Source organism: Carassius gibelio, chromosome B9 (genome assembly GCF_023724105.1).
Source record: "Carassius gibelio isolate Cgi1373 ecotype wild population from Czech Republic chromosome B9, carGib1.2-hapl.c, whole genome shotgun sequence".
Classification (NCBI taxonomy): domain Eukaryota; kingdom Metazoa; phylum Chordata; class Actinopteri; order Cypriniformes; family Cyprinidae; genus Carassius; species Carassius gibelio.
In genome coordinates this window covers 8,910,659-9,030,650 of record NC_068404.1, presented here as the reverse complement: position 1 = coordinate 9,030,650, position 119,992 = coordinate 8,910,659, and the positions used below count along the sequence as shown (strand labels likewise).

Below are 119,992 nucleotides of genomic sequence, written 5' to 3'. Positions count from 1 at the left end.
GCATGCAAACAAACGGCCGCTTTTATTATGTTTGTTTTGTGATCGCGCATGTTCCAGTGACTTATTTCTTAGTTTTCTGATAACTTCTCTTTGTTGGTGAAATAATGAGGTTGCATATCATATGACGTTTTTCTGAGAGGCGTGTAAAGGGCGTGTTTTAGTGACGTGCAGCGGTGCTTCAAGCTCCTCTGTGGAAACCCTGCGCTATTCTGGCCTCGTGCTACTGGCCCGGGGCTATGAGCCCCGCCCGGCCCGCTTTAAGCCCTGGCTCGCACTGGCCCGACAGTGGAAATGCGGCTAATGAGCTCATATTGCTCTCTCGTGACGTCAAGATGCCTTTATATTACAAGCCTGTTGCGCGTCCAGCAAAGCTCGCGCACTCAGCTGGAATACTGAACGACGGGTTCACAGCTGGGACTGAGAAGCATTTTGCCTCTATAATGCAGCAGCACACAAATGAAGTAGCACATGAACGGACGCCAAACGGTCAACATTAATCTCGTTTAAATCTAAAAACAGTTGAGAAACTCTGATGGATACTGCGGACTTTAATGAGCAGAACTGCCTGCCTGCTACTTACTCAGTTTGCGTGCCTCTTTTGAGCGTCAACGAAGCCCATCTGTCAAAAGTCCAAAGTGCTCTCAAAGATGAAGCGCGCTGTCAGTGAAAATCGTAATCATCTGTACCGAGTTATGATGCTGATGTGCCGCGCTGCGCTGAGGTGTTCACTAAAACGAGAAGAACGGCTAAATTAGAGGCTCTTTCCTCACGAAATTCTGCTCTGACTCAAAACAACTTTTCTAGCTATGTTTTTCGAGCGGGCTGATTTAAACTACAGCTTTAACATGAGTGAGGAAGACCGGCTAACTCTTCTGGACGGGGACTGGAGCGACTCGCCGGTGGAGACGCTCTCACGCGCGGGCTTCATCGCGCTGTCCGTGTTTCTAGGATTCATCATGACTTTCGGCTTTTTCAATAACTTCGTCGTGTTAGTACTCTTCTGTAAGTTTAAGACGCTCAGGACACCGGTTAACATGCTGCTTCTTAACATTAGCGTCAGTGACATGCTGGTGTGTATGTTCGGGACGACCCTGAGTTTCGCGTCCAGTGTGCGGGGACGGTGGCTGCTCGGGAGGCACGGCTGCATGTGGTACGGCTTCATCAACTCCTGCTTCGGTACGTTCTCAAAACATATTATGAAGCCCCTCCGTTTCGGAATTGTGCAGGGTTTTTATGTTGTAAGTGGTCATAATTGTTCACACTTGTCACACAGCTAGTCATTCATTAAAAACTTTGATTTAATCACTGGAACACATCACAATGTCACCAGTCAGATAATGCTAATGCAAACACTTCAAGATGTTTCAATTCACATTTACATGCATGTATTTGGCAGAGGATTTTATACAATTCAGAGTTTACCTTTCTCACTTTATGCATTCTCTGGAAATCAAACTAATGACCTGCTGTTGCTCAACTACACTCTTGAGATTTCAAAATGGGGTTTTGCAATGGTGATCATTAGAAGACCCATTTTTGGTTTCCAAAAGAACCTTTCAATGAATAGATCTTAAAAGAACCCCTGAGCTTGATTTCATCAAGTATAACATGTTCCTGGATCAACATCCAATCAGAACCGAGAGCTACATTTTCAGGAAATGTCAGTTTTAGGCTTACAATCAGGAGGAGGTGCATCTACACTCTTGTTAATCAGCTATTTCCTCTGATTTTGGAAATAAATTATGAATAAGGTTAGGTTAAGGGGTAGGTACCGGGTTAAGTTTGTATTTTCTGACAATTATGTTGATCCAGGATCAATAAAAGATGTTGATCCAGAAACATGTCTTACTTGGCAAAATTACGGCAACCAAAAATAACCTGTTTTTCATAGCGTAAACATTTAAATAATCTGAAGAACCCTTTACCTCTATAAAGATAGTGGTAAAGTGCAATTGAATGTTTCTTTGAATGTTAAATGTTTGTCATGGCATGGTACCACAGATACCAATCAAGAAACTTCATTTTTAAGTCTGTACATGACAAAATCACTTTTGTCACAGTTTAAATAAACATATATATATGCAAACTGACACAAAATCGAATGTCTGTACATCTACCTAGTGTTGTCAACCACAGGTCTGACACCGCAAAATGTAGAGATATTGTGATAAACCCACTTGGATGCATATGAAAGAATCTAAAACCTACAAACATTACACCATCTCCAAAAATATCTAGAAACAGGGATGCACCATTAGAGTTTTGGTTTAATCCAAAAATATGTTGAGCTTATTTTACTTCAAAATGAAGAAAACAGTATCAGCTTTTTTTCTGATTTGCTCTCTCATTGGGAGTATAATGGTATAGCTGATGAGTGTGGATGCAAAGTACTTGCGATTTTGTCCTTCAGATTAATTTTTTTTCTGTATTCCTATAGCATCACCTATGTCATGAGTCGAATTATAATGGCATGCATGAACTGAATGCAACATAATGGCTAAAAGTCTCTCCCCAATGAAAAGTAATCTATTTGCATTTTCATCACAGTCTTTATTGGAAATGTACTGGGGATTATCAGTCAGGAAGGATGTTAGCTAAATCATGTAAGGGAAGCCTCAAGGGGAAATCTGGAATGGAAGCTAAAACATTTTTTTTAAGCATAAATATGTAAAATTAAATTTCCCAGTAACCTTTTAACTTGCTTTATTACATGCATTTTTGCAGTAGCAAGGTTTATAATGCTGTTAGAGCAAAAGACAAGCTGCGTGAATGCCACAAGCTGAAGATCATAATGTCTACAGAATATACAGGAACATTTTAGATTTTTTAACAACAAGATAGTCTAAAGTTGTGTGTTAGACAGGCAGTTGAAAATCATGTTTCATCAATTCTACCACAAACACGCTGTTTGCATGTGCTGTAATCTTAGGGTGTTTTCGCTTTTAGTTCAGTTCTCATGGATCTTTTATATTGGACCAAAAAAAAAAAGAAATTCACAATGTCAGTTTTTACACAGAACTGAGTTTTAACCCTAAAAAAGATACAAAACAGAAGGCATAAGGACACATGCCTTTTGCTTTACAATTTGCAAACTTTCCAAACATTCAAAACAATGCTGTATGCTGGGTTAAATGCGCTCGTCGTATGTGTACACATGGTGGTGACTCATAAAGCTGATAACTCATAAAGAGCTTACAAAATTTGTAAAGGAGTTTAAACTGCTCAGATTCATTCGATGCACAATTGGAGGTTTACTGCAAGGAGACAGTGTATTCTTAAGCTTTTTGTCCTTTTTGGGGTCACTTGTTGTGACATCACATCCTGTTTTTTTGTCAGCGTACATGTCTTTGGTCCACATTGGACTGATATATCCATCAAACCACTATAGTATGAGTTCATATATCGGTCAAATTGCACCAAAGTTTATTTTGAAGTGGACTAAGACCACCTGAAAGTGTCCACTTTTTTTGGTGTGCACCAAGGTTCAGATGATAGCATTGATGCTTATTCAAATGAACCACACAAATAAAGCGATCACACCAGAGTTCATTTTAATGCATTATGTATGATCTTAATATTACAGTGGGTGATCTGTTTTACAGAACTAATAACCCCAAGAAAAGAAACTGGTGCATCCTTTACTGCACAGCACATGTGTGTGTTTGTAACACAAAGAGGAGAACTCTTGCAGCTGACTGTATAAGGATGTTTGCTCTATAGTGGGAGAGAAAACATATTGCTGACATTCGACACATTTACCTTAACAATTAGTTTCCCCAAGGTTTTAATTGTGTTCTTGAGGGAAACAGTTTACCAGTATTTAATATAGATAAGCATGAATATTTAGTATCTATTATGTTGTGCTTTTGCTTTTTCTAGCTCTAGGTGCTTGTTTTTTCAAGCTGTGATGCACAGAGACTATGGCAATAGTTCAAATGGAAAGATGCTGTGCTTTGTCACACTGGGGTTCATGCCTGGATTCAGACTGTATCTGCAGCTCTGGCTGTGTCAGAGATTGCATTTTTTTAAAGAATAGATTCCCATCTGTAATGTAGACTACATAAGCAACATGTTGCATGAATATTAATATAGCAAAAACTGGAACATTTTAAGAATATCACTTTATAAAAGGCATGCTCGAAGGTTTCAGTTCAGACTTCAAACTCACAGATTAAAACACATTTTCAGAACTCATACATTTGTAGCATGAGTGGCCTGCTGTAAAAAGGCTGTGTTATCTCACTGGAGCTGTATAGAAGCAGATGGATTATATGAAGCAGACAGGTCTACATGTCTGCAGATTTTTTTTTTTTTTTCCTGAATCCATGAGGAAAAAACGAGCAAAGTAAATGATTCAGTGATTCATTAGTAAAGACAGTTCCTGCATCCAAATATGCTTACTTATATATCTTAGTAGAGGAAAAAAAAGTGAATTGAGTAGTATGTCTGAATTCATGGCCACGGGATAGGATTTGCAAATGGCAATGAAATGATAATGCACGCTCTATGCCACATGACAAGATGAATATGGCAGGGCTGGCTGATATGTAAAAAATATCATTTCGATAATCACCTTAAAAATATAGCAATATCCGATAATATAGTCTAGCCAAGCTCCACCTCCACCAGGCCACACACCCGCCGAGTCAACATTGCAGACATGCAAATCCTATAAAATCACATTAAATGCGCATTCAGAAATCAAGTACACACTCTAATCAGTTAATTAACTCAAAACATCTGCAAAGCCTTTAAATGGTCTCTCAGTCTAGTTCTGTAGGCTAAACAATCATGGGGAAGACTGCTGAATTGACAGTTGTCCAAAAGACAACCATTGACACCTTGCACAAGGAGGGCAAGACACAAAAGGTCATTGCAAAAGAGGCTGACTGTTCACAGAGCTCTGTGTCCAAGCACATTAATAGAGAGGTTAAGGGAAGGAAAAGATGTGATAGGAAAAAAGTGTACAAGCAATAGGGATAACCGCATCCTGGAGAGAATTGTGAAACAAAAACCTTTCAAAAATGTGGGGGAAATTTACAAAGAGTGGACTGCAACTGGAGTCAGTGCTTCGAGAACATATGCAAGACATGGGTTTCAGCTGTCACATTCCTTGTGTCAAGCCACTCTTGAACAACAGACAGCATCAGAAGCATCTCGCTTCAAACAGGACTGGACTGCTGCTGAGTGGTCCAAAGTTATGTTCTCTGATGAAAGTACATTTCGCATTTCCTTTGCATATCAGGGTCCCAGAGTCTGGAGGAAGAGAGGAGAGGCACACAATCCACGTTTCTTGAGGTCTAGTGGAAAGTTTCCACAGTCAGTGATGGTTTGTGGGTGCCACGTCATCTGCTGGTGTTGGTCCACTGTGTTTTCTGAGGTCCAAGATCAACACAGCAGTATACCATGAAGTTTTAGAGCACTTCATGCTTCCTGCTGCTGACCAACTTTATGGAGATGCCGATTTCATTTTACAACAGGACTTGGCACCTGCACATAGTGCCAAAGCTTCCAGTACCTGGTTTAAGGACCATGGTATCCCTGTTCTTAATTGGCCAGCAAACTCGCCTGACCTTAACCCCATAGAAAATATATGGGGTATTCTGAAGAGGAAGATGCGATATGCCAGACCCAACAATGCAGAAGAGCTGAAGGCAGAGCAACCTGGGCTCTCATAACACCTGAGCAGTGCCACAGTCTGATCGACTTCATGCCACGCCGCATTGCTGCAGTAAATCAGGCAAATGGAGCCTCAACTAATTATTGAGTGCTGTAAATGCTAATACTTTTCATTTTATATAATTTTTAGTTGGCCAAGATTTCTAAAAATCCTTTCTTTGTATTGATCTTAAGTTATATTCAAATTTTCTGAGATACTGAATTTGGGATTTTCCTTAGTTGTCAGTTATAATCATCCAAATTAAAAGAAATAAACATTTGAAATATATCAGTCTGTGTGTAATGAATGAATATAAGATACAAGTTTCACTTTTTGAATGGAATAAATGAAATACACTTTTTGATGATATTCTAATCTGACCAGTCCGTGAATCATCCAGAAGTGAGACAACAGCAACAGATCCCAGGTGAATACAGGTTCTAGAACTAGGATTACTGACAGCGAGCAAGACAGGACATAAACAACAATGATATGACAACAATCCACAAAAAAAACACTAGCCATATGTAGGCAGTGCTGGCAAACTACACCTGTAACCGCTCTCAGTAGCATGGTAACTAGGCAACGCTGACAATCTCAAGGAGTGGACACACACACACACACACACACACACACACTCAACACAGGCACAGAAATGAGCACATGGACCCATAAACTGTGACACATTCATACTACTCATATTCATGCCATATATATGGAACACACTTTTTATTAGCTGCAAAACACATATTCTGTGAATGAATCCACATTGTGAACAAGTCAGTTTAGAATGATTCAGAACTTTGAGTCTGAATGCACAAACACAGGCAAGCAGAGTGATAGAGTCAGTCAAAAAGCTGTTGGACTGTTATACCAGCACTCTTGGAACGCTGTTCGACCAATCAGATTCGAGAATGGACTAACTGCTGTATAATGTATCTTAAACATGTCAATTGCAACTCTGAAACTAGAATGCAAGAAGTCAAGCTGATGCCTAGATTAAAATATTTACTTTGAAGAAACACAACTGTATTTTTGTGTGCACGCTTGCTCTGTGGGGAATCAGATTTACACATTTGCATGTGTTAAATAATTTAATCTCCATTTCTCCTATAGCTTTAAAGGTGTATTTCACTTCACACTTCACAATGTTTAAAATCATATACACTAAAATGAAAGACTCACATGAAAATACTATACTTTAGTAAATCTTTTTGTAATTTTGTTTATTTTTACATGTACTGTAACTCATGTAACTAATGATATCTTCCTGTTATTTAATTTCTTCCTCTCTGAAAGAAACCACACTTTAATGCAGGTCAGAACCAGGAGTCTGCTATAGGAGAGACTAGAAGTGCTGGAGAATGAGCCCTGAATGCCAGAAGAGTCATCCGACTCATTAATGTTGGTCTCTAATTCCACACATGATCGCCCATGGAGACAAATCTGAAAACAGACTCAAAATACTCTGTACAGCACTTCTTCATACCCTTCATCATCAGTGTAGCTTTTTTTGTGGCATATCATAAGAAAGGGTTGATTCTAACAAGAAACCATCATAATTATTTGCCTGATTAAGGCAAAATAATCTATCCCTGTGATTTAGTTATGGCGATACAGGAATACAAGCAATATTTCACAATTGTTTCATGATTTCACAATACAATTTTTAATCTTATTTAATTTGAAATATGCACAAATCAAGCACCACTTACAATTACAAGCAAAAACATCAAAACATTTCTAAATGTACAGTATTGTTCAAAATAATAGCAGTACAATGTGACTAACCAGAATAATCAAGGTTTTTAGTATATTTTTATTGCTACGTGGCAAACAAGTTACCAGTAGGTTCAGTAGATTGTCAGAAAACAAACAAGACCCAGCATTCATGATATGCACGCTCTTAAGGCTGTGCAATTGGGCAATTAGTTGAAAGGGGTGTGTTCAAAAAAATAGCAGTGTCTACCTTTGACTGTACAAACTCAAAACTATTTTGTACAAACATTTTTTTTTTCTGGGATTTAGCAATCCTGTGAATCACTAAACTAATATTTAGTTGTATGACCACAGTTTTTTAAAACTGCTTGACATCTGTGTGGCATGGAGTCAACCAACTTGTGGCACCTCTCAGCTGTTATTCCACTCCATGATTCTTTAACAACATTCCACAATTCATTCACATTTCTTGGTTTTGCTTCAGAAACAGCATTTTTGATATCACCCCACAAGTTCTCAATTGGATTAAGGTCTGGAGATTGGGCTGGCCACTCCATAACATTAATTTTGTTGGTTTGGAACCAAGACTTTGCCCGTTTACTAGTGTGTTTTGGGTCATTGTCTTGTTGAAACAACCATTTCAAGGGCATGTCCTCTTCAGCATAGGGCAACATGACCTCTTCAAGTATTTTAACATATGCAAACTGATCCATGATCCCTGGTATGTGATAAATAGGCCCAACACCATAGTAGGAGAAACATGCCCATATCATGATGCTTGCACCTCCATGCTTCACTGTCTTCACTGTGTACTGTGGCTTGAATTCAGAGTTTGGGGGTCGTCTCACAAACTGCCTGTGGCCCTTGGACCCAAAAAGAACAATTTTACTCTCATCAGTCCACAAAATGTTCCTCCATTTCTCTTTAGGCCAGTTGATGTGTTCTTTGGCAAATTGTAACCTCTTCTGCACATGCCTTTTTTTTAACAGAGGGACTTTGCGGGGGATTCTTGAAAATAGATTAGCTTCACACAGACGTCTTCTAACTGTCACAGTACTTACAGGTAACTCCAGACTGTCTTTGATCATCCTGGAGGTGATCATTGGCTGAGCCTTTGCCATTCTGGTTATTCTTCTATCCATTTTGATGGTTGTCTTCCGTTTTCTTCCACGTCTCTCTGGTTTTGCTCTCCATTTTAAGGCATTGGAGATCATTTTAGCTGAACAGCCTATCATTTTTTGCACCTCTTTATAGGTTTTCCCCTCTCTAATCAACTTTTTAATCAAAGTACGCTGTTCTTCTGAACAATGTCTTGAACGACCCATTTTCCTCAGCTTTCAAATGCATGTTCAACAAGTGTTGGCTTCATCCTTAAATAGGGGCCACCTGATTCACACCTGTTTCTTCACAAAATTGATGACCTCAGTGATTGAATGCAACACTGCTATTTTTTTGAACACACCCCTTTCAACTAATTCAACTAATTGCCCAATTGCACAGCCTTAAGAGCGTGCATATCATGAATGCTGGGTCTCATTTGTTTTCTGAGAATCTACTGAACCTACTGATAACTTGTTTGCCACGTAGCAATAAAAAAATATACGAAAAACATTGATTATTCTGGTTAGTCACATTGTACTGCTATTATTTTGAACAATACTGTATATATGGCATATCTTGGCAAGAAGTTACAGTTTAGAGCCAAAATGGCTTATTGACTTAATTTCATATGACACAGCTTTTGACTTCACAAGACTGTAAGTGATGGACTGGAGTGGTGGAATTTACTTGTGGATTATTGTGATGTTTTTATAAGCTGTACTGACACTCATTCTGATGGAATGCTTAATTTCTCCAAATATGTTCCCATGAAGAAACAAACAAATTTTAAATAAGCTGTAGGGATGTTTAAATTTCCATATATTTTGAAATAAAAGTTATCTGTAATGGAATAGCATGATAAGATCCAAATGCGAGCTTTATTGTACAGATCGTGGTCAAGACAGACAGGGTAGAACACCAGCAAACACCTATATCCAGGGCAAGGCAAAGGAGTAATCCAAAACAGGCAATGGTCAGGGAGACAGCAAACAATCTCACAAAAAGGCAAAAAGTCCAAGTTCCAAAACACAAGCAAGGTTTTTACTTACCCTCGAAGCATTCTAGGTAGGGATGCTCATTTCGATTAATTTTCCCGACCGACAACCGCCGCTCCTTAATCGATTATTAACCGTTAACTGATAAGATTATAATATTGAATTTGCATTAAATACAAATAAAATTGACGCGTATCTGTGACCCTTTAAAAAAAATACAAACAATTTTTTTTTATCAAAGGGTTTATTTTAACATGCAAAGTGCAAACAGCAGAATACAGAACAGATCTTCAACAGAACCTGGATTCAGTTTAAATTTCTACGCACCTGCAGCATTTCTGACAGTGAGGGAAAAATAGAATAAAATAATAGGCTACAAATAAAAAACAAAATAGGTCTACACTAAATATATTTTTAAAACTTAAATAGCCTAATTAACAAATTAGGATGACAAAAAGAAAACACTGAATCCGTTTGAACGGATCTTTCAAAAACCGGCAATTTTTTTCGAGACTAAGATTTTTCGTTAAATAAAAATAGCAGCCCTACCTCAACACCTTGTCTAATTTTTGTTTAAAAAAAGCAACATATCAACGTGATGTGGGGTCAGTCTGGAGCGCAGCCTGTTGACAGTTAGACCCGCGGCAGAAAACACCCTCTCCGATGGGACAGATGTACCGGGAATACACAGGTAACGTCTCGCTAGAGTGGCCAGCTTCGGGAAGCGCCTTTCATTTGCTTTCCACCAGTCAAGAGGATTAATATCCAGAGGAGGAGGATCGTCTCTCATGTAGATGTCAACCTCTGCTTCTGGATAATCAGTGGCTTGACGAGGGGTGCTGTAGTCACCTCCCAGGAGCATAATCATGGCGTTGCTTTGGCTGCGGTCTTCATCTCCAGCTTGGGTGGCAGACACTGCTTTCTCATCTCCTTCCGCATTGGCCATTACCAAAGCAGCACACATTTCAATAAGTTTTGCTTTTGCGTCTTCTTTCTCCGTTTGTGCAAAAAAAGGGAGATGTTTATGGCGTGGGTCCAGGACAGAGGCGATCAGCGCAGGTTTGGCCACCAGATCATCCTTGTCAACCTGTGACGAACATATAACCTCCTTATTAATTCAAAACAACGACAATAAATAATAATATTAATAATAAATAATATTTAATAATAATAATAATAACTACCTCCATGCGGCCACTTAAGGACTGCCGAACCTTTGCCTTGAACTCCGTCACTCTGTGGCCGTCATCCTCGGCTCTAATCAGGTGTGTATTCAGCAGGCTAAAGGTGATGGGGGTAAATGTTGGAAATTGAAACGTTCTTTTCTGATGACATTATGGTGGTTGCACATTTTAAAGTTTCCAACACGGGCGCAATCTCCTCCATTATTTGCCAGTGTTCGTCTCGTATCTCCAGGGTTCTGGCATCTTGCAGCCTTGTAACTGTTCGGTCAGACAGAACAGCTGTAACAGCCCACCTTTGTTCGAGAAGTCTTCCGAACATGTCACACACCGAGTTCCATCTTGTTTTACAAGACTGAATGAGCTGGTGTTTCGGAAGTTTCATTTGTGATTGTTTATCTTCCAGTGCCTTGGATGCAGGGGTGCTGTGGTTAAAATGCCTAACCAGGCGCCCAGCTGCAATGATGACCCGATGCACGAACACATTAAATCCATCATTTACAGCGAGCTGTAATGTATGAGCAAAACAGGGAACCGAGTCCCAGTTCACCCGTCCGGAGAGTTTGCAGCCACGATGTTGCGTGCATTGTCATGAACACATGCAGACACTTTCCCATCAAGTCCCCATGTCTCCACCGCATCAATTAGTTTAGCTGCGAGGTTCTCAGCTGTGTGTCTGCTTGGCATACTCTGTGTTAGAAGGACAACTGTATTAACTTGCCAGTCCTCGTCGATGTAGTGACACGTTATTGTTATATAGCTCTCTGTTGTGAGTGCCGTCCAGCAGTCAGTCGTAAGGGCCACAAACTTTGTGCTTTCGAGTTGTGATTTAAGCGATTTTTTTCGCTCCTCAAAACGGGCCTCAATTCTACGGGTAATAGTGCATCTTGATGGGATTTCGTAATTGGGCTCAATATAGCCCAGTAGCTCTTGAAAACCTTCACGACAGACGACACTTATGGGCAAAGTGTGTTTAACTACCATTGAACAGATTCTCTGCGTTATCTCCTCAGATCGCCGTGCATCACATCTTCTCCCTGATAACATGGAGGGCAAAGTTGGTTGCCCTTCATCACTCGAAGCTTGTGGATGTTTGCTTCGTAAATGGTACTGCATCGTACTTGTGCTACTGCTGTATTTTAATACGGCGCCGCATAATTTACAGGTAACTTCGTCGCCCTTTCTGTTAAAATGATCCCACACAGTGCTTCTTTTCGCTCGCTTCATTTTGCTTCCCTTGCTCGAAAAAAAAATCTTTAGGCATGTGTCACGTGTGTGGTTGCGCGTGCCGACGCGCTCCGTGAGTTAATAAATATAAGCTATAGGCTATAGTAGGCTATTTTATTTTTAAACCATGCAGCAAACAAAAAAAAAAAAGAACCTTAAAAAAAACGTTTTAAACCGTTTAACTGATAGTATTAATCGGTCAAAATTTTTACTTTCGGTTAACGGTTAAACGGTCAATATGAGCATCCCTAATTCTAGGGGTGTATGACTTTCTTCTTTCAGACGAATTCAGTCAGAGTTATATAAAAGATTTGGGGAAGGATGGATGGGTTAAATGCAGAGCATGAATTCTAAGTATGGGTCACCATACTTGGCTGTATGTCACGTCACTTTTTCACTTAAAAAATTGTCTTGGCTATTTCAAGCTCTATCATTGCAGTCAGTGGGTGTTGCAGTTAACAAGTCCACAAGTCGACAAATAAAGTGTGCACATTCATCATAAAATGTGCCTCACACTGCCTCAGGGGGTAAATAAAGGCCTCCTGTAGTGAATGCATGCGTTTTTGTATGAAAAATATCCATATTTCAAATGTAATAAACAGTTATTTTCTAATTTCCTCTATCTGCCATGTATGGAAACCATTCCGGCAGATGACGTATGTGCATCGCACACGCCATCGAGATATGCTAGTCTTGTTAATTTGTTTATAGGAGCACAGGAAGCAAAGTTTCCTTACTTTAGCGAAGGGAAACCAATCTCCTCTTGGTTTATATTGAAATCCTCTGACATTTTTATTTGTAAATTCTCTATTTGTACTTCTAATTCATGACAAGTGTTTTGTTTTGTTCTCTCTCCGCATTGGTTACTAATCATCATCTGCCAGAACGGCTTCCGTGAGAGAACAGTATTTATTAAGTTTGAAATCTGGATATTTTTCTTATAAACACACATGGATTCGCTACAGGATGCCTTTATTCACCCCCAGTAGCTGTGTGCGCCACATTTTATTATGGATGTGCATGCTGTATACAACTTGTGAACTGTTTAACTGCAACCCCCTGCTGACTGCAATGATAGAGCTTGGAATAGCCAGGACAATTTTTTATATAACTCCAACTGGATTCGTCTGAAAGAAGAAAGTTATATACACCTTAGTCTTGCATAGCTAGTGGAATCCATGGCAGCTTTCATTGGCCATGGCCCGCCCATGAGGCCATTTTACCGACATGTCAAACAATCAAACACAGTTCGTTTCATACATCGTCATGTTTCAGGGCGCATAAATGTCGCCACAATAACAGAGTGTGTAAAACTCTCTGATGTATTTTAAAGATTCTGTGCCGTGAACTCCAGTGTTTAGTGGATGCTGATAAGCACTCGTTGTCACAGGTGTTAACACCATAGCTTTATTCTTTCATGAGGGGTTTGGCTTCACGGCATCTTTGTTTCCAGGCAGAATGTTAAGGAACGCGACATGTATCCCAGAAAACCTGCGTAATTCAACCAATCCAATGATGACTTCGAAACTCCTGTTTACATACTTAATGATGGTAATGATCACTTGAAAATAACCTGCAGACATTGTACGTAAATCGACCAATCGTGGTGCGTGAAAAGATGGTATCTACAGAGAAGGGTCAAAGCGATGCAAATACGTGTACATTTTATTGTTGGACTGGAAAGCAGCACTGAGCTGACTGATCGGTGTATGGCATCAAAGTAACGTGAAAGCGATTCAAAAGCACAAGAAGCCATTGGTCTGTGCAGTGCAAACAAAGCCAAAACGTGGATATTTTTGGCAATATAAAATTCCTGGCAAGGACGTGTCCTGCGAAAATGGCACGAATGGCAACCCTAGCTAATTTTTGGGTGAACAAATCCTTTAAATAGTTTTCCAGACAGGAAACAAGTGTGTATGCGATCATTTTCTAGGCATGGGGTGTTATGGGAAATGGAGTCTGGGAAACAGTGGCAATGGTCTGGGATGGAGTGCCCTCTAGATGAGCTCATAGGCACTCCAGTTGGAGATCATGACAGTATGATATTTCTGGATTCTTTCTTTTGATATTACAAGAAAAAAAAAACATGAACATAAACAAAATTAATGTCTGATATTCAGCTGAAAAATATTATGAAAACATATTTTTAATAATTTGATTTAGCACAACTAACTCTGCTAAATTGCTATTATATTTTCTTTGAATGGGTTTTCAGTGAAATGCCCACGAGAATCACATCATAAGACATTCTCGTTGTAATTGAATACACTTCCTTCATAAAATTTTGTGGTTTAAATCTTCCAAAAGCAGCACATCCATTATTAATCTTCTATTATATTTTAATGCCATTTCAATTATTTCCATAAAATATAAAGATAAAAAGCCTGAATGACTTACATCTCACATGAGAACTTAATACTCAAGGGTTGCATTTTACTTTGAATGTGTATGTTTTGAATGAGTTATACACCCTTTTTGAAGCCCACGCTGCCTGGAGAAGTTCTCCCAGTTGTCCTCCATTAACAATGCCAGATGACTTTTTCTTGTAGTGCTGGAAGACCATGTATAGTTTTTCCATGTTTAATGTACTAAGGAACCCCTAAGAGAAAACATCATTTAAAGGAATAGTTTACCCCAAAATGAAAATTTTGTCATTATTTACACACCCAGTATTGACTTTCATTTTTTTCTGTGGAAAAAAAAGAAGAAGATATTTCAAAGAACCGAACCATTATGATAACCATTGACTTTTACTGTATGGAAGAAAAGTCTTCTGTCATGTTCCACAGAAGAACGAAAGATTGTACTATTCATTTTGAATAGAGTGCAGGGGTTTGTCCTTACATTTTTTTTTATAGTACTTCAGTGGTCAAGTACCATTAGTAACTAGGAAATTGCAGAGAATAACCTTGTGTGTTTTTTTGGCCTGATATCCATGTGTGCATAAGATGGACATTTTATTGCCTGGGTTCCTAGTGAATTGTGACAAGCATCAAATATTCTGCTGCATCTCCATGCCTTTGATATTCTATGGGTCACTGCTTGCCAGATTCACTTTCCTGCCTCATGTCAGTCCATATAAAAACAAGTTCCTTCTGTGCTTTTTTCTTATCTTTCCAATCAATCCCTTCCTGGTTTGCTGCAATGCTACACTTGCTCTGGGGAAGATTTTGCATACCATTCAGATGTTTGGGGTCAGTAAGATTTGTGAATGTCTCATGCTTATTAAGGATGCAATTAGTTGATTAAAAATACAGCGAAACAGCAGTATAGTGACATTTTCAGTATTGTATACAGTATTTAATGTATTATCAGTGTTGAAAACAGTTGCAAATGTTTTTGGGAAGACATACATGATACATTTTTAAAGACTCTGATGAACAGCTAGTTTTTCTCAGTAAGATTCTAAGTAAAAAACATACTGACTTTTGATCTCTGATATACTGACGTACTGCACAGTATGAACCGTTTTGCACTCTATTTGACAAACCTTGAAACCATGAATGCCTAATGTTAGTCTACAAAGCCTTGATTCATTTCAGGTGAGCAATTATGTGACAACAGTTTAACAAATAAATTGATGTAAAATTAATGTAACATAAATTCATACATTAAAGTACATCTAATACATGATATAAACTGATGGAGATACCACGAAGATGATGTTTGCATTGGCCAATATTGCCTTTATACTGTTGCCTGTTAGTGTTCTGTGGTCCCCAAACTCACTGGGCAAAGTGAGAGGAATGTCTTATTAGTGTATTTGTGTGTTGGCTACAATGTAAGATCATTTCATGTTTATTTAATGTTGCTCTGGTGCATTTGGTGAATGATTTATTCATTGGTGATGTGGTCACAGGGTCTGTGATGGTCTGATATTTATGTGTATTTTGGGACTCTTCTTCTCCATGTGGGTTTGTAATGGATATATGCATATTTAAACTGAATACTGCTTTTAAAATGCATGAGCTCTAGAGTGAATAAAGATTGATGAATACTTGATGGAAAGATGAAGCAGAAGTAGTTATTAGTTTACATGTATAGCGTGTGTTTTTATTAACATTCAGATTGCTTATCTGTTTAACTGAAGCCAGTTCTCAAATCTAAAGATTCTTTTCAGTTGGCCTTTGCTCACTACACAAATTCTTTTATCTTTTTCCAAAAGCTTTCGACTTTTATTCAGCACTTGGTATTACTACAGTAACCTCTAGGCTGCAGTAACTTTTACAATATTGTATCTGTATATTAAAAACATACAACAAAAGCTGAAAATGCATACTTCTCCTTTAAAAATAGAAAAAATGATGCATCCATCATTTGATTGGCAGCTTTGTTCGTGATGGTCTGGTAGTGTCAGATGAAAACAGAAATATGAAGAGAACTGGCAGGTTCCATCAGCCTTTTTCCCACTAAAGGGCAGATTAGTGCTTTTTCTCAAAAAAAATATTCACAGTACCTCAAATCAAATCAGTCACTGCCAGATTGCTTTGGATCCATCAGAGCAAACTTGATGTAACCAAGAAATTTTCATTCAGAAACAAAAAATCAGGGAAAAGGAATTGGCTGTGTTCCCACTCCCTTACTGAGTTTACAGTGTGATCACTGCTACACGTGGTTTACTGACTATACATGCATCTTGAGAGACTAAAAGAATGAATAATACGGTGGCAGCGTCTGAAAGCTAACAGGCAAATATGTTGCAGGCTGTGTTTGCTTCCAAATGCACCTGATGAAACTGATTTCAGATGGGCTTCTGAGACAGCATAAAGGTTTAATGATTTACAACAAAATACAGAGAGCTCTGGTGATGACTAATTCAATCAAAAGTGAAAAAAACTTGGTCTAAAAACATACATTTACACACAAACTGACCATCAACTACAACGATACCATGTTATTTTATATTGTGGTGTATCATAGGCAATGAAGGATACATCTGCGTTGCCTTCAAGAAAAGCGTCAGATAAGGGTATCTCAGTAGACACAATCAAGGGAGATATCTGGTTGCCTTCCTGCCTCCTTGGGCAGCACGGAGGCAAAAATGTTCAGCTATTAGACGCAGCCTTTGTAGATTCTGATATTCCACCTCTCTAAGAATTTATAATGTCTCAGAAATTGAGTGTGCATTGTGGTTGTTTGGATTTCATCAAGACTCCCCTGTGTTATGCGGCTTACAAATGAACAGAAAGAAAGTGAAAGAAAAGAATAAGAAGGGCAATTTCCAATATTATTGTTAAAAAATAGAGAGAGATTGGCTTTGTGGTGTCTTATTTTTAATTTCATACATGATTATCAGACCCACACTGCTGTTCTCCCTTGGGGATTAATTGAGACAGCGGCTGAACTGAAAGTAAATGGATTTTGATAACAATTACAAAAAACAAAACAAAAAAAAAATCGACGAGAAGAGCATGTAGACAATTCTCACAGCAGGCAAGAAACAGTGATTACAGATTATCGTTGATGGATGTTTTTCGCAGTTCCAGTGTTCAGTTTTTAATGAGCAAAGATTCATAACGGACCATTTTAGCTGCTTGTTAACACTACAATTGCAGAGAAAGATACAGATGTAATGAAAAATGTTGCTTCCATCATGCATTTGTTTTCACTTAGGACTACACAAATAAATTAGCTTGTTGCAAGTATGCCAGTGAAATCTGCTGCAAGTATTTTTAGATATATGCATGAACTGGCATATATCACTGAAACAAGCGTTCTGAGAAATCACATCTGATTCTGTCACAGCACTAGTCTCTAAACTGTAAAAAGTCTGGAGAGCAGCCTGTGATTTCTTAAGAGAACGCAGGGGCCTCGTTTATCAACAGTGCGTAGAAAAGGTTTTATATTTTGTCCTTATATTCCTACATTTCAGTACTAGTCGGTAAATTACACACTTTGCGTGAAACTGTGCTTACACCTTTATGTGCACACTGTTAATAAATGAGGGTCAAGGTTTGTTACATGTCTTCAATGTCAGCCTGTGATATTTCTACTCTATGATCTATTGATCTTCACTCTCACAGCGAAACCATACTTGTGAACATTCTGATATTACATGCAGCTTCATTGCTTCCAAAATATTAGTCTTAATTAATTTATTATTAGTCTACTCGGTTACACTTTATTTTAAAGTGTCCTTGTTGCAGCTTAATCATACATTTAAGTGTAATTGTACTTACTGGCTAGGGTTAGGATTAGGGTTTGGTTTAGAGTAATTTAATTACACCTTAAAATAAAGCTTCACCATTTACTCTTCTGTTCTTCATTTCTCATTTCCTAACTGCTACATCTGAACCAGTACACAGTCAGTTCACAATCTATTTGCATTTAAAACTCTTATGCGACCTAATGAAATTTGGCCCAAGAATTAAATTTGAAGCTCTGAGCTACAATCAGTGCGATCCATGTTATGTGTACTTGTTTTCTGTCTTTTGTTGTGCATAGAAGAGAGAAAGACAAAATGATTTTCATGAAAATCAATCAGGCACCTGGAGCTTGATTCCATTACAGTTGAAGGAATTGTTATTGTGTCAAATGCTTATAGTCTCATCACAAGCAAACAGACAGCGCTACAATAACCTTGATCCGCTTTTAAAGTACGGCCCTTTTTATTCAGAACGTTTGAGAAAAGGTAAAATAACAGACAAATATTTTAAGTTTGTGTTCTTGTGGAGAAGTCACAGTCTGTCTCCTGGAGGCTCACTATCCTGCAGAGCTTAGCTCCAATCCTAATTAAACCCACCTGAAGCATTTAATTCAGTCCTTCAGGATCACTAGAAACTCTGAAGAAAGGTGTTGAGACAGGTTTACATTAAACGCTGCGGGACACTGACCTTCCAGGAGCTGGTTCGAACACCTCAGTAGCTTTGTTTAAAGCTGAGCTATTCAACTCTACAATCCACAGAGTTTGAACCCAAATCAAACACATTTTCCTGCAATATTCAAGTAATCCCAAAGAACTTTATTAGTTGATAACGATGTGTTTAAAGTTAGAACTGAACTCTCCCTCCAGATTTGTAATTTAATAGCCCTGGTTTAAAGTAAAGTCTCATCACCCTGGTTGTGGTGATGATTAATAACATCCTGCCCCCAACTGCATGGCATTGTGGGATAGGTCTCCTTACATAGTTTATGTAGTCCCATAAAGATAATCCACAGCTGTATTATAACCTGCAGGACAAGACGTATTGTATATGCTATAACAATGTATCCTAACCTACGGAAGACTCTCCAGATAGTTTTACTTGTGGAACTTGGCATGTAAAATCTGATTCAGGACATCCTTGTCTCTGCTCGTCCATGCTTGATGTTTAGTATACATGAGGAGAGGTGCTTCGCTACAGTGAGTTTTCATTTTGTTCTGTGTTTCCCACACTGAACATTTCAGTCAAATAGTTTTACAACTTTTTAGTTGACTTTATTTAGCTCTGAAGCCTTTTCATACAATTTTTTTTTTTTTTTCAGTTTGATGTTTGGATAGCCTTTCATGGCTGAAATAGCTCAATATAAATGCATTTGCAGTCCACATGCTCCAGAGGCAGTTACCTCCTGCTGTGATGCTTCTTGCTGTGTGTTTAAAAGCAGCAGTTTCAGTACAGGAAACATTGACAGCAAGGTTTTAGGGTCGGTTATTCACATGAACATTCAGTCATCACACTAACATATTGATAGTGATGTTGATATACAGATATTTAAATTGTTTTAATTGATGTTCTTTCAGTAACCTCTCTGACTGACTATACCAGAAGCATGAGTGAAAGCAGTTCATTAAAAGAACTCTCTCAGATGAGTCATTTATTTGTGAACCTGACTGCGTTGAATGTTTTTGTGTGCAGTTGCGAAGACAGGATAACTGGAGCAGAGACTCAGCTCTGTGGAAACACTGGCATAATTTTTTTTTTTTTTTTAGAATATTATTTCACTCACTTATTCATCTCACTGTTTGAGACAAGTATAGTTGCTCGTATTCTCAGCTGAATTCTTGATGCATATAGTACTCTAATGTTGAAACACTTGTGAAAGCCAAGAGTCCAGATCTACTTGGCTGGCTTCTACAGGTTTTCTGGGGATTGTTGTGTGCGGTGATCTTTAGCAATCCTCCATGAAGCAAAAGCAGTTTACAAGTTCTGCAGAAAGGAGTGCTTCAGAGGACTAAATGCTGGATTTGAGAAAGTTTGTGAAGTTAATGGCACATTCATGCAGTTTGTTTGAAGCACTTAATTGAATTTATGAGTACACATGATTTCATTTGGTTTGTTGTTGTCCTTTCACATTTATAACAGCATATCAGGTGAAGTACCTCACTGAGAAGAGAAAATACCTGTGGCATATGCAAGGAAACATGAAAGTACGGAAGTTCAAGGATGCTAACCACTCATTCCACTAAATAGTCCAGAAATTATGTCTTCAGGCAAAGGTCTGGCTACACGAGACTGTGCTGCGTCTGGTTAGGCTGTGATGTAAACTCATCCTCTCTGTTCACCATCTGTCTGCTGCTCTAACCTGAAGATGACCTGGCATCGCAGTGCCAGATTGAAATAATGTCTCCAGTGTCTCTCGTATGAGTACATCTGATATATTTTCTTTTTAGTAACACACAACATAATTAAACTAGACAAATATTGCTCCTGCCTCTGTTTACATTTTCAGTTAGCATTTTTGTTTTAATTATTACAAATTACACTGATCAACATATTATTATAGATTTCAAGGTTAGTGTTTTATGGTTATTACACACACAGCCAGGGTCTATTCATTTGTGTCTGTCTTTATCTCTGCCTCTGTTAGTAACTCTTATCGCAGTGAATAAATGAAAGTATGCACAGTGTAAAAAGTGAAAGTACGCACATCCAATGCTTCTTATTCAGGTGCAAGATCAAAGAACACAACAAATCTTGCAAAAAGGATCTGCACACTGTTGTTCTCCTTTTACTTAGAAAAGTTCAAAGTGGTGGCAACGATGGACTTTGACCGAAATGTTTCATCTACTTCTAACTTTTTTTTTAAAACATCAAAAAGACATCACAGAAATACTCTTAAAATTAAAAATTATGGGGTGACAACAATAATCATTAATAATGTACAACGTCTATATCATACTGTTTAAGTTTAATCTCAACACTTAACCGAAAATAATATCTTCATGTCTCGATTCAAAAATGGTGGACTTATGTCAAAGCCAAGGGCACGATATTCTTCCTCTATTGTTTTGTGACTTTTAACATTATATATTCTCCTCTGTTCCCCTCTCCTTATTGATTTCTACCTCACGTCAGGGAACCTGTCACCGTTTTTGCCTCAGTCGTCTTTTCCCACCCTTCATTATTATATAAACTGAACAGATCACTCAACTTATCTTCATATTCTGATAACAATTTATTGCTGATATGTGCAAATTCTTTAAATACAGTCATGCTATGTTAAAAATTGGTTCACCCAAAAAATTTTATTCTGTTGTCATTTACTCCCAAACCTGCATGGCTCTCTTTCTTCGGTTGAATGCAGATATTTTGAAAAATGTTTTGTTTCCCATGGACTACCATTGCAATTTTTTGACCATAAAAAGGAAGTCAGCGCAAACTGAAACTGTTTAGTTAGCAACATTTTTTTAATCTGAGTCTGCTTCTCTAACATTTTATGCTTATACCACTTCATTATGATGATAAGAGGGCATTTGTACAAACCTGTGCATACAATTTTTTAATTTTCATTATCCTCGAGTGTGTCGAGAATGTGGACTGAAGAGTGTCATACGTTGCTGTCTTGCTAATTAGTTTTTCATTAAAGATAAGATTACATGAATTCTGTTATTAAGGAGAGATAGGACAAATACTTCTTCTGTTACAGGGAGTGAAAGGACATAACAATGAACAAATGCTCCATTTTCAGAGATTTTGACTGTAACCTTGCATTGATAACTTACTGCTATGGCTTTTTGAGTTCTTTATTATTGGTGGGTCCTGAAGGACAGAAAATTTAGAGCAAAGACACAAGACTCAATGTGTGACTAAACCGGAGAACAATAAAAAAGATGCCAAAGAAAGTTTCTGTGTGTGTACTGCAAAGGTTTGAGGTTGAAACAGCTAAATGGGGTTTTTGTGGTGGCAAAAGCCTTGAAGTGAAAAATATGAAATGACAGTTTGTGTCCCTGTATGCCTTTTTATTAAATACCTCTAACAAAGCTTATTTTTCAGAGATATCCACTTGTACAACCTTCTGGACTTGGCCTTATTTGTGCACTGGAGACAGTATCTACAGTGACAAGAGTCTACAGTGGCCCGAAAAAGTCACTGGACACTAAAGTCTGAATGTCACTGCAAAATATCAAAGTACAAAACAAATTTAGCTATATCTTTTCTAAATAACTTCACTTTTTGAGCCATTTTACTAAGAAAATGTATTCATCTGGTCTCAATGGTAGGGTTGCACCAGCCATATGTAATCTTAATCTTATCTTAAATTGGAACATTAAGTCCACACTTAGTTACTAACTAGCTAGTTTTCAGCTAACTCAGTTTTTTATTTGGTTGCACTATTGTTTTATTTGACAGCTAGTAGCTCATAAGCTTTCCGTAAAATAATGTGTAGTCACATAATATGGCATTTACCCCCAATGATCCAATTGCAGCTTTCAAATACATGAGCAGAAGTTACCTGTTGAAAAGGTATGAATCTGAGTTAATGCTTGATCATATTTTAGCCCATGTAACTAACAGTAAAAATTGTTTTCATTGAAATACAACACTACTTAATCATAAATAACACAATAGGTATTTTATATGTAAATAACGTTCAGAGACTTTATTTAAATTGAGTAAAGATCAATAAATAATAAATACTACTTAAAAAAATACATATTTATTATAATGATTTTATTTGACACACAACATCAACCGCAGAGGTTTGCTGTAAAGGTCAGGTTGGAGCTGTTTACAATGTAATTTATTTACATAATGTTCTGTCACTTAAAAATGCAAATGAGTGTTAATGTCAACATCATCATATATGTCTAAAGGGTTGAAGTCTGTCAAGCAAAACAAGACCTTATTGATGCAATTAAGTCAGTCTAGTCTACTATATTATTTCAACCATTACTCCTCGTCAGAGGCTCTGTAATTATTAATTTATATGTTGAGTTATATTTCAAGTAAGTTTAATGATGCAACGCAAACATATATAGCAGTGCACAAGTGAGTGCCCCTTTACATCAAATCTTGAATGGTGCAACCAAGGTGATTTTTTTCATGGATGTATGAAGTCCGTTCTCCTCACGTACACACAGGCGTCCTATCATAGTAACCAAAAGTGTGATTCATCACATTAACCATGAACATGATCCACTAACATCTCTCAGCCTCAAACTACGTGGAATGCATAATTGTTTAAATGCAAATGTGTTTGCTTTAAATATCTAATGCAACCATATTAAAACATTTCTAAGTTTGACCCAAGTGCTTTTGGAGGCTACAGCTGCCCTTCACACAAAAACTGCCCTCAGTTTTCAGCTGAATGCCACACTTACACTGTATGTTCTTCTCGCTCTCTTCTCTCAGGCATCGTGTCTCTGATATCCTTGGTGGTTCTTTCTTACGACCGCTACAGAACATTGACGGTGTACCATAACCGCGGTCCAGACTATCGCAAACCTCTTCTGGCAGTACTGGGTTCGTGGCTCTACTCTTTAATCTGGACAGTGCCCCCTCTTCTGGGCTGGAGTAGTTATGGGCTGGAGGGAGCAGGAACCAGCTGCTCTGTATCTTGGACCGAGCGCTCGACCCAGTCTAATGCCTACATTATCTGCCTGTTCATCTTCTGCTTGGGACTTCCAGTGCTCGTCATGGTTTACTGCTATGGGAGACTGCTGTACGCCGTCAAACAGGTAAACTGTGGTTTTGTGTTGTGCATCAAAAAATGCCTTGGGATAAAGGAGATGCGTTTAACCGCTGATAAGTATCGGTCACACGACCACTAAACAGCACTGGGAGATCATAATTCAAAAACACTAAGTGTTTGTCATGTTCTGACCATAAATTTTTTTTTAAAAACCACAATTAAGTCTGGTTTCTATAACATTCACTTGGGAGCAAGAATCTGCGTTTAAAATCTTGCTTTAAAAACTAACAGTTTACTTGACATAGTTTTGTAAATCTAGTGATTAGTTCCAACTGAGAAGTCAAATTCATACCTTGTCAGACTCTAGCTCTTAAAATGTGCTGTGTCTGGATATATTCTCGCTCTTGAAAGCAATAAAAGAGAAATGAAAAGGGCTTTGAAGGGTTAGCATGTAATATGACTGAAGGAACAAAGAAGCTATATGTTGTCACGGTGACCGGACAAAAAAAAAAAGTGCTATTCGGTCCTAAAGACAGTTTTCCTTATTTTAAATGTACACAAAGTGTAGGTAAATCTGGAATTGGTTTGGAAGTGAATAATGCATTGGAAAAACTTTAAAGACATTGTTTTTAATGTGGACTTTAAACTATGAGACCATATTAAGCAAAAGGAGGCCATACAAAATAAAATACGTTATTTTGGTTGTTATATGTAAATAAAGACTATTTAGTAGTTTCAGTTTGTTATTTGCCTAATAAATGACATTACAGTTTTTAGATTTTGACAGATTCCTAAAATATATGTTTTCTCTCTTTATTTTGACAGGTGGGCTAATAAATTAATGTATAATGTAATCATTGTATTATAATTTATTTATATTTTTCTAAATATGTTTAACAATATATTTTAATATCTAAAAATATGCCAAGATAACCTCCTTGTCATGGTGCTATCTTAACACACAAGAATTCATACATAAGAATGCATGCATTTTCATTTGGATCAGGCTCAATATTTGCCAACATTTTATTGTCTAGCTGAGCTATGAGTTGAATTCTTTCAATTTCAATCCAACTCTCAAATTACTAAGCTCTATGTAAACGCAACTAATGAAATTGGCAAATCACTCTAATTAGAATGACTATAACTGTCATTTACAGAATGTTTTCCTCTCTGATCTTCTAGGCCCTTTTATCAGTTACAAGCACTCTGATGTGACTGATGGTGACTAGATGGGATCAGGAATGTCTGAATTTTTCATAACACCCAATTTATTACATGCACCCTTCACATGAAACATCATATATAAGCTTTATATTTTCCCCCAGCAAGTCACAGATGTGAGAAAATGTCTTGATTAATATTACATCAGAAATTCAACATGATAATCTGGATATATGGCGATCTGTCACACTGCCTTGGACGGATAAAATTGTCAAGCCAGAGTGCAAATTTGTATGTTATCCTCCTCACAGCAGCCAACTGAACTCGTCTCTACTGAGCAGTACGGTACAGTACAGTATGATTCAGTACAGGTAACTCTTATCAGATTTGCGTTTCCACTGCCAATAGTACCCTTACTTGGTTGGCGTGGTGTATCCTGGATAGTAGCGATCAATGATGAAAGGTGACATCAAGCACAACTCTGCCTCTTTTTGTTTAGTTTTAATGAACAATAATAGCCATTATAAAAGTATAAGTACAAAGTATGAGAGGCTTACATAAGAGGAAATAAAGAAAAAAGCAAACAATTCATTCAAACGTATGCTACAACACTGAATATTAAGTTACATTTCATTAAACATATAAAGTTAAACATAACTTTGTGCTCAGCCAAAACGATATGACCAGAAACAAATAACAGATTCATGATACCACGAATACCGGTTAAATATAGCCAACACAAAACAAATTGCATTTTATGTTTAATCTCTACAGAGACATCAGAGCCAGCTGTAAATGTCAGAAGGACATTCTGTATCTCTCAGCGGATACATAAGCACTGAGTGACTGGTGATCGCCTGGAGCTCCGAAATTGGCATAGCAAATTTCCTTTATAAATAAACCGCAAATTGTAGATTTAAACAATTACATAATCACCTGAAAAACTCTTAAAACTACATTTTTTGTGTGTGTGTTTGTGGTAAATTAAAGGTAAATTAACCCAACACTCATGGAAAGCAAAGGGCAACGAGTGAAGGAGAAGATTTATCCCCTTGTTTCATGCATAAGTGGCGATTCTAGTCAACCAATCAACATTCTGATGTGAGTTTTGCTCCACCCTTTTGGTACCCTTTACTGTTCTAGGTACCCTAATGGAAGGGTACCAAAAAAGTGGTATGGTATGATTTGCTTTTTTAACATTCACATCTTCTGACAGTTTAAACAGAAATAATTGCATAACATGCTGTAATGTACCAAACTGTACTTCTCAGTGGAAATGAGCCATTACACTCCAGTGACTGGGACTCCCAAATAATACAGCATCCAAATCCAAACACACTGCCATACAAACAAATGCAATCCAAAATTAATTTTAACAGGTTGCTCGAGGAACCAGCCAATTGTACACAACATGCTGTAAATGGAAAAAATATAACCTATCATTTGTGGAAGATAAGGATGGCAGCATTTCATGAATCAAAGACTGATCCAGTCACCATTAGAGGTCTGCAAGCCTATCGGGTCCCACTGAGTCCATTCGGGCCAGGCTTGGGTCATTTTTTTTTTTTTTTTTACAAATCGGGCTCGGTGTAAGGGAAACAGGTCAATTTAGCTCAAAGGGAATCATTTAATAATTTAAAGGGAATTTGAACAGAATCACTGTTTCACGGCTGATCACTGAGACGCCCTGCGATTCACTGAACAAGCCGTTTAACTTCAAATCTGCGCTGGATATCAATATCCAAACTATAGTGAAAACACTATCAATTAGCACAGTAACAAGATCGGCAGTTTAAGACATTAACTTGTAAGCACAAAACACAAGATACTTCTCTTTTCAATATGAATAAGGCTTTATTAGATAAATCTAAGACATATAAACTAATCGAACACATAAACGCACACACTCACGCATTCACACAAGTTGCAGGAAGATCGAAAGTTAGGGAAAGATGAGTTTAAGAGAATGGAAATATGGAATTCCAAGTTTACAGCAATACGTTAAATTGCATAGACATGAACAGCCATCAATCACTTAAGGAACCCTTGCATTGAGTTCCTCAATGAGGTTAAAATTATATTAGATACACCAGCACAAATGTCTGAAGGTACATTGCCTGAAGGTGTCCCTTTGTTGTCGCTGATTGGCTGGAAGTTCAGTAGTCATTGAAATGACGTCTTGGGAAACCTATGTTTGGCCGTTGGCTGAAGATGGAGTTGTGTGGCTGGTTAAAGTTGAACGCGCAGACGAGGTCAGGCGTCGGAGACTTGACGTTACAAAACTTAACTCAGAACATGAAACTCTCAAACGGAAAAGAAAATAAATAAAGTTTGACGAGACTAAGTTGTGTTCCTTCTCATCGTGGCTAAGTAGCAGCAGGCGTGCAGGCTGAAGCACGCTACAACCGCGCTCAAAGAACAGTGATGACTAACAGCATGGCTAAAAGCTAAAGCTAACAAGCAAAGCTAAAAGCTAAAACTAAAAGCAGGCATGACTAGTAACAGAAGCAAAGCTATAGACTAGAAAAGCAGACATGACTAATAGCAGAAGCATTAGCTAAAGACTAAAAGCAAGATTTTATGGTGTCCTAAGTATTTAAACTGGCCTGTTGGCCACACCTTAAATGTTGTATTGACCAATCAGATATTGTCTTGGCTCAGGGGCATCATAAATCATATGTTTATCTTACCAAGCATGCATGTGGCCCGAATTTTTCCGCTCTTGCAGGGTCTAATTTTGGACATGATTCTTATAACCAGAATATAATACATGAGACAAATAAATGATTGTTAGGACTATTTCAAGCAAGCAGATTCAATTACATGGATACTAGACACGACTATGTATCCTTAAGCTATCCCATAGTTACTAAAAGACATACACAATAAGTGATTATAACATGATAGTCAAATGTGTGGGTTACACATAAATTAATATGGAGTGAAGCGATGGACTGATTCATTTATAAGTCTTTTTGAGTTCATTCTGGTCCATATACTGTATATGTACAAAAGACAGTTTCTTTGCCATTCTCTTGACAAAGACTTCTGTGGAGACCAGAGGTTCAAAGCCCCCTCCCCCACCTTAGGAATTTCAGTCTGGTTCTGCTAGGTGGGGGGAAGTCAATGAAAGTGTTTAACTCTCATGGGTTTACATGTGATGTCCAGCGTTGCATTTCCATTACGAACAACAAATTTGACACCAAATTTCTCTTCTTGTTCTAGTGGTGTTAATGTTGAAAGTTGTTCTGTGAAAGCGTTGGTTGGTTGGTTATCTTGCTCGGGACTTGTGGCACAGAATGTTTTATGACTTTCTGAGGAATTCAGCTCGTGTTTCAAACACAGCCCTGATCAACTCTTTAATTTGTCTGGTTCGAGTCATTTCTGTTACATCGGGCTCATTTAGCTTCTCTCCTTTTATTGTGCCCATATACGCGCAGAGCACACATTGGCTACTGTATAAAATACTGTTGTAAAGATTATAAGCTATTATAACAGTTGACAGTTGACCATGCAGAGCATGAGGAAGAAGTTGGAGCATGGGGAGTTATTACAAGTTCCCAATGCTTCGGGAAAAGCTGCATTTTGAAATTTGAAAAACGACAAACAACGAGCCAAATGATCATGTGCAGTGCTCATCACCTCATTAGACGTGCCTTTAAAAAATGAATCTATACGGATTATGATTATAATAAAACAGTTTTTGTTTTCGATATGTTTTATTTCATTAAGTACTAATTTAAAGCATTCTATAGATAGATTTATCATGTCTGTGAGGCATGTAATCGCTGAGTTTCAGTTCATTTTTATGAAGCGCTCCTATTCAAGACCAGATGGCAAAAAGTACATTATGTTTGTTTTTAATGTTTTGTTGATATTGTGATTGTACAAAAATAAGTTTACCCTTTACCATTACGAATGATAAATTACTCTTACCTTACGAGCAAAAATGACGGCGTATCCAAGGAAAACATGCAAGTGATCACGCTGGCGCCTCCATATCCTGCAAAGTGAAACTATTGGATATAGCACACATTTATCTAGGTTTAACGTTTAAACATTGTTATATGCCTGAATTGTTTTAGTATATCTATTGATTTTATTTTAATCAAGTTGTGATGATTTGAGAAAGCTAAATTGATCAAACATATATATGATCAGCTTACTGTCTGCCACTGGCCGCTTGGTCATTACTTTAAAAAACAAAAACTTATATTTAATGAACAAAAAATGCTCCAAATGTTTTTCAAAATTAACTTTATAAAAAACGAAACAAAATATAATCACTTTGTCTTTACAAACAAAAGTTTTAAATAGCTGAAACAGTAATATAAGCTTTTTTAGGGGAAGGGGCGGGCTCATGCCAGCTTTTGGACAAGGGCTGGGCTCAGGCCTGAGCAATTCGGGCGAAGGCCAGGCTTGGGCCTAAATTTGAGTCCCCCGCAGGGCTCTAGTCACCATAGCCCCTTTCACACTGCACGTCGGACCCGGCAAATTGCCGGAAAATTGCCGGGTCGCCTTTTGTGTGAAAGTACCGGTACCAATACCAGTGAAAATCCACGGTTCTCTGTACTAGTTTCGGTACCAAAGCAAAACACAAAAATATGCTAAAAAAAAAAAAAAAAAAAAAAACTTTTTATTAAAATTTAATCAATATCATTCTTTATAATTATTTACAATTGTGTCTAAAGTTTTTCTACAAGTGATATAATTATGAAAAACAGTAAACAAGTTTCACCCAAATTTAATTTGTCTTTTAATTAATGAAATTTAAACACATTAAATTTTTTTTTGGTAAATAAAGGGGATTTGCTATTAAAATTAAAACATGGAAGAAATATTGTGTGATTTATTTCTTTAAAAAGTTGTATTTATTTTTTCAACAGTAGTAGCAGTATCACATACATTCTACTAATAAAAAATAGTAATTTTTTTTAGCACAATGCCTTTATGTAAACATTTTACTAATTTTGACGGGTTGCCGTGAATACCTTTAAATTGAGACTAATGAAATGGTAAAATGCTTGTGAAGTGTATTTATGTCCTCATTACTGCAAGCGTCACACGCTTCAGTCTATGTAGTAAACAAACCATTCATTCATTCACACAGAGATGTGCAGAACACGCAGGATTCAGATTTCAACCAACTTTTGCAGCTTAACATTTACAGATACGGGTCCATATGGAGATTTGATTGATTTATGCTAACTTTGACATGACTGTCAATATTAAAATGTAAGTTTCATTTTCATGACTGGATTTTGAGATTCCTGCTTCGCGGAAATCATAGCGCTGTATGCATCAAGAACTGGGTTGACCGGGTACTCGGTACCACCGGTACTTAAAGAAACCTGGTACTGTGACATTTTCATTCTTTAAGTACCGACTTGGTACCGACGTACCGGGTCTTTGGACAACACTACTAGTAACATGAAAGGGGCTCAATTGGTCTTTCACTGATCGCAGTTCTTCATTCTTGAGACCTTAGTGTGAACAATCACTCACTACCTCAGATTGACCAAACCGGTTTTACCTTGTGAAGAGGCGTGGTTAACAATATCATGCTGTAACCCCCAACTAGGAACTGCTTTGCTCTCCCTTACTCTTATCAAAGTGTGAATGATCATACATTTCCCTCACTGTTTGCCATGTGACCAAAGCCACAAAGGAAAAACTAATTTTTACATGCATTCACACAAAATAGACACAAAATTTACTTAACCTTCCTCACATCAATTTACAGAGCTGTATAAACTTAATGAGTATATATATATGAATGTATTGGTTAATGTTCAGCATTACCCATTGGTGTTTGGTCTTCATATTTACAGCACAATGTGTATGTTAATCTGAAATTGGTTTGGAAAGTGCATAATGCATAGGAAAATCTTTGAAGACATTGTTTTTAATGTGGACTTTAAGCTATGCAAATAGATCTCATGCCAGAGAGAGGCCATACTTCTAAGGTGCACTGAACGCATCAGCTAATCAGAATGCTGGATCTGAAAGGTGTCAACTTGCAAACCCCGACTTCTCAGGTAAAGAAATGTTCTATTCAAGACAAAGAAGTGTGCTACGTGGAATGGTCGACCTGTTGCTAAGACCGTGTGCTAAGATGTTTTTGCTAAGTTAGCTTCTAAGTAGTGTGGTCTAATGCTAAGCCAAGAGCTAAGCTGCCGGAGAAATAAGAAAGTTCAGCAAGAAGTGAATTTGGGGAGTTTGGAAATTACCACAGTAACAACAACCATAAGCTTAGTCCCCCCGAATCTTCTGCAATGTGTTCAGAATCTTCTCTTCAGCGATCGTCTGCTTGTGAGTCCCAAGCTGCCAGGACCTTTTCCAATTACTTCTGAATTGTCTCTTCAGCGATCTTTCGTTTGCAACTACTTCAGAAAGTCAACATCAGTTGGCGCTTTTCCACTACACAGTACCAGCTCGCCTCGACTCAACTCACCTTTGTTTTATTTTCCACTGTGTTAAAGCTGCTTTCAGATACTTTTTGTCGCATCACCTCCGGCGAGGTTCTGAGCGAGCTGAGGCGATACTAAAATGTGACGTGAAAACATGGCAGACTGCTGATTGGTCAGAGAGAATCATCACTATTCACTGTGTCATCATTGCACGCGCCAGACGGAGTATCCTGAATAACCCTGCCATTTTTAAATAGTTTGGCCAGAGATTGTGTGATATAACCATTACTATTATGGTATCCCAAGGATCAAAAACAGCATACACTCGATTTCCACCATTGTCCTGTGTGTGTGTAGTGGGTGTGTGTCGCGTAGAAGATTACTTAATGGCAGTTTCCTGCGGCGTCGCTATGATGACCAGGTACTATTGTAAAGGTACTAGTTTATCGTCCACCAGTGCTTTGTGTTCAAGATGGATCCTACTCCTTTCCTTCCACTGCAAGATTAAGACGTCGCCGCTCAAATTCAGCACATGACCAGGCAGCATGTAAAAATTCCAGAGACCTTTGGCATTAGTGTATTGTCAGTGTATGATTATCTAATTTGCATTAGATTCTATAAAACTGATTTCAGTTAATAACAAATAATCTTTCAATGTATTTGTTGAAACTAGAATAAGGTTTACCTTATTACTCCTAGGATACTTCAGTTTATCTTTACACAACATACTGTAACGTCCATGGTAGCATCCAACTCAGTCACTTGCATTTATCAATCTTTTGAACCTTATCCATTCATTGTATCAATCAAGTATTTGTATAGTTACTCTTGTCTATCATTTTGTTAATAAAAAACTTTTTTTACACCTGTGTCTTCCTTGTGTTGATAATAGTAAAAAGCCATTACACTGGTGGTGCTACTTAAATCTAAAATCACTGTATTTAGTGGTGCCCCCTGTTAGGCTGTCTAACATCTGATATCACTACAGCAGAATTCAATTCAATTCAATTCAAGTTTATTTGTATAGCGCTTTTTACAAAACAAATCGTTACAAAGCAACTTTACAGAAAATTATGTTTCTACAATATTTAGTAGTAGCTAGTAGTTTGTGCACATTTGACAGGATTTTAGAAAAAAAAAAAATAATAATAATACAAGACGTAGTCAGCTAGACGATGAACTATCAATATTATTAATTAAGTTATTATATGATTCAGTCACACATTTAGCAATAATTGTTAGTTCTGTTTGTTGATTCAGGGTTAGCATCATCTGGGGTCCTCTGAGGGGTCAGCATCATCTCTTCTCAGGTTTTCTGGATCCAGACTGGAGCTTGTGTAAATCCTAGTTACGGCGAAACATAGAAACAAAATACAGACATCATTAGCATAGCTGCTGATCCAACAAAGTAAAATTAGTTTAACCCAAGCTAATGAATAAAAATGCACCTTTGATCAGATGCAACTACACTCACAATTAAAAAGATACATTATTCGAATGCTTGGCGAAAGAGATGTGTTTTTAATCTAGATTTAAACAGAGAGAGTGTGTCTGGACCCCGAACATTATCAGGAAGGCTATTCCAGAGTTTGGGAGCCAAATGTGAGAAAGCTCTACCTCCTTTAGTGGACTTTGCTATCCTAGGAACGACCAAAAGTCCAGCGTTTTTTGACCTTAGGGTGCGTGATGGGTTGTAACGTGATAGAAGGCTAGTTAGGTACACAGGAGCTAAACCATTTAGGGCCTTATAGGTAAGTAATGATAATTTGTAACTGATACGGAACTTAATAGGTAGCCAGTGCAGAGACTGTAAAATTGGGGTAATATGATCATATTTTCTTGACCTGGTAAGGACTCTAGCTGCTGCATTTTGGACGACCTGTAGCTTGTTTATTGAAGAAGCAGGACAGCCACCTAGAAGTGCATTACAATCGCCCAGTCTAGAGGTCATGAATGCATGAACTAGCTTTTCTGCATCAGAAACAGATAACATGTTTCGTAGCTTGGCAATGTTTCTAAGATGGAAGTATGCAGTTTTTGTAACATTGGAAATATGATTTTCAAAATATGATTTTCAAAAGAATGAACTAAATGAGACTAAATGAGAATGGATCTGTCTGTTACACAGAGAGTCAATACTGTTGGCAAGTAAAGAGACAGCACTGGAATGAGCTAATTATTTGAGCTTCATACACTACAGTTAAAAAGTTTAGATTCATTAAGATATTTTTTCTTTTCAAAGAAATCAATGATTTTATTCAGCAAAATAGATAAAAAAATCAATTTCATCAAAGAGTCCTGAACAGCAAACATATCACAGTTTCATAGAATATCAAAGGGATTAATGAAAATTTTGACATTATCCACTCACCCTTAATACTAATTTCTAAAATTGCCGAATTAGAATCATTTCTGAAGGATCATGTGACAATGAAGATAGACGTAATAATGTTGAAAATTCAGTTTTGGCATCAGAGGAATATATATATATATATATATATATATTTTTTGTTTGTTTGTTTTTTGTTTTTTGTTTTACTTTGTTTTTGTTCAACTAAATAAATCATAGGAGATGGGAGCATAAGATAATTATTTCAAATACATTCAAAATCAGTGCTTAACAAATTTATTAGACCACCTCCACTACCCAGTGTAAGGTTTATGCCAAACCTGTCCTTAACTAACAGTATTGATGATTACCAAAATCTTTTTTTTTCATGTTTATGTAATGGTTTAGTCACATTAGTCTAATGCTAAAATATAATGATTTTTGGGATTTAACGGATTCATAGATAAATCGCACAAAAGATTAATCAAAAAGAAGCCTTTGGGAACAACTAGAAACTACCAGAAGTCAATAACAACATGCAGAGACTGAGATTTAGTCAGATTCCTACATTTTTTGTTTTCTCTCTTTATTTTGACAGGTGTGCTAATAAATTAATGCATTGTATTATCATTTATTTATATTTTTCTAAATATGTTTAACAGTATATTTTAATATCTAAAAATATGCCAAGATAACCTCCTTGTCATGGTGCTAGCTTAACACACAAGAATTCATACATAAGAAATCAAGCTTAACATTTGCTAACATTATATAGTCCAGCTGAGCTATGAGTTGAATTCTTAACAAATTACTAAGCTCTATGTAATGCAACTAATGAAATTGGCAAAGCACTCTGATTACAGTGACTGAAAGTAATTTACAGAAAGTCTCTGATCTTCTAGGCCCTTTTATCAGTTACAAGCACTCTGATGTGACTGATGGTGACTAGATGGGATCAGCAATGTCTGAATTTTTCATAACAGCCAATTTATTACATGCACCCTTCACATTATACATGAAACATCATATATAAGCTTTATATGTTCACCCAGCAAGTCACAGATGTGAGAAAATGTCTTGATTAATATTACATCAGAAATTCAACATGATAAACTGCATATATGGCGATCTGTCACACTGGCTTGGATGGATAAAATTGTCAAGCCAGAGTGCAAATTTGTATGTTATCCTCCTCACAGCAGCTTTGGATAAAAGTGTCTGCTAAAATGCATGATGCATAAATTGAATTACACTCCAGTGACTGGGATGCACAAATAATACAGCATCTACATCCAATCACACTGCCATACACACAAATGAGATCCTGATGAACTCTTAACAGGTTGCTCAAGGAACCAGCCAATTGTACACAATATGCTCTAAATGGATAAGGATATTTTTCTACATTTAAGATATAGAAAACTGTCTTGAGGACCAAATAGCCTACAATTTGTCGAAGCACATCTTTGGGTTTTAATAACCACAAAGAGTCAGGACCTCGGTTTAACGTCTCATTCTAAAGACGGTGCTTTTAGTCAGTATAGTGTCCCTATTACTACACTGGGGCGTTAAGACCCACACAGACCACAGGGTGAACATCCGCTGCTGGCCTTCCGACCTGGTTTTTCTTGGAGGTTTCCTATCCAGGCTCAACCCTGCTTAGCTTCAGAGAAGGCCCTACAAGATTGGGGTGTAACCCCGGCATCTTGGCCAAATTCGCCCATTTGCCTTTGTCTATCATCACGGCCTCCTAATCATCCCCATCGTCTGATTGGCTTTATCACTCTGTCTCCTCTCCACCAATTAGCTGGTATGTGGTGAGCATTTGTGCGCAATATGGCTGACGTCACATCATCCAGGTGGGATGCTGCACATTGGTGGTGGATGAGGAGATTGCCCTTTTTCTGTGTAAAGTGCTTTGAGTAACCAGAAAAGCACTATATGATATATTATTAATTATGACTACAGTTGAGGAAGTTTTATAGAATGAAGTGTAAGCCTGGAGCTAAACTGGTTTTGAAAAAAAAAGGAAAAATTCATTAAAGGCTTAAATGTTGCAGAGTATTCTAAATCATTAATTGTTAAGTAATATTTCAGTATTTTGTAGATAATTTCCCAGAATGCTATAATTTACATGAAACGGCCTAAATCATGAAAACCTTTAACGGTGAATTTAGTTTTTGTTCTTAGGCATTGTTTTGCTGTGTGGGGGTGTTTGAATGTAAGGACCTTGCATGAACTGGAAAAAAACAAAAAACAAAACAAAGAAGAGATATTATGCAACATTATTAGAAATAATTCAACCATAGTTGCATAATGTCTTTGATAATGATATGTTTACAGACTGTTGTTTGTCCTTTCTGAAAGGCATTAATCAACACCTTATTATAAAATGTAAATTAAAACTCATATAAATGAAGGTTGTGGCTTGCAGAGCAATTATTATGTTTTATATTATTATTATTATTTTGATTTCAGAGTGCTCTATGAGCATTGATAAGGACTAGACCTCATTTCATGAAGGGTTCTCATGGAGGGACTGAGTCAAAGGCAAATAAACACTTACTTCCACCTCCACCCACAGTTCAAAAAGGACAATCAGTACTCCTTTATAAATGTGAGGTCATTGTTTTTTGGTTAACATAAGTTGGCCATGCATCATACCACATTGGAAAAGGATGGCCTGGTCAACCAAATAAAACAATGTTATTTACCTCTTTCCCATGCTTTGCAGATACAAAAACAAGTAAATTCAATGGTAAAACATATGTATTTTAAATTCACCATGAAATGTCATTCAAAACCCATTTTTTAGAAATTTAAGCAAAATCTCCAGGACGATGGACAGAAGAGCTAAAATTCTAACTTATTTCTAGGTTTTGGCCTATAAAAATTTTCTAATGTTTCTTTAGAATGTTTATCAATCAATCAAAATCTAGAATCCAACAGCCTTGTGGAATGAATTGACAAAGATGGCAAGTAAATGTTAACACTGCGAAACACTATTTTTACAATAGACAAGTGTCTCTGTGTCTGTCTCTCTTTCTCAGGTAGGGAAGATACGCAAGACAGCAGCGCGGAAACGGGAATACCACGTTTTGTTCATGGTTATCACCACGGTGGTGTGTTACCTTCTGTGTTGGATGCCGTACGGTGTCGTGGCCATGATGGCTACATTTGGCCGGCCAGGAATCATCTCACCTGTGGCCAGTGTGGTCCCCTCTCTCCTCGCCAAGAGCAGCACTGTTATCAACCCACTTATATACATCCTGATGAACAAACAGGTAACAGCACTATAAATCGCATATGGTAACAAAGGTTCATATGCATGTATAAAAGCTGCAATTATGACACAGATGCTTGTTTTCAAACTTCCTTTTTAATTCAGAGAAACTGTGAGCATTGTGATATATTTAATTAATTAACCATGATAAACTTTCCAAAGTTTCAAGAACTGTATGTTCTTGTTATGGATGGGGGGAAATATAGAATTTCAGCTCACATCTAATTGTTTTTATTGCATTTTAATTTAAATAAATTATGTACATTTAATATAACAATGAAAGTAAATAATGCATATAAATTTGCATATAAATAATTTTGGCATATTTCCAATAAGTTAATTTATATTACTTGTGTAATTACAATGCAATAACATTACCTTAAAATAAAGTGTAACAAACTTCAATAGATGAATAATAGCATTCATTTAAATATCCTGCAGCCCAGTTGAAAGTTTGCTAAGGCCTCCTGAATGTATATATACAGTCATGTGAAAAAGAAAGGACACCCTTAAAATACAGAAAATAAAATCTCAGATAAACAACAACACATGACATATCACACTGTGTCATTATTTTTTTTAACAAAAACTAGGGCAAACTGGAAAACTCATGGGTCCCTAAACATCGGTAAACCCCTTACTGTTAACATAAGAATTAAGAGTGTAAGTAATGGTAATAACTGATCATCAGCAAATGTGAGCACCTCTATAACATTTTGGCAGTTTGCTGGTCTGGAGGCTTCTGGTATGTGTTAACACAATGCTAAAGAGGAACGACATCAGCAATGATCTTAGAGAAGTGAACGTTGCTGCCATCAATCTGGGAAGACTAATATGGCCATTTCCAAAAAGATTTGTAGTACATCATTCACAGTGAGGAAGATTATTCACAAGTGGAAGACACCAATCTTCCCAGGAGTGGACGTCCCAGGAAAATCATCATACCATCCAATACATTTGAGAAATCACAGACAACCCATGAACTTCACTGCACACTTTACAGGCCTCAGTTGACATGTTAAATGATTAAGTTTGAGATAGTAAGTAAAAGTATGGCATGTTTTGGAAGGCTTGCCAGAGGAAAGCTTCTTTTCTCAAAAAAAAAAAAAAAATGACATGGCGGGATAGCTTATGTTTGCAAAGTTGCATTTGAACAAACCATTAGACATCTAGAACATTGTCTCATTCCCTCCTCAGGGAACCATGGTTACATTCGTAACCTGAGATATTTCCTTTCAAGGGAACTTCGAACTGCGTCCTCTAGGGGCCACTATGGGAACATATACCCACGTCACCATGCTGAGGGGAGTGCAGGCCAGAATTATGGTGAGAAATAAGTACCAACTCTACCATTTCCATGGGAGTTAATTGTTAGGGCCTCGGCCCAGGGTAGAGCTGAAGGCTTGGAATCAGGAAAGATTCCTTTAAAGGGATATACCAAGAACCTACCATTTTTTACCAAGTCTTGCCTGTCACACAGGGGCTACCGCTAGCTTACGCATAAGCTTGCTGAAAGAGCTGTCTCAACAGTTCCTTTAACACCCTATTTAGATAGGTATCTGAGGATACATAAGTGGAGTGGTGCCCAAGTTGAACGGGGCTTTTACCAATTAAAGAAAGGGCATAAGCAACCGCGCTAAGCCCTCACCATTTAGGATTTTAGAAAGAACACACAATACTAGCGTGCAAACTTACCACATTGTGGATTTCAGAAAGTGTGCAAAGACTTCACGTGCACACTTACCATAGCATGGATTTTCAAATACTGTTTTAAGGAGGGGCTTTCGTGGCACTCTGATAGAGCAGCTCATTGATGGAATGTTGCATCTCAAAACAGTATGATTGAGAGTCATCAACTCGATCTATGGAAACAATACTGGAGTGCTCTGGGGAAAAAACAGGGAACTCAGTCTCATATTAGAGGAGAACTCCGAGCTCAGAGTAGAGCGCTCATAGGCGACCCTTTTTGGAAAAAGAGGAGCGTTGCTAAACTACCATGAGAATCATCAGGTAAAGGGAAGCGATGCTTGAAGTGTATAAATAAATACACACTGACTGAATGAAGCCCAAGGATCCAAGGTCTAATCAATTCAAGAAAGAGATTGAGGTGGAGCGCATAACCCTTACCGTACAGGAATTCAGAAAGTGCGCAGAGTCTTGCGTGTACACTTACCACTTACGTGGATTTTAGAAAGTGTGCAAAGTGTTCACGTGCACACTGACCACCATGTGGTTTTGAGAAAGTACACAAAGGTAAGCGCTTGTACCAAAAGGTTCCTAAGCAGCGCAGAGGTGCTGAATCTCACAGGAGAGGCAAGCTCAATTTTACAAACCTCGGGCGAGGGGAGCATCACCTGAAGCAGCATATATAAGAAGACTTCTGTAACTGCAACATCCACTTCCCGCTAGATGCGACAGCACCACTAAGCAGCAAACATCCATGAAAATCCCTGCAGTGCTGTGCCAGGCCTGATGATAAAGGAGGCTCCCACAGAAGCCTGTCATCTCAGCCACCTAATACCGGAACATGAAGCTGGATGGCGTGGAACGAAGGATCTGAAAGCAGCAGAGCACGCCTTTTCTTTCTTCCTGATGTCTGCCAGGTTCATTCACAGAAGTCTCTCCACTGCCACCATGGCCGCCCTAGTCCCGCCCATGGCGGCGGCGTCCTGCTTGGTAGCATGGAGAGAAGTCCTTGGTGTGGCGCGGCTACCTGATCAGGAGAAAGGCTTTTGCCTCCATCCAGGCTTAGATGGCAAGGAGGGAGCTTAAGAGAGGATGTCTCCCCCCGCATAAAGAAATTATAATTTTTTTTAGCTCTTTCTACAGGGGGCTTCCCCTCATAGGCGCTTCCGCGTATCACCTCGATGTCGGCAGATTTACCGAAGGGAAACCGAGGGATGAGAGAGAAAAACGGCCTCTTTCATTTCTTTCTGATATCTGTATGGAGATCATGCAGAAATTGAAGGCTCACCTGAGCTGGAGGTCTATGGTCAGAAAGAAAACGAACATCGAGGGTTTTTCTTTATTATTATTTATTTTTTAATGGCCTTACATCGTCATCTTTTTAACGCATTTTAATGGCAAGTCCAACTTTGCCGTGACACGATCCATAACCTCTAACAGCTCTACACGAGCTCCCCATAGCAGACCCTAGAGGATGCAGTTTGAAGTTCCCTTGAAAGAGAACCTAAAGAGAATAACAGTACAAACAGCTCATACCAAAGTCAAGCATGCTGGTGGAGAGCTGATGATTTTTGGCTTGGGTTGTAACCACAGGGCCTGGGAACCTTACAATCATCGAGTCGCCCATGAATTCCTCCATATACCAAAGTATTCTAGAGTCAAATTTGAGGCCACCGGTCTAAAACTTGGCCAAAATTGGGTCATGCAACAGAACAGTGATCCCAAGCACACCAGCAAACCTGCAACAGAATGGCTGAAAAAGAACAGGATCAAGGTGTTGCAACGGTCCAGTCAAAGTCTAGACCTCATCCTGACTGAAATACTGTGGCGAGAGCTGTGCAGAAACAGATGCCCCCACAAACCTCAAACTGGATAGGTGTTGTAGAGTGAACCAAAATTCCCCCAGAACGATGCAAGACTGATAAAGTCATACAGAAAATTATTCTTCAAGTTATAATTGTTAAAAGTGGATCTACAAGCAATTGGATCATAGGGTGTCCTTAGTTTGTCACGCATGGCTTTTCAACAGTGGCTTTATTCTGTTATAAATAAATAATGACTGTGTGATACGTTGTGTGTTGTTGTTCATCTGAGGTTTTATTTTCCAAATTTTACAATCTTCCAAGGACCAGATTTTTTTAAAATTTATGTCCTGATAAGGAAAAAAGTATGAAATTCAATAAGGTGTTGTTTCTTTTTCACATGACTATGTATGTATGTGTATCAAATCAATAATTTGAATCCATAAAAATATTATTTTTACAAAAACAACCAAAAGGGACAAGAAACTGACAGGGAGCACACAATATGTTACTGGGTCAAGTAAAGGTCAAGGTTTTATTAATGGAGACAAATGGTCAAAATTATACACAAACATTTAGCGGTTTAAAAATGAATTCAATAACAAGTGTGTATTGACATATGGAGAAATAAACATTATAAAACAGCCAATGGCTTTTGAAAGTGAACTGGCCTGTAAAAGACAATTGCAGATATTTACAGTCTAAAGATCAAGAATTTTTCACAGATAACTTTAACAGACAGAAAAAAGAGAGGCTGTGGTGCAGAATTATAGAAAAAAATGGAAATTTAAAGGAAATGTATGAAATGAAAAAGGAATAGAAGGAGAAACGAAAAATAATAGATGGAAAAGGAAAGTCTATTTTTTTAAATGCAGAAAGGAAAGTTGGCACAGATACACAGCACCACAAATGTAGTACAATTCAAACATTCTCTTTCTCTCTCTCTCACACACACACAAACACACACACACACTTAGGAAAACAGCACATTTGGCACAGTCCTCTGAATTGTAACTGTGCACATCTACGACACAGCATTGAAGTTTGCCAGTGAAATCAACTGCATTTACTCTTTTCTTTTACAAAGACTATATGCTCAAAACCTAAACCTAGAGACCCAGCTCACATTTCCAATCACAGGCTAAATCCTACGGTTTCTAGAACTGTAAATGTATTTACCATGAAGACTAACAAGCCCTGCTTTCTGTCACATGCTCTGTGCACCGTAATGTACATCCACCCCCCCACCCTCCGAAAGTAGTCATATCATCCCATGACATAAAAAAAAAAAAAAACTATTTACAGTTAACACTTCAAATAATACTATTAAAATGGCTGTAAACGCCAGTCACCTAGTCTCTTGACGGGGATTGAGCCACCGAAAAACACCTCTTGTTAAAGGCTTATGAAAACACATTCACAGAGGAATGACACACATATCTGCCTCTCACCGTCAAGCTTTTAAAAAAAACTAAAGAGAAAGTAGAAGGCAGAGTTTTAATCCTTCTGTAAGTCACATGACCGATTGGCCACGCTGATAAACTATTGTCAGACAAAGCCATGGCCTGATGGTTGTGTACATTGCTGTTTAAATTTTGTTTTCCCCGCAATGACACATTAAAATGATCAAGTGACAGTAAAAAAAAAGCTAAAATGTCACAATGTAATGCCATTTTCATTTTCACATAAATGGTGTTTTCAATATTGATAAGAAATGTTTATTTGAGCACCAAATCAGCATATTAGAATGATTTCTAAAGAGTCATGTGACACTGAAGACTGGAGTAATGATGCTGAAAAATCTGCTTTGTACAACAGGAATACATCAAATTAAAAAATCTATTCAAATAGAAAACGGGTATTTTAAGTTGTAATAATATTTCACAATATTAAGGTTTTTAGTGTTTTAGAACAAATAAAAGCAAATATAAATGACCACAAATGTACTGTAGCTAGTGTATATGTTCTCCCCCAAGTCGTTTCCTTTCCATTTTCCTGTCAATAAAAAGGTGTTGAAAAAAACAACAACAGAAAAACCCTATTTAATTATCTGACTGTCACAGATTGGAGGCAAGTGCGATGGACTGTGATTGGTCACACAAGCGCGACAACCACGGCCAGCCCAACATCGACGACACACTGCAGGTTCAGCTGCTCTAAACCAGTGAGAAAATATTTACATCCAAAACCTAATTTCGCATTCCACATAAAAAGAGTTCAAAAAAGTCACTCTTCGTTTCTCAACATCTACAATCCCCCAACATGGGGAAACAGGACAAAGTAAAGGTCAAATATTAGCTTTACACATCTCAGCCTATCATAGGACTAGAAGGAAAATGAAATATTTCACCCTGGTGAGAGAGTATCGTGAGCTCCTGAGTGAAATCATCAATTACTAGTTTTACGTCTACAATATACAACAGAGATTAAAACGGACACTAGCTCCCCTCACCAGATCTCCAGAAAAATCAGCTTGTGAAAGTGTTCGATCTTAATTAAAATGGCACACATTGAAACAATGCACATGAGTAAATAAACCTTCAAGTTTTCTCTCCTGTAGAAAAGTCAAACCACAAAGTGAAATCGCATTAACTGTACATTTAAGAGAAGACGACAATTCATTCGCTTTTAAAGACGACTCCAGCTGGAGACTTCTTGATTTTAGGGGCTACAAGATATTAAAAACCTTAAAGTTTATAATTAACAAATAATATCCCCACTGCACTTGTTATATTGCCAGCAGCCTTAAAGTCCCAAATAAGATTTACAGTGCTGCATTGAGTCCATAGTACAAGCAATAATAACCATTTTCTGTAAACCACCTGTCTAGACTGGTTTTTCAAAGTATAAAACGAGAGTTAAATTAACCATGGTCACATTCAAAATCTCCTTTAAGCTGATTTTAAAATCAGGTACATTAAAGTACTCCCGTTTTAAAAGAACATTTAGACAGTAGGAAAACACTATTGATTCATTTGCCACAGTTCAGCGAGACGTTCTGGAAGAGCAAAATATTCTCAAAGAGGCTTGTGAATGTGGCACTAGGTATATTACAGCAGAAAACGACACCTAATTTACAAAAACAATCATAGCATTATGGCGAGAAGCTTTCAAATCTGTCAGTATGTGGAAAACAAATCTGTGAACAGATTAATAAAGCTCATCTTCAGTCAGAGAATAAATCTAGCCTTTGTGCTAAAATGTATTTGTGTGAATGCTTTTTCCACCCCAACAGTGTAGCTTTCAGTGTTTATGACTGCTAATACTTTCAACCCTGTGAAAAACAGAGTTCCGTTAAAAATAATTTAATTAAATTAAAAACCAAACACTGTTTTCTGATGGCTTTTAACACCATGAACATCCACAGACCTAAAAAGCTTTTCTCATGACATATCTATTGCTGTTCTGATCATCTTTTCTAAGCTTAGGCTCAGGAAAAGCATTTTTTTTTTGTATGAACTACAGCAGAAGGTTTGTTTCTTATCTAACAAGGTCCTTTCTCAACAGTCTCGGTGCAGTCCTGTGTCGTCTGCAGATCTCTTCTGCCGTTATTGCATCTTTCTGTTCAGGGCTCACAGTGGACGTTCTTGAATCCGGGGAGTGTGACCTTGCCTTTCCGTTTGAGGTCGTCCTCGGACCCGACGTTCATGCGCTGGATGAGCATCTTCTCGTAGAGCAGGGGATGGTACGCACCCAGAGTGCATGCGGCGTCGTAGTAACGCTCGTGGTAGTGGCACAGGTCCGTCTGTCGCAGTGAAGGAATGTACTCGTACACATGAACCTCTTCACATAAGGACATCATCATCAGGATGCCTGAAAAACACACAACTCGACATTAACAAAGAAGCACACACACAGTGAAGGAAATGTTCATTAGATTAGGGTTGAGGGTAGAAGAAAAAAAGTGCTTCTTATTCAGGGATTCATTTAATTAATTTCACATAATAGGTGCCCTTTAAATGTGGTGAGATAGACTGGCCATACAAAATAATATAATAAAAGAAAAATATGGCACTGCCCGTATGGGGCTACGTGCAATAACAGAGAGAGCAGTGTGGCCTAATTCCACAGTGATGAATTGGTCAGTAACTAATTCACATTAATTCAAACTGTGACAGTCAGTGAATGAGAAAATAGAGAACAAGCAGACGAAAGAACCATTTAGGAAGCAGAATCTGACATGAAAAAAAAGAGAAAATAAGAATTGTGCAATTTCCATCCAATTAATTTTGCTTAGCCAAGACCTACAAGAACATTCAGATTTAACTGAACAACCTTTATGCTGAATCTATGGATGTCAGCCTGTATTTTTTAGAGAAGTTATTATATTTTGATGAAATATTTTCCCCCTTTATAAAAACATGCATTGATGAAATGTGCGCTCTAATAATATATATATATAAATATCTTTTATAAAAAAATGTATATATATATATAAAGTTTTTATGTATCTTTTTTTTGGTTCTTGTTCTTCAATAGGAAATCGGAATCCAGACAAAGAGAAAGTTGGTCTCTCAAATTCACCGTGTTGGCCAACAGACAAATGTTTGTTTTGACATCTACAGTTGCAATCAAAATTACTCAATCCCTCAGAGACTGCAGTAATTTACAAATACAAGCTTTTCTGAAGATCCAGGATAAAATAAAAATTGCATCTATAACAGTTCACTGGTATATTAAAAGTGATAGTCAATATATAATGTAATATTTTTGTTATAAGATTTTTTTATAATAATACTGCTATGTCATACTTATTCAACCCCTATTCGTCATTGCGGTTTTTAAATCACTTATTTGCATGGTGGGGAATAAAACAGTCTCAAAACACAATTAAGCCTTTAGAAGCTTTTAGACACTAAACAGAATTCGCTTGAGCTGTTACACATACAGTCAGCCCATGCATGTCCTGAAGTTGAGTAGCAAAAATGTCAAGCGAGATCTCATAAAAGCTAAAGAGAGTAAATATTGTATTACTTTAGAAATGCTAAGGCTACATGAAGATTTCAAAGACATTTGTTGAAAATATCTGGTTGAATTTTAAGAAAGCAGTGGTGAATGTGAAAACCAAAGATTACCAGTGATCTGGAAGCTTTTTCAGTCGAGGAGTGGCCCAAGACTGTAGTAGAGAGGTGACAGAAGCTTCTAAGCACTTACAGACAGCGTTTATTGGTGATTTTAAAGAATAAAAGATTTTGCACAAAATTTGAGTTTTGGGGGGTTGAATAATTTTGAACATAAATGTTTAGAGCCAATTTGAATTTCATCATGATTCATCAGTGTTCCATTCTCAGAATCACTAATATAAGTGTATATTAACAAACTTTCTCTAATACTTTACTGATGAAATTAAATTGTTTTCATAAAATTTTGTTCGCAGCAGTAAAATGCCCTGCAGGTCAAAGGGGTTGAATAATTTTGATTGCAACTGTATGTAAGCTGTGCTATAAAGTATGCATTGCTACATTATTGACAAGACCTTTTTTTGGCCGTAAAATTTCACTAATGTGATCTTGATATCCTGCAAAATCATCTTGCAGTGCTTCATATTTTTGTGAATGTTAAGTGTTTCTCAGATCTCAAGTGTCTCTTCTCTCTTTTTGTCCAAAGTTCTACAGGTGCTTCTGCATAATGTTCTGCTGTAGGAGGAGTTTAATGCAGAATGGCCATTCCTCCATGCCTTCCAAGACCACAGCCATCCAACTCAACCGCAGAGTCCACAGTAATACTGTTGCCTGCACCGCTCAGATCTCCACGGGCATCCATGACTGCAGCACTCCGGCCACAGAGAGGTCCAACCCTCCAGAGGTTACCACCTAACCTGAGCGGAGCCAACAGTTACGACATCAAACAATGTAGATAATGTGGGTGATGGTGAATCCTGCTCTTTTGCAGTAGCAACAATGAATTGTTAATCAATTATAAAAACAAGTGGATTGTTAAAGCAAACAAAGGGCATGTCATGAACCACACTTCAGTGGTTTGAGTCTTATCTCTCAGATATGTCCTTCAAGGTATCTCTGAGAGGTGAGGTGTGAAGTTGTAACATCTAACTTCTGGGATGCCTCAAGGCTCTGTTCTTGTACCTCTTCTCTTCTCTGTCTACATGGCATCAATAGGTTCAGTCATTCAGAAACATGGCTTTTCATGTCACTGCTATGCTAATGACACTGAATTCTACCTCTCATTCCATCCTGATGATCCATCAACAGCTGCTCACATCTCAGCATGTCTAACAGACATTTCTTACTGAATGACGGACCATCACCTTCAACTCAATCTTGCCAAGACAGAACTGCTTTTGGTTCCATTAAACCCATTGTTTCATCACAATTTCACCATCCAGTTAGGCACATCAACCATAACTCCCTGAAAAACAGCCAGAAACCTTGGAATTATGATTGATGAGCTGACTTTCCCAGACCACATTGCTTAAACTGCCCGGTCCTGCAGATTTGATTGATTGATTTCAACATCAAAAGATCAGGCCCTTTCTTTCAGAACATGATTCACAACTCCTTGTTCAAGATCTTGTTCTATCCAGGCTGGACTATTGCAATGCCCTCTTGGCAGGTTTTTCAGCCAGTTCTATCAAACCTTTACAAGTAATTCAGAACAAGGCAGTAAGATACATTTTTAATGAGCCGAAAAGAATGTACATCACACCTCTGTTTATCGATTTGCAATGGCTACCAATAGCTGCTCACATAAAATTCAAGGCATTAGTGTTTGCCTCAAAACCACCACTAGCTCTGCACCCCTTTACATAAATTAATCATTTCAGATGCCCTTATGTAATACTTCAGTATAACTTATATGCCCTCCAGAAGCTTGTGTTCTGCAAGTGAACATCACTTTAATGTTCCATCCCCACAGAGGCACAAAATCACTTTCACAGACATTTAAATTAAATGTTCCCTCCTGGTGGAATGACCTGCCCAACTCAAACAGAGCAGCTGAGTCCTTAGCCATCTTCAAGAGTCGGTTAAAAACCACATCTCTTCCCTCTTTATTTGACCCTCTAGCACTCTCCATTGTAATTCTATTCTAAAAAAAAATAAAATAATAATAACCTTTTAGACATGCAATATTTATTTACTAACAGCTTGTTTTCTTAAAAAAGAAGGAACTAGCTTCTCTAATCTTTTTGTATTCTATCAGTTTTCTTTTTAATTATACAATTAACAAAAGCTCTATTCTTTTCTATTCTATCTTTTATTTATTAATTTTCCCATTTTTGTTTTATGATTTTAAAAACCTTGCTACATGTACTGCATTAAGCAAACAGACTTGTTATAGCACTTTCATATCATTGCTCTTTTGTTGATTTTGATTGCTTCCATCATCCTCATTTGTTAGTCACTTTGGATAAAAGTGTCTGCTAAATGATTAAATGCGAATGTAAACAAAGCATTTTATTGCCGATTAATGAAGTCTTTTCACTGTTCATGAAGAACATACACAGTGTTCAATCCGGTTTTTCATCAAACAAATCTATAAGTTCTTTTATTAGAAGCATTTATAATATTGGCCCAACATTTATAAGAACTGTCCTGAAAGAGAGCGTTGGAACAAATGTAAGTTGTTGTATTTGCAAGACAGTATATTTAATGTGTATATCGGTTATCACCTTTAAGATGTATACAAGTATACACACACTATAGTTAAAAGGTTTCAGATTAGTAATTAAAAAAAAAACAACAACTTTTATTCAGTAAAGGACTCATTAAATTGATGTGTAATAATAATGATATTGAAGACATTTTTAATGTTACAAAATATTTATATTTCAAATAGATGCTGATCTTTTTTTAATCACTCTTTTTCTGGCCATCCCCAAACTTCTGAAGGTAATATTAAAAGATTTTCAGATTTTCTTCAATATCTTTTATACTTTGGCTATTTAACTTTTCTGGTGCTTTTCAACTGAAATCTGCATATTATTTTGTAACTTTTGTGTAGTATTTGAAATTTTTTTTGCACAAAATATGAAGTTTGCATTTTTTCCCAATTAATTTGCACATTGGGCAATATGTTAAATATTAGAATGATTTAGGATTTAGAATGTTAAATTTAAATCAGTTATTTAAGTATTTGCAGTCCTATTTTAATACCATTTATATACATATACATTTGCAGTCTTAAAATGTTTGAAATAATGCTCTTCCTGTTCATGTTTCATTTGACTTTGTTAGAGTATTGTGTATGGTTTTATTTGAAGGGTTCGTTTATTGTCAAAATCGTCATTTTCCCTTTGGTGAAGAATTAGTTTTGACTACACTGATATTGCACGAGTATTTCCTTTGTTTTAAATGTGTCATACAAACTCCTAAGAAAAAGGGGGTTGAAAAACAGTGTTGCATATACTACTGAAATGATTTCATGAATTATATATATAACAAGAGGCTTTGTTCTTGGCTAGAACACTTAACCATTTTTTTTAACCAATACCAAAGAAAAAAAAATCTTATCTGTTTGAACATGCCTAAAACTCTCCAATTCCTCCCAGTTATGTTTCATATGGTAAATTATATTGCTATCTGAGCTCACGTCACAGATGTAAAATTATTTTGCCATAACGTAATGGCACACTGATCCAGATCAATTCACATCTGTGACAACGACAGGAACTTCACACTAAGAAACTCCTTTTCCACAGGGGGAAACTTTATCCCAAAAGACCAAACACCTTATGCATAAAACAGAGATGAACATTCCACTTGGGATCCAGAACAAGGAATTCTCAGAGGGACTACCCCCCCAGAAGAAAAAAAAAAAAAAAACTGACTTTGGCTTATGAAATGTGCTGAATGTATGCCTGAGGTTGAATGGTGTCTCTAAGGACTCGATGACACTGCTTAAACTCATCAACATCGCCAAAAATACTGAAAGGACTATGTATAAAGTGCCAAACACACCAATGGGAACAATGTAAACATTTCTGCATTTAAGTATCTGTATATTTGTAAAAGTTAAAAAGAAACTACCCAGAAATGATCTGTAATTGTCATGACATTTCAAACTAGATGTTTGCCTGTCAATTTGTTGTGCCATTTGTTGTGCAAGTATAAATCCAGATCAATTTATGAATAAAGCACTGCAGATTGATCTCAAAAGTCAATGAGCTATGATAACCATTTTTGTAAAGTGGTCTGTGATTTTTATAAATGGGGGATGCATAAACAGCCTTAAATGACTTAGAATGGTCATTTTTTATAACACAAGATCAGTGTCACATTAGTTTCCCACAGTACAAAACATAAGTAGGATTACATACTAGACTTGCCACAAAATAATTTTCCACACCAATGTATCCACATTTAAACCAATTATACCAGTATAAGTGCTGGTTGGATCATATTTTCAGAGTCATTTCAAACTTGAATGTTACGTGACAAAGTGGTGATATCTACAGCAAATTGGCAAATTGTTTACGGTTTATTTAGTTTTCTCATTAACTCCATATCCATTATAGTTTTGTGAGAACGAGAGGCAGATTTAATGTGTGAACACTGTAATAGGCCAATCATAGTTCAGTGAAGGCACTACCTTCTCTTTTCCTCCAATGAGTGAAAAAAAAAAAAAAAACATTTAGATGCCACCATATGCCACTTCATATTTCTGCAGATGTCACCATAGAAACAGGCTCAACATCTGTGAGCAGAGTCTGGATTTGTCTGCAATATGATTGGATTTCTAGCACCTGTTCAAAAAGCTCTGTAGCTATGGGCAGTTATTAACTGAGCCTGAAGCAATCTCAATGGTTTCTGTAGATCTTACTGTGAACAATTAATCTCTGTGTGCTTCTTTTTTAAATAAATTAGTGCTAACAAATCAGTTAATTATATGAATGCATTAATTATATGATACTATAAATAAGAAACTAAATCTGCCAGCAGATGGAGGTAAATGTAGTTCATTCGATTGGTTCAAACGGACAATACATTCAGGAAAGAAAACTGCTCTCTTTATGAATCAGTCTTTGAATCATTGGTTCACATGATTCGCTCAAAGCACAGATTCATTCAGAAATTAAAATTGCTGTGTTGCTTGAAGATGCACAACAATTATGCTATGGCTTTAACCTGTTAAATGTCACCCCGTCCCGTATACGGGACGCCTACGTTGACTATACTATATTACAATCAAATCTAATCTAATCTTGACAAACTATATATCGTTGGAAAGGTCTAAGACTCCCAAATATATATTTTACCAATATTTGTTGTTAAAAATTATGTAGGAAAAGTAATAGATGAATTTATGACAAGAGTGCACCCTCAGAAACATTACAAAAGGAGCTTTGACCTTTGTTTAAAAAAAGACTTCCTCGTTGTCTTTTTCTCTATCACTATTTAGAAATCATCAGAAGTTATATATCACTTGAAAACACAATCTCAAAATTCATCCTTAAAAACCCATTTTAAAATCAGACATTGCATTACCATGTAAATGGTACATCAAAATCATGTTACAAAATGTTTTCAGTCATGAATTATAAAAATGTATGTTTGTCATGCACATTCATGTCTATCTTCAAAAACGTGAGTGACAGTTAACAGGTTAAAGGTAATATATTCTTTGCAAAATTGAGCAAAATACATAATATTGTGTTATATAACACTATCAACTTCTTATTTTGTGAACTGTTGTATAAAATCACATTTAAACTCATGCTATTCATATGCTATTTGACCCTTAAATTCTTACATTCGACTGCTAGCAATATCGGATCTACTGAAGCAAGTTCTACCCCTCATTTGTTTTCCTTTTTTGATAATCTGTTACACTGGGAAATGGTGACGAATATTTTATTTCATACTGTGATGTTTTATCATGACTTTAGTCTATAAATTCATACATCATACATATGGTCAGTGATATTTTGTTGGTGCTGAATGTGGGTCAGATTCTCCTTGGCTCAAGTTCAACACAAGCCTCACTGCTGGATGAAAATGTGGTCTGTCCATCTGCTCCTATCTCTCCCTGTGGTTTGAGCCAACACAGCCTGAGCAGACACCCCACAAGCTCCTAACAGAGCAGAAGACGTACCTACAAACCCATTACAACAACTCAATCTGCAAAAGGTCCCTTTCCTTCATCAGGGTGTTTTCAAACCAGAGTTTACGTCAGAGATCAATTTGGCTTTTTCCACTGATAGCCATTCTGAATTAGCTGTGTACAACATTATTTTGTCACATGCCTGACAGCCACAAGTGGCATTTTGTGAGCTTTATAAAACCAAAAGGCAAAAACATGAGTAGAAAAGTGAAGTTAAAAATTGGTGGCCTCTTCTTGAGTTGTCAACTAGCTGCTCTGGTGAAGTGTCACAGTTAGCATTAATGGTAGCACTCACTTGATGACAAACATGACAGTTGAGAGGCAAATAAAACATCTGTGTTGTCTTCAAGCACAGGTTTCTAAAAGTACAGCCAATTTCTTTAGAGACCATAACAAGAAGTCTGTAATTTCTGTCTCACAAAAAAAAACAAGCACTGTAATCAGTTTGTTTGAGCTGTCTGAGTGAACAACTGACAATTTCACCTCAAATATTGGCAAAAGTTAGGGTTGGGAATGTGAAAGAGGTTTGAAGTTTGTTGCAATTTTACTTAATATTGTTTGTGCCACTTAAATTGCACCTTTGAGTTTTGTACCGGTAGTACAGAATATGTGTGTGTGTGTGTGTGTGTGTGTGTGTGTCTTACCTATGAACCCTGAGGAGGGCGGGTTGGGCTGGATGTTCTCCAGATTGTTAGCCTGAATCACGTCCCATAACTGCCAGATGTATTTCGGGTGCAGGATGTAGAAAGGCTGCTTAGGGAAGTGAGTCCTGTGCTTCATATATGGAGTGAACAGGTTGTAGTCTGGATTGGAGTACCACTACAAAAACAAACAACAACTACAATGAGCAAAATGTCTCTCAAAGAACTACCAAATTTGGATCAACGCATTCTCACTCCCAACTCTTCAACTGTTAGTCCTGGTTCACTGAGATGAAGAATTGTTCAGAAAAAAAGTTTAATAGTGCACTAGAATCCTCCACTGTTCCTTCAGTAACCTCAATAATGTAACTTAGTAGAAAACCTTCAATCTGTGACCCCTGACATTGCAGTTAAGAAGCATTTCTCTACATCAAGGTTTCGCAAACTGGTGTTTGTGAAGGAACTAAAGCAGGCTTGTGAGTTGATGAAAAGCTATTATATGACGATTACCCAACATCAAATCTTCAACTAAATATTCTAAAAGGGTAAGCTGACAAATTTTTTTTTTTTTTTTTTGAAATTCCTGTTTTAGAGAACAAATCACAAGTGGTGAAACTAAAATCTAGCCTCACCTTTACTACAATATCCTGTTGACTGCTTACTGTTATACTATGAAAATCAAAAATAAAGCTTAGCATTAAACCAATAAACACAGATTCATGCATAATCCATTTAAAGATTGACATTTATTCCAAATAAAGTGTTATCAAAAAATAAAAACACCATCACTGGTTTGCAGATATATAATTCCTAGCTTGTATTAAACGAAACCTAAAATTATAAGCAAGAAAAATTCTTTGTACACAAAAAAATTGATTCATTGTTTTAACTGTATGTTAATTGCATATTGTTCTCAAAATGCTCCACAGCATTGTCCATATGCTTTATGAAACATACTATTGTATTCTTTAATTGACAAGGATGAAGGAAAGAAGAGCATAACTGTGACAGACAGGAAGACATTCAAATCGACAGTACATAAATAACTGCTGGCCTTGCACCTGTGCAGAAATTTACATTATTAACCCTTCTGCCAACTTATTGACATTTTATTGAAAGGAAAAGTGAAAGCCTTGAAGTTTCATCGGCTCTCAGGTGCTTCCCATTGCCAAACACACATTCTGTCCTTCATTTTCAAAAGACCTGCTATGGAAATGGTGCAATTGTCATGTCTTCATCACATAAGCACGGGATCATAGGGGTGGCACACATCCTGTCAGGGACGAGACATTACTCTGTGGGAGTTTAGTCAATCAAGGCAAATCAGCATAGAAATGGCCATCTATTCTACATTAATGGGGGAGGATGGGATTGGGAACATCAGAAATGTTGTTGTAAGGCGGTTTCAGTGAAGTAAGGGCACAAAGGACAGATTGAAAGCATTTATAGTAATCCGTCCTGATCTTTTTTCCCCCTGCTATAGTGGTTTATAATTCACAGTGGTTTGTGAGCAGAAGCGCTCAGACCAGACAAATCAGAGTAACCTTCCTGTATATGGTTCCTGCACACAATCACAGCACTGCACTCATCTGAATTGCAAGTGTCACACGTCACCTGATCTCTGTACATGTGCAAGAAAAAAAAAAAAAGAGTCTAGAGTTGTGATTGTGCAGAGGGTTTGAAGACATCAAAAGCACACCATATGCGTGTTTAATGTGTTTTTGGGTAGTTAGTACTCACTTTGTGCAGGTTGAGGGTGTATGGAGCGGGATCCCATGCCACCAGCGTTACATTCTTATACAATGAGCTTGTGTTGAACTGATGCTTGGGATGCGCAAGGATCTGCACACAAAACAGACAATGTGTTACACTGAGAGGACAAATAAAAGAGGCAAAAGGAACACAACTATTTTAGTGCAACCAACTTCTTGGTAAGGCAGAAACTGTAAAAGCATCACTGACTTTAACTTAACCCAGACACAATCTGATACACTTTCCATGAAGAGAATCAGTTCACACTGAACACACTGCATACAGTAGCAGCTCCGGACCGGAAATTTATGTGGGGCAGATTCTTAATCGTATTGTAGGTTATATGACTAACTTTTTGTAGAAGTCTAGTGTCCTTTCATAATTTATCCTGAGGGTGGTGCTCTGATGTTGATTGGCAGGCTCTGCATACATACATACATACACACACAGAACGTAATTTAGTAATTGTGGTTTAATGTTGAGAATTTGAATGTTTTGAGTTGAGAAAAAATAAAGTCACATTAATTCTCAGAATGATTTGGTGGTATTTTTTTCCTCCGCTTCATGCATCAATATCACAGCCGTGCATCCACATTATCAGACACAGAGATGTAATCAATGTCAATAAGTCAACAGACGAGAATTGCATGTGTGAATTACCTGCATCTCTCTCTCTCTATATAGTAAAGTTGCAAGTTTAGTTACTTCAAAAACAGTGATTTTACCCCCTCGTTGGAGAGGGATATAATGTAGCAGTCCAGTATCTATGCTACTGTATTGATAAAACACACGGGGCAATGTTTACAACCAGTTTATGTGCTCCTGAATGTTTGTGTGTGAGCAGTGTGCAACCGCTCTCTCTCTGTGTGTGTGAGCGTCAATGAAAGCAGCGCATTCATATAGAACTGTGACTTGGAACTATCTTTGCATTAAATGGTTTTAATCCATACCTACCAGCCAATCAGAATCAGAGCATTTAGACAGATAGTGGTATAAAAAAAACAAAAACAAAAAACATTTACAGGCTGTATTATAGACACTTTTAGGGCCGGCGTTTTAATAATTACATCACATGAAAACTGAAGGCAGCCAATTTCAAACCTGCATAGTTTCGGCTTCATAAAGGAGCTTAAAATATCATCTTATTGGGATATTGGGTGCCAGAATCGATGTGACACAGGTTCCAATTTGAAATGTTAATGCATACCATGTCAGACAAAAAACTAGGACAGCTGTGGTTGAAAGCGATAAAACGAGTGGACTGGACAGAAACAATAGTCAAAAATGCTTGTGTTTGCAGTGCATGAGTCTTATCAGAAAAGGACAAATAAAGTATTTTCTTTCATTGTTCTGGATGATGTTTTTTGTATACATGTCTAAAGATTTCTTATGCATCTCTATGTCCTTTATAAAATCATGTCTGTGTGCATGTGTTTAAAACAACAAACTGACGATTCATATGCTTATTCATCGGTTATTAAATTATACATTGTTGTGCTTGATTGTAGGGTGGAATTTTTAAGAACTTGGTAAGAAAGAATCATCAAATAAAGAAAGTTACAAATTTGCAGACATTTTTATTACTAGAAAATATTCACATCTTACGTTAAATGTACAGTACTGTATAAAAAGTAATTTAAAGTTACTGTACTGTCACTATAAACTTACACTTACATCAGGAGATACAGTTTGAAATAACTATTTGGCAATTACATGACCTTACATTGTGGGTACACTTGGATTTTCTCCAGTCATTGTTAAAAAAAAAAAAAAAAAACAAGCTAACAAACTTCTTCGCTAATGGTCAGGGAATCTTTCTGCCTCCACCTAAGCCCCGCTCACAGTGAAACATAACAATGTTTACAAACAGAAAAGGGTCTATTTATGTTAATATTAATAGAGACTGCTATGATTATCATCATCATCATCATGTTATTGTTTTTTCTTCTGCATTTGCTTCCATTTCTGGTATGTAGATATTTTGCATATTCCTCTCAGTTCTGATTGCTATCCTGCATGTGACACTAAAGACATTTATAATATTGTCAATTATTTAAATTTTTCTTTTGATTTTTCTTACAAATTAGTTATTTTGAACATTCTATTCAACGAAGAACCCAGAAACAAATTTAATTTCGCCAAAAAGCACCACAACAGCTTTAAAAAGCTGATTTTAGCTGATTACAAACCTACTTCAACATAAAAAAAATAAAAAAAAAGCTTACCCCAAAATCTTTAAACAGTAGTGTGAGTATTTAAGGAGGTGGAGGAAAGTCTGTCAAAAACTAATGCCCTAAATACAGCTGTCAGATGACTTCAGAAGATATGGATTTGGGAGGAATCATTTGGACCACTTTCACTCTGCCTTTATAGTGCTTTTTTTGTTCATTTCAGAACCTAATAGTTCATGGTCAGCTCTTTTTGTGTTCCAATCCACAGAACAGAGTCACATGGGTTTGAAATGTCATGCAGGTGACTAAATGTCAAAATGTTTTTTTTTTTTTTTCGGAGTGTACTTTCTCAGACTCTATTGTGCAATAAACCTCCAAGCATCATTTCTGTCTGCACTGATCTGTCCATTCATGAAGTGACAAAAGACACATCACATCCCATAACTGTAATGCAGAGACCTGTTCTGCATTGTGTGTTTGAGGTTTGTTTACCTGGTGAGCTTGTGTCCACTAGGACATGATGACTCAGATCCAGCTGAAAGCACACACAGCCGGAGGACACGAGCCAGAGGGGGTTCAAATAAGATCTGCTTCAATTATGTGGCTGATTCACAGAAAGTCACAGTGCAGCAGTAAGAACCCAAACATCAAACATTGCTCACCTGAGAGTTGATGATGCGTATTGTGGTTTTATTCCCAACGTCTCTTTCATAACCCTCTGTAGGAGCTGTATTAAAGCGCAGCACTGCATCATGGGAGTCTGGAATTACAAAAATTGGAGCTATAATCACATTGTGCCGCGAACAGAGACATGATAATAATAATACAAAGAAAAAAACAGAGTGAACAACAAAGGCATTTTACTCCTGCACATCTTCAGATAGCAAGACAAAACAACTCGCACGAAGAGAAAGAGAAAACAAGGCCTCAATCCATCCACAAACAAGTTCTTCTAAATGAATTTCTTTTAACACGGAGCAAGAATACCAATTGAAAACACATCATGTACATTTCAGTCTATTGGAGGAAATGTGTGGGATCAATAAGAATGAACAGCACAAGTAAACATGTTCCTCACACCGCTCAACCCTGTAATCTGTTGTTAGGAACTCTGCACGCAGCTTGTTTAACAGAGAACAAAGTTAGACGCCATTTATTACTAGGTTCGCCTCCGGGGGCTTTTTATTGATTGGATATCTCCCATTTAATCTGCCGTGAGATTGAGTGACTTTAAAGGTCACGCTAAGATCACTCAAAAAATGAGAACTGCCCTCTACTCTGGCTCTCAAATGTCAAATGTCTCTAAATTATTTTTCACTCCATATCAGTGTAATAGAGCAGGCCTAAATACATTAATAATAAATATAAAAAAAGAACATGCATAGATATGACAGGAAGTGTTTAGGCAGGTTAACAAATTAATAATAAAAAAATGAAATAAAAATGACAACAAACTAAATTTTAATGTCTACTTGTTACAGAGTTATATTAATTGACAACATTTCCTTATTATAGGGTTAGGATTATGATTTCACTTATGGTTTGTTGCTTGTAATTATGCATAATTTACTGTTATGACTATAGTAAATACACGCAACAAGCAGACTAAAATAAAATGCTATAAAATACAAATTACCAACAAAAATAAAAACGATAAGATTAAATGAAAATTAATAGAAACAATCATAAAACTAAAAAAAAAAGGAAATCATTTCAATTTAATTAAATGCAGAAAAAATATTGGTTATTTATATAGGCTATTATTAAAATGTCATACAGGGATGCTATTTTATCCAAATGAAGTAATTTTAAAATATTATTCAACTATTATATGATCAGACTGAGGTCTAAGACAATAATGCTCTCTAGTGGACGAACGGTTTACTGCGATAACATTCATTCAAAACTCGCATACATATAAAACTGAGAGAGAGAGAGAGAGAGAGAGAGAGAGAGAGAGAGAGAGAGAGAGAGAGAGAGAGAGAGAGAGAGAATCAAGTCAGTGATGAATAGCATTGACAGACGACAATGACAGATCTCCAGGAAGCCCCTCACCTCCTCGTCCATCTCTCCGTTCAGCTGAAATGCCGTTTATGGGCCTTCATCAAACAGCAATATTTTCAAAGCAGTAAATTTGAGCTTGACATTGAGCATGTCCTCACTATTTTGACAGGGACATCAATCTCCTTAGAGAATATAAGTCACATCCCGAGAGGAAAAAGAGCCCACGCATGTGTGTGAAAGACCGAAATTGAGAGAAATTATATAGACACAGGATGTGAAAAGATGATGAGAACGGAAATCCCTCTGAAAATTATGAATAATTATATTGTTTTATATATCTGTGCACTGTGGAGAGACATTGCACCACTAGGTGGCAGATGAAGACCAACAACTAGGACACTAACGGTCTCGTTGAACCAGACGTTTGACAGCAGAAGGTTTAGTCCACATCGCAGCTCAGTCTGGTGAAGTCCCGCCTACAGACACACAATCACAGGCACGATTTATGCTGCTCTCGAGGGCGGATGTATTGGAATTAGATGATACCACAATAAACAAAAGATACCAAGAGACGGCCCACAAAGCATTGCTGAGGTACCGCTATTACTTTACAGGAACATTGTTCTAAACAATATATCAGTTTCAAAATCCATACTGACCATAGGAACCACCATACAGCAGGAAAAAGCTAAAGCACTGCGTGGAAAATTACAGAAAAAAAATAAATAAATAGAGAATTATTTTATTGCAATTTAAAATGCATTCTTTTTTTCCTTTTAACATTTTATACAGCAACTGTAAAATACAATACTAATACTGTATTGTATTTCCTCACTTTTAAATATTAAACCATCAAGCTTGGTTGGCACATGATGCATTTTTTATATCTCTCTATAAATGGACCAAAATGACAGACGTCTGTCAGGCGATGGATACCAGATTTGCCCAATTATTTAGACTAGTCTGCTTATATCAAGTCCCCATTGTAATTTTTTTCTCCTTTTCCGATAATCCGTCTCACTCAAAAGTATGTCAATAATCAAAATCTCTCTATTTTACAACTAAAAATACAGCTAAAGTTAAAGTTGCTAAAGAGCTAAAGTTGCCTTGCCATAATAAAACGCATAAACTAATAGGCTAACAGACACAGATGCTACTAGCTCTATCATAACAATAGCAGTAAAACATAAATATTGAAGGAAAATAAATTGTTCCACAGGGAAATTTAGTGATATTTAGTGCAATTATGAAGCGAGACAGAGAGAGAGGAAGCCCTTGAGTACAAGTATAATTAGAATCGTGATAGAAAATATGGTTCGAAATCATCTACTCTATAAAATGACTGTGAAACTATTTGTCTCATCATCACCAAATGCCTTCATGAGACGACAGAGTCACCCTTATCCTGAGAAACAACAAAAGCTGTGCCATCACCAACAAACTTCACGCGGCATGCAGAGTGACTGAGAAGTTCCAGAGTAAAGAAAGTCAACCACATCAGAGTTTGCAGGAAAGAGAAAATGCTTTCCCATTTTGGTGAGCAATATGCATCAGACATTCAGCAAACGGACTGTGGGTGTCTGTAGGCGTTTCGTCTGAGACTAGGATGGTAGACACATTTAGAAAAAAAAAAAAGAGAAACAGCGGAGAGATTGCACAGCATTGCATATGATAGCAGTGGTGGTGAATGCGAATCAAAGCTGAAACTAACTAACATGTCAAACTAGTGTTGATAACAGGGTGCCATTTCCCAAACAGAACACTGAGGAAACTGAAAAAACAAAATTTTATTTTAATGCAAAGATGAATGTTCAGGGAAATAATACGGTTTAGAGGAGCTGAGCTGGAGACAGGCTTCTCGTGGAGAGCTCTGGCAGATCTGCTCTTGGCTGTGCTGTGCATATTCTGGCTCGTCCTTGAGTCGATTTGGAGGGCACACTAGGTTGGCACGGCTGATGGGAAATGTTCAGACAAGACAAGCTGAATTTAATAGACAGGCTAAAGGAGATGTGGAGGAACAGAACCTGATCAAAACTGGCCTCAGTCTAAATTAAAATGGAAGGAAAATCAATGCAAGACATACTTGGATATTGTGAGTGAAGTAATCGTTCTACGCTACCTCAGCTGTAACCAGTTCAGTCAACACAGATGCACGCAGATATCACAGGCTGCAGGACTTCAGTGGCAGGGACACTACAGTAGAATGATTTGTTTGGTCTTGGCAAACCTTGTTCCAGCAACATTTAGCCACTAAACAGCCAATGCAATGCAAACTAATGAACTTCTGGATTCCCTCAATGAAGTTTCAAACCTGAAATATGTCTTATAAACACAAAGCTTTTTACTTCACTAGATGTTAATTGATGGACTGGTGTTGCGTGGATTGGGATGTTTTTGGACTCTCATTCTGATGGCACCCATTCAGTGCAGAGGATGCATTGATGAGCAAGTGATGTGATGTTACATTTCTCCAAATCTGTTCCCTAAGAAGAAACAAACCTAACATCTTGGAGAGCTAGTGAGGGGAAGTAAACGGAGCACATTTTCATTTTAGTGTTCAACTATTACTTTAGATGCCGCTTTGCTAAAATGGACAATTAATTTTGCTGAACTAAATTCACCCTAATTGACCCTTTGCAATGGTTTTGATTGACAGTCAATCTGACCAATCAGAATGCCAAATCTGCCATTTTGTCCAACAAACAAATCAGACACGAAAGCAGATTAACTTTGGTGAATTTAAATCTTAGAAAATCTTGTGTACATCGATGTTTATTTTGTGCTTTAAGTAAATACTAGAAGATGGTCGGTTCGTTTGTGCCGCTTGAGTGATCCATGACGACATGTTAAAGAGCCACAAAACAGAATTTATTGTTTGAATTTCTTAAATGACATAATTTGAAAGCCGGGACCTTGTATTATACCAGATGTGATCTGCTCGGTCTTGTCTGCCGGTGTGTTTTCAGTTTCCTCTTTGCTCCGTGATGTATTTTTCACTGCGTCAGAACATGATGTGTAGTGTTTTTCTCCTTTCCGATAATCCGTCTCACTCAAATGTATGTCAATACAGAATAAAAATATGTCTCTACTTAACATAACTTTAAATACAGTTTAATGGACTAAGAGAAAAATCTGGCAAAATAAAAATAATAGGAGCTAGTTATCTCTCACCTTTATAACAGCAACTAATAGGCTAACATACACAGATGCTACTAGCTCGTTCATAACAATAGCAGTAAAATATAAATATTGAAGGAAAAGAAATTGTCCCACAGGGAAATTTTGTGATATTTAGTGCAATTTTGAAGCGAGACAGAGCGAGAGGAAGCCCTCGAGTACAAGTACAAATGTAATTAGAATCGTGATCGAAAAGATGGTTTGAAATCATCGACTCCACAAATGACTGTGAAACTATTCATCTCATCATCACCAAATGCCTTCATGAGACGACAGAGTCACCATTATCCTGGAGAAACAACAAAAGCTCTGCCATCCCCATGGAAACCCGTCCTCTGTGCCCACTACCGCTCTGCCACCATAGATGCCAGAGCTGGAAAAATCTGGGCTCTGTGTGCTCTGTGATGCTCGTGATTATGTAACCGTAAAGGGCATTGGCATCCCACTGACCCTTTCAGAGAAACTGGCATCACCAAGGAAACAAAAAACCACCAAGTGAAGAGAATGAGAGTGAGAATGGTTCCTTGACCCAACCAAAAACAAGGCCTCTCTTCACAGGCCAGTTCCACATCATGAGGAGACTCTTCTGCAAAGACTAAAAACGAGGAGCGATAGAAAAAAGCATAGAAAAAAAAAAATCAGGAAATATTGAGCAACAATTTCAATAATAGCTATTGACTTTGAAATCTGACTGGATAAGTGACCTCCAAAACAGCCAACAGCAGTCAGGCTAATTAACTATATAACTAGAGAGAATAATTGATCATTCCAGTCTACCATTTTATAAAATCAATAAGCACGAATAAACCACTTCTAAAAATCTGAACGGTACTGATAAGCTGTATCAGTGATAAGCATTTCATTCATTATTTTAATGGAAGTAATCACATAAGACAGACATTAGATTTCAATACTATTCTGAAAAAAAATATACCATAAAAAAAAAAACAATGCTTCTGGTGAAATTAGTTATCACAAGATCATTAAATACAGTATATGCTTTAAAATATACTAAATATTTAAAATGCATGTTAATATCCAGATTTTGCAGAGTTACTGGATTTCTATTTTTAAGGATTGATGAAAAAAAGAAGGCACAAATGTAAAATGTGAAAAATAAATTGTTTTTGTTCAATTAATCCAAGTTATTATTTAGCCTCCTTTTGTATTATTATTATTATTATTATTTGTATATAATGTATATATATATGTATTGTTTTATGTAATCATAATACTAAAAAATATTTTTATTGTTATTCTTATTACTACTACTACTACTACTACTACTACTACTACTACTACTACATTAGGCAAAAATATATTTATTATTATTTAAATAAATAAATCTCACCAATCTCCTTGCCAAGTCCCGAGTGAAGCATGGCTCCAGCAGAGGTGACCACAGCGCAGGTCTGGAAGCCAGGCCCATACAGCTGGCTTAAAGGTAAGGCAGGTACAATCTTCTGCCAGCCTAATTTGAAGAAAGGCATCTCGGCCCCATCCAAAGTTCGAACCTTCTCCCCCTTCTTCAGCTCACACAATACCTGTTGGCCGCTCTGTTGTGCCTTCCGGTGCCCCCTGTAGGCCACGCCGTGTTTATTATTATTCAGATAGTCTTTCATAGCGGTCTGCAGGCGAGGACTTAGCATGCCCACGGACAAACTCCCTTTCCACAGGCTGCGCACGACAGATTTTGACCTGGGAACGTAGTACTCATCCGGGTCAGAGTCTTCATGCCTAGCCACCCGTTTAGTCGTCCTCCTCCTGCTGTCATCTGCCTCCTCCTCATCTTCCTCTTCCCCTCCCACCACCTCTTCCTCGTCCTCTTCTTCATCCTGTTGTCGGGAATCTTGATTATACTCTTGTCTCTCACGGATGCGACTCACAGCGGCTGATCTGGAGCCCAGGTCCTGGGTGCCGAATGCAGACCAGGCCGCCAGGCTCTGAGGGTCGGGATAGGGGTAGGCCTCCTGGCTGAGCGGACTGGGCTGGGGGTCGGCGCTGGGATTTTCCTCCAGGCTTTGCTCCTGTTGGGTATTGCTGGAGACTGGGGGGGTTGAAGAGGTGCCAAGCACCAAATGGGTGGCCATAATGGTGCGGGGGTTGCCCTGCAACGAGGTCAGGCGGCGTGTGTCCGTATAGGAGAGGGCGGCCGCTGAGTGTGGGTCGTCCACTCGGGACTCCATGAAGTAGGAGAGGAACGCCAGGAACAGCAGCACCCAGACCAGCATGAGGCCGAGGGCCAGCCGTCGCCACTGTTTCAGACTGGACTTCATCTTTCAGAAGTCCTCTCGGCCACACGCCGCTGCACTCCAGACCCAACTGGAGAAGGGTCAGCAGGAGGCCTACAACAGGACGGGAATAGTTAACCTCGTAACACAATTTCTGATTCAGATCACTAGCTTTGAAAAGATCTGAAGTTGACTACTACAATATTATAAACACAAATTGTCATTTTTAATGGATTTTCTTAATCAAAATTAAGAACTTTTAACTCTGGAGTTAATTTGAGGTTACATTACTTTTTGATTGGGCTGTGCAAATAAATCGCATGCGATTGTCATGCGCCTCTATTCAGTAAAGCCAGTTCTGTGATTAGTAGTAAATCTCCATCACAGGCATTCATAGAGCGGTAGTTCACTGACAATTAGTCAATGTCGCATTCATAATCACAGATGAATTGCATTTGATTATGAAGGCGATTATGAACTACGACTCGTGTATTGAATGCCGCTCAATCAGAAAGCAGGTGATGGTGATTTACTACTAATCACGGGACCAGCTTTACTGACGAGATGCACAAGACAAATGGCATGCAATTATTTTTACAGCCCTACTTTTTGATTACTTTTTCATTTTGGCAGGGCTCAACTTGTATATTCTTCTTTTACAAAACTAAATGCCCTTTCACAACAAAAGTGAAATAAATATGCCTGAAATTTAAATGTTATATCTGTACAGTAGAGAGTGAAGCTCGAATTGCATAAATGTGACGCAGGAGAAGAAAGTTCAACACTACACAGCAATAACAAAAATGAAACACAAGTGTGTCATCTTTTGCTCAATATGGTTGAACTGGTTCAGTAGCAAAGACATTAATTTTTGTATTTAACATTTAATTATTGCAGGTTTGTATAATACTCAATTTGCATTTGACTTATTAATTTTGAGGAATACTGAACCTGTTTTTGTGCAGGTGAGGTAAGTAAAAGCTAAAGAGATATTTAGCCCAATACTACAGTAACATTGTTCACACTGCACACACAACACCTCTGCACTTAAACATGATTTCTCTCAACATGGCAACATGAGAGCTGTCAGTCAAGACATGGGAAACAAAGTAACTGGGGTTACTTATTTGAAAAACTCACTCAGATATTTCCTTCTAAATAAAAAAAAGTTATGCATTACTTTACTAGTTATTTAAAGTAATCTGATCAAGTAACGCATATATGACTCCATATATATATATATATATATATATATATATATATATATATATATATATATATATATATATATATATATATATATATATATATATATATGACGGGAAATAAATATATGAAACCATGTTTACCCATTGTCATTCGCTAGTGCATGAAGTTTTTATTATTTTACATTACATTACATTCATTACAAATGATTAAAGTTGCAAAGTTGTAGTTGCTAACTACTGTAGAACAATGGCTTTTATTAGGTGACTACTTTCACTTGATTTCAAATATCTACAAGTTGTTCAAATATTTTAGTTTAATTTAAAGTATGCACTTGACAAGCTGCATAGAACAGACTTAGTAACTGAGACGGTAACCAATTGTGTCAAAAACAGGAAAGACATTCTCTCATATCAGATTTCTCTTTCCTTTGAGAAGCCAGCCCCCTGAGACCACTCATGGTACACCGTTAGTTTTCTGTATCGTTTCACTATTCTCTAACTGCAGATCTCAATTTAGACCTGAGAACACCTGCTGTCATAACACACTTTCCACTGTCTATTTGTATAAAAAAACTAAAACACAAAAACCACTGTCATGCATATTTGTCAGTCAGAAGAAAACCAAGAAATAATTAATCGAATTAATACTTTTAATTTGAATATGCAATAACATGGTTTATATAGTAAGAAACAATAAAAACAACATTTTAAACATACAGTACAAACATTTTAACTAAATGAATGTTGCTTTTTCCACATCTAGCCTTATTTTATCCATGCTATTACTTTTTAAATTGAATAAATGCAATTTTAATAGAACAGATTTATGCTGGCTCTAAGCCATTTAAATAAATGCACTTTTTAATCCAATTTAAATAAAATTAAAGATAAGCAAGTAATACAATTATGTCACGTTTTTTGAATGCATAAGCTTTACCTGTTTTTTACCCGTTTCATTTATGTAAGACTGACAGTTATATCACATTAAGGTTATTAGCTTGTTAAATGTTAATGTAAAAACTGTGTAATCCAAATATATACAGAGCAAATCATACCTTCGATCTCCTAACCCGACCCCTAAATACAACCCTCACAGAAGAAAACCAAAACCAACAAAAATAAGACCGCACACACCTCACTGTAGTTCATATTTCCTTGAACCCATTTATCCTCAAACAGTTCGTCTGTCCCTGCAAGACAAAAGAAGACAGCAGTTAGACACAATAACAGTCTTTTGAGTGCAAACGTGACACATCCCTGCTAAAATACTGTTTAAACTAGCATAAGCTGGTTTGATGGTCTAAGACGTTCACATGGCCTCCTTCAGCACAAAAAACAGCTGTAAAAAGCATTTTTTCCCCCGATGAATCATGATGTCACTCAATAAGCAACTAACCAAAGATGCCTCCGGATTTCATGAGTCTCTTCCTTAGAACAAGCACTCACAGACTGGACATTTGGTTTTGGTTTTGTGATGTGCACTTTTTCCAGAGTTTGAAAGAAGAAGTGATGTGGATTCTCCAACTTTAGTACACTTACAGTGCTGGCTGTGACAATAACGCTATTGCTGGTGTGGCGGGAGAAAATAAATCCTCAGTGGTCATCTTCTCAAATAAGAACATCAGTTCTCTGTCCAACAATGGATTAGTGAATGTAAAATCCTTACCAGTGGTGCTTTTAAAGGGAGATAGCATTTGTCCAGTAACTGATAGACTAACAGTCATGAATGTGGAGTCACATGTGGAGTCTGACTAACCAACCAACTGGTATGACAAGGCAGAAACTATGATTCAACACACTTCCTGTGCTTTAGCCTTGCTTCTCTCTTCTACTCATTCACACACACAGATAAGTGTTAATGTTCACAGCGAGGCACAACTAAGCCAGCTGTAGGACAACATCAGACATTAAAAAACTAGACCAACATGAAGCCTGGTGTTGAATTAAAGAGATGTATTACCCAGACATGAAAACGGTTTATTAAGCATGTTCTATGTCAGAAGCACAACGCACTCGCGATACTGGCGGAAGATGTGATTTGGGATGTCATATGGACTATTTTAATGATGTTCTTACTACGTTTCTGGAACTGGGAACATTGCAGTTGCATTTCTGTCTCTGCAGGTCAGAAAGCTCTCGGATTACATATAGATACTGGGCTATATGTATTGAGACATTTTTAAATTTATATATATATATAAAAAAAAAAACCTGAATTGTAATCTAAACATCTGTATTTTCATACAATTGCATAAATAAGTAGGGTATAATATGCTGCACCACAGGCATATCGAGCTGTGTAAATGCGTTCATGTGATTGGCTTATAAGTAAACAATCCCCCACGTGGAGTGCGTTCTTATGATTGGCTAAAACAAAGGGAGATATCTGATTGGTTGCTGATAATTCCATGTTAAAAAAAAAAAAAGCATTTGTGTGTCGAGCCAAGTCAGAGGAGTCTCAAAATTCACACACAAATGCAGGGAAGTTCACAAGTTCACAGACCGCAAGCAGTTTGTAATTCAAGATATATGTGTGAGTTCAACAGAAATACATTTCTGAATCTTGTCCTGTGCATTTGTGAATCTTGAGTGCATTTGTAAATGTTGTTTGCATTTCTGAATTGTGTGTGTATTTCTGAATTTTGTGTGCATTTGTGAATCTTCTGTGCTTTTTACATTTTGTGTGTGTGCATTTGTAAATTTTGTGCGCATTTGTGTATCCTGTGTGTGTATTATGTGTGTGCATGTATGAATCCTGTGTGTGCATATGTGAATGTAGTGTGTGCATTTATCTTTATTGAGACTCTTTTGGCTCCATATGTGTGTGTGTATGTTTTTGAGGAGAGCACAGCAAAGGAGAGACTGAGTGTGACAGGATTTTCACAGCAGTGAAGAGTGAAAGTGTGACGTTGAGAAAGAGATAAAAGCAAAGGTGGAAACGCATTAACTGTTCAATGCTGAAATGCAGGGCAAAATTAATGACAAGGGGACCGACATCATGAAAATAGTGAGTCCAAAAAATTGAGATATGTTGAGGATTCAAACATGTTACTCTGCAGGACACTGCTGTCACTTCTTGAAATGTCAAGCTAACTATATGATCATTTCCTCATATCAGAGGTTGCACGTAAGCCATAACACAGAATATGGTTTGGTTTGATATGTGAAAGAAGTAAAGACCAAATGAAGAATAAGGGTTCCCAAAAAAAAAAAAAAAAGTGTAACAGACATGGTCTGCTTGCCGCACTTCCTTTCGCAGGAGCTTGAGCTGAAACTGACAGACACAAACACACTGTAACAGCAGAAATCTACATAAAACCCGAGTGCAAGTCGATACGACTGGGCCAAGACACTGTAAAAGAAGCGAATAGACAGAAATAGAGAGAACGTACAAATAGAGGGAAGGACATAACAAGGGGCAACGGCAGTGAAAGAGCGGAGAGAAGCGTAGGAGTTACACGGCACATCCTTTACATTATTCATTAGACTCGCAAGACCCATCAAACCGGGTGACTTCCCAGAGCTCTTTCAGGTCATTATGCAAGCCACTCTCTCACACACTAAAACGCACGAGCAAAAACAAACACACACACACACACACCTTATTCCCTAGAAACATCTGCAGTGGCTTCAGACAAATTAATATCATGTGTAGAAGTAGTACAGCACTCATTTTGGAACTGCACTGCAGTTTAGCATGAAAAACCACATGTGCAAAGCTTCATTAGCTGGATCAGTTTAATTTCACAGCTTTAAGCATATAAATACACGTTTCAAAGAAGAGCATTTCAGTAGAATTTTGAACAATAAAGCAAACATTTCATTTTGCAAAGCTCTATACCACAGAAATCTTCAAATATACAGGTCAATACAGCTGCTTCATTAGCACTGAAAGGCATAATAGACAGAGGCAGGCCAATTAAGCCTAAAGCAAAAATGGCAAAGATATGCAATATTTTGTTGTCCTGCCTGTTTATACGCATTCTATTAAGATGTTCCAGATCGATTCGATTTTGATTCTCAATTCTATTTCGATTCTCGTTTCGATTCTCATTTCGATTCCGATTTTCTATACTCGATTCAAGTCAATGAATATAGATTTAATACAAATACTATATGTATAAAAAAGAACAGTGAACTTAAGTTTACAAGTGGGTATTTAATAAAAAGAAATTAAGAGCCACAAACCTATATATTAAACTTTTATTTTAGGTACACTTGGGTACATTAAAACAGAACCCATCTCTAATTTTCAAATGCATACAATTATGTTAAATAAATACAAGTTGGATGCAAGATGAAAAATGCTTTGCTCTTGTCCACAAGATTATGGTCCAAGTGCAAGTCTCGCGGGCCGCACGCATACAATTTACACATTACGTCACCAATACAAACCAACCTGATTTATAATATTATAAATATTATGATATCTAATCGATTAGATACATTGAAATAAATAAATAATTCTACTTACAATAAATAAAACACCTGGTTCTGTGGGGAGCTGAACAATTTTTTTTACATTTTTGAAATTCGGCTCGATGTAGTAACAGCACAATGAAGTTGCGATTGTAACGCCTGTGTTATACTTTCCGCACGAGCAATCCGGACGCAGACACGGCCAGCGTGGACACAGACTTCCATTTATACTTCCGAATTCACAGGCTGAGGGTCCGCTCTGCAACAAACATGTGAACAAACAATTGCCCGGAATTATTGCACATCGCTGTCTTTATATTCTTTTATTTACGGATTAAAGAGGTTCGATTGGCAATGGGCTTCTTCACACTGCCTGAACATGTGCAATTTTGTTTTTGAAGACTACTGACCATGCGCAACTGTCCGCGCCGCCGTCTGCTCAGAGCCTTGGCACACACTCTCTGATGGCGATTTTTACGCCACGCCTACCTAGCGGTCCATAGCAGACTCGCAGACGCAGAAAGTATAAGAGGCTTTAAGATGCAGTCTGTAAGACGCGCACGGGAGCATGACCTGACGCACGACATTGCAGAAAATGTGCGTTCAGAAATGTAGCCTATGCTGATCCAAATATGGAAAGCACTTTCAAATTTAATAATATGAGGTTCTCTCTAGAGATGTTTTGCCACATTTCTTCAATTAAGAATGATTGCTGCGTAGTATATGGTGTTTCCATTTGCTTGAACTTCTTCAAGTGAGTTGCGGGGCAAACTGAAAATCCTCCTTCACTACTGATACTGCAACTATTCTTTTTTTGTATTTGTTCAGTCGCTGGCATTCTCCACATTATTTTTTTTCTCCCTTTTACCGAACTAATGGCTGTTGATGACTATTTGAATTTAATTCTTGAAGTGCGCGCTATGTGTGTTCGTAATGTTATGTGAGTAAGTCTGCTCATGTCGGAAAATAATTTGTGAAAAACTAAATAATTTCACAAAAACATTAGGCTATAGCTTATATTTCTTTAGTAGCCTACATTTTTTTTTAATTAATGTAAAAAATAAAATTAATTGTAAAACAAAGTTTTTGTGTGTGTGTGTGTGTGTATATGTGTGTTCAGCATATGGTGGGCCGCATTTGAATTTGTGACGGGCCGCGGGTTGAGATCCACTGCTTTAAGCACTGAATGAATGAATGAATGAATGACATGTTCGTTGGTAACATCGCACAAGGCACATAAGAGGGTGACATCTAGTGGAGAAGATGTAATTAGATTAACGCTAATCTTACGTTCAATGTCTGCGGAAATAAATATTGGAAAAAAATCGATTCATGGCCTTTTACGACCACATTTTAAAAAACTATTAATCGAAAAATCTTTTTTATTTTATTTTCTATTTTATATGTATACACATACATACACACACACACACACACACACACACACTTTTTGTGATTTTACACACTTTACTTCAGAAATCATGTAACCCTTTCCATTTAATGGTGATAACAATATTTGTTTTTATATTAGCTAAACAAGCAAACTTATCCTTGACTATATCTAATCAAACAAAATAAGTGGCATCAACGCTATTGATTATTACATCAACATATCATTCAGTATTCAGTACCATGGACTGCACTGATGAACCACAGTGTGAACTGTACTAAACTGTAAAGGTTAGCCAGTCAGAATTATTTTATATATTATCAAGGGCTGGCGATAAATCGTCATATAAAATAAAATATATGTTGATAACAATAAGCTCTCAACATTTTTACTCTATATGGATTAATCGCACAGTCTACACAACAAAAATAAACGAGATGACAGTAAAACAGTCACAGTTTCATTTGAGAAAAACTACCATAAAATAAATGCTTTAACTCAAAGACCTTCATGAAAAGCAACCAAAATAAAAGTCTGCTTTAACTTTAAGTTATAACAGAAATATCTTACTACAGTATACCAAAAAGTACTTCTCATAATAATAATAATAATTATTATTATTATTATTATTATTATTCTTATTATTATCATCATTATTAATAATTTATTGTTTTCATTCATACAGTTCTGTAAAGCAGCATATTATTGGACAAAAAAATAAAAATGTGATGTAAATGAAATAATTGAATATTCATACATATACATGTATAATATATGTATATATGTACACACACACAGTGTTGGTGGATATGGTCATATTTCAAATCATCATATCGGCCCGTGAGATTTACAATAGACAATATTATCGTGCATGGGTGGAGCAAGAGAGAGACTTTTTGTTCTTTTCATAGCATAACTATTTGGTGTTTTAAACCATGTAGGTGGTGTTATTTTAATGGGATTAACAAAATATAACTTGTGGTAAACAAACACTTTGAAAAAACAAACAAAAAAAAACAAAAAACACATCAAACCACAATTATAACCAGTAGACAGCAGCAGAGGAGCACGTATTGGCTTATTAGTCATTGATTTCTACTTTTGTTCTATATTCCCGAAATTATAAAAATCACTAATATAAATATTAAATCAAGAAAACAGATTTTTGTCAGAGTTTCAGAATTTTGTCAGCCCTGAGATTATGTTTTATATTTATATATATATATATATATTTATTTATATATATATATATATATATATATATATATATATATATATATATATATATATATATATATATATATATATATATATATATATATATATATATATATGGCATATCACTCTCACTTTATATATGTATATATATATTAGGTATACAGGGTGATATGGCCATATATATTATATAATCTCAGGGCTGACAAAATTCTGAATGTATACACACACACACACACACACACACACACTATTGTCACTGTGCTAAAAATACCTTTCTAATACTAAAGATTTATTCCTAAATCTACAGTAGCAGAAACTGTCCATTTCATTGTGAGGGTCAAAGGGCAAGAGCAAATCACACTTCTGGCGGTCCCACAGAAATCTGTTAGACCATTTTATTCTCCCACGCTGACAAACCCACAAGCGTTTCATCAATTTCACCAAAGACAACGTTTGCACTTGAGGCTTGTTCTGTCCTTGTGGAGGGCAATCAATATACAAGATGAGAAGCAAAAGTGAGAACAGAATAGATAAGGAAGGGATTTCTGAGCAGACAACCTTGAGACTGCCGGTCTCAATTCAGTCCGTCTCTTGGTGACCCTGTTTCGCGTTTACAGTGCTCTCCATTATGGATGACCAGGAAAGAGCCCTCTGAAAGCCTCCCCGCCGCAGTGCAGCGATGAGGGAAAATCAACACAGAGGTCATTTGACTGCATGTACATGGAGAGCAGATTGATGAGCAAACACGTGCTTGCTGTCACACACTGAACCCATTAACCTGAACCCTTCATCTACATTGCTAATGCACTCTGGTAACCAAATCCACCGCCAGGCATTTCTACAGTTGCGCAGGATTCTTTACATCACCGAATCCATAGTCTTCTTCAATAGCGCAGCCGTGGCATCAACCCGAGCCAAGCAGTCCTGCTACATCTTCTCCAACACCTGGGGAGAGAGATCTCTCCTGCGCCTCGGATCTGGCGTCCATTTAGCATTGCACAAATGCACATGAGCTGTACAAATGTGCTGCCTTCACCCAGCTGGAAAAATGTCTTAAATAAACCAACACAGATTTCACCAGCAACCAGAAATAAAGCCACCATCTGGACCATGTCCCCGAGAAAGAACAGAGACAGGCAGAGGAAAGGACAAAGACGACAGCAAAGAAGGAAGGTGTTGAAGAGAGGTTCCTCTGAATCACTGGCGTGTGGGCAACTAACTAACTAACTAAGCGGTCATGTTATTTTACGATGCTGTATATTATATATATATATGTGTGTGTGTGTGTGTGTGTGTGTGTGTGTGTAAAAACCCTATTCTGTATATTCTGAAATATTTTAATTCAAAATAACTAATTTTCTATTTTATTAAAAGTAAAAATTGAATGTATTTTTGGTGGTCATACCAGCTATATCAGATAAGCTGATTTGCTGCTTTATACATTTTATTATGTTTAATGTTGAAAACATATATTTGCATTAAAATTGCTTCAAACTGTGGAAGCGTGATATGCTTTATTTCGAGATTATTTGATGAAGTGTTTTTTTTTAAGCATAAATTAAACAAACATTACATTACAAATGTCTTCACTATTACTTTATTTGCTGCATCCTTGCAAAAACTTATTAACACTGAGTGTTATTTTAATAGCACTGAGATAATATTATAGTTTTCACTAATATTTATTCATATTTTTTTTATTACATTTGCTTTATATATTTGCTATATTGTAATTAAAAATGCACAAAAAAATATGAAAAAGACCTAAACATTATTAGTATTATTTTATTTAATTTCAGTTAACATCTTTTTTATCCCAAGTATCAAATGTTATTTTTTATGGTTTTACTTTTAGTAAACTATAATAACCCTGACACACACACGCACACAATTTCTGTCTGGCCCCACTATTTCGGATAAATCTAATTATCCAAAATAGTGACATTAATTAACCACACTAATGGATTGTTAAGAGTTGTTTGTTGGCGCTCTGACCGTGGGCACACATAAACAGTCACTAGTGGCTCAAAACGGAAACCGTAATGGAAGAGGAAAATGGGAATGTTAGACACGAATGTGTGGCATTAAAGCACTCATTTGAAATGATGGGAAAAGGCCAGCTTGTAAAGTTCTAACTGAATTCACACCTCCCATAGCAACAAGCCCCGTTCCCACACACCCATTATTCATAGATTTCGGTCTGATGCCTCTCCAAACGTTTAACGGAATAATCTAACAGAATAATCTAACAGAATAATATCAACTCTGACAGGGAGATGCATTTCTGGGCTGTTGGCAGGCTCTCGTAAATGCTAAGCACCTTTAATTTAGACCCTGTCATGTACTTTAAAGCAAGATAAAGAATCATTTCTTCACACGTATGCTTAAAGGCTGCATGCCGGAGGACGGTATGGAGGATATTGCTCTTCATCCATTTTGTCACAGGACTGTGAAGCATCCATTTCAAAAGCTAATGTGCGAGCCTAGCCGGCACGCATCGCAGGACGCTTTAGAGATGGAGGATACAGACTGCCAGGGGCGTAAACATCCTATTTGCTTTCATAAGGTAATTAGAAAGCACTCTCTGAAGGTATGAGACCACGAGCAATCTGATTATATAATAACAATACCTGGATGCTTTGTTTTAAAAGGATGTCCACCTTGAGAAATGAGCATCCAGATGAAATGTAATGGATCTCATTTGAACCGCGCTCTTTTATGAGATGGCTTGCGTCTTTACTTGTAATGGATCTCATTTGGACAGCACCACTTTACGAGATGGCATACTTATTTACAGGCAAGCAATTCTACCCGCACCAGCACAAAATGCATAATAGGGAAATAATTGGGTTCTGTGACAGAGAGAAAATGCTTTAGAACACACACTCGTGCGTCAGAACAAAGTCTAGACTTTGTGAAAAGAGTTTCAAAGCAGCGAGCGTTTATAACCTGATTGACATTTATTTTTGCAGATGGCTTTATGAAAACAATAGAAGCCAGAGAAAGTCAAAATCAGATTTTTTTTCCACATGTGACACAGTTTCACCAACTGTGTGTAACCAAAACTAATGAAAACGAGTGGGTGCAGATGTCTGATCAAATACAGCTGATTGCCATATTGTGAAACCTGAAAGCAACATTTGCTACTTGTGAAACCTTTATGCAAAATTTAGGTGTGTCATAACTCTAAAGATACCGTTGCGATCTACATCTTTTTTTTTTTTTTTTTTTCTAATCTGTTCATACCATCTTGGGGCTCGTCAGTGTGAGCATTTTACTCGCATTTGCAACTTATGTATTCAGGAGCAAGGGTGCAACTTTGTCATTATGAAATTTGGGGCATATTATAGTATAAAAACTTATGTTTAAAAGGTTTTAATTTTGGGGACGGAAAAATCGGAAGGCTGAAACCGTCTGATGTTGTTATTAAACTTCAAAAGCTATGATTTAACTAAATATGATAGCTGCACATTTCAAAGGAAAAATTGCAGTGCTTTCATGTGTTTGCCAAGCTGTTTGCAATCAATGAATAACATGCATTTATGAAAAGCGACTGATTACTATTGTTACTGTCATTGAGCTCTACTATAAATTCATTATTATATGGTTTACTTTCTGGTGTTTTTATTTTAATGTTTCATGTTGTTAAAGTGAATATTTCATCTTATCCTCTATCCCTTATATGTTTGAAAGAGCAGTCAGCAAGACATTTCAAAATAAGAGTCTCAGTGTATGCATGCGTCTTAAAACAGAAATGCTTAAAATCTATTGTACGGCTTGTATTCTAAAAGATTAAATCACTTGTGTCTCCTCTAAATGTCTCCTCTTATACTTTCATTAAATAAAAACTCACCATTTAATAAATTTTCATTGCTCCCCTAAAGATATTTTCTTAAAAAATTAACTAAGGAGTATATGTGCTCCTTTGGAAAAGCATCAAGCCAGCCACAAGAATCCAGAAGGGAATCATACCAAGTTTCCTTTTTTTATTAGGAGTTTTAAAAATTCATAACTTCACATGATATCTCTGCCATAAACAAGTCAGGGTCAAAATGGGTCCGTAAAAGCCAACAACAGCAAATCATTTAAACGCAGTAAAAACCAGATGTTGCATCATATAACCTACAGTAGCTATCACATCTGACATGCACAGATGCCAGGTTTACATTTACATTTATTCATTTAGAGGATGCTTTTATCCAATTTACACATGATATATATGTCAGAGGTCGCATGCCTCTGGAGCAACTAGGGGTTAAGTGTCTTGCTCAGGGACAGATTGGTGTCTCAGTGGATTCAAACCCGGGTCTCTCACACCAAAGGCATGTGTCTTATCCCCTGCCCCAGGTGTGCAGAGAGTGATTTGGCACATACAAAAATTAGAAAGTAAGATTACAAGTAAGATTTTCATAGATGCAGTACTTGTTTACAAAAAAAACCCATACAATTAAAAATAAAACAAATGTTTTAATCAGTTCAATTGCCATCTGTGTTGTGACGGAGTTTCGAAAGTACAAATGACCATAGTTATGTCCAATTAAGCGTCAGTTTACATTTAAATAGTCAGATTCTGTCAGTCGTTTTAAATAACATCAAATGAGCATTTGCATACATATCTACACATAAAAATAACTACTGGCCTTGAAATGCCATGTGAAAATGAGATTTAGGACCAAAAACATTTCTTATTTGCCATTTAGTCATTATAATCTGATGATAATTACAGCTCTAGTCACGGTTATGATTCAAACCGCGACTTGAGCAGGACATCAATGCAGAGGTCTTTGCTTGACATGCTGCGGCACTAAAGGAGCAACACTTTCATTAGAGAGCTGTAATTCATACACCGTATTGATCCGTCTGCAGTTTATGATGACGGAAACATGAGCGCCTTCAAATCATTGTCAAAATGAGCCAAACCCTCGAGCGATTCAATACCTCAGCGGAAAAAGGGGAAAAGAGGGGGAAGAAAGTAAGGCTGTAGACAACGTCAGTGAAAAGAAGATCGATCTGGAAATGAATGCCTAATTAAAGAGAAAGTTCAGCCACAAAAGAAAATTGCCATCATTTACTCCCACACCGTTTTCAAGACCCACAATACCTTTTGTTGCTTTTTCATACAATGAAAGTGAACCAATTCGGGTCACCATTTGCTCTGAATACACTGTATGGAAAAGAGCAGCATGAACATTCTTCAAAACATCTCCTTTTGTGTTCCACAGAAGCAAACACATAATGGTCACCACCACACAGGTTGAAAGTCATGCAGAGGAGTAAAATGATGACAGATTTTTAGGTCAAACACTCTTTTGAGCCAAGATGAGAGTTCATCTTTGTCTTTGTGTAGGTGATGAGTAATCGCCTACATATAAAAGGACGAGGGGGGGAGCACAGTCAAGCAGCTATTGAATATCCCACCACATGCTCCCCTCTTTCCCGAGGTCTTGTGGAACTTGAGAGCCGACTCATAATTGCACAGTGCCACACAAGAACCCTGGAATGAGGCATGATTCATGTTCATGCGTAATTTAACACCATAAAAAAAAAAGAGAAGGTAGAAAAACAACAACTTGATAACGAAAAAGCACCACTTACCAACGTTAATGGTTTTTGAGTGTTGCAGGTGTGTTAGTGCCGTGGAATGTCGAAGTTGCGGTGTCTCTAATGCCTCCCAACAACTTCGCTTTTACATTACATACACACTGCTCTCAACCTCTGCTGCATCTGATCCAGAGAGCCGTACAGGCCCTGGGAAAAGAGGGCAAGACAGGACCCCTATGAAGTCAAGTCAAAGGGGCTTTACATACTGAACATGGACAGCTGTGAAGCGTTTCACTCCCATTCCTCATCTGTCTGAGAGTGAGGGATCTCTGGTTTCAGCACTATTTTTGATCAGGACTAAATCATCAAATTTAAATAAGTCTGGCTCAGCTTTTTGCTCTCCTCATATTGAACTTGAACAGAAGTCTGAACAGGAAGGGCTGCTATAATCCCCATAAACAGCAGTGTGACGTAAATGTTGGCAGTAAAACTTGAACCCTGATGTCTGAACATACTCGATCTGTTCCAAAACCCTGTGAGCCTATGTAGGCAGCTTTAAAGGCATCCTATAAGGCACAATAATGAGGTAAAGCTATCATGAGGGCTAGTTCACCTAAAATAGAAGTTTGGTAATTATTAGTAATTTAATCGTACTGTAAGTCATTCCAAACAAGAAGTGTTTTGCCCATTATACCACCGTGAGGTTGGTTCTCTCATGACACCAAAACCACTTTTTTTTTCTTCCAACCACGAGGTTTGTTTTTTCATAAGAGGAAGTATGATTCTGCTTCTATTTAGTTTACCATATCTGATGTGCATAAAAAAAGTCTGGGGCCAGATTCATAAAAGTTGAAACAAGTTTACCAAATAAGCCAGGCTCATTTCAGTTATTCAGACTTATTTTGAGCCAAATCAACTGACAAAGTGTCAGACTAACTTAAACCTGGTTATTTGGTAAACTTGTGTTTATGAAACAGCCACCTGGTAATCACAAAGCAACACAGAGATGCACAATACACAGGTATTATATTGTTAATTTGCTTAAAAAATATTCCCTAATTTAATCAGTAAACATTGGATATATAATTAGATAGATAGTTAGATTAATTGTTTTGACATACTTTCTCTATATCTAAAATTAACTTAATTTTTAATTAACACTCACTTAATTAATCGCACTAATAATAATAATAATAATAATAATAATAAAGCTTTAGAAAATTTCCAAATGAATATATTTTCACATCTAAAAACTATGACAGCATAGATTAATACATTAATCAAAAAAAAAAAAAAAAATCTGTGCATCCAAAATAAAATAAATAATAATAATAATAATAATAATACAGTAACAATAATAATAAATACAAGATGGTAGACAGTTTGTTAATTGTTTGATAATTTCACATCATTCTGAGAAGAACTGAATGTATAATATGATATAATATGTATATAACCATTTAATATATATTACCACTGGTTTTGTGGTCCAGGGTCGTGTCAAAATATATGCATATGCACATGTAGTCTACTTGCTGTCCATGTAGAGCAGGACTCTGTAACTCCAGTCTCCTGTGGAGTAGCATGAATCTTAATGACACACCGGTGAACAAGCTAATCAGGTGTTCAGAATTACTTTCACATCTCAGACAGGTGTGTTTCATTAAAGTTAGACTGAGAGTCTACAGGACACCAGCCCCCAGGACTTGAGTTGAAGAGCCCTGATGCAGTGCTCCAGATCAAACACTTATGCGCTTTTCTTTCAGTGAGGTGGTGCCTTTGAAGGCAGCTACCTATCTAGGCAGTAGGCAGCTTACTAGGTTTTGGAACAGAGCTAGTAACTGTGTGTGCACCAAGTTGGTGCTCAACACGAGGTACTGCACTCACCCTGCAGGAGACCGTTTCAGCCCTCATTCCAGCCATCTTGTAGGCTGTCAGTCATACACACACACACACACACACACACACACACAAATGGCAAGCTCCCTGCCTGGTTTTAAACCAAGTCCTCCATAAGGGCTCTCCTCAGAATGACGCACAAGCACAGCAACTATCTCAGAGGAAAGAAAGCAAACAGCTTTGGATCATGTCAGAGCAGAGAAAAATAAAAATGTTTCCCTCTTGGGACTCTGGGATCTCAAATAAATAAATAAAAATGCTACAGTGTCTCCTGTATAGGATTGTTTTTACAATACAGCTGCAAATGAATCATTTTCCATAACTGAATGAAACCGAATGCATGGGATCTCTGGGCATTTAATATTACAATTAAGTTTAACTTGACATTTGTCTTAATGTGCTAGGTCCAAACGAACCCTTCCTCATTTAGTACTTGGTTGATTTTAGAGATGGACAACATATTGGTACATTATTGATTTTTTTGAGCAATATTAGATATTAAAAAAGCTGGTATTGGCTGATTTTGGATCAGTGCTATTTTAGTATCATTGAGGTACTATTAATTATTTATTAACATTATGATTTTTTTGTATTTTTATATTTTTCATTTAGCTGTTTTTTATTGTTTTGTTTTTATGTCTATATAATTTTTATTTCCGTTTTAGTTCTTGTACGACAAAGTTAAACAAAATTAAAATGAAAAGTTGCCAACTTTGCCTTGCAAACTAGCTGTAAATGTAAACAATCTAATGGGTTAACATTTTATTTCAAGTAATACTTTCTTTATGGCTTTAATTTTATTTAACTATAATAACTCTGCTGGACTTTGATCTGTGCCGTTCATTTCCTTTGTTTATATTGAGGTTACCTTTCCCTATCATATAACACTCACTTATTCTATCTATCAGCACAAATTTAATAATAGTGTTGAATGTATTATTTGGCAAAACCTGAAATTAATAAATTTTTCACACTTTACATTACAGTGTTGTATTGCCTAAAGTAATTTTTAAATGTTTAAAAATACTGATTCAAATTTTTAGTCTTCAGTTTTAATTATTTGGACAAAATGCACTAATTTCTTTCACTAATTCTTTTATTTATTTTTTTATTTTTTATTTTTTTTTTACTGGTTATCGGCCATAATACCAACAACAACAAAAAACAGTCTCTTCACTGTTATTTTTTATTTTTTTGTATCAGTTAACATCTGATTGACAACAAAAACAGACCTCTATAATGATAAGATCTGTATGGTACAAATAGAGAAACGCACACCAAAACACCAAACAAACAGAGAGCAAAGCTTGTTCAGGTGAAGGAGGAAGAACCACATGGCCTGCACACACACACACACCTGTACTCACACCGAGCTCCATCTGTTCCACAGGAAAAGTGGATGAACTCTGACCCTGAGGAGTGGTGGTTCAGAAGGCCACTATGTACCTGGGCACAGGATGATGTCTGGTATTCAAACAGGAGACAGACAGTCTCCCTACTGTTCTGATGAACAGAGGCCAATACTCACATACATGACTATTGGCAATCACACCTAAACTGCCACCCACAAATACACCACAGCCCACTACCATGAACCAGGAAGAATATATGAATACACACTCACATAAATACACATGCAGTGCAGATTGAGGGCTTATTATAGCCACCACCTAGTATAACTAAAGGGACAGTTCACCCAAAAAATAATAATTTACTTACCCTCATGTTGTTCCAAACCTCTCTGACTGACTGACTCCTGCGGGTCACAAAAGATGATCATTTGAAATGTAATTCTTTTTATTTAGACAATGCAAGGCTATGACAATCTAATTTAGATCCAAATGTTCTTTAAAATGTGTTTGTTTGTGTCCCACAAAAGAAACTCATACAGTCTATCAACATGAGGACGAGAGTAAATTATTTTTATTTTTTACAGTTTAAGAGCTTGGCCTTAATTAATGTCTGTGTTTTGAAAGAAATTAACAGGCATTCATCAAATACTACTTAATTAGATCATTTAAAAAGATATATAAAAAAATAGTCTTTTGAACTAAGTATTCAGAAAAAAATTAATCTGACCCATTCTCAAACATCTTTTTTAATATATGAAAATAGAAAAGTTATTAAACTGTAATACTTCACATTATTAAAATTTGTAATGTATTTGAGCATGCAAAATTTACAAAGGACACTTCAACTGGCCTAGTGACATCACACTCAACAGCAAAAAACAACACACACACACACACACTTCAACATATCAATACATGCGAAATGTAAAAATATATAATATGCTTAAATTTACTGCAATGCTGCAATCTTGCATATTTAAAGTTTGCATTTTTTTTTTAATCCAGCTAAGATGCCACAACGATCTTCTATTGGTCGTACATCTAGACACAATGTGATGCATACATTCACAGGGCTGAGTTTACCAGACATGAACTTTGGAACACAATCCTGGGTTCCACATTTACATGCATTTGAATAGAAGTCAGTGGAACAAAATGTAAAGTGTGACGGAATGAATAAGTACAAACTTTTCACCAACTCTCAAACACCAGTGCACGCGCACACACACACACACACACACACACACACACACACACTCATGAACAGCGTGTGATGCAACCTCAACAGCCATTTGCAACAAATGAGCAGGTAGCATATTTCACAATTTTCCATCTCCATAGCGTATTTTTGATTTCTTCACATTCAATATAAGGTTGAATCGTGACCACAACAACACAATCGCTTCACAGAGTGGAAACAGCAGGAGTAAAATGACATACAATAAGGGATTTTGTAGATAATGCATGCGGAAAAGCAGCAGGGATATCAGTGGAACAGTTTACAAGTGAAAACGGTGCAAATTATATGCAAGGAAAAAATGTGCACATCACACAGATTGTTCACATATTGAGGCAGGGAATGCACTGACAGCTGATGGAACAAAGAATTTTCTGTCTCTTTTTATGCATGATGGTGCAATCAGTTTGTTGCTGAATGTGCTCTTTTGTCTGAGCTGTGTGCCAAGTAGGGTGGCATTCATGCTACACGCTGGAGTACGGATGAGAGAGCTCTCCGTCAGCAGTCGCCTCCAACGTGCCAAGGCAGTGTCTGATAACAGAGCCAGACTTCCGGATTAAACTTTATTCAGATCTCTTTCATGCTGCTGACCAAACATATATGCAGTGGTAAAGATGATGGGATCAGCCACAACAAACTGAAACAGTCAAAGCTTCCACATAGGGCTGGACAATAATGCAATATCAATATGTATCGCGATATAATTTTTTTTCCGATAACGGTGATATGATTTTTAAACGCATTTATGATATTTCGATACTCATTACCAGTGTTTCCCATATATTGATTTATTTGTGACGTTTGACATCGTTGCATAAACATGAGCACTGCGCGTTTTAAAATCAAAACACGTAGTGGATGTTTTTTATGAATGTATCTCTGAAGGGAAAGGACTGTCTTCGGAAAAGTTTTGATGGCATTTTTATTTGATCTCCTCCTGTTGGCAGAGAATCAGTTTGCATTGTCAATAATTCATGTTTTAGTTGTTGCTTTATTTATAAAAAAAATTTCTGCAGCAACTCAATTTTCATACTCTTTATACTGGCTACACTCTATAAGAATAATCAGCCTACACAACCAGTCAAAGGTTTTTGAACCGTAAGATTTTTTTTTTTTTTAAGAATTCTCTTTGCTCACCAAGCCTGCATTTATTTGATATAAAAGTACAGCATCAGTGAAAGTTTGAAACCTTTTTACCATTTAAAATAACTTTCTATTTGAATATTTTTTCAAGTGTGATTGTGTGTGATTCATTTTCTTTTCTTTTTTTTTTGGGGGGGGGGGGGGGGTTATATAAAATTAATACTTTTATTTAGCAAGGATGTTTTAAATTGATCAAAAGTGATCTATTTCAAATAAATGCTGTTATTCTGAACTTTCTATTCATCAAAAGAAACCTGAACATTTCTACTACGTTGTTTACAACAAATTATTTTCTGAGCTGCAAATCAGCATATTAGAACTATTTTGATGCAAGATGAAAAATGTATGCTGAAAAAAGTCAGAACAGTCGCATGCCTCGATCAAACAGGGTCATGTCATTTAATTTTTAAGATAAAATAATCATACAATTTTACTAAATTTGCTGTAACATTAAGGCTACAAGCCTATGGACAATGTGGGACAACTAATACTGCCTTATTGGTGATAGTTCAGTTAAAAAATAATTATGTCATCATTTATGTATTAATCATCATGTATAATAATTTTTTTCTTCTGCTGTTCCGCAGATTTGTAGTATTACTACAACATTTCACCTCTGCATTACAAATAGCTTTGTTCTTGTCCACAACACTATCTTCGCCGTTTTGCTTGCGAAATCTAAAATGCTTTCATACCTTTGACTTTTTATGTGAAGGTGGCATCAACGTCGACAAAGCGCCTGAAACTGCCATTTTAAGCACTGAATTTATGATTAATATTTAAAAAAAAAAAATTAAATAGCAAAAATATTTTAAAATGTTACTGTTTTTGCATCAAATAAATGCAGGCTCGGTTAGATGAAGATAATTCTTTATAGACAATAACAATCTTACGGTTCAAAAACTTTTGACTGGTAGTGTATGTTAGCTTATAGTTTGAAGTCAAAGATATTAATATTAATTACGTGAGTCTGAGAAGATTATATGACATTGATTTCACATTTCTTGTTTGTATGAAGACTACTTACAAATAAAAGGCGAACATTAAATTTATTTGTGCGTTTTTTTTTTCTTTATTTCAAAAATATTATAATGTATTTATTATATGTGGTGTCAGACTTGGCAAATTCATTTCACATAAGTTTTTATGTACAGTCATCAGTTGTGTGTGTTCTTGGCCGTTTTAACAAGGATTTTTTTTTTTTTTTTTATCAAATCAACCAAAATTAAGAAATATTTTGTGATATAAATTTTGGCCATATCGTCCAGCCCTATTTCCACAGGAAGTGTGCTCCAAATACACTTCTGCAGTAACACAAAGACGATTACTGGTTTTAACTGACTGGATTAATTCATGTTATCACAAAACAATGCATGATGACTGATCACATGAAAAAAGATTGAGGTCAGAAAAAAAAAGCTGACATGTTTTTGAAAATCACCAAGTCTGCAGTACTGTCTTTAGTGTCACATGACCCTTCAGAAATCATTCTAATATGCTGCTCAAGAAGCAGTTCTTATTATTATCAATGCTGAAAAGAGTTACATATCGTACACTGATTCAACCTGCAGTGTACAGACATGTTTTAATAATTAATTATGGCTTTACAGCAATAATAAATGTTGTATGAGGTGGCAGCATGAATAATGAAGTCATTATGGTATTTTGGAATTAACTATGGTTGCCATGGTGAATATCTTTAAGGGTTTTAGTGCAACAAAATAGAAAATATGTCTTGATCAATTCAAAATCAAGATTACATTTTGGGGCATTTTAATTCATTTCTAGATGGTTTTAGCAAAACCGGTTATATACATAAAAATAGGTAGCTATATATAGATAGATAGCTTTAGATCGATAGATAGCTTTAGATAGATAGATAGATATTATATTATTATATACCAAAATAGATCAATTCCTTAATGGAGCATTTAAATGAGATAATTTTAACTAATATAGTAATATAATATAGTAATAAACCAAAATAGACAAATTACTTATTAAAGCAGCATTTACACTAGATCACAAATTTTAACTATTACATTACATTATTATTCAAAATAAACCTAAATACATGAATTATTATTTCAAAGGAGCATTTCAGAATTTTAACTAAATTCTGTTAAACAAAGAAAACTTTTAACGGAGATGGTATTAACCACCGGGTTAAGATATTTAACCGTGACACACAGGGAACTGGATAAGAGTGGTATTTCCAGAAACAGAATGGGTAAAAGCTATGAAATGAACGTCAAAAACATAGCGCTGAAGAAATGTTTCCAGGAAGTACAAAATGAACTTCTCAGCGGTCGTTTCTTACAAATTACTGAGAGCTCTGCGTCTCAAAGACAGCGCTCTACCTCCGCTAACAGTGGGATGATGGCTTCTCAATAGTTTCCTGGGAGCAACAAAGGTCTTCACACAGCACAGACTGTCATCCAGCCGACACACGACAAGTTCCCCAAGACACGTCAAGGTGAAATATATAACACTCCTGCCTACTGGAATCAGCGAGATCTGTAATACCTGGAAAAATCCATCAGCATTTCCATATCAACCACATCTGCTTGGTTGGCATAGGTACAATAAATAAAGCCTTTTTGATTACAAATATCAACTTCAAATCGTATTGGGTTGCAACATCAAACATAACAGCTCATGAAAGTGACTTATTTGCAAGGAAAATTACATAAGAAAATTTGACACAACAGATACTTGAAAAATGCTTTAACAAAACATCCTCTCTGCAAGAGTGCGAACAGGCAGGCGTATGAGTTTGTGCATGCATTGACAAACAGAAATGTCTGACCCCATTAACTGCACGTTTGGAGCAAGCTGCAAACGGACCGATCTGATAGCTCCTGGGCCGGATGACATGCAGAGGTGTTGTGCAAATGTAAAAATGCCTCAAGCTATTTTGCAATAGCTTCTTCTGTGCTGTTACGCAAGAACTGTTGTACATTTGAGTAACAATATTATGTTTACACGCAGCCACATAATTGTTTATATAATCGGATTGTTGGCTCAATCGGACTGAAAAGCCTTCATGTAAACACCTCAATCAATTCAACAGATCTCAATCTGAACTAAATTTCGATCGGATATTAAGGAGTGTAGATCTGAAATAATTTCATCAACAAGAAAAAAAAATAATAATAATTTAACACTTGAATCCAACTATTTTCCTCAAAGGAAAAATACTTTGTGCCGTGTTTAGGGCTGGGCGATATATCATATTAATTGTAATAATCCAGTGATTATTAGAAATTACCCTCCTCCATCCCCAGCTCCTCCTTTTGCCCCAGTCAGGACTTTGCTTTCTGATATTCCTCATTGAATCTGACTCCTTTTCAGTGGAATATTGCTGTTACACTTCAATAACATTAAGTACATTAATGATATCTGCTTCAATTCAAGCAGATTGGGTGGGTTATTATTGCCCAGAACAGAACCATTATGCCAAACCAAACTGTATGCTAAGTGTCAATCATTTTGACGATTCATAATTCATTCATAAATCTAACTACTATACCAGCTGCATTCCTTACTGTCAATTAGCAGCAAATTAGGAGTTTATTAGAAAAAAGTTTTTTTTTTAAAAGTTTTTAAATAGACACAATTTGGAAGGATTACATTTTAAGTTTTAATTACTTCACCCATAACCAAGGTTATTGAAAACATTAGGCACTTTACTTGCATTTAATATGCCTTTCATGCATATTAAATAAAACAATTTCTGTAAATGTAAAATGATATTTTAAAAAATTAAATCGCTAAGATCGGTCATAAAATTGGTATGCTGAAATTATATTTTGGTCTTTTGGCCCAGATGTACAAAGTCATAAACACATGCTTTTCACACAGTCTGCAAGCAGTGTAAGCAGAGTCTTTGATCACAAACTTCTGTCTGCAAGGCAAGTCATCTGTGCATAGTATTTTCGACACTGCAAATTTAGCAATTACCTGAACATGCCACTAAAGCGACCTGCTCACACCCATCTCAGGGGTTTACAAGCTTTCCCTTAGACTCAATTACACTTGCTTTGTGTACTTCTAATAGACGTTCATTCAATTTCATTGTGGTCCAAAGCCCATCCCAGACAAATGTACCCTCTTGGCGCTCGAAGGTCTGGACCAGAACCTCTGCGTTTGCCTGTCATCTAAAATTACACTCTTGTCTCCCCGGGGCCAGAGTCTGGCTGGTGTTATGCAGCGGCTGCCCCTGACACCTGACAGCCCATTAGACAGCGGCACAGAGAGCAGTGTAAAGCAGCGACACACAGGCCTGTGTGTGAGCCATCCATCCCTCCGTCACCGTAATGGATGGCTCAGACGGCTTCACGCTCTGCCAGCCACCGAACCTACCCAAGTCAAAACTGTAGGGATGTCAAAAGCACCAGAATTTTGGTAAGAAAAAAAACTAAATTAATCAATCAATAAAAGTACCGATCCCAGTATTTTGACTGTGCATCTTTAAAGCTTTAGAAACAAGTAGCCTTTTGCACAAGAGTATAATAAGTAAAACATTTAAATGTGTTCAAAATAATGACTAGTTTTGACCCACTTTCCACTCACACTGCGAATATTACACTAATATAATCAGGCCTTTCACATATTCCCTCTCATTCTCTCTCTCTCTCTCTCTCTCTCTCTCTCTCTCTCTCGATATACTAATCCTAAAAGAACTTTATGAACTTTAATAGTGCTTTATAATATTTTAGGATTTCGGTAAAAAAAAACAAACAGCTGTAGACAGTATAGGATGCTCAATAAGCTTTTCACATGTTTTGGATCAATTCAAATAATTACATTTAGGCAATTAAATCACAAGTCTCGGAAATTGTAAAACTCATTAATAACAGCATAACCTACAGAATTCATACAAGAGAAACTTCTAAACCGTAGATGAGACTTCAGTATAGTCAGTCAAATGCTATCAGGAGCTCAGGATTTCAAAATGATATATTTTATTTATATTGATAAATCGTTCACTTGTTCGGCACATGCTTGAATTAATAAATGTTTATAAATTTTTCAGTAAAAGTTTTCAGTTTGGTGTTAAAGTTTGACAGATTTTTCACTTCCACACATTTTACTTTTTATACACTAAAATTAGTCGTCACAGTTAAATTTACAAATATCTTTGTGAAAGAACAACAAAAGACATTCATTGACATCTGGAATCTTTGTCCTCATACCAAAAGTAATATGATTTGCTATGGAGAATCAAATAATTTCTCTAAACGGTGTTAGGAATTAATACAGACGTCAAATAGAGATAATCTCAAAGAACAGATGGAGATGTCATAAAGCTCGGAAATGATTGACAATGACGCTTCTTGCATTAAGACCAGAGAGACTATGACTCACTGCCACAAAACAGCACAGCGCTGAGTTCAAACAGAGAATCCTTTATCATGTTTCCTCAAAGTTTGGGACTTGAATGAGACAGTCAGCGGTTCAATTAAACTCTAATAAAACTATAGCGCACAACCCCAGAGAAGGGAAAGAAAATATTGTTAACATGCAATGATTCTTTTCTCTTTGAGTCTTTAGAAGTCTCTTTCCAGTGTTTACAACAGCAGGAGCTTTTCATTTCAGTTCTGGGCTTTTTGATGTGCTCAGCTCCTGAAATTGTCGACACACGTTCATATGAATCTAATGCTTTACCCACCGCAAGCCAACTACAAAGGAATCAAAAGTTCAGATTTGTGTACTTACAGCTCATTGTTCTCTGTGTGTCATATACGGCAGACTTTGGACTGTAGCATGAAGGGTAAAGCAGAAGCTCAAGTCTAATCCCAAGTAACGGTGACCCAGGAACTCTATAATTAGCATACTGTAAGTCAGACTGTAAATCTTTGTCATTCGCAGGCTTGTATTTTCTTCAGAGATACCAAAGCCTGGATGGAAAAGACACATTATGATGACTGAACAATTTTGAAGTAATCAGCCATCTTGATTACTTTGGCTAGCATTTCTATATATAGACCAGTTATCAGCTAACAGATATGTGATAGAGATGGTTATCTCATAAAATGTCACTGCTTGTTCAGTTTTAGGGCATTTCATCCAGTCTGACTTACACTATACTAATTATAGAGCCAAGTCCCATGGAGCACCCTAAGGTTAAATTTACTGCACTGTGGCACAATAGGAACAGGCTAGATTTTGATAACCATAAGTATTGAGTTCCTGGGTCACCGTTGCTTGGGATTAGACTTGAGCTTCTGCTTTTGACCTTCAAGCAATGGCCCATATATGACACACAGAGTACAATGACCTGCAAGTACACAAATCTGAACTCTTGATTCCTTTGTAGCTTGCTTCCGGCTGGTAAAGCATTACCTTTATATGAACATGTCTCGACGATTTCAGGAGCTGAGCACATCTAAAAGCCCAGAACTGAAATTAAAAGCTCCTGCTTTTGTAAACATTGAAAAGAGACTTCTTAAGACTCATACAGAAAAGAATCATTACATGTTAACAATATCTTTCCCTTCTCTGAGGTTGTGCTCTTACGAAAAATAACCATGGTTTTATTACAGTAAAACTGTAGTAACCCATGGTTTTTTGGCGTGTTGACTACCATTTGTATAACCACGGATTTACTACAAATACCATGGTTAAACTATGGTTAATATAGCAAAACCATGGTTATTTTGTGGTTAACATGGTTTAACTATAGTAACCATGGTTTTTTGGTTTTATTTGTAGTAAAAACATGGTTAATTTTCATAAGGGTAGTTATAGCTATGTGGTCCATCAGTATTATAAGCAGTTTTTGCATTGCTCAAAAGCTAATTAAATGGCAAATTCAACAGGCAAAACACCACTATCACTAGGAATTGGGAAATTAGCAAGTTGTATGCACACAAAATCAGAGACCAGGATCAGGATTTTGCTCAACCATACCTGTTAGAACACTGAGGACTGTGGCTATTATGGCAGTAAAGGATACATCTATTCTGCCTTTAAATATCGACCAGATGAAGGTATGTCAGGAGGCAGGAAGTGAAGCTAACATTGGGTTTGACTTCCTACCTTGGTTGTGTTCTACGTTTGTGTTCTCCAAAAGGCAACATTTTCCAGTTTTGGATGTAGCCATCAGTTCAGCATAGATTCTGCTCCGGTATCAAACACACTTGTTCTGTCTAATCGTATTGGAAACATGCTTGTTCTTAAGCTCTCGGTTGCTATTGAGAACATGCTTGTTCTTAAATGATAGTTGTATTGTCGGAAACATGCTTGTCCCAGTGCTATCTGATTGTTAATGGGAAAATGCTTGTTTTAAAAGTTGTAGTCATATTGGGAACATGCTTGTACTTACCTGGTCATTATTGGGAACATGCTTGTTCTTAAGTTGTCTAGTAGTATTGGGTATATGCTTGTTCTTAAGCTACCTGATCATTACTGAGAACACGCTTGTTTTTAAGTTATAGCTGTATTGTTGGGAACATGCTTGTTCCAGTGGAATCCAGTAGAACATGTTGTTTAAGCAGGTAATGGGAACATATTCATTAGGCCATTTGTTAAAAGCAACAGGATTGTTGCTACGAGTTACGTGGGTTTTATTTGTTGGCAACATATTTGTTTTGGTCACTGATTAAGGGCAACATGCTTGTTGCTTAAGGCTTTGCTATCAGTTTGTGTTGGGGGATATCACCATATGGTTTTGTTTTGGGGGGTTATCGCTGGTCTCCCTGCTCTTATCCATGCTAGGCAGCATGAATGCCTAGGGAGTTCTTGCCCAGAACTGAACCATACCGCCAATCCAAACTGTATGCTAATTGTCAGTCATCTCTGACGACAGTGGTCCTGAAATAACCGTAAATGTTAACCGTTCCAGAGCTAACGAAAAGTTGAATTATTAACTAATGTCTAATGAAAAAATGTGCAAACTGTAATGAAGCAGAGATCAGTTAGTTCCTCACTTTCCACGCTGATGCTGAGATTGTTCGCTAGCTTCAGTGAAAGTAGGGCTGGGCGATATGGCCAAAATTTCATATCCTGATATAGCTCATTTGATATCCCGATAACGATATACATAACGATATAGCAATTTTTCTGTTAATTGAGTTTATGAATAGTCTATATAAAATTGCAATGTGGAAATGCAGTTTGAAATGATATACAAAACAAATAAAAGGTAGTATGGACTAAATATTTATTTTATTTAGAACCTTATTTTCAAGCAAGACTGTTGGTCATGTTAACACCTGCCATTAAAATATTTCAACCCGCTATTATCGACCGTGTAGATATGCTTGGCAATAGCAGAAGTGATCTCCTTCCATCTGCGGGAGCTATGACTATATGGTGTGCCACGGGTAAAAGCCTGTGGTGCCGTTCACATATTGCGTATTTTGTGCGCTCAAGATCGTTATTTCCAATGTAGGCGCACGGTATGCGCGGTCATAATGGAAGCGCGGTGAGATGCACCCGTTTTTTCCAGGCGCGTCCGCACCGCATCGAGTTAAAAACATTTCAACTTTTTCATCCGTTTTAGGCGTCCATGCAACAGAAGTCGCCCCTCTTTTAGGTACAAGCTCCTCGGTTTGGGTTGGCTGGTCATCTTGTTGAGAATTACCCTGGTCTGAACCATGTCTACTACCGTCTTCCTTCATGTTTGTTTATGTATTGCAGCGTGCATGGGCATGCCGTTGCGTGAGGTGCATCTTGACGTAAAATTCTGCCGTAAACGCCTTATCGTGGCGTAAACGATAGAGCCTTATATAAAACGATAGACATTTTCTATCGTCCAGACGATATATTTCGTCATATCGCCCAGCCCTAAGTGAAAGTATAACATGCATAGCGTTTTCGACTCGTGCTTTACGCGTCACGCCCTGATGTCACGTGTCGTTACGGGATCTTTACGGGTTTTGTGTGAAAGCACGCACATATTCCGGGTAATCACTGGCAGTGTGAAAGTGCAAAATCTAGCGACCCGGGAACAATTGCCGGGACACATTACCCGTGTATTTCCCGGAATCGCATTGTGAAACTGACGTTGAAAACTCACGTTAAATATATTTTAAAACACATATATGAAGTTATAGTGAAACTATTTACATTTCACTGGGAGCCATTGCCCCACCTGTAGCTTCACCACTGCTCTCAACTAGTGCTGTAAAATATATGTGTCAGTTGGTACATTAATAATAAAATTAACTGATTTGTATACAAACACTTAAATTACACTCAATGACATTTTCATGATAATATATTGACAGTTACATCATTATATTTCTAGTCAAATTCATTTTTTGAAATCATAATTTTATAGATTTACTCACATGTAGCATACATTACACTGAAGAATTATGATACTATAATGCTTTATAGTGCATATATTTAGTAAAATGTCAGTCAGTTAGTGTTTTTTAGCTACTTAACGATTTTATGGTCACCAAATAGTTTTTTTTTCCTGAGGTAAATATGACATTAAGTGACACCCCAAAATGGCATTTATTATTGGAATACGGTTTAAAAATAAATAAATAAAAATAATTCTTATCAAAAGTTATAAAGCCCAAAGCTTTTTGCAATTTATTGGATGTTCCATTCATTAACAGGAAACAGGCTATTTAAGAATCAATATCGTTTCATAAAAATGAGAATCGATTAAAACAGAGAAATTAATATTTTTTTCCTAGCCCTGTACCTTTGTATCTTTAGGTTCGGTGCTAAACAAAATGACAGTGTAAACTGAGCGAACCAGGGCCAAATTAATCATTTGCTTTTTTTTTCTCTTTTTTTTTGTGTGTAAATAAACCCAAAGACTACAGCGACCACACCATTGTGCGAATATAGGCACTGTTGAGCATAAAACTCAATTTTCATCAACTGAACAGCCAGACTCAAACTCAATAGACAAACATTGACACTCCATTTATCAGAAGACATAAGAGCATGTTGACAAATGGGGCTGCCAAATTACATAAAACAGGGAGCGAAATCAGTACAGTACCATACAGAGAGAGCTAAAGCGGGGACACCAAAAGGAACATAACACAAAGAGATATCAGAATCACTTTTAAAAGGCATGTCCTACAAAGCCTACAAATAACCAAAAGGCACACAAAACTGACAATATTCTTCTTATATTAAAATTTAAATATGCATTATCATTTCAATAGGTTCATGTGCATCTTTTTACCCAGGCTAGATGCCTGTAGCTTATTTAACAACAACGTGGTGGTTTGTAATTATCGCAGCGTTCTCCTCTGCAAACAACACTGAAGAAACTAGAGAAAATAGTGTTTTGACTTTGGATTCTTCATGCAGAATTAATAAGCACTGAATATTTCATAGAAAAAAACAAAGCAGAATATGGTTGTATTTGAGCAATTTTTTGGCAAAATACAAGACACATCAGTATGACCATTTGTGGTACTTTAGGTGTTCTTTTATTAAGACAAAATGGCATTAAGCTAAAAAAAACTTCCAAACTGTCTAGAGCTGCAACAACTAATAGATCAAATCGATTATCATCAATAAGATAATGATAACCATCGACAATTCTCATTATCGATTAATTGGGTCTGCCCACAGTGCACGTACAACTGCAGCCGGTCACATTAAATTACAGCAATGAATAATGCATTTCTATGGACAAAATGCATCTACAAATATTGAAGCAAACAGAATGAGCTCCTGCAGGAAAAGTATGTGATCCAAGCTGCCCAAAACATGATACATCTTTATTTTAAGCTTCAAGCTTATGCATTAGCATAATGGCTTGTCTGTCAGGCTCTTTTACAGATGTGTGTGTGCGTCCAAATTTTTTTTTAGTCAACATATCCTTAACTGTAAATGTCAGAGATTTACTCAAGCCTTTCCATTTTTGCATAAAAGCCCGCCCCTGACAGTCAGTGTTAAGTTGAAATATTTACTGCAAGAGCGCCGGCGCAGCAGGCGCACTAAACAGACAGAACACAGAAAGGCAATGGAGACCATATTCAATGCAAAAACATTAATTCTTCTGGTATATCTGTTGTTGAACATTAAATTTATGTTTAAGTGTCAACATGTAATTTATGAGAGTACAGGGACAGCAGCGTGTTATTGTCTGAATATAAATACCAGACGCTTTTACAGGATAAAGAAATGATAGTAAGATTAACGCGTGTTCCTTCGTGTTAATTTTTTGGAACTAGAGTTTTAAACTATATTCACTAAGTAGCCTACAGTGATTTTTAACACATTTATTAAAGCAAATTAATGAAAGGTTTTTAACCAATTTTGTAAGGATTGTGCCACTGCTGCTCTTAACTAAAAGTGTATCGGTAATTTCCAAAATATTTTTTTTGCTTTCTGTATTGGTTAGACCTCCAGTATGCGTAAGCTTTTTAGTAACAGTAGTAGGCTATTTTTAATGCTATAATATAATTACTTTTGTTATCTGTGAAAGGCAGAAAAAAAGCTAAGTGCTTTATAGTGTTTTTTTATTCATATACCCAGTTAGTCAAAAAGTACCCAAACAATTGCAGCAAGCATTTGAGCTAAAATGTTTGCGTTTTGTCTTACGACAGGTTGTCTTATAAATTGTTAAGCCCTTTATGTTTTCATAGCATTCAGTTGGCACATTTGTTTTAAGGACATTGAACAAAATGTGCAATAGTGTTTTTGTCAGTTAAATTAAAATAAAGAATATAGGGTTTTAATCCTATTAATAAAAAATAATTTGCCAACTATTCGATTATCAATATAATTGTTAGTTGCAGCCCTAAAACTGTCCTTAGTAGACATCAGCCTGTGGAAAACAATAGTGTTGTATGCCTCAACAAATGGGTAGCTGCACCACTAAATGGCAGGACAAATTGTGCTCAAATAACCAACAAAACCTTTGGTCCTTAACACTGAAGAACTGAGATTTTTGCTAGCATGTAATAACATCCATTACGCTGTCTGTTCCAGCTCTGATGTTTGTGCTGTCCGTCTGAAATGACCTTGTGCTATGTAAGAGATTTTATTGTTTGGCAGGTTAAGGTTACAGCGGTTGTTGTGTGGTAATTACATTTGCCTGATATTGTGTGTGTACATTGGGATGTAATGACTTATGACTGATTAAATCTGCAAATCAGCTGTGCTGAAGTTCTTCACCCTGTTGCCTTTTCTAATTACCTCAACCTGATTGCAGCTCCGCTGTTCTCTTTTTTCAATTGTGAAAAACACCCACACAACAAAGAATGCTCCATTGCTTCGAATAAGAAAAGAAAAATGCAAATCTGCCATGTGACAATGTCACATTCAACATGCAAAACAAAACCCTTATGGCCATTTCAAGACAAAGATTAAAGAGGAAGAAAAAAGGATGAGTAAGAGGTGTTTAGGATAGGAAAAAAAAGCTTCATTTTGGTTTAGCACATTAATACTGTACATAATTACAATCCATTTCAGTCCAGGTGACGAAACAGTGACCACCAATATGTTGCCAATGTATTGTTAACTATAGTTGGCTAATGGCTATCAAACATTCTTGTTGGAACTGCAATATTTGAAAGAAAATCTAGTTAATCTTGGAAGTATCAGTTAAAATGGGAATATTGTGAATGTTAAAAAACCCTTTTGTAGAGTCCTAAAACAAACAGCTATAACATGTTACATGATTGGGCACATGCATATTGAACATTTAGAGAAGGAAAGAACTCTGACCAGAGAACTATTAAAAGACAACAATGTTCCATTGACCCCACTTATAATCTATACAACATAAAACCCGCATGAACATTGATCAGGAACTGCAGTGATGGTCAATAAGCCACATGTCTGAAACTGAGCTAGTGGACAATAAGGCCAGTATGTGTCATGTTTCATTTGAGAAAAAGGAACTCAAAACAGCAATCTTACAGCATCTACAGCCAGTGTTTGCATATGCAGATCTTACAGTAGCTCCTCTGAGAGCTGGCCTGGAATCAGGATATCTCAAGACCCATGAGCTATGTTAATGCAAGTGTGTTGTAGTTTTGAAACTGGCATAACACTGATCACAGATGACTAGTTATAACAGATCACTACTGTAAAAACAGCCTATTTTTAGATTCTTTAGCTAATACACTCTAAACTCAATATTATGTATGACATACCTAGAAGAACTCATTAAGACTTCACTGATTAACCCGATTTTCCATCTGACAAAAAACATATAGACATCACCGTGCACACGAAGCACTACCAAATGCATCCAGTATGAAAGCCTAGAATTAAATAGCTGTATATACCAATCCTTAATAGATTAATTATAAATGCATTACATCAATTAGTCTCTTATAGCTCTGCAGTGTGTGTATGTGGTTGTGATTTTTGGACAATGTAGGCTTTGTATCTAGTCTTGTTGTTCTGCTACAGCTAGTTTAAAACTGCATCCATAGTCTCTAGACACAATTTCCCATTATAGGCATTTTTTTCCTACTCCAGAAAATGTCCTATTGTTCTTGTGACTTCATCTGGATCGAGTCTGTCACACTGCTTGTTGTTCTTGTCATGCTGGAAAATTGCCTAGATTTAGCCAGATGCACACACAAACATAGACACCATACTTGCATAAACCTTCCATAGTCTTCTACAGTTCCTGATGTAACCACACAAAAACGATTCATTAATAACAGCTAATTTTTTCATCACCAGAGAGGATAAGCACAGCACCAACCTATGATGTGTCAACAGATGCACCAATTATACAGAATTCATCAAAAGGATGCAAATAGACCAGTATCATTATTGTTAATTATTAAAAAATGTGTTTTCATTCATTGAAATACAGCCAGAATTAAATATTAATTTTATATTTTAATGTAACCCAAATGTTATAATAAAAAAAGAAAAAAAGAAATGGCCAAATATATAAAAGGAAATATAAAATTTAATTAAAATGACAACTGAAAATAAATCAATTTCAAATCATCTATATACACTACTACAAAATGTATTCATAATACAGGAAAGTTTGTATGTATGTTTGTGTGTGTACACATATATTATATATACACACACATACATATACATTCATACACATAAATATATATACACACACACACACACATATACATTATTTATATATATATATATATATATATATATATATATATATATATATATATATATATATATATATATATATATATATACACACACACACACACACACACATTATTTATATATATATATATATATATATATATATATATATATATATATATATATATATATATATATATATAAAATAAAAGAAGGCAACACTCTTTCAATTAGGTCTGCATCTATTGCCATTCTAACAAAGAACATTTTCACCATCAATCTATACATGCATATATGTAACATCTAACAACACTGAAATCTGGAAGTGATCCGATCCATTCAAAACTTCCACCCCTACCACCCAACCAGTAGATGTGCTCCCCAGTCTGCTCACCTGGCAGATAAAGGGGTCTTGCCTATGCTGTAGATAGCATCAGACTGCACTTAAGGGCTGCCGTGAGGTATTTAATTGAACTTCAGCATGCATAGCACACGAAGAGCCACTGAACACAGAGGGAAATGGTTATGAAGCACACTGAACTCAACACTGCGTGTGTTTTGAACGCGAACACAGGGTTTACGAGGAAAAGCACTCAGATGTTGTGCAGCCATCACTGCATTGTGTCCACAGAGGCGACAGAACAACGTGCTGTAAATGACGTCGAGCGTGCAAGTAGCGCAATTAAAAACAATCATGCAAAAGAATAAACATATCCTAAAAACATGCACATCATATACTAATCGTCGTTATTATATCTTGCGTTCACAAATCAATGCTAATAGAACGGAGTGCAGCGCGCGGCTTACCTGAGAAATCAGCCCGCGTTCATTGTTCTGTTATAAGCGGGTGATATATTCCTCTCGATCCTTTTCAGCCGCTATTGTTTGCGTGCTTTGATTTAAAAAAAAAAAAAAAAAAACAGAGCTGGAGGCGTGCTGCGGGATCGGTGGTGCTGCTCGAGCGGTAAGGGAGGACCGTGTAGTCGGTGTCTTTGATTCCTCCAGCTCTCGTTGTATTTTATCAGATGAGTTTTGTGGAGGGGCGGAGCCTCGAAGCTGCTTCTTTAAACAGAGCGCTTGATTGACAGATAGCGGCGTTCTAACCATCTCACTGCTCTGTTGGATTAGTTAGGTTGTAAGGTGATGTGTCGAGTAGCTTAAAGAGCGTTAAGGTTAGTCTAGAGCATGTTTTGTTTTGATCAGTAAGGTATTTTACTATTTTCAAATGCACAGTTCATAGTAGCGCCTGCCGTGATGGCTGTCAGTTTTTTGTCTTTGTTTTGCCATTTATAGGCTATGCAGTAAAAAAAAAAAAAACTTCTAGCAGATACACGCTTTCTTACTGACCTACTACAGTTTTTACGGGATAATTTTGATAATTCGTCTTGCTCAGGGGTGTAGACAACGTTAAAATACAGAGCAGCTTCAGAAATCACATATGAGGTCCCTTGTGACCCCCCCCACCAAAAAAAAATATATATCCAAATGATATATCCAAATTCTTTAAAAAATAAAACTGGCATAAATATGAATTAAATAAAAGGTGTTTTGCTTTATAGTATCATACATTTTAAAAGCATTATGTTTTAATAGTAGGACTATTTTGTCTGGTTTTGACTTACCTACTAAAGTACATAGTACTTCTATTTAAAATTATATATAATTTTGATTAGCTTATCAAATTTATATTAGGCATACCTACTAAACTGCAGCTCCTTCATTACATATACACAATTACAAATATATTCAAATACTTGACATAGGCCTACACATTCCAAAAGAATGACACATAAGGAATATTTCGCTGACCATGAAAGGTTTGTCAATATGTTCGACAGTGCAACCATATTTGAAACACAATAAAAAAAAAATATTGTGAAGGTAAACTCTGCAGGAAAGTTGACCTCGAGGATCAGAGTTGAGAAATAAGTATATATGCAATAACTACACTTTTTTTAAGTAGTTACACAAGATATATGCGTGTACTAGAGCTCTTGAAGTAATGCTAACAACATATATTTAAAAAAAAAAAATTAATTTTTGAGGGAACTCAGTGAATCAGCCTTCTGGGTTAGCCTACAAACTGACCTCGTGGTCGTCTACCAGCATCCTAGAAATACAGTCCAAGAACAGTAATGTGAATGGTGATCACTATAGAAAGGCTGATAACCTGAAACAACATCATGAAAATTTGTGCCACTCCTGGGGAAATTTAATCATAGATATGTTAGATTACTTGTTGTTTATCATTTCCATCTTAAAATCAGCAATTTTTCAAATACACCCACTTCCCTTGTAACCACAAATAGTCTTTACGCTGATTACTGTCACATGTAGGACTTTTTGTAGGATTTTTCACTCCATACTCTTTTACACGTTTAATGCATGACTAGCTAATTATAGCCATAATAGTTATTTTATTAAGACATACCCATTTACAGATCCTTTGAAATTTGCAAGAAACTTTAATCATGCAATGCATGTGTTCAAAAACTGCTGTGACATCTGAACTAACAATAAAATAAAATAAAAATGCTGGGTATGATATGGCAGGAAGCTGCTGCTATACGATATGCTGTGGTGCAGCACAAGCTAACCTCCCCTAGTGAAAACAGTCTGCCTCTTAATTGTTTCATTACTAAATGTCAATAAGTAAATGTCTTGCCAGTCTGCAGTAATTCATTCATTTGTGTGCCATTACAGGTTATTGCTTCATTGGCAGTACAATTACATTGATGCAGTGAAATTCCAGCTATGACTGCATGTGTTATTTGATTGGAAAGGTCATCGGCGAAGAGAGACCTAGATGACAATGCTCGTCACGCTGGTAGTGTTGATAATGGGGGGAGAGAGTGTGCAATTGCTCCTCCAGGGTGATGAGAAAATTGAACCATTTGTTTGGCATTGAACACCTATGTGGAAAAAAAGAACGGCAACAAAACAAAAGGTTACGTAACCAGGTGCATTTGAGTATACACAGCTGAATTACTGAATGTTATTCCAGTTCTTTAATGACATATTTATAACTCAGGCAAAAAAAATAAAAATGTATTCATGTTTCATTTACAACTCATAATTTGCTTAAACAACACAGCGTTAGCATGCTGCGATCTTAGGTTTATTTTCCCATGAAATGCGTGAATGTTAAAGATACATAAAAGAACATGAAATGCAATGCAATGTTAATATCTTTTGGATAACCAAATGTTTAAATGATTCAAGGTTACATCCAAAAAAATCAATTGTCGCAATATAAATACACTGACATTTTCGTCTGTTCATCGTGCAAGGTAATCTATACAAATTCAGTGGTTTAATCCAAGTTATCTAAAGCAATACAACCATTACAGTGATTCTAGACAACTTTGATTACATTTGTTTGGATTACTTAAGTCATGTACAGTAAGTTTTACCTGTAGCCTATGGTGCTTTTCACAATACACATTGTTTCAAAGCAAATTTAGAGTGTGAATATACACAGATGGGCTGTTACATTATGAATACATATATTATAACCTTTAGGACACCCTGAAGCCCAAAAAACTGTGTACAAGTGTGTACTGATTCAACAAGGTGTTGATTGATCTCCTGGGGTACCATAATATTAATGGGTTAGTTCACCCAAAAAAGAAAATGATGTCATTAATAACTCACCCTCATGTCGTTCCAAAACTGTAAGACCTCCATTCATCTTCAGAACACAGTTTAAGATATTTTAGATTTAGTCCGAGAGCTCTCAGTCCCTCCATTGAAGCTGTGTGTACGGTATACTGTCCATGTCCAGAAAGGTAAGAAAAACATCATCAAAGTTGTCCATGTGACATCAGAGGGTCAGTTAGAATTTTTTGAAGCATTTTAAAAAACACATTTTGGTCCAAAAATAAGAACTTTATACAACTTTATTCAGCATTGTCTTCTCTTCCGGGTCTGTTGTGATCACGTTCACAACACTGCAGTGATGCTGCTGACGTGTTTTCTGGTGCGCCCAATAACAAAGATAACACGTCAGCAGCGTCATACGTCAGCAGCGTCACTGCACTGTGCAGTATTGTCTTTGTGTTAGCTGCAAAGCTGTTGCATTAGTTGCTCGTGCAGTCAAAGATTAGTTTTCAGTTTTTGTAAACAGCTGTTATAGATTCACCTCCCATTGTCTTCTTTTGCCTCACCTGATTTGACAGATAGGGATGTAAAATACCCTTTATGTTCGTTTAATTTATTTTTATTTCCCATCCTTGCTCAAGGGCATCTCAGTCATGGTATTGCCAGCCTAGGATTCAAACCCACAACCCTAGGGTTAGGAGTCAAACTCTCTAACCACTAGGCCACGACTTCCCTAAAGTCATTTCCTTTCCTTTAAGTTATTCCAATTTGGGACGACATATGAATCAGTAAATAATAACTGATATATATATCTATATATATATATATTTTTTTTTTTGCCTGAGCTTCCCCTTTAAATCTTGTTTACTCATCAAACCCTTGGCTTCAGTAAAGCCAAGTTTGAGTTTTCTGGGTTAAAACCAGGTCTAAACTCCCTTAATATTCTATACAGAATATTAAGCCCCCTTTAAAGGCATCTCTCCACCTTTTATCCCTCCCTACCCGGTAATCCCTCATTAGTCAAAGCCTCCTCTCCTTTCCTCCCACTTTCCTCGCCTCTCACTGGGCCAACTTGTTGGTAGCAGAAAAAAGTTATAGCTGCTACTTCTGTATTTTCCGCCTCATTACCTTTCAAATCTATTGAGCTCCTGCATCCTGTCCCTTTGAAATGTTACTGCTCTAGCTATTTTCTGACTCTGTGCTCACATCAAAGATGAGGCGCTTTAAAGTCTCAGCACTTTTGGAGACAGCACATTATGTATTGAGGGCCTGAAGTAATGAGACTTTTCCACTGGATGACCAACTGTTATTTATCAACACAAGCCATTTGTTCACCGCTGTGGTAAATGATCCTGCAGTCTAATGGCTTACTGTATGGTTTATTCTCTGTTCCCCATATGCTCTCATATCCGCATTAGCAGGCTCCGAACTTAGATCAAAGAATAAACATCAGGCAAGGGTACTTTCTCATGTTCTTTCTTTTGAATACCAGCGTTATCATGATCAGATTCACTTAGCATCTTCATTATCATCACAGCCACCAGTAAGTTTTCAATCAGCTTTATTATCATCATCATCCTTATAATCATCTGCAGAACAGTATATTCTGCATCTGTTTAATATTTCCATTCATTCTAGTGACTCACAGGAAGAAAAGATAGGAAATTCGCTTCTAATGTTTGCCTAACATCTGCCCAATGCCCTGATTTATTTCTGTTTGTTGTGTTTAAGGATGATAATTAGGGCAGTTAGAGAGCCAAAGAAGGACCGGTAACCATAGGGACAGAGAGATTGTGTCACTCAGGCTTTTTTGGCGGGCCACAAAAAAGACATTTTAGCCATTGAGACCCATCTGCTCTGATCAGTGTCCTCTGATTGAGTGTAATGTGGGTCAGTTCATTTCAAAGAGGCCCATTTGAACCCCTCAGAGTTGGTCTTTACTTATCTTAACATGCACATTCAAGCCTTTCGCTTGTGTGGAATCTGAAAAGCAGAATGAAAAGATTTACTTCTCAAACTGTGTTCCAGGCACTGAAGCATATGTGATTTCTAAAGGCAACTTTCAAAGGTTATTGTAGTGAAACTGTTAGCACCGCTAGAAACCTCTCGCTTTCAGTCCGTTTTTAGTCCCTTATTGCTGGCGGCTGTAAAAGTTGTTCAGACTGAGCCAAATGGTGTTGATGGTGTTGTGTATTGCCTGTAGAAAGTTCTCCTAGTGTTAGCAGATCACCAGCTGAGCTCAGCCATCCCTCACAGCCTCCTACTGGGCCCCAACAGCCTCTTCCTGTTGTCCTGTGATGGCTATTTGGCAGAACCAGCGTAAACTGGTGCAGACAGCTCTCCTAACATAAACATGTTCCCGGAAAAGGAAGTGTTGCACATTCCACTGACATGAACTCTTAGTTCTGACTAACTGCTTTTTATTTGGTGTTTCTTTTTCTGCCTACAAATTGCTTACACAATCATTTGATTTTTGATGCAACACATCAGTTAGAGGGGGTGCCTGGACTGGACGAGAGTAACTTGGAAAAATGATAACTTAAACTGAACTCCCTTGTGCTCTCACAGATTTGGACACAACTGACTGAATTTCTCATAATCATGAGGCAATATATTTAATCAGAAGAAAATAATGCTTCAAGGCTTAATATCTATTAGTACTATTTAAGCTACTAATTTTGCCTGTAAAGAATATAGGATACACACAAATATAGGACTATATGGTATAATAGCAGCCATGGTTGCCAGAACTTTACTGTAAAAAATAGTGACAACAAGTTTCCTGGATTGAACGGATTTTACAGATTAGTTTCTTGTAGTGTAAATATTATGATATTTTTTTAGTGCAAATTTTTACTTCCTTAATGAATGCATTTCACATCTCATCTTTATTTGTTTAAATTAGTGCTATCAAAATTAGCATGTTAACCCAGGTGATTAATTTGTTGGGCAGTGTTTGTATGAGTAGTGTTGGCCACACTACTCATAACTGCTACTTCTGTCTCTTTTTTCCTGACAAGAAGTGCATATATTCAGCACACACAAAGTAGAGATGGGCAATACCTCTTATTAAAGTTTTATATGGATGCACACACTTTATTTAACGTGTTTTGGACTGTTGAACAGAAACACTCACCCACTACAATGATAGAGCATAGAAGTGCCAGGACTATTTTTTATATAACTCTGATTGCATTCGTCTGAATAAAGAAATTCATATACACCTAAGATGGCTTGAAGGTGAGTAAAACACAGGCTAATTTTCATTTTTGAGTGAACAATACTGCCAACACAATTTATCCAGCAATCAGAACAAAGAAGAAAATGCAATGTGTGGAGAAACATGTCAATTTCTGACAAGACAATACCTGGAAAAAAAAGGAAGGAACTGAGGGCCTAGGGGTTTTGCAGTGGCTAGTTATAAGAACTTAGTTACAAGAACCAGCAACTGAGAATTACTGAAGTGACGTAAGCTGCTTAAAGTTATAGGAACTATGCAAAGGTTTCAGCAGTGCGAAAGCGCCTATAAATACATTTGAGGAACTAAGCATCAGACAGCAATCAAACAATAATAACCAAAAAACAAACTAAACATTACAGGAAATGAAACTAAAAATAAAATACTAAACTGGAAAGTATGAATCATGGCTATTCATGCTGAAATTTAAAGAAGATAAAATTTAACAGTCTTATTATTTTATTAAATATTACCATTTTTAACTTCAAGTGAGTATTAGATGATGGCAGTTGTGATCTTAATGTAAAAATAGTGTAAATGAGCATGCACAGTTAAATACCAAATAACAATCCTCTGTATCATCAATATCCAATATGACACGATGGCACGCCTCCTTCATGGGCTAATGAGCTGAGATTAAGACTAATCCAAAGGTTGCGATTTCAAGTCTTGGGCCGGCAGGAATTGTAGGTGGGGGGAATAAATGTACAGTGCTCTCTCCACCTTCAATACCACGACTGAGGTTCCCTTGAGCAAGGCACTGAACCCCCAACTGCTCCCCGGGCACCGTAGCATAAATGGCTGCCCACTGCTCCGGGTGTGTGTTCATGTTGTGTGTGTGTGTTCATTGCTGTGTGTGTACACTTCGGATGGGTTAAATGCAGAGCACAAATTCTGAGTATGGGTCACCATACTTGGCTGTATGTCACGTCACTTCACTTTTAATAATAAAGCAACTGTGAAGTATTCTTAAATGTTCCCTCTCTTACACATCACTGAATTTGTACATCCCAGTAGATTTACTCTAATGTGATCATGTACATATAAAAGTAAAAACCCCATCCATCTAAAGAAATAATTTTCAATATTCAAGATAACAAATCTATCATTATGAAATTTGAACTTCAAACTGTTGCTATCTGGCCAGAATATGAGTTCATAATATTTGTTCATTTGTTCAGTTTTCATACAACCATTTCATAGCTTTTATGACTTTTTTTGACTATTATTCTAAAATGTGGGAAATAACAATAAATATCTGGTCGATAAAAATAAATAAATTGTCATGGCTAATAACTGATACAGCTGAATTTGAATTCTATATATATATATTTTTTTATATATATAATTTAAATGTATTCTTATGATTAATTATTCTTACAACATCCAAAATGTCATTATGTAACCAAATACAATGGAATATTCAGCAGTAAATTATCTGCATCATCAGTATCCAATACCGAAATTATACCGATGTGCATTGCATCAAAATAATGCTAACAACAAAGGAACTTCAAACTGTCCCTTAATGTTCCCTCACTTACACGTCACTGGATTTTCACATCTCAGTATTTAATCTGATGTCATCATCTAAAGATGACATTAAAATCCCCTTCTGACTGAAGGAATCCCTGCCAAAATTCCAAGATATTTAGTGGAGATCCTTAAGAGAGACGTGATGCATTTTGATCCTAATGTCTGGGAGATAATGTCTTATCTTATTAGATCATCGTAATCATGTTGATACACAGCTCCATCACGATCCTCTTGTCTCAGCATCTCTCTCTCTCTCTCTCTCTCTCTGAATGCCCAGTGTGTCAGATCCGGCTCATTTACTTATCAGCTTGGTCTATGATAATGTGTTCATTATCAAATCAGCACTGCCAGATTAACTACTCCTAACTAATGGGCTTTGAAAGAAAGTGTTATCTTCAGTGTTTAACATTATGCTAATGCCTTCCGGTATTTTTACCCTATCCATAATTGTTCGCAATATTTTCAACAATGTTTGTTCACATGTCAAGTGCGTCATTTCTGCTATACGGTAGGCAAAGCATCACGGCTTCTACGTGAAAGCAGAAAAAAAACGTTGAGGGGATGAATTGGGCTTCACAGATTAGCCACTTTAGCTTCAGAAGTCCTGATTAGCTTATTCATAGGCCGCTGCTGTAAGTACTTAGAGGAGGTGGGAAGTGTTCTAGTGTAACACCTCCCATCTCTAGAGCCTTCTGACTGACTGTTAAGTTCTCAGTGATTAGACGAGCCAAGCTCGCTCTCTCCCCTTAACCGGCGGGAACTAGGTTGTTACCATGGCGACAAAGGCAGTGACGGACACGACTGCGTGCGTTATGTGTGCTGGTCCAACATGAAAGTGGCCTTGAGTGGAATCCCAATGAGGAAGAGGAAGTGAATAATCCTGCAATCTAAAATTCGTGCAGCACGGTCACAACACACTCATCTTGGCAATCAATTCATCCAGTGTGGAATAAAGCGCACAGAATGGCAATCTGGACATGCTCCGACTTCTAGCCTGCTTTGTTTATGCTTATTTTGTGCATGCGAGCAGGGAAGCGTGGAGGTATTTTCTGCATATTTTCAACTCGTCCACTGAAACTGGCCCGAGACAGCCTTTGTATTTTTGTTTCATCCTTTTACTCTTGTTTCTCCCACCCCTCCCCCTGTGTTGAAGAGCTGCACACATCTGTTTTGAGTGGCTGGTAAGCATTTATGTGGTAATTATGTACAATGGGCCATGGTTACACACACAGAAATACAGCTAGTCTTCATCAGTGCTGGTTTCCCACAGCCTGTGCTTTTATTGTTTAAATACAATACAATTGCATCTCTTAAACCAAATGTTATTACCAGCATTTATACTCTAAAGAGGTTATATACAGCAGATGTAATTTTAGTAACCATTAAATTTGAATGTATTGAATTCAGTGCATGATAAATAAAGTTTTTTACAGATAAAATGAGTCAAAGAGTATACAAGAACATTGAACTACATTTATATTTCTTGAATGAAATATTTTAGTGCTTGCAAGGCTAGTAAAAATCAATAGTTTTATGGTTAGTAAGTGTGGGTTTAAGGATTTTGTTCTGGAGAAATGGACTACTGAAACTACAGTATTAAGTAAGAAAACTATCAGTAGAGAAACAGATAATGTTCTGACAGGAAATTACCAGTAAATTTTCCGTTAAGTTTATGGACAGGTAAAATCCCCGTGAAAAATCACTATGGAAAGTTCTTTCATATTATACAATACACTGGGGCGTATTATTATGGAGTTTTCTTAGACTGAACAAAAATTGGTGTAGAAACAATTTCAACTTAGAAATTTTACAAACAATTACAAGGAAACAACAAGATTTACACTGAATTAAATGTAGAATTCTAAAGTAGTAAGTCGTTAACAATATTTTTAATATGTTTAGTTTTAGTTAACAATACTGGTTCAAAAGCTATATTTATAAAGCAATTAAGTGTACAATACCTGGATGACCTATCTATTTGTAATGATTCTGATGGACACTTTACTGTCCCAAGCGAACATGGAAACTGAGGAGCTGTTATATTTTAGAAAGCTGAAAAAGGCAGAGAAACTGTGAACCTCTTTTCAAGTGCAATAGGAACCAAAACTGTTATTCAGGGTAAACATAAAGTCTACCACTATGACAATATGAGCACTTTACTGTCACAATGATAAGTTGAAGAATGTATGGGTCATGAAGAATAATATAAAATAGGATGGAAAGATGGTGAAAGCAGGCATGTATTTATATGTTGAATAAGGTTCAATATAATCTATAAAATTATGCAAATTAAAACGTAAAAAAAAAAGCAGTAGTGGTAAAACATTACTGACAGCATGACAAGTAGAAACACGATTTGTTATTCAAAATGTTTAAAATTTTACCTTGTCATGACTGTCAGTTATATTTGTACTGTAAATCAGCGAAAGAGCTTTAAATTTAGTCCATTTAAAAAGGGTAAATCTTTCAAAAAACAGCACACAATGTGAAAATGATCTACAAAACCGCTTTGAAGAAAGCTGTTTACTTGTTTAGGCTGAATTATAAGTTTAATACTTGTCAGAGATTTAGTACAAACCCTGAGCAGAATGTGTGAGGAATATCAATGCAGTGTTGCCTTACGAACCCTGTAAAACTAAAAGCTAAAAACAGCGAATGATGAAACACCCAAGAGTTTACATCGCTCTGTGAAGTCCTTTCCTAACTGAGAAGAGCTTGTTTTAAATGAGCACCATGTAATCTCTCATTTTGCCTGGGTCAGTTAAAGAACTGCAGTGCCTTCTCCTTTAACAGCCTCCAAATGACTGGCGAACTGTGCTATAGGGAGACTTAAATTGCAGCCAGACAGGAAAAAATAAAAATAGCAAAGCACAATTCGGGAGACTGAAGTAGTCAGTAATTTATAACTGGGATAATATATTTAGAAGGGCCAGGAACAATTACAAAGCTCGGTGCAGGAGGCCCTATGCATGTACGAGCGCAAAATCTCTAATTTTCTAGTCTCACGTTACATCTGTGTGCCTAAAGGCCCAGTCATACCAAGAACCAGCACTGGGAAGGTTACTTTGGAAATGTAATAGGTTAAAGATTGTTACCCTATTTAAAATGTAATAAGTAGTGTAACTATTTAAATACTTAATTAAAGTACAACTGATTATATATGAAATTACTTTTTGATTACTATTCTAAATGTCCTTTTTCAACTGTTAATCATTTTCAAACATGTTATCCAGGCAAAGTTGACCTTACAGTAGTACTCAACCCTGATCAGAATTTAAAAATCCCTCATCACTTGAATCAAGAAACACTGAAACTGAAAAATTATCAGCTATCATCTGACCATCTGATTGGCTGTCAGTGTTTTATCGTTCATCAGCGTGACAAAAATTCTGAAAGCGAATCCAGCTGTGTTGTTTCTCTGTGTTTTCATCATTACAGCTGTGGTGTGGACTCTGCGATTCTTTTAAATGTAGAACAATTTTTAAAACTATATCTTTACTTCTATCATTATCTTTACTTCTATCATTATCTTTACTTCTATCATTATAGTTATCATCCTTGGTCTGAACTGTCTTGACGTTTTTAGAACAGAACCCAAACCCGATCTCTCATTACCTTACATTACCCTGCCAAGAGTGAATACATCAAGCATGATAATGAATGCTGAGCACAAAGAAAGAGTGAGTAAGATAGAACAGCACTGCACATCCTCTGAGCTGGAGTTCATACGGGCATGAAATATGCATGCGCTAACCATTAACCCCTCTGTCCTCTAGTCTGCTGCACTCACCAGAGCTCGGTGGAGATGTTCTCTCAGGGCTCTGTTCACTAATCACACATGCTCTCCTCAAAGCGAGCGACTTCAACCTGGCAGATCACTTTACAAAATCTGCAGCTGCAAAAATATTATAGAATATGGGAAGAAAGTCAAAACATATTCAGGGAGAAGCATGAGCAACATGCATGTGGATGTAATAAACATGCTAAGTGGACATCTACAGACCTCTATAATGATTACAGTTTTATACTTATAATTGAATACTATAATTACATTGTAATAAATTTATTATTATCACTGAAATTTCTCCACTGTACCATCTAGTGTTACCAGAAAAACATGGTAAAACAATGATTGTTTTCAAATAGGTTTCTCACATTAGCTTACATACCGTATAGGATCTTGAAATTGGAATTCAAACTAATTCTAAGAAAATAGAAAATAGCTTTGAGAAATAAACTATTTATTGTGCGACATTACATATATAGTATGCATCCATTTGGGTAGTTTATAACTTTAATGTTCAACAGTTTAAGGACTGAGTTCTTACTGAAGCGGTCTTGATCTTAAAAATAACGTTCATTCACTCTTTCCTAAGGCTGGGATCAGAAGCAAGACAATACAGTTTAGTTTTTTCCACAGCTTGACACTGTACAGTATCTTTTTGTTTTCGCTTCTCAGTTGTCTGTATTGTTTGGTTTCTGTGTAGATCAGCCTTTAACCTTTCTTGTTATATACACTACATGGGCAAATCGGTGGGCGTGGCTAAACAGGCAGTGATGTAGAAGCAGGTGTTGATCTTCTTCTTTGGGACGGTGGTTTACCACAATATGACATCATGGAGAACATTCTAAATGCTGTGGTTTTGACATACTGCCTTCAATATTAGCTGTTTAGACTAACAACATAGTTTTGAATTCTAAACACAATGACGTCTTATATGTATAACAATCAACGGAATTGATTGACCCCTATAAAAAATGCATTTGAATTTTTCTTTACTGTCAATTTTTATTAAATTAATGCATACTTACTGAATAAAAGTGTTAATTTCTTTAAAAAAAAGAGGAAGCATATGTTTCATTCTACCACATGCTTTCTGAAGAAGCCAGATCTGGGGAAACAAACATTGGAAACATATTATTCATATGAAATGTCTTAACTTTTTTCATGTCTAAATGTTTGTTTAACCCATTTAGCTTTGTGTAATTCCATTCTGCTTTTTATCTGACCATATAACCTCAACACTTATTTGAATGCTGCTAATGCTGTCATGTCAGCTACACAACATTGGAGTGTTTTTAAGGAAATTTGACACAGTGGCTTTTGGAACACATTTACGATGTACCCATAGAAAAATGAAATGACTGAAATGTGGTGTCTGGTTTAACTTCAAAGGGGTTTAAACGGGTCAGTTTTAAGAAATGCTTGCTCTTATATAATAATGTATAAATGAATGAATGTTTTACCCTTCCTTTTTCTGGATTAAAAGAAAACTATAGACTTTGACTTTTGTGTGTGTGTGTATGTGTGTGTGTGTGAGCACAGTAAAATAGCTATATGTATACAAGGATCTTTATTCGTCTCATTTACCATGTTACCGTGATACTAGAATGTTTTTTTCTTCATTATTTTTCTCTCTTTCTGTGTGTTAGATTAGGCAAGCACCATCTTTACCCCCCTACCTGAAATGGCTCTCACTGATCTGAGTAATGCAAGACTAAGCAATCCAATTAAATCTACAAAGCCAAAGCCTAACATCCTCATCGTGAATGTAAACACGTTTACTGTAAGTACTGCCACGTGTACGCATGAGAGGAAAGACGGGAAATAGAGATATAGAGAGACGGTACCTTGAGAATACATAAACACTCAGAGGGGAATTCACTAAGAATCAATTGTGCATGCTGATAGGGTTGTCTGTGTTGTTTTATACCCAATTCACTAAAGGAATTATTTAAATCGCGTAATAGCATGAACACATCCAACAATTAGTGCTAAACAAAAATTGCATGGCACATATCCCATTTTGCATTTCGATGTAACCCGCTGCATAACTACCAAAGTACGATACACTGATGGGGAACTTTGTCACACATTCATTGATATTTTTCTGCATGACCAGTTTAAAGTAATAGTTCACCTAAAATGAAAATGTATTTTTCCTCAGGCCATCCAAGATGTAGATTTGTTTCTTCATCAGAATTGATCTGGAGAAATGTACATCAGATCACTTGCTCACCAAGTTTGAATTAAAAAATGTTTTAAAGGCATAGTTCATCCCAAAAAAATAAAAATTCTGTCATTAATTACTCACCCTCACATCGTTCCAAACCCGTAAGACCTTTGTCCATCTTCAGAACACAAATTGAGATATTTGCGTTGAATTCCGAGAGATTCATCAGATTCCATCAAAAGTTTCTTAATTTGTGTTCTGAAGATGAATGAAGGTCTAACAGGTTTGGAACAACATGAGGGTAATTAATGACAGAATTTCCCATTTTGGGTGAAAAAACCCTTTAATGATGAATTTGTTGATTACAAGCAAGAAGTTAGGCTAACTGATGGACTGGAGTGGTGTCGATTACTTGTGGATTATTGTGATGTTTAAAGAGCTGTTTGAACTCTTATTCCAGCAGCACCCATTCACTGCAGAAAACTCTGGATTCAGGAAACACCGTATCCTTGAACTATGATGGTATAAACGGAACTTGCACCCACAGTTGACTTTTGGGAAACGCACCCATGTTTGGTTCTGGAGGATGCAGCATTGCACAAAAATCTGAAATCTCCAAACCAGACACTTAAACCAGCTCTTTAAAATGCAGGGAGCCCTGAAAATAAATGGCACTGTCAGCCTGTGCAATTCATTTTTAGTGTGTCTGTCAAAGTCCTTATGTGCAATAAACACTGCATGCCGAAATGCAAAAATGACATATTGCCCAACAGCACCCATGCTGCACACTGTTCTTATTCTTGAAAAATACTAGCAGGATGGAGTGGCTGCATGAATATATGACCCATATGACCTTCAGTGCTCTGGGTGTAATAGGGGTAATGTGTTTAGCTCAGATCCCCAGAGAGAGCGGATGTTTCTTAGCTGTCATCCACCTGACTGCCTTCCAGTAAAAGATTTCCCCTTTAGGCTCCATTACAGAGGGTGAAACAGCAGTGGGATAAAAGCTTCTGTGTTTGCTCATCCGTGTGTGAGGGGCCAGTGAATGGAGCTCGCCCCCTGCTTCATTGACTGCTCATAGGAAAGGTGCCAGGCTGGCACAGGATGTTCAAATGACTGGAAGTCCTTGAGATAACATTTTCCAAAATTGAATGTCCTATTTAAACAGATGTTGACAGAGATCCTGCTGGCCAATGGGCCATTTCGGGGGGGATAGACACAGCAGAATTATTATTATTTTAACCTACCTTTTTCAGTTGTCACTAAGGCAGTACATTTTTGTACCTCATTAACCTCTAAAACATTCAAAGTAGTAACTTATTTATGGTATAAATATGACTTTTTGAATGGTAGAAAAGATCATCCTTTTAAACGGTACTGCTTTGCTAACAAACAACGCTACCTAATGTTCCCATTAAGTTATGAAAACATTATATCTGAATGTTCTCTGGACGATCTGAATGAAATAAAATGAACTTTTTTTTTTTCTTAGTTATACAAACAATAAGGGAACGTTCCATTTGATCAATTTGTAAATATTATGGGAATTATCCAAGCACCAACATTTAAAACAAGTATCTAAAATAAGTACATTAAACAAGTACCAACAATTAAAAACTAATAGAAGAATGTCCAACTAAAACTTTAGGGAAAATTTTGGAAACAATGAATAAATTATAAATAAACAATGTTTTGTATTGATGTTTTAGGAACATAAGTAATGACCAGATAATTACGTGACGTGACATTCAGCCAAGTATGGTGACCCATACTCAGAATTCGTGCTCTGCATTTAACCCATCCAAAGTGCACACACACAGCAGTGAACACACACACACACACACACACACTGTAAACACACACCCAGAGCAGTGGGCAGCCATTTATGCTGCGGTGCCCGGGGAGCAGTTTTGGGTTCGATGCCTTGCTCAAGGGCACCTCAGTTGTGGTATTGCCAGCCTGGGATTCGAACCCCCAACCCTAGGGTTAGGAGTCAAACTATCTAACCTCTATTTTCATATTTTATTTATGCTTGTTTTCTTCTAGGATTGGTAATATTCTGTATAGTATCATTGTTGTGTTGATTTACATTCATTAAGAATAATAGATTTGAAAAATAAATGGATATCTAAATAAATAGATAAATAATAAATATATATTGACTACATTTATAGCATATTTATTAAATATATAAATAAGTAAATTCCAGAGTGCAAGAATCATACATAAGCCAGACATAAGCCGTTTTCTGTGAATGTGCGAGATTTTTTATTTTTAAAATAAGGTGGATAAATTCTAAATGCTGAGCCTAAGGGTAAAAAGTAAATAAAGTTGCTAAGGTGTATAACTCACTATGTTACATAACAAATCACTTAACATTTTTGAAATTACAAATCTGTCTAATTCTTAAAATAGAAATTTCTGTTTTAAAAACGAGACAGTTACAGTACAATTACTGCAACCAACGTCTGTTTGTGGTTAAAAAAAATATTGTGCTCAAACCTACCCCACAGCTAACATAAGACCAGTGGGCCACTGGCGGTCCATGGGCGGAGGCTGTCCGCGGTTCACCAATGTTTTGCTCATTGTTATTCCAGCGGACCACCAGCAGCAGCCGCTTTTCTGACAGCGGTCCGCTGACCAGCCGCTGGTTTATAATTACTGTTTGCTGGTAATGACAATAATTGTTTAAAAACAATGTACAATATACTATATTTATTTACAGTATCAAATGGTTTTATCCAATGTGATTTTTAAATAGAAGCATTTAGATCACATATTTGTACCTGTACAAAAGTCAACCACAAAATCTAAATCTTGTGTGCGCAAGCTAACTGCTAACAACGTGACAACAGAACCTACAACTAACTCTAATTGGTTATTACTTTTAAATTACATGCACATGCATCATATAAAAAAAAGTCTTTAATTGGACATTTCAGCACTTACCGCTGAATTTGTTGGACTTGGATGAGAACATAGAGGCAATGAAAGAGCTCATTCAGATACACAGCGTTCGTAGGAGGGGAATTCACAGTATTGTCCTGTAACTGCTCGGCCTACATTATTTTCACAGTAAAATTCCCAAATACTGTATTATACTGTGAATGTAATGTGTAATAATGTAATTTACTATGAAATATTACAGTTGCATGCTGTGAAATCCTGGAAATATTTTACAATGTAGGGTCCAAAAAGTGAAAATTCAAATGATTTTGGGATTTTACATTTTTCTAATTCAATGCCATTTTTAATTGGAAACTATTTCATCAGAAAAAATAATATCCAAGAAAAAGTACAGAATCTGAAATATGTCCTATTTATTTCCTGTACATGCTGTGGATTTTAAGAAATGATTGAACCTATTTTATGAGTTGATTTTGCAGTCATTTGAACAGTTTGATTAGTATCAAAAAATAAAATAAAATGAATAAATAAATAAATTAATAAATTGGGTCCAATGAAGGTCAATCCATGCAATCCAATCAAATGAAGGTCCAATGAAGGTCAGTCCCTGCATTTTACCCCCTTAGCAGATTAACAATAATTTGATTATACAAATTTGCAACTAATTCACCAAAATAAAAAAAGAGTTATGAATTTACATGAGAGTCAAATAAGTTTTGAATCTTGAACAATCAAGCAAGGGGTATGGGATATATGGGATGTCAGGTTTATTCCCTTAAGCGAAATATTTAACTACAGCTTTCTCTGATGGGTCACGCCTTGTATTATTTGTACCCTGGATTGAAAAAAAAAAAGCATTAGTTGAAAGATGACTTATTTACTACTTACCTGGTAGTGTCTGGCAGAAATAGCACTAAAGTATAATACTTTAAGCAGTCTTTCTTTCACTACACATTTCATTCTTGTCTCATGTGTCCAGCACCTGAGCTCAGCTCAACAATCATTTACCGACACTGCATTCTGATGCTTGCCCAAGGAAGCAAAAATGAGAGACTGACTTCTTTGCATGTATAGAGCCTGAAAGGAATGAAATTATTTCATTACGAAATGAACTCCCCAAGACAAAAATCAGGAGCTCACAAAAAACAGATACCATTCTGCCATGAAATAAAACAATAAAACTGATCTGGAAAAGAGATCTTCAAGGAGTGTAAACAACACCTATTTACGACCTCCTTCCTCCCTCTCCTCTCCCCTCCTTGCCTCTGACTCTCACTCTTCTCCTCCAAAAGCAAGAATATCCATATGCCATGTTATATCTTGTGAAAATGTTGTTGTTTTTTCCACTTCATGTTTACTATCATTTTAAAGGTCTCTATGCGATTGGTACATGGTCTTAATTTCACAGTAGTCATTTATATTATGAGAAAGATTAAGAACTTTTGTAGAATTGTGTTCTGTTGAGAAGGAGGTGTGTTCCCCTTTAGGGGTCTTTGAGAATGTTTAACTCCAACAAGGTTTGACCCTTATGTGACCAAGGGAAACCTATTGAACCAAAATGACCGTTATGTTTTTACAAATGATTTGAAGATTTCTTTGTTGTCTGGTTTGAGTATTTAAGGGGAGTGACAAAACAGCAAGGTTGCCACACGGTTACAATGTGATTTACATTTGCACTATCCTTTCTAAATTGTCTTCTAATTGTTTCATTATGTAATTGACTAATATATACCTGACTAATAATAAATTGTTTTATTTGATTTATCCTAAACTCGTCTGAAATCATTGTGACTAGTAAACTGTGAGGAGGCTTTTGTTACCGCAAATCTATGGCTAGGATAGGTCAAACTGAAGGCTCGAGAATGATAGGAGCAGTAGGCACATCATCGGAGACCTTCTGATTTTCTGTATAACGCTGTTGTTAGAAAGTTGTTTGGGAAATAAGCTACACTTTTGTCATAAGCAAGCAGTAAGTGCAGGCGAAACATGTCTACCTACATCCTCTGACTAGCATCAGACTGGCGCGTTTGTGATCGTAAGATCCACTTGAAGCTAGCGTGAGACTTAAAAGGGACATTAGGTCCACAGTAAACGGATAATTGAAAGTATAGAGAGTCCGGAATAATCAAATATCAAAACTTGTAATGTTCTGCCTGAGTTTCCCTGGTTTCACCACTGGATGGCGTACTTTCAACCCCAGATCACCTCTTTATTAGAGACTTGTAGCACACCTCTATTGATTCTTTGCTAATTGCACACCCTATTTAAATGCCTCACTGACTATTGTTCTTGTTCAGTCCTAAAGTCTTTTTGAGTGTGATGCTGCCAAGGATTTTTGGTTAGAGAATTTAGCTGTCTTCTGTTGAGTGTTGCTTTGGACTTCTCTCTTGTCTGACATTTAAGGACAGAGTTTTTTTGTTTTGAGTAAAGAACTTTAGGAGTCAGACTCTGAGCCTCTTGGTTATTTCCTCTGCATCTGGGTTAGACGTGGAGCAGTGGTTAGTGCCAAGGTTATACACACCACATACCGGAGTTCGATCCCCACCTGGATCATAACAAAAACTTATTCATAATCAACCTTTGTGATCAGTGTTTAAATAGAAACATTGTCTAAATTTAGTGATCACATGAAATTGGAGTCAGATTGAGCATGGAGCTAGACTAAGATTCAAACTAAATCCTGATAAATTCAGAAGTGCAAGTAAAAGACCGAATATGCATTAAACCTTCGACCAGGCCGCTGGATTCTGCTATTTGGGCCAGCGGGTGGATCCGTACAAGCCACAGTTAACAATCACATAAACATCTAATATAAGCAAAGTTGTAAACACACAATATAGGTCACTGTGGATCTAGGATAGGCCGGTTGTAGCGTTCCTAAACCTGAAAAGTGGAAACTCATACCTTACAGTTACACAAATAAATATAACTCAAACCTGTTTCTTCCAGGTTATTATTATAAAACACTATCATGTGAGTTTATGCTGCTTGAAAACAAAAGGAGGTGCTGCCTATAGACTTCTGCAAAGCTGTTCTTATCAACATATTTACATTTTTTATTTTCCTGCCTGTCATCAGTAAAATATGGATGTGCATAATGAGGATGCACTTCTAACAGCCTGCAATCCAGTGTGAAAATACAGCTTTCACTCTTTTTAGATCAAATGTGAGATACAAATATGAATCTGAGCTCATTACATCACTGATAAGATTTATCAGATTACCCAGAAATCTGAAGCGCTGAGGTTTTAGATCAGTATTTCTCATCTGTTTGTCTGCAGGCCCCAGATTTATTGAACACCATCTTGCAAACAACACAAAATAATATTCTATTAATGTTACTGGAAGAACATTTATTTATAACTTTGAGAGAACCTTGCCAGAATGTTCTGGGAATAATACATCATACAAAAGAAACAAAAAGACTGATGTGGGTGGTGACAGTGGGAAATTAATTTGAGCATGTTATCCATTGATATATTTGAATAGCTCCTTGACAAGACATATATATGTGTTATTTCAGTTCATGATAGGAAGATCAAAAAAGAAAAGACACTAAATGCGTGATGAGGTTTGATCATGAGACCTCTTTAAGCTTTAGCCAACTCTTTTTTTTCTTTTATAATCCTAACCATCTGAACTGTTTTTTGTCGTTTTTATAAAGAGTTGATGCAGTTTTTCTTTAGTGGCGAATTAACACAAAGGTTAAGGCTGTTAAGAAAAGAAAAGTGTGTGCTGTTTCACTGAATGTTCAGAGGCTAAGTCAATTTTGTAAGCGTAATCTCTAGATATCAAAGCATGACACTGGAATGAAATCCTTCATTTATCCTCCTGTCATAGATATTGATGGTGGCCCAGGTGTTTCTCAGGGCTTCATTCATTTCAATTCAAAACAAATACAAATGAGAAAGACAAATAATAAATTCTTGTAAATTTTCCAAACCTTAGCAGTAGAGAGAGAGTAAAAAAAATGACTTTGCTTCCAATCTGCATTTTGAGATGCAGGGCAATGGAATGAGGGGAAAAACATGCAAAGATCTAAAGGTATGGTTTTTATAAAATCCAGAATTGTTTTAATTTGAGCACCACAATTTGAAGAACTATGTGTCATGTGCAAGCCCCGAGCACAACGGACAAACACATTTGTCTAGTGCACAAATGGAAAGCAGTGCGATGGAATGCAAATATGTAAACAGACCTTAATGGTTTCTTTTTCCACTGGGACACTATGAAATCAATAACAGGTGAGCTAGTGTAATGTACCTCAATGACAACAAAAGAAAAATGAATAAAAATATTTTACTATAAAGAAAAGCCATCCTCATGTCACTACAGATGTTTGGCCCAGTGTTGGAAGCACTTAAAATGGCAAATTAGGCAATAGTCTATTTATCCTCTGGCAGTGAAAATAGTTCCAAACAAAGCCACAGCAGAATTACCCAGTATTTCTCCAAGCAACACACAGTGCTGTTTTGTTGCTTAATGAATAAGTGGCTTAATATGGATGGCATACTAGCATGCTGCATCATTCATTAAATGGCATGAAGAGTGGTATCTGCATGTATCAGGAAGTGTAAAATAGTAAATAGTAAAAGAGTAAATAGTGAATAATTCAATGACTCATTGATTCAGATGATTAACTCATTATTGCGTTTCACTTAACAATGTAACCTGCTGTAAAAAGGCCAAGTGATACACAAATTGGAAAGTCCCAGTGCTTTTGGACTGTTATGAATAAGCTTGGTTATAACAAAACTTTTGGAGTGCCACTTGGCTCGCTAGGCCATTCGAATTGTGAGGACTGAATGAACTATACTTTAGTTTTTAGTGTTCTCTTGTTCAGTAAAACCTTATTTTTGTGTTTGTTTTAAATATAAGCACCATCTAAATGATAAAAACATTTAAAACATTTGAGCAATTTGCAAGTAAAATATCATTTATTTTAATACAGTGACACAGAGATAGGCAAATCTGGCAGGGGCTGCAAAACAAGGTGAAACGGCTAAATTAACCCTTAGATCTGTTGTACACTGCATGCTTTTGCTCCAAACATATAGCCTCATTTTTGAAGTTTTATGTTTGGAGTTATAGAGTTTAAGTTGTAGAATATGTAAAGGATCATGTTTGATGATAGCTAAATACACACTGACAGGGTGATCCGGTTTTCTGTCACATGAAGTGTTTTACTTTATTATAATGACAGCACCCGCTTATTAAACAGCTGCTTAATAAACAAACAAAAGGACAATAAATATTGATTTGAGTGCAAATTATTTCATAAGAAGGAGATGACCGAAATAAAACTATACGACATATATACTGTATACACTACCGATTAAAAATTTGGGATCACTAAATTTTTTTTTACATTTTTTTAACGATGTTTCTTATGCTCATCAAGGCTGCATTTATTTGCTCAAAAATAAAGAAAAAGTTGTAAAATAGTATTGCAGTTTTAAAATAATGGGTTTTTATTTTAATAAACTGTAAAATATAATGTATTCCTGTGATGTCAAAGCTGAATTTTCATTGGCCATTACTCCAGTCTTCAGTGTCACATGATCCTTCAGAAATCATTATCATATGCTGATTTGTTATCAATGTTTTGAAACAGTTGTGCTGCTTAATATATTTTGGAACCCATGATACTTTTTTCAGGATTAGTTGATAAATAATACTACTACTAATAATAATAATAAAAAAAAAACATTATTCAAAATAGAAAACTTTCCAACAATATACACCACTGTTCAAAAATATGGGGTCAGTAGTTATTTTTTTCCTTTTCTCTCTCTCTCTCTCTATATATATTTATTCTGCCTGGATGTGTAAAATTGATAACTGATAGAAAAATCTTAGAAAATATTTGTTTGAAAATAATTCTATTTTGAGTAATAAATGCTGTT

At 36.6% G+C, this 119,992-nt stretch overlaps 2 protein-coding genes across 4 annotated transcripts; one reads left to right on the top strand and one right to left on the bottom strand.

Moving 5' to 3' along the window:
* Positions 1-305: 305 nt before the first annotated feature.
* Positions 306-48,338, top strand: tmtops2b (teleost multiple tissue opsin 2b). The gene is made up of 4 exons (XM_052565284.1): positions 306-1,176; positions 23,435-23,760; positions 36,668-36,901; positions 45,996-48,338. Exons 1-4 carry the CDS (start codon positions 807-809, stop codon positions 46,203-46,205), a joined length of 1,140 nt encoding a protein of 379 aa, XP_052421244.1. The 5' UTR covers positions 306-806; the 3' UTR covers positions 46,206-48,338.
* Positions 40,897-97,887, bottom strand: st6gal2a (ST6 beta-galactosamide alpha-2,6-sialyltranferase 2a). Of its 3 annotated transcripts, XM_052565282.1 has the most exons (8): positions 97,659-97,857; positions 80,817-80,853; positions 65,765-65,820; positions 62,543-63,536; positions 56,673-56,770; positions 53,828-53,929; positions 52,091-52,265; positions 40,897-44,201 (listed from the first exon to the last, which is right to left on the bottom strand). In XM_052565282.1, the coding sequence occupies exons 4-8, from the start codon at positions 63,465-63,467 to the stop codon at positions 43,954-43,956; spliced, it is 1,548 nt and encodes a 515-aa protein (XP_052421242.1). In that variant the 5' UTR covers positions 63,468-63,536; positions 65,765-65,820; positions 80,817-80,853; positions 97,659-97,857; the 3' UTR covers positions 40,897-43,953. The 3 variants fall into 3 exon arrangements, with proteins under 3 accessions (XP_052421242.1, XP_052421241.1, XP_052421243.1); XM_052565281.1 differs by lacking the exon at positions 80,817-80,853 and having other exon boundaries at positions 97,659-97,887; XM_052565283.1 differs by lacking the exons at positions 80,817-80,853; positions 97,659-97,857 and adding an exon at positions 66,027-66,343.
* Between the last annotated feature and the right edge of the window lie 22,105 nt (positions 97,888-119,992).

Coding starts and splice junctions, on each gene's coding strand:
- st6gal2a (XM_052565281.1), bottom strand. CDS start 63,467: ATGAAGTCCAGTCTGAAACAGTGGCGACGGCTGGCCCTCGGCCTCATG. Junction 53,930..56,672: donor TACGCATCATCAACTCTCAG/GTGAGCAATGTT, acceptor TTTTGTGTGCAG/ATCCTTGCGCATCCCAAGCA. Junction 44,202..52,090: donor GCCCTCCTCAGGGTTCATAG/GTAAGACACACA, acceptor TGTGTTTTTCAG/GCATCCTGATGATGATGTCC.
- tmtops2b (XM_052565284.1), top strand. CDS start 807: ATGTTTTTCGAGCGGGCTGATTTAAACTACAGCTTTAACATGAGTGAG. Junction 1,177..23,434: donor CTTCATCAACTCCTGCTTCG/GTACGTTCTCAA, acceptor CTCTTCTCTCAG/GCATCGTGTCTCTGATATCC. Junction 23,761..36,667: donor TGCTGTACGCCGTCAAACAG/GTAAACTGTGGT, acceptor TCTCTTTCTCAG/GTAGGGAAGATACGCAAGAC.